At 32.8% G+C, this 113,483-nt stretch overlaps 4 protein-coding genes across 7 annotated transcripts; 3 read left to right on the forward strand and 1 right to left on the reverse strand.

The window, feature by feature from the left end:
• Positions 1-14,154: 14,154 nt before the first annotated feature.
• Positions 14,155-39,749, forward strand: LOC126773376 (SKI family transcriptional corepressor 2). Its single transcript, XM_050494305.1, has 9 exons — positions 14,155-14,247; positions 15,012-15,237; positions 17,876-18,017; positions 18,960-19,214; positions 19,688-19,851; positions 20,313-20,439; positions 20,833-20,989; positions 37,263-37,410; positions 39,679-39,749. Exons 1-9 carry the CDS (start codon positions 14,155-14,157, stop codon positions 39,747-39,749), a joined length of 1,383 nt encoding a protein of 460 aa, XP_050350262.1.
• Positions 39,750-41,712: 1,963 nt separating this feature from the next.
• Positions 41,713-45,302, forward strand: LOC126773439 (60S ribosomal protein L17). Its single transcript, XM_050494395.1, has 4 exons — positions 41,713-41,792; positions 41,989-42,076; positions 42,166-42,438; positions 45,059-45,302. Exons 2-4 carry the CDS (start codon positions 41,996-41,998, stop codon positions 45,266-45,268), a joined length of 564 nt encoding a protein of 187 aa, XP_050350352.1. The 5' UTR covers positions 41,713-41,792; positions 41,989-41,995; the 3' UTR covers positions 45,269-45,302.
• A 4,452-nt stretch (positions 45,303-49,754) lies between these two features.
• LOC126773354 (acetylcholine receptor subunit beta-like 2) lies at positions 49,755-99,582 on the forward strand. 4 transcript variants are annotated; one of them, XM_050494251.1, is made up of 12 exons: positions 49,755-49,869; positions 57,469-57,573; positions 61,614-61,807; positions 62,576-62,704; positions 63,136-63,297; positions 65,151-65,307; positions 65,862-65,989; positions 66,931-67,106; positions 69,045-69,197; positions 73,172-73,287; positions 73,661-73,773; positions 99,313-99,579. In XM_050494251.1, exons 1-12 carry the CDS (start codon positions 49,773-49,775, stop codon positions 99,529-99,531), a joined length of 1,749 nt encoding a protein of 582 aa, XP_050350208.1. In that variant the 5' UTR covers positions 49,755-49,772; the 3' UTR covers positions 99,532-99,579. The 4 variants fall into 4 exon arrangements, with proteins under 4 accessions (XP_050350208.1, XP_050350207.1, XP_050350205.1 ...); XM_050494250.1 differs by lacking the exons at positions 49,755-49,869; positions 57,469-57,573 and adding an exon at positions 61,107-61,209 and having other exon boundaries at positions 73,175-73,287; positions 99,313-99,582; XM_050494248.1 differs by lacking the exons at positions 49,755-49,869; positions 57,469-57,573 and adding an exon at positions 61,107-61,209 and having other exon boundaries at positions 99,313-99,580.
• Positions 99,583-101,390: 1,808 nt separating this feature from the next.
• Positions 101,391-111,779, reverse strand: LOC126773481 (uncharacterized). Its single transcript, XM_050494434.1, has 6 exons — positions 111,751-111,779; positions 110,737-110,812; positions 109,822-109,953; positions 109,643-109,716; positions 103,599-103,706; positions 101,391-101,553 (listed from the first exon to the last, which is right to left on the reverse strand). Exons 1-6 carry the CDS (start codon positions 111,777-111,779, stop codon positions 101,391-101,393), a joined length of 582 nt encoding a protein of 193 aa, XP_050350391.1.
• Between the last annotated feature and the right edge of the window lie 1,704 nt (positions 111,780-113,483).

The raw sequence follows: 113,483 nt of genomic DNA on the forward strand, positions 1-113,483 counted from the left end.
CATTGAATTTTGTCAATACTTTTTTTTTATTTGTATTAAAAAAGATTTTATCTTATCAGCGTTGTATGAGTTGAAAGCAGACCTCGATCATATATGGACGACTCGAATCGCAATTCGAGATTTGAAAATTTAGCTCGAGCTTACAGCTCGCCTTGGAGTTATAATACTCGAGCCTAAAGTGCGAGCCTTCTAATGAGACAAGCAACAATGAGCTTGAGACGAAAACTTGAGTTCTTAACAATACTTTGAATTGTTATTTGATAACTATCATTATTAAATGGAATGTAAATATTACCCTAATAATACTCCTATTTTAAATTTTATTTTAAAAATCAATTTATTATAATATAAGCTATACATTATTATATCAATTCATTATAAGCTAAGCTTGAGAGTCTGTTGTCGCGGTATGTTACGCGATAACTTCGCCCATTGTGAGCCGATTTTCTGTTTTTTTTTTTTTTTTAAATATTATATAAGCGTTTGCAAAGTATAATTAATTAATCTATTAGGTTTTATAAATATTTAAATAACAATATTTTATATATTTTCCATTTATTTATTCATTAGCGTATTTAAATACATTATTATCTTTCTATTTGAAAGTTTCAGGTAGATACATGCATGCAAGAAAAGAAGTCGGTGTTTATATACTTGATATATTTTTTATATATATATATGTATATCAAAATTTGAACTTTTAAAAATCGAACACATTACAAGAAGCTGGTTATTTTAATTAGTTATAAAGAAGAGGTTTAAAGCGGTTCAATTATGCTACATTCATGTTAACCTTCGGTTCCCCTGTTACCTTTTTACCAAAGAACTGCGAGGTATCGCAAAGATCTGCACCCGTACATAGTTGACGTATTTAGGACACGTACGAAAACATTTGCTTCCTCGTTTCTGAGTCGCACCGCTAAGGTCTGGAATACCCTCCCGACCTCTGTTTTCCCCACCACCTACAATATGGTTACCTTCAAGACAAGCGTGAATAGGCATCTTCTAGGCAAACGCGCTTCAACTAGACTGTATCTTCACTTTCCATCAGGTGAGATAACAGATTAACAAAGCTCTGGGTATTTTAATGTGCTGCGGTGATATTTCGTAAGGACCCTTTTCTCTCATACGTTAAATTCTGAAACCGAACTTATGGCGATATGCTGTCTTGATGGTGTTATATGCTGTCTTGATGTGTTCATTATTATAGGCATCAGTCGCATATCACTTTTCGTCATTTCACGATTGTACTCTGCGGTGAGTTTCGCGTTCGTTCTTACAGAATAGCTCTATCGTATTAGACCTTGCTTCAGCATTGCTTACATGGTAATTTAATAGAAAATTCCCAGTCAGCGTACTTAACAGGAGGAAAAGGATTCTACATCTTGTGATACGGTTAACGCCATTTCTTATGATACTTTTCAAAAATCTTTTAGTCTCCGTACTGATAGAAAGAAAAAAAATATTGGATGGAATAAAAAATAAAATCACTTTTAAAATTATTCTTATGATATTAACTGGGTATATAATTTTATTTTGATTTGAATCATATAACATTGTGTAATTAGCATATCACCCACAAGTATAGGTGTAGCTTTGCTCATCCGCTCATGTTACATCTCATAAAATATATCTAAGTTAACCTGACATTTATCAAATAGATAAAAAGAAATAATAAAAACAAATTGGAAATATAAGCCAACAAAACCAAACATTTATTATGTTCCAAATGTGCAAATTTTCTAAGTCGTTATTAAACAATATTGTTATATTGTACTTAAAAGGGGTCTGAGTTATTTTGTAGTTAAAATACTTGTGACCGATTAAAGTCTTAGGTATTAGGTATATATCTAACAATATAATATATATTTAATATAAATGTAGTTATATAATGTTTCTAAGCATAACAAGATAAATGATTATGATTTTATATATTTTTTGCATTACGCAATCATGTATCGTGAACGAACGAATTTTTTAACTATCTACCCGCGGGCGAAGCCGCGTCGCAAAGATTTATAACTAAAAATATTTATTGCAAAATTTTAATACACAATTGCGATGAGAAAAATAATGAATTTATAGGAACTGTGTCTCGGGATGATAAGGATTCTAAAAATACCCCACACATCAAAATCTGTTCAAGCATACATACACCTCGAATTATTACACTCCTTTTTAGCAATCGTGTAATGAACAACAATTGTTTATAATACCAAAGAAATTGTTTAAATCAAACATTAGAACGCCCTAGATAACTAGTGTTGTAAAAGAATACATCGAAATCGATATCAATCATATTATCGTTGAATTACAAAGCAAATCATAACCACAGCGAATGTATTAATCGAACGAATACAATAAATGAATGGGAATGTTATTTCAATCACAGTATTAATTCAGCCCGCCTTAAACAAGTGCTCGGTTTGTCCAATCGATAAGTTTGGGCGGCGAGGGCGGGCGATCGTTACCGGTAAATAACGGTATATGAGTCACGTGACTGGCCGTTTCGTTCTTCTAGAGGTGGGGCGTTATCGTAGGGCGGTGCTCGGATTGGTTGGAACGGTTCGTCCGTGTTTCGACTCGTCAGTGCCGGTGCGTCAGCCATATCGGTGTGTTGATACTGAGCTGTCATTTTCGAATTATGTTTTGATATTTTGATTTTTCTTGTTGTTCCGCGTTTTCAGGTGAGTTGAATTTGTGTTTTGTAGTGTTTTTTTTTTAATCAATTGTAATATTTGAGAAATGGTGAATTTCGGTCAGGTAAGTTATGATTAAATTTTTAATCAAATTAAATACAAATAATTGACGTTTTAAAAAAATACAAATAAATATATTCAAGTAGTACGTGTAATAGAAATTTGCTCCAATAATTATATTTTGTATTGCTATTTTATAATAGGAAAACTTAGTGTATATAAATTTAATCATTAAAAGGTTATAAAAACAGTGCCGCATTAATTAGGTAAAACTCTCAAGAAACCCTTTTTAATAAAGAATAAATAAATTAATTTTCTTAGACGTAAAATGATGATAGATGTAATAATTGTAAGGCTCAATTCGTTAATGTGCACCGAATTCGGTGCTATTAATAAAAACCATTAACGCGAATATGATTTTTTAATTCGCTCGTTTCATATCAGTTTTTTTTTAATAAAATTTCGAAAAAATACAACAACACTGAATATTATTTTTTTAGAATAAAATAAAATATGTTTATTATTTTTCTCTTACTTTGAACTAAATGTTGATTAAACGAATACCGATTTTTTAATCGCCCGGTATTTTTTATCTCAAATATTAGTTTGACATTTTGTAATTTTTTTATAGGAAACCTTTGAAACGCAAACCTGATTATTGTTATAAAAGTTAATTGGCGATTAAAGTCGGTCGTTAGTTGTATAAATTATTTAATTAATTAATTTAGTTACAGTTAATTAAGTTAATTAATTGAGTTACAATTATATTCCCAACAGCGTAACATATTTTGTTAGACCCGTTAATAATAGTTGCGCTTTACATAAGTAGGTAGTCAGGTCGAAACTGATGAAGTAGGTAGGAAGCGGTTTTTGTAAAACTCTCAATATTATTAATAAAGTCTATTCTATTTAATTTACAAACCTTCCTAATAAGCGGGCGAGAATCAAGTTATATGTGTAAGTGCTTAAAGTTATGTTTTAAGTAAAAGCTGTAGTTGAGCGGCGGTACTATAGGAAGTTGCCTACATTAGTTATATGAATAATTTATAACTGCTTATTTGTTACACGTCACACTATAAACTTAAATTGTAATTTTAAATATTTTATTAAAATTATTTTATTATTCCGGGTTCCTTCAAACGAGGCGTGAAGAGGCATCTTGCGGGCCGGCAAGGCGGTGACGGCTAGTACAGAACATTCTTCCCGACTGTACTGGCCGTCGTCGCGTTTGGACTCTACTAGCACTTACCATCAGGTGGAGTAGAGTCATTTGCCATCCCGGACATATAAAAAAAAAAATTAATCTATTTTATTAGGTTTCAATTATCGCTTCGTATTAATTAATGATTAATAATTAGTAATTTATTTGCTTATCCAGGTTCGTACAGAGTATGGGATTAGGTTTAATATTGTTGGAATGTATGTTTAATATCTATGTTGTAACAAAATCGAAAACAATATATAGGTTATTTACTATATACCTACTTTTTTTTATTCAAGTTAGTTCTTACAAGCAGTACTGGATTCGAATTCTACTAAGCTATAACGATTACGGTACGTTCCCGATTCAATTCCAATCCAATTTTGATTATTCTATATTTTGACGAGCCGGTTGGCGTGGTTGGTAGAACACTTGCCTTTCACGCCGAAGGTTGTGGGTTCGATTCCCACCCAGGACAGACATTTGTGTGCATGAAAATGTCTGTTTGTCCTGAGTCTGGGTGTAATTATCTATATAAGTATGTATTTACAAAAGAAAAGTAGTATATGTAGTATATCAGTTGTCTGGTTTCCATAGCACAAGCTCTGTACAAGCTTAATTTGGGATCAGATGGCCGTGTGTGAAAAATGTCCCAGGATATTATTATTACATTATATTTAAAAGCCGAGATGGCCCAGTGGTAAGAACGCGTGAATCTTAACCGATGATCGTGGGTTCAAACCCGGGCAAGCACCACTGAATTTTCATGTGCTTAATTTGTGATTATAATTCATCTCGTGCTTTACGGTGAAGGAAAACATCGTGAGGAAACCTGCATGTGTCTAATTTCACTGAAATTCTGCCACATGTGAATTCTACCAACCCGCATTGGAGCAGCGTGGTGGAATAAGCTCCAAACCTTCTCCTCAAAAAGAGGAGAGGAGGCCTTTAGCCCAGCAGTGGGACATTCACAGGCTGTTACGGATACGGACGGATATTTATTCGGTTCTGAACCGAACAGATATAATGTTAACATAAACCGTTGTGTCAAAACCAGACCTTAATAGTTAACTTTTATGCCAATAATCGTTAATCAAATTAAAGAATAGAGAAATGGTTTAACGGCAACGATCACGCTTCGATTCAATTGCGATAAAGTGACAATTTATTTTACTTTTTTATACAATAGGAAGGAGGACAAGCATATGGGCCTGATGGTAAGTGGTCACCAACGCCCATTTACATTGGCGTTGTAAGAAATGTTAACCATCACTTACATCACCAATGCGCCACCAATTTTGGAAACTAAGATGTTATGTCCCTGCCTCTGGTGCACAGGCACCAGATAATTACAGAATTACACTGGCTCACTCACCCTTCAAACCAGAACACAACAATACCAAGTACTGCTGTTTTGCGGTAGAATATCTGATTAGTGGGCCACCTATCCAGACGAGCTAGCACAAAGCTCTACCACCAGTAAATTTAGTAATTTGTTAGTAGAATTGGCTTCCTGAATTGTTATGTGTTAATACCACAAATTAAACACATGAAAATACGGTTAATATTATTGTAGAACACATTCATCTCAACTCGGCTACCTCGGATCTTAACTCCAAACAACTACACACAAAGTGATAAGTTATTAGGTGAATTTGACAAACTGTGTTTGGCCCGTTGGCGCAGTTGCCAGTGACCCTGCCTTCCGCTTTGGGTATGCAGGTTCGAATTCCGTCTCATGTGCGTATTATGCTTTCTTTTTTAAAAATATATATGTATATGTGTGAACAGGCCTTGTGTATGAAAAAAGAGAATATAAAGAAATGATTAAGTATTGTCTAAACAATTAGAAAATCTTCGCCACTTGCTTATCAGATATAGTTATAGAATTTTCGTTTTAGTTATGATATATCTCGATTTGTTGTTATTGTTTGTTTTGAAATTATTAAAAACGATTCTGATATCACGGCAACCCAACAGCTTAAAATAATGAGCCAGTTTACATTGACAATCCTGATGTTATGTCACTTATATCTGTAATTACTTACAGGCAGGTACAAGACATCAAATCTTACGGTCTCACTTATAGACGTTATTTAGCGAGTGATTAGTTAAATCTAGTATCTTGTTCTTTCAAATGTTAAATCAATAGCATCAGAAAGAGCGAAATCACTGTTTAACTTAACAACCGCTACGCAACGTTTATAAGAAAGGCGTTACATTAATTAGTATTTCTTGCCAGTGTTTATGGGGGAAGAGGGGATTTGCTCGTCCGACTACGAATAATAAAAAAATTATGTAATTTTATTCTCATAAAGTTGTCTTCCTAATCAAATAAATAAGTTTAATCGCAAAGCATGAAATAAAAATATTATTATAAGAAACAAAGAAATAATAAGAAAATGTTCTTTTGATTAGTATTAGGTAATTGCAGACAAAGTAAATACTTAACACGTATATATTAAAAAGCAAAAAGTATGAAATTTACCTTTTTTTTAATATAGAATAGGAAGGCGGACGAGCATATGGGCCACCTGATAGTAAGTGGTCACCAACGCCCATAGACAATGGCGTTGTAAGAAATGTTAACCATCGCTTACATCACCAATGCGCCACCAACCTTGGGAACTAAGATGTTATATCCCTTGTGCCTGTAATTACACTGGCTCACTCACCCTGCAAACCGGAACACAACAATACCAAGTATTGCTGTTTTGCGGTAGAACATCTGATGAGTGGGTGGTACCTACCCAGACGAGCTTGCACAAAGCTCTACCACAAGTAAATATACCAATAATGATAAAATCATTTATTTCGAATGTGCCTAAATATTAAAAAAAAAAACAAATAATTTTTTTCAAAGTTTATAAATCAGATATAAGATTATAAATCAGATTGTAAACATGATAGCACAGATATTTTAAATGAAAATAAAATACCCATTCATCTTATAAATATATATACAAAAAAAAAACAAAATATACGACATTAATATATAGATTATAAATATATGTACAACCGATTTAAAAAATTTATAATAATGAATTCCCTGCGAATCGTTCCGTGTTTGTTTTTTCAATCACAAACCCCCGAGAGGCCGCGTTTAAACAACTTTATGTATATTTAACGAGGTACAGAAATTAAATCTTCCTTTATTTCATCCCATGGAATCCAGTGTCTTTGTTACTTAATCTTTATAAGGTTATATGTGTAATTTTGTTCATTCGTAAAGTAAGCATTTTTGATTTTTAAATTGATAAAAAATATTTTTTTACTAGTTAATATATAATTATATACAAAATCTTAGATTATATTTATTGATTTTTATTATTTTTGGCGCTTCTTTTCATAAATAAGCTTTACGGCCAACCTTAAGGAGAGCGAATTGCGCTGCACATATTAGACATATTATAGTGCACAAGTGTCCTCAATATTAATAATTGTTTTGTTGATATAAAATTAGATATAAATATATATATATATATCGACTTTATTTAGAAAATTACACACAACAGAATAAAAATTTATATGCAAAAACTTTTTTAAGCAAACCAATCGAATTAAGAGAAATGAGTGAATTGAAAAAAGAAAAATATTACGTAAATCAATGAAATATGTATAAAGGAACGACAATAAAAAAAAAACAACATTTCACAAACACCGTGCGAGTATTTATTTTTTATCATATTATTCCGTAATAACCAATTCCAAGTTTCGGGGGCCACTAATAAAAGCAACGCGAAATAATTTACGTCAAACGAAGTTACCAGATGTCATTCCAGAGACGCGTTCATTGAATGACTTTTGTAAGTAAATTGTGAGCAAATTTGCATCTTTATGATTTTTATAACATTTCCTCACGCTGCTTAGTTAAACTTTCTCGTTATAAAGAGAAATGGCAACGTTTTCATCAGTTTATTTAAATTGTATGGGTCGATTTTCGATGGTTCGTGATTTTAAGGACGGGGGCCTTGAAGTGCCTTTATAGTTAATGAAATCTCCATGCTGTGCTTAATTTATACATAATTGCCCAGTAGATTTACTTGGTAGGGCTTGATACCACCCATTCAACGGACATTCTACCGCCAACTGCAATGTTAGGTATTGTTGTTTTACGGCTTGAAAGGTGAGTGAGCGAGTGTAACTACAGGTACATAGAACATAAAATCTCGGTGGCGTATTGGCGATGTACGAAATGGTAATTTTTTCTTACATCACCAATATATATGGGCGGTGTTGATTTACCATCAGGTGACCCGTCTGACCGCCCGCCTGGAATTTGATTCTACTTATCAATTGTAAAAGTTATATCTTCAACATTACCATTTTTAAGGGCGCGGCTGTGGGGATCGTGTTGATAACGCATCCGCGGCCTCATGGGGAGGGGCCTAAGCCATGCAGTAGGATGTATATTTTACTTTAGACTGTTACGTTAATTTAAATCTATGCATATAGTAAAGCAGAAGCAATCGTGTGTTTATATATTGAATACATTTTCAAAAAAAAACGAGAGTAGACGATAACAGCAAAATAACAGAACACGAAAATGCATTTCTTTAATATATTCTAACATAAGCGATATTACATGGACGAGGTTACGAATATTATATATTAAGATTTAAGTTAAAATCCCTTTAACTTAAATCCGTGTGTAAAAAAATAGTTGTCAATACATACTTAAATTCAAATTGATTTGAAAGCTAGTACAAAACGGATTAATTCATAAAACAAACAATAGACTCGGGGGTTATTTAAAAATTCAATTGTGCGAAAAATTCACTGCTTGAAACCGTCTGACAAACGCGAGGGGTGACACGCGTTAGATTATAGAGATATATCATCGGATAATTCAAGTTATAAGTAATATATTAAATATTATTAATCAGTAGATTATAGATTTTTGTTTTTAGAATAAGTACGGACGGCGAACTGGCAAAGCGGACATAACATCTTAGTTTCCAATTGGTGCTTTGCCAAAGTCTATGGGCGGCGATGACCGCTTATAATCAGGCCAGTCTGCCTTTACCCATTTTAAATAAACTTAAAAATAAAAAGAAAACCAATTGCAAAAGAGGGTTTCAAACTCACTTACTCACTCTGAAAACCGGGGCACAACAATGCCTATCGGTACCTATTGCTATTTAGCGGTAGTGTGTGGGTTATATCTACCCAGGCGAGCTTTTTATATGATATATGATGTAATTTTTTTGTAATAAACACTTCACAATGTATTATTTTGTAAAATATTTAAGGCGAAAAAATATATTTAAAATATACAAAAAACGACGTAATTTTTACAATTAACCAAGTTAACAAAACGTTTACATTCATCTTAACAAACTAAGACGAAAATGTTTCGTCGTGAAGCGAGGACGATTAAATATTAACCGACGAATTAACTCCGTCTTCGCTCGTCGACACCAATTAAGCGAACAAAGTAGCAAAGTAAATAACCGGTTCGAATTAATTTTGTAGCTCAATGCTTTGGGTTTGCAGTTTGCTTAAGGATTCTCGTATTCTATGACGTCTATAGAACGTATGATTTATTTATGAACCTGGAGCTCTGGATGGCTGGCGTTTTTGTATTTAAATATGGGGGAAATATGTATGGCAATTATGTATTATTGTCAATCTAATAGCTTTAATTCAATAAATGATTTTATACAGGCAAAGGAATGTTACAATAATCATAAAAGTATTTAATATAGTATATATTTATAGAAAAAAAAATATTTTTTTATAAAAATGTAACGGCCGTTATTTGTTCCACTGCTGGGCTAAGCGCGTCCATTTTGAGATGGAGTTTATTCCGCTATGCTGTTGTGTTTTGGTGGATATTCACGTGGCAGATTTCTTCTTCATCTCCACCACAAAGCTCGAGATGAATAATCGAAAATTACGCACGTGTAAAGGCAGTGGTGTTTGCCTTTGAACTTTGAACTCAATAATATCGTATAAAATTCACGCCTTTATTTTGATAATTAATATTTTTAATCAATGCTTCAAAATAAACAGAATTCTATAACTGTTGGAATAAGATTTTCTATAACATATCCTCTGCAGTTATTATTAGTGTACTTATGATATTTTTGTTCATTTGAAGCGTATAAAATATATTCAAAGCGTGTTTAGATTTAATAAAAAAAAAGCTGAACCCTAAACTATGTAACAAACAGCGAAGCGTAACAATTGGAATAGAAGAGCCAACTGGTATCTTAGAGATTAAATAGTATTTCGGTATGTTAGAGATCTCAAAGGAGTACTTCTATTGAATGTTTGTAGCGGATTTAGTTAGGGCGACCATTATTTATAAAGTAGCCAGTAATGTACCGTTTTGTAAATGTAATTTGTCATAATTCTGTGGCCCATTTATACGACTACATTTAGTTCAGATACTACATCTTATGACGGACTTTGCCGGCTACGTTTTATTTATATATTTGGTTCATAACGTTAATCAATTTATTTTAAACACTTTCGGGATCATAGTTATTACGGAAAATATATGTATGTATAAAGTTTATGTCTGAAGTAACAACTTCAGACGTAAACTTTATACTAACTTTATACACAGGCTGTTGCCTGTGAATGTCCCACTGCTGGGCTAAGGCCTCCTCTCCTGTTTTAAGGAGAAGGTTTTCGAGAAGTTTATTTCTAGAAAGGTAGGAACACATTGCTTTCGGTTAATTGGATTGAATAATTGATGTATTGATTGATTGATCACTATTGAAGTATTGATGGTAGTGTTTCTGGATGTATTAATTCTATGTTTCTGTACCTCTGACCACGTTTATTCAAAAATTACTAATGACCGGTCGAGTAGTCAAGACATGACATCGTAACCAACAGATTTTTTTTTGATTGATTCAAATAATTTTTCCTTTAAATTGACTGTTCGACTGATCGACATTTGTAGATCGGCACTTAAGGCTCAGAAAAATATAAAAATCCTTCGCTTAAATTTAAAATAAGAATATTAGAAAGTGTAGGAAATTGAGAGCATAAGGGACTTTGAAATTTTCATGTTTTCCTTTATATACCCAAAAGTGATGTTACCCTACACTTAACAGACGGACTGGAGTGTCCCCTTAGTTACGGATTATCCGCAGAAATGCGCAGTGTGTTGTCAATGCGGTCGTATTTGTTTGTTATTTGCGGATACCGTTCAAATAGATGTTCACACAAATACCGTTTGAATCAATAAAATGTCAAACCTGTAACTATTAGCTTTAAATATACCATTTATTATATAAAATTATTATTTACATTACGGATTTAAATTAAGCCTATTAATGTGTATTGTCTACTTTTGGCTGTTAAAGTTGAAAGTACATATTTCAGTTGTTTGTAGTTTTATTATAATTATAACCTTAGGCATAATATAGTGCTATATAAGTCATGCCGTCGATTTAAAATAAAAAATCATCTGACTTAGTAAGATTTGGAATTTTTATATTTTTAATATTAAAAAAGAAACGATTTAAAAAACGTAAGGGCGTAACTAAACATGTTTCTTGTATTAATAGTACAACAAACACGAAATTAAAATCATAATAATCCGAGACGCGTAAAATATCAGAGCACCCTCCAAACGATTAGTTCCGATACAAGTGTTGCACATGTTCCTTGGGCCTTGGCTCGTGTCTGGTATATCCCAAAGCAACATATGGCTTACAGAGATTTAGAATTACAACTATCTATTTATTGTCAGTTGTACCGTGAAATATAGTTTATTGTTTGAAAATGTGGCAACTGTCTTTTTAATTCAATTTTTAAATAATAATCTGTGCAACAATACCATGTGTCAATTATGTTTTAATATACAGTATCCCATTATGTCAATGCATCGATTTTCAAGTATTTGATGGAATTAATGTTATCAGTATGTAAATAATAAATCTACTCTTAAATAGGTCGTTAATTTATGATCAATATATAGTAGGCAACACTATAGTGATTTTATTTTTATAATATACTTTTTTTTTAATTTAGTTGTATAAAAGAGATAGTTAATTCGGACTAAGCGATTCAAAATAGACTTGATTATATGTTTTGTAAAATGGAATATATTCATAATAATCTCGTAAATTATATTATTAATTCTTGTCTTGTTGGCATCGAAATTAAAAACTATAAAAGTCATTTCTGACATCCACACATTGAAAACACATTGTAATAAATAGAATCAGTACATCGTATCTAATTTGAATTCACGAAATCACCACAGAAAAGCGATACACCACGAAAAGTAACATATGCAATCATTACTATAATGTAATGCCATTTAACGTAATCAATTTGGACCTCTCCGTTGGTTGGGGTGGCGCAAATTAACTAGTCACACCCCTAATGATCGCCGACTCGCTGCTCCTTAGGGTTGTTAATTTGGAAATTCAGATGATGAAAATTTACATAAATATTAATATGATTGTATGAAAACTTCATAATACATTCGTTTCATCTTAGAACTGGCAGTTTGATAAAATTAGGCATGACAATTAAAAAAAAGAAACATACTATATGCATTTTTGGTGGTGGCGAAAGTTGTGTGGTTATTAATATTTTTATTATAACTAAGTTAGTCTGAAGAGAATAATTTAAATTAATTTTTATAATATTTTATTATATATAAAATACAGTCAATTGAAGAAATTAACAGTGTACATTAAGATAATTACAGGCACAAGTGACATAACATCTTAGTTCCCAAGGTTGGTGGCGCATTGGTGATGTAAGCGATGGTTAACATTTCTTACAATGCCAATGTCTATGGGCGTTGGTGACCACTTACCATCAGGCCCATATGCTCGTCCGCCTTCCTATTCTATAAAAAAAATATAGATTTTAAAGGTTATCGCGCTGGATAACAAGTAATGATGATCCTAAAAATTAATTATATGACTTTAAAGTAGGCAACCCTCTGTATTTAGAATGATGAACATCCCTCTGTTGATTTTAAACATTGGGGGCGACCAAAAAATATCAAGTGGCGATTTATTAGATACTGACATGTTTTGTTAACTTTTAAATGATGTCCTTTTGAATAACCGGGGGTGGATTACGTTGGATTACATTTTCATTGTCTGATTTTCTTTTTCATTAATATTTAATTTTTGTAATTTTCTTGTTTATATTGTTTTGTAAACATTTAGTGTATATACTACAGCCAGTAATAAAGAAAGTTTGTTAAAATCAACACTTATTATCTATTTTTCGGCCTCCTGATGGTTCATAGTCACTTGGGGCTTGGCGAACATCTACAATATTAACCGTCGCTTACGTCGCCAATGCGACAACAACCTTGGTAACTAAGTTATTGAACTAAGTCAAGCACAAGAGACACTGTGCTTGAAGTTTCACGGGCTCACTCACTGTGTTACTATTTGGTGGTAGAATATTTGATAAATGGGTAGTACTTCCCAAAGCCTTACCAAATAAATATTGAAGAACCTTCTAATCTAGATTATTAAACACGTACGATTTTCTAAAACTGATATTTAATAAGACATTTGCGTCGTGTGATACATGGTAGTATAAAATAATAACTACGAAAATTGTTTACAAAAGGCAGATCAACCCTCGCAGGGGCGTTGCGCCATACATTATCGCCCTTACCCCAAATATCACCAATTGATATTCGATACACTAAATTCACACGCATTATTTGTGTATTTCGTTTCTTTTGTTACAATTCAACAGTTCACTTTAGTTTATTGACCGGCAAAATATTCCGATTGATACAATTTATTTTTTACGAGATAATTATGTCATTTGGTGTGAATATGGCTATTTGTTTTAATTGATATAGCAGTACAATCTATGGCTATTAATTCTAACATATGCCACATATATGTTTTTTTTTTTTGAAAATGTTTCATATTTTGGAGGAGATATTTTAATTTTTTGTAATTAAAATGTCCGATTTATAAAAGTCCAATTCTTTATTGGAGTTCGAGTCCGATTGCGATTCTAAACCTCGCTCGGTTGTTTGACAAACACGCTATGTATATTTTAACTGTTACTTCTTCTAACTTTAGTTGTACACATACTTTGTGCAATACAAAATAAAAAATACCTAAATGTCTACATAAAAAAAATCGTAGTAAAAAGCGTTTCTTATTATATTTAATTACAAAATATTCACTAAATATTATAGAAATATAACTAATTTTACTTAAATTAACTTAAAAATTAAGAAACTAAAATGGCCGACGAGACTACTAAAACGATATATATTTTGAATTTTCTTTTAGAATGGAGGCAACGAACTTGGCGCTGTCACCGCGTGAAACGCTTAAACCCCGCTCGGAACACAAAGCGCTAGAAATGAATAGTAAACCTAACCAAGTAAGTACATTTTTACAAAGTAATTTTGCATCGTAAAACTCATTGTAATGTCATCAATCATTCATATGTAATGATTGGAGTCTGAAACCTGTAGCGAGATAAAATTTTAATATCACAATACTACAATTACTATTTATTTGTATTCAAAAGTTTTTGATGTTTTGAAATACCTAAGCAGTATTTTTAACTTTTGTAATGGAAAGGTCCGATTTTTAGAAAACCAAAGCTCTTCGGTATTGGTTTTCTAAAAATGCATAGAAATAATAATTTAAATCTAATATAATAATAGCAAAGACACTTCATTTATGTATATAATCTATACATAAATTAAGTGTATTTTGCTAAGTTTCAAAGCTTCGGACCTTCTAGAGACGAAGCAATCACGACTTTTAAAAACGCTCTTCTGTACAATTAGCTTTTACGTAGGACATGTCGATATTCAGGCTTTAGCCGCGATCACATTGTTTCTTGGCCTACATTTCGACTGAATGTCTCTGAGCTGATCTGGCTCAGATGGCTTGTAATGTCATAAAAGAGCTTATGTGCTATTGAAATTCTCATATAACATTTAAAACGGACTATAATTATATTATTTATAACCTAGCTTACTTATTTGTAAACGTTGCTTAGCGGCTGTTTTTTAAACACTGATTTCTCTCCTTCTGACATTATTGATTTGACATTCGAAGGAAAAAGTCTATCACCCGCCAAACAATGTTTATAATGTGGTTGATTGTTAATTTAACCAGATTTTTTAATAACAGGTGGGGACGGTGTTATTATACGGCGTGCCAATAGTGTCTCTAGTCATCGAGGGTAACGAAAGATTGTGCCTTGCCCAGATATCGAACACTTTGCTAAAACAGTTCTCCTACAACGAGATACACAATCGTCGTGTAGCGTTGGGCATCACGTGTGTTCAATGTACACCGGTCCAGCTGGAGATATTGAGACGGGCTGGAGCGATGCCTGTTTCGTCCAGACGTTGTGGTATTATTGCTTAGATAATTTATTAAATCACTGTTAAGCCTTATGATGACGTAAGAGTCTGTCGATATCCTACCGTCGGGTTTTGATAAAAATATTTATTAGCTGATTCAGTCACTCTCCAGCTACATATATTACTAGCTGTGCGCTGCGATTTCACTCCAGTCATAAATTTCTATTAAACATGCCTATTTAATATAGTTTGCTTGGGCGTTTGCTTAGGGGCGTGATGATTAGCGTTATACTCCATATAACCTTGTTCAATGAATGATATATCGTTTTGATCGTGTTTAAATATACAAACTTTATTTACATGGCTTGAACTACGACTAGAGACAAATATTAGTTATGATTTTTTTTTTGATGATGGATGGTGCCATATAGATTTTTTCTATATATTACACGTAACTTTACTGGCGTGGACTAAGTACCTATTATATATTGCGTCAAGAGCATATGTTTTTTTGAATGAATTAGGTGTTCTCCATATAAAATGTCATCAAAATAGATTCAACTATTTAGAAGTATTAACAGTTACATTAATCAGTTTAGTGTAATCCAATGCGAAATATTCCATTATATTCCATTTTATTGAATTGAATTTATTTGTAATTGAAGTATTAAGTACATATCATCTGTGTTTATACGCGTTTATATACTCACTAATTACACACAAAAGTATATTCACTTGTAGTTGAAATTAAAAAGTTGATAATGAAATCAAATCATTATAATTATACTTCATTTAAGTAGTCGAGGAATAAATACTAATTCAAGTCAAAATTTTGCAGAAACTTCTGACATCACATAACGAAAACCTCCCACGTTTAATATTTATATATATTAAAGATTAGGAAAGAGTGTGGCTTTGTGTCAAAAATAAATTTTATTTCTGTTCAATGCTGGAATATATTCACAATTTGACAAATTGAAGATCAACGAATAACTGACCTACTGTCTGACATATCAACGCACACCCCAAACTACTGGCACCACGAAAATCTGCATTTAAAAAAAAAAGGTTATAGGTAGTTGGATGGGCATATGGGCCGCCTGATGTTAAGTGGTCACCACCGCCTATAGACATTGGCGATATAAGAAGTATTAACGATTCTTTACATCGCCAAGGCGCCATCAACCTTGGGAATGAAGATGTTATGTCCCTTGTGCCTGTAGTTACACTGGCTCACTAATCCTTGACTTGCACAAAGCCCTACCACCTAGGGCATACTGTTTTTTTTTACACAATAGGTTAGCACTAAGGAAGGAATTATAAATAAGGTAGCGATAAAGTAGATAAAAAATTTAAATGATAATCCTTCATTTTTTAAGAAAGACCTATGAAAATAGGTATGCCGCGGGTCAATCGCTAGTATTATATAATGATGTTTAAAGAAAATATAGGTAAGTACTTGAACAAGACGAAAACACTTCAATTCTCTCGCGCCGTTCTAATCTTGAGCACTCGTGCTAAAGCTATTCTCAGTGGATTACGTTTACTTAAAGCGTCCCAGTACACAAGTATTGAAGCTGAGGTAACTTTAAATGATACGCACGCAGTACGACGTCCTTTTCTTTTTTAAATATTTCATTTATTAACCTATAACCTATTCCTAAGTTAATAAAAAATATACATACCAATAAAGTTTCAACGGAAATATTTTACATAGATAGAAAAAAATGCGTATGTATTAATTAAACCTCTGATAAATAATACAAGGAAATAAGGTTTTTCAATGGAATAAATAATAATAAAATATATTGAATATATGTATAACAAATCTGTATTATTATATAAAGATGACTTTGTTTGTTTTATTGTTTGTTTCGAATTCCAATTTGAAAAATATTTTGAGCTAGACACCCCATTTGTTAGGAAATGGACTGCATACCCTTTTTGCATAACAACGCGCTACGACCGACGGCGGCCGTAACACGACGCGAGTAAAAGCTGAACCAAATTAGTAAATTAATTATTATAAAGTTAGCATCCAGAAGTGAAAACTGATTATATAAATACCTCTAATCGATCCTTTTTAAATATAGAACACCAAATCAATTGATGTAAATTACTCACTAAATTATTCTTTAAAATTCAAATAACACAATTGAACACTTTCTACAAATCACAAGTCATGCCAATAATGCACTAATTGGAGGTCCTGGGTTCAATTCCCAGGTCGGGCCAGTAAAATGTTACTGGCTTTTTCTGTTAGAAAATTCTCAGTAGCAGCCCGGAGTCTTGAAGTTGGAAGTATGTACTTTCTCATGCCTCGGAAAGCACGTAAAGCCGTTGGTATTGCGCCTGAACTCTTTCCGATCGTGTCGGATTGCCGTCCCATCGGATTATGAGAGTTAGGGAATAGAGAGTGCATCTGTGTTTGCGCACACACTTGTGCACTATAATATCTCCTGCGTAGTAGGCTAATCTCTCTTGAGATTTGCCGCCGTGGCTGAAATCGGTCTGGAGGACATTATTATTATTACTTTACCTTTCTATCTTTTTACAAAATGGTGGTTTAAAATTAGCGCACGTCTTTGTTTTTTAATAATGCTGTTGTATGGATCAAGGAATTTTCTAAAAATATATATAAATAAAGTGTTAATATTATTATAATAATTATTATTTCTTTTAAATCAGGTATGATAACCCGTCGGGAAGCGGAACGCCTGTGCAAATCGTTTCTAGGCGACAACGCGCCGCCTCGGTTACCCGATGATTTCGCATTCGCTGTTCATCACGAATGTGCGTGGGGATGTAGAGGTGCTTTTCTTCCAGCCAGGTAATTTCTAGTTTTAAATTAATAGGAATTAATTTTGATTGTCTCGTTGATCTAGCGGCTAGATTGTAAAGCCGAGCAGAACCTGAGCTCCCAGGTTTGAGCCCCTGTAGGTCGATAAAAAGATAACGAGTCTGTCATAAATTCTCAGTAGCAGCCTGAAGTATGAAAGTGATCAATTTTAGCACTCCCATGTCAAGAAAATCACGTGAAGTCACCGATTACTATCCCATTAGATTATGATAGTGAGGAAATAGTGAGTGCTTCTGTGTTTATCACACACATGTGCGTGATAAATTAAATTAATATAAATATGTAGTTACTAAATAATTAGTATAACGTATTAAGTTTTTATACGTACGTACACGCCAATGTAATTTTGACATTAGTCAAAATAAAAATACAGTTTAAGTAGAACCATTTAAGTTTGGAATTTATTTACTATACTGAGAATTTTACGTCCCTCGTGCCCGTAGTTACATTGGCTTACTCACCATGCAAACCGGAACGCAACAATACTAAGTATAGCTAAATACTATTATCAGTAAGGAAGTTTAGTTTGTTTATTTTTAATGAGTAGTGCGTCACGAAAAAGGTAAAATTAATTAATAATATTGTTATTATGATGCCTAAACTCTATAATAAATTACCAAAAGATATCATCAGTATAAAATATTTCAGATTTAAAAACAAATTAAATCAACACTTTTAGGTAAAGGTTTAGTATACAAAATAAATGAATATATCAATCCAAAAAATAAATAAATTAAAAGCAAGCTTTTATATACAAAATGTTTTATCTATACTGATAACCTTTGAGGAGTTCCATCGTCTGGAAATTGGCTATCCTGGGCGTAGAGTCAGGTCATGCATATCATAACAAAGCTTTGTTAACAGAAGTTTGTAAAAATAAATCAATATTTTAATTTAATTTTTTATATTAAGGTACAATTCGTCCCGAGCAAAATGCATCAAGTGCGCGTATTGTGGATTATTTTTCTCTCCAAACAAATTCATCTTTCATTCACACCGCGTTGGTCCTGGTGACAAATACGTTCAGCCTGATGCAGCTAACTTCAATTCCTGGAGACGACACATGAAGCTAAGTGGTAGTCCGCCGGTAGAGGTTGTTCACGCTTGGGAGGATGTCAAGGCCATGTTCAATGGTGGAACAAGGAAGAGAATGCTGTCTGCTGCTAGGTAAGAAGCATATCATGCCCAAATACCAAAATATGTATTTATCAAGCATCCATCATTGTCTGCATGTATTCAAAAAGCTTGAGCAACGTGTCAGAATAAGAAGTTTATACACTTTCAAAGCCTTGGGTCCCGAGACATCCTAGAATTAAAGTTCTGGGATGTTTCAGGACTCCGAGATTATAAATACACCAACCGTTTTTAGGTAGGAAACCTATGCACATTTTATCGCAGTGTCTTTTTTTCATAGCTGATGTACACAATTAAACATCTCATTTGCCTAATTTAATCTTATATACCTAATATATAATAATATAATATTAATTATTAAAAAAAAAACGATTACTAAAACAAAGATTTTCTCTCAAATATAATTACGTATTATTTGTCATATCATTAATTTAGTAATTACAATTAGTTTTAATCATTGTGTAATGCAATCAGTTTATTAAGTTCGGCTTAAAATTGTGCTTCAGAAGAGTACCAATTCGCAGGCCGGAAGTGGAACCCGAGGCTAAGCGTGTTGCTGCCAGCCCTCCAGCCCACACTCCAGTTCCAAGGCTTGCAGACTATGTATGGGGAGCTAGACTTCCATTGCCATACGCTCTACCCTGGTTAAAACCAACTTTGTGGTCACCTGGTAAGTAGTTTCTATAAAAACGTCAAAGCAATTAAAATACGTATTATTATAGTGTTGACTATTAAAGGTGGAAAGAAAATATTGACGCCTCAACAGCGCAATGGTTTACGGGCTGGCTAGCGATGTAAGTCGCAGGTACGATGACTCTCGGTCTATAGTCGCCATTCCTTTCACAAACTAAAGACTAAATTAAAGAGATAAATATACGCTGAGAAATGAAATATTTTTCTAAATCTTTGGAGCATATTCCCCAACGCTTTCCGCTACGATTGGTAGGTATACAAGTGAATACAATACAATCGCAGGTTTGCCCATGATCTTTGCACACTGCCCAGCAAATAAACATATTAAAAATTAATACTCCTTGTCCAAATTTTAATACCCAATCATAGGTCTACATCCACTGGCCGACTTTGGAAATTAACTAGGTATTTAAACTGAAAATCATAATGTCATCCTAGGTGCGTTAACTGCTTTAAGTAGCGTCGGCACTATTGAGGAGCCGCGTGCTTTTCGACCGGTGCGCTCACATCGCTTAGAATCGCCTCAAACTTCACCTATAGTGTCGCCATCGAGGTCACCGAACAGGTAAAATAAATTATATATAATAGTATATCATATATTTATGATGAATATAATATGGTTTAAATTTTAAAAAGTATTTATAACATCATTGATTGTTTCACCTGATTTTAAATACTGACGAGACAAAAATAATACATAGCATAAAATAGTGTCACTCACATGACACATCCCATGTTAAAGAAAATAATGCTCTTTATTATAAATGTTGCATAGCGACTGTTTATTTAAACACTGATTTCGCTCTTTCTGTCATTATTGATTTGACATTCGAAAGAAAAAGACACAGTATTGTAGCTATAATTAAACATCCTATAAGCGATGTTTAAAATGTTTACAAGGCTTAAAAGTTTATTTATCCCTATAACCATTAACTAATAACATATATTTTCTACATAGATCACCAGCAACCTCACCAAGACAGTCTCGTTCTCCACTTCGCTCCCCGCTCCGCTCGCCGCTCCGCTCATCGCCAGCTCGCTCCTCCAAAAGCGACAGAGATAGCGATGAGAGTGTTGATATTGAGACCACGGAGGAAGATCAGACGAAGGACTTGGTGAGTCAAGTATTTAAATTACATTATTTTATATTAATATTAATTAACCATTGAGTAAGCAATTATTATATTTTCGAATGGGTATAACAGTCTAAATGAAACATTTATATCGTAACACATTGTATAACTATTGGTTTACGCGGCGCGGACCAGTAAAGCTCCCAGTCGTTATCATTGTTTCTTTGTCGCACTTCCAAAAAATGGAATTCCTTACCAGCTCAGGTGTCTCCTCTTACAACCCGGGTTCCTTCAAACGAGGCGTGAAGAGGCATCTTGCCAGCCGGCAAGGCGGGGGCGGCTAGTGCAGAACATTCTTCCCGACTGTACTGGCCGCCGTCACGTTTGGACTCTACTACCACTTACCATCACGTGGAGTGGTCATTTGCCCTCCCGGCAAATATAAAAAAAAGATTTATTCAACAATCATCGTCTTATTTGAGCCAACTTACACAAAACCATAATAATATACATTTTAACCTTTGTCATGAAACTTTCTGTCCATTGGTGAAAACCTTTTCAAAATCCGTTCGTTACTTTTTAGCTTATTCCGTTCAGGAAGACAGACAGACGCGGCAGGGGCTTAGTTTTATAATATGGAGCGATTTCACTAATATATATTAAAATGTACAGTATGAATTAGCTAGTCTACTGAAAGTACCCATACTATTTTTATTTCATTTACAAAACTTATGATATAACCTATCTTATAGCAAGCGGTTCTCAACTCTGGTTCCAAGAGCTTTTATAAACCGCGTAAACGTTTCTCAAAGATGCAATTTAATACCTAAGTATTGGAGCAATCGTATTATCTGGCGACATTCGAACCAAACGGAGCTCGAATTGGATCCAATTTAAAAAGTTGGAGGAAAATTTTTCCAATCACATCCCCGACGTAATCTCCGATTAGACTCCTTTTTGAGTTACTTAGTAGCGTTTTACAATTTTTATTACTTGGAATATAATATAATACGAATATGGCGATCGAAGAAATTGGTTCCATAAGTATAATACCGTAATGAGTAAAAACTGTTAGTGCAATACTAATTTAAGGATCAATATGTTCATTAATTTAAAAAAAGTTTTGTTTTAACAGTTTGTCTTCCAAATGTTCAAATTTATTTAAAAATCGGATGATACTCTGATTAATTCAAATTCGCTTCCAAACATTCGCCATTAAAGTTTCAAACTGACACATCCCTCGAGACGCCGCCATTTTGTTGAAATAGCGAACACGACCATTGCACGTCGTAAACTCTGTAATTACTGGCGTGCCGAATTCAAATGGACTTCATTTCGGTTTTAAATAAGAGAAAATGTTTAATTTAGCGCTGATCGGATTCCCTTGCACCAATTAATTGGGGATTTACTTTTTGTTCGATAAAAACGAAACTTTTTACAATTCCGTCCTTTATTGAATGTTAAATAAGCTCCGTTATATACAGTATTCTTTGATTTGTAAGTATATTCATATTTAGCCTTTGCAAATAAAGTACGTACGGTTAAAATATTCATCGTTTCTATTGTGTCTAATATATATTTAATATTAATAATTTAATGATGTACGTTTTTATCATGCTTTATATATTTTTAAATGTGTGAAATTTTGCAAGTTAATAAAACAATTTTTTACTCTGGCAGTCTGAAATTGTTCCATTGTGTAATTTTTAACGTTTGTAAGGTAAGAATAAAAAGTAACCCGCCATACGGTTCACGATATAACCTAAATACGAATTCAGAGAGACAATTGCCTTCACGTTGTATACACGAATAAAGAGGTCATGAAATTTGAAAGTCTATTTGCTAGTTTTACAATATCTGTCTCTTATAATACAAAGTATAATCGGATTCTTTATGTTGCAATTATTTGTAAATAAGGTTATAATATAAAAGTATTTGCAAGTTATAAAGCATTTATATTTTGTAGCGTCATTAGTTTATATGGCAATTTGTCTCGTATCTGTTTATAGATCATGTATATAATAACATTGTACTTATTAAATTACGATTTCAAACAAATAAAAGATTTTAAAAATAACGTAAAAGAATTAATAACGTATAATTACTACATTCCTATCTATCTAAATATTTTAACAACTTAAGCTTTTTTTAACTTAGCGCTACCCATGTGCCCAAACTCGGTCTCAAAATTAAATCAAAATAGTTTTTTACGAACAAACGAGATAAATCGCTACACCAAGATGATCATGATTAATAACATATCAGTATTTGTCTGTTTGTGGGGCGTGTAATTAACTACCCTCGTCCCGGGAGCCGACCGTATGTCATTCATATGCTTATTCAATTAACTATCGCCTCAGGACATTGCTACATAATACATATTGTGTTGTTTATTACTATATATATACATATATATATATATATATATATATTATTTTTAACTTTGCTAATATTAAGGCTACTGATAAGTGGTCAACATTGATCATAGACATAGGCGCTGTAAAAAATAATAACCTTATATTGCCAATGCACCACAAATATTGGGAAGAATCCCTTGTGTTTGTCATATCTCCTATCGTTACTTATATTTTTAAAATAGCAACCTCGTTAAGTGTATAGTGATTAATGCTTCTTTCATTAGTCTTTGAACGGTAAACAAAAGATTGGCGGAATTGTATTTAACGTTTGAAAAATAGTAAACGAACAACCCATAAATTCTAAAAAAAAACCCTCTACTGTTTAGGAAAACTTTAGAAGCCCTAGTACACATGTGGGAGAATATCATCTAACATATACAGGATTTCTTCTCTATGTTTTCCTTTACAACATATAATGAAATATAAACATATGGGAGTTTAGTGTGTGCAAGACTTATCCACGATCTTTGGTAAAAATTGACGTGTTATAACCGTCGGGTTTGCTTGAATTTATCTCTGCATATTGTGTGTTTTAATGTCCTTAAGGGTTTTAGCATCTTTATATTAACTCAGCATTTGGCTAAATATTTCATCCTAATAGATATATTCTATATCCGTATTATAATTTTCGTTTCGTCTTTGTATACAAACGAAACAGATTTGAAACAAAGTTTTCAGTTAAAAAAATATCTGGGTATCCGAAAACTTTTGATAGTTCTTATATCTGTGTATTTTTCTTTTCCGGTTTTCATTTTATGTATATATAAGCGTACTTATACATTGAATTGGAAAATTTAAATTTATATACTAAACAGCATCCAAACAAAATAACAAATTTGTCTTGAACAGGAGATAAAAAGCCACACTTTAATCGTTCAAACGGCTAAAACGTGACTAAGGCGTAGGGCACACGGCACTGATTTATACCGACATCAAGTGGGACAATTGAATCGTCTAACAAAGTATCTATTAAGAACGTGACCGGCGTGTGAAAACCACCCTTGTTTCGGTGTTGTCTTTAATGTTCGTTCTGAGGATTAAGGTCGATTCGTCTTTGTGATTGGAAATGTTTGTATTCAAGAGAGATCTTGAAGATATATCAGTATTGTTCGGTTTGTTTGAAAGTTTAGTTTAAGATAAATTTAAGCGAATTGAATTAAATTAGTAATATAACTACGAAAGCTCCAGAGATTTTCACTTAAATTACCAGATATAGTCTTTTTCGTAATAGTTTTTTTTAACTATCATATTCAAATAAAATAATTACAAAAATAAGCTGTGTTGGACGAACTGTCCATCTGACAAGAGAATGAATGAAATTCCTTTAAGAGGAACCCTCAATCATTAGCACAAAAAGGATAAAAATAAATGTCAATGTCAATAGGGTATTTTTCTATTTGTTTTCGTTAACATTGAAAACAATATTTAATTCGTATATTTAAGGACAAAACCAACGCGTGCAACTATAAATAATTATTAACTAAAAAAAAACATTAACGCCTGTGCATTAAATATTCATAATACAATCCCTAAATTTACTTATCGTTCATATCTATTAGAACAACGTTGTTTTGTTTACAAAACGACTCAACGTTTTAATTTAATTGAAATCGACAGTTAGTCGCCGTGATCGAGTGTGTTTGTGCACGCGCCTTTATTTGTATCGAACTATCGTATACTGCAAATCTATTCCGTGAGAAGCAAATTGGACCCTTGATGCGATCTTAAAACGTTGAAAACCGACTTTCGGTGGTATATTGCTACGCTATTTTGACACATGTATTGGTTAAATACTTACATAGATTTTGTCATTTTCGCTTATCACGTTTCTTAATGGTTGGGTTTTATGTGCTTCTGGGTGGGTACCACCCACTCATCACATATTCTACCGCTAAATAGCAATACTTCGTATTGTTGTGTTTCGGTTTAAAGGGTGAGTGAGTCAGGTCATCTAGTGGCAGGTTAACTGGTAGCCAGTATTTTCATTTCAAGTCATTTGTTGTTTATACCATTTGCCTAAAATATAATATAAAATATGTATAAAATTATATTTTAGACAAAGATTTTTTATGTTAATCCAAATAATTAAATTCCGAAGTCATCTCAACCAAATTTCCACTACAACGGCCAATTCTCAAGGATAAGTCCGTCTCCTCATTATCAAGGACTAATTTACTCCTCAGGGGGAACCTGTTATAGTTCATAAACTGTGTCAAAACATATTTGTGTTCTCTATTTTGTAACGCTTTAACTCTATCGGATGGCAATCCGATAAGAACAAGAACGTATAGAATGCAGGTGTAGGATGCTTTACACGTTTTCCGAGGCCATGTTACACCAACTTGCCAACTGTGAGCTATTTCTGAACAGTTTTTTGACAGAAAAACTCAATACTTTTTATTCGCCGCTGGAGTCTAGACGTCTAGAAATACAAAACAATTATTATGGTTATGACAAATACCTACCTTTGTAAGGTACTTGTTCTAAGTATCTTTTCTCTCGCCCGCGTGCTAAGGGGACGAGGGTAGGTAAGAGGTTTTATGTCTTGGGATTTAAGCTTACTACATACGAAATTTCATTAAAATCGGTTCAGTGATTTAGCCGTGAAAGTTTAACAGTCAGACAGAGCTACTCTCGCCTTTATAATATTAGTATAAATAAATCGCTCATAATTATCCCATATGTAGAATTATATTGTAAATAGACCATTCGCATACATAACATACATCCCGAGGTAGTCTGTTATCTTTCAACATTACTGTCACGAGAGCTAACTTCAAATTTTCTAACTTAAAAACTCATTGCTTCTTCTATCCATTCTCGTCACTACTCACAGGAATTCCAAGATTTCCATTTCAGTAGATCTCATTAGCCTTTCATCTGTGAACTTAGTATATACTCGTGACCGTTTTTAAAACGTTTCCCTTTGGTTACACTGGCTCAATTACCCGTCAAACAGGAACACAACAATACTATGTATTGCTTTTTGGTGGCAGAATATCTGATTAGTGGGTAAAGCTTACAACAATTTTAAATTGTTGCAATTAAGTTATTCAAGCCAGACTACTTGGATCAACGCACTCACCAAACCCTTTTTATTTTTATTTTTTCATACAAAAATATCCTATATTTAAAACAGGTTACTGATATTTTTTTTTTTTTTTATAGAATAGGAAGGTGGACGAGCATATGGGCCACCTGATGGTAAGTGGTCACCAAACGCCCTTAGACATTGGCATTGTAAGAAATGTCAACCATCGCTTATAGCCAATGCGCCACCAACCTTGGGAACTAAGATTTTATGTCCCTTGTGCCTGTAATTACACTGGCTCACTCACCCTTCAAACCGGAACACAACAATATCAAGTATTGCTGTTTTGCGGTAGAATATCTGATGAGTGGGTGGTACCTACCCAGACGAGCTTGCACAAAGCCCTACCACCAGTAAAAATTTTTCATACCAATTTATCATACGTGCAAACATTAATATATTTATTGTAAAAATGACAACATTGCTCGCAGCGTTCCGTTAAGCCGATTGAAATCTAGACCGGCCATAATCAGATTTAGGATTATTCGTTTGAAAACAACTCGCATTGTTTGATGTTGAGTGATTAGAATATTTTAATGTTGATTGGAAGAGCAAATCATGTTTTTATTTTAGCCATAGATTATGTATTGTAAAAAAATAGTAATGATATAATGAATAAATTACCAAAATTTAATAATCCATATTAATATTGTAAATGCGTCTGTAAAGCTGTTTGTGTTTGATTAAGGGGTAAAAGTGGTAGATGTTTGCTAACATAAACTTAAAATATCTTTGATAACTTTCTGACAAATTTGTTTTCTTACGATGTTCTTCGACTCGTAACTCATAACTTCGAAAAGTTAGATGTGTGCCGGAAGGCTGGGTGAGGCCCAGACCCAGCTTCGAAACATCTAACCGCTTCGGAATTTTAGGAACCTTGGACTTGGGGAATTGGGATCTCAAATGTCAAAGTGCTTAGAGGCCTTGGATCTCTAAGTCCGGGCCTGGTGTCATGATGTCATACTTTTTCGATGCATTCCAATGACCTTCAAATTAGGCTATCACTAGTAGAAGTAAAAGCCTGTAAATGTACCACAGTTTGCCTAAGGCCTACACTCCATTAGAGAAAAAGGCATGAAGCTCATTTTGCAACGCTTCTCCAATGCTGGTTGGTGAATACGATTAGATTTTTATCCGACAAATAAAAGCGCACCATCATTATCATCATCATCTAGATATGTTTTCAACATCTAATTTCATTCTCACTCGTGAAAGTGACATACGAAGTGAGTTCTTTAGAATATCACTGCGGTACTTGGTCTAAACATATTTAAATATCTGTTCTTAACTACGTTATCATGTTTTCATGGTTGCAGACGTCATTATCGTCCCAGGCTAACTGAAGGTCAAATTTAATTGGTTCAGTAGTTTAGTTGTAATCAGGTAATAAGCGGACAGACAAATTAATTTATTATATTAGTTGGTATATGGCATTCGTTATTATATATTGTCACTAATTAATAAATGTAGTGTATACACTAAACAAGTGATTATTAACGATTAAATAATTATGCGCTGGCAACCCTTCCTTTGAAGGGATTACCCCAAGGGTCCCCGAGGCGCGTTAATTACTATCAGCTACGTCAATCATTCAGCTCCGACGCCTTTATTTAATAACGTTTATATACAAATACGTAAATAAATGCTTAACCGTTAATCGATATTGAGTTAATACAAGGTTACTGAGTTAATTTTATTTATTGGTTACAGTAGGTATGTACATATTACAATTATATGTTTTATTCAACTGTCTGTTTTATGCATGAGTTATATCATATTAGCATATCTATTTCTATATCCTTAAAGCTTCCACGGATACAGTATTTATCTTTGATATATGACATAGTAACCAAAATTCTCTGTTTAAATTAAAATAAAAATATTGCTTGATTTTAGACAGTTATCTTCCACGTATAAAAGAGTCAAAATATAAGAAAGTAAAAAATTACGTCGAAAACATCACAATGAATATTAATGCTATAATGACATTAGCCGAAAAGAAATTAGCCATAACTGTAGAGGAATAGAGAAATGTATATTCACCCTTCAAACCGGAACACAACAATACTAAGTACTGCTGTTTAGCGGTAGAGTATCTAACGAGTTGGTGGTACCTACCCAGACAGGCTTGTGCAAAGCCGTACTACCTTATGATTCCTTGCGCGGATATATCTTCGCTTAAGATTCACGTGTACTAACCACTTCACCCTCTCGAAATAAAAATTTATAAGTGTAAAACACAGGGAGAAAAATATATTTTTTTGCATATTATTTATTCTGATGTCAAGAAGACTAGTTCATTTTTCGCCTAGATGATCGGAATTCAAATGGTGCTATTATTTATGCCACCATTCTACGCGATTACTTTTTTACGGTGGCTACTTTTAATTTTTTTATTTATATAAATGTAAGGCTATTACAGTTTAAAAAATTTAAATATAATTTAAGATATATTGCTCGATTCCCCTGACTATAAAAGATTTATCGAAATATCTTTTAAAAAGGAACACATAAGATTAGATACAGAAGTCATCGCGTGACTTTAAAAAAAAAAAAAAAAACGTACGAGCCCCTAACGATATGTCGTAACATTTTACAATCAAATTGTGGAACAATTGCTTCTAGCGATGTTATCTATCAAATAAAACTAAGGGCAACCGTCCCCCTTGAAATGACGTTTTGTTTTTGTTTTTCAATTGTTTCTGTTATTAACATTTAGTTGCATTATAGTTTTTGTAGTTAAATAATTGAATCCACTTTCTATACATCGAAGAGCTTCCTAAAGCTAAACTTATCAGTAAGTCTGCCGCCAAATATGTCAACTTTGTTCGTTTCAATATAATTATAGGGATAATAGACTTAACATCTGATTTCTCAGGCTTTGTATCACATTGGCACTACATACTAAGAGTGATATTTATCTTACAGAACTAAAGTATCTCTGAGAAATCTTACCTGAGGAGTCTTACCCAGCCCGTTTCTTCGTCTAGCTTGCTTAAGTAAATATAAATCGCTGACTGTTACGTTACTTTTGTACATAGATATCTATGTATAAAAATAAAGTAACGGTCTGCGAATTTCTTACTGTCGGACTAAGGCCTCATCTTATTTTCGAGGAGAAGCTTAGAGCCTACTCCACCACCACCATGCTTCTCCGATTTGGGTTGGTGGACACACGTGATAAATTTTCATCTGCCATCCGTATCCTCACTATGTTTTCCTTCGCCGCCGAGCACTAGATGAATTATTAATACAACTACGGAAATAAAATACAATATTAGGAAAATTAATTATTGCTTGCTGGGGTTTGAACTCGGAATCGTCGGTTAAGGAATTAAGATTCACGTCTTCTAACCACGGGACCATCACGGCTCCCATATGTATGTACCATTATACATAAATATAATCATAAACCCTCTTAAATATCTACAGTATTGAACCCTCAATTTCAAATAACTTTAGTCAGCATTAAAAGAATCTCTATAATCTTGTAACAAAAGTAAAAGTTCGACCGTTTGCAATTTATCATTCCTACTATATATTTCTACGTATGAATTATTTTTATTTATTTATTTTTGTTTATTTATTTTACTAAGAAGCCAACATTGCATACATTATAAGAATAATATGTAACTTATAAAAAAAGTATAACAATACATTGCATGCGTAATCTAACGGACATTCTTTGATACAAATACTTAATTTTAATAAAATCATACAAAAAAAACAATTATTAAATACTAAAAACAATATCTACCTATACAAAAACAATAATAAAAAAAGAAATAATTAAAATAAGAATTCATTTAGAATTTTACTATCAAATGAGACGACGGAGTTGTTGAAATATCGTAGATATTTGATATATCTACACATTTATATTATATTCAATCTCGATACAGGGCTACAACTGATCCGTCAAAATTAGTGCAGCCGTTTCAGAGATTAGCCGAAACAGGCTGAGCAGGCAGAAAAACAGCCATAAACTACTTTGATTTTTATATTATAGTATAGATAGATGTATAAAGGAAAAAGAAACTGTGATGCAAGAACAAATCTTTAAGTTAACGTTTGACCACTAGTTTCGTAGAAATAATAATATTTATATGTGTGTATGAAGACATAAGGAAGGCGTTGGGCGTGCAGACTCGTGCTCTGGATAGGCCGCGACGGCTCGGTACGGGCGTAGATCGCTTGGCGTGATACTGCGGCAGACTTACGTATCTTATCTTATTTGACAAATTAATATTGTCGTCTCATTCTCAAGTTTGAGGCAAAAACGAATAACAAGTTTTTATTATTATCTGTTATACTACAGAATCAGCGTCGACTAAAAATATCGTATAATTTTATCTCATCCAAGAGAAGTAGTTTCTTCTATCATACATAAGAATATGAAATTTATGCTTGTCACGTGAAACTCCGAAGTGCAGCTACATAGGTATGTATATATATGTATGTATATACATATGTAGCTGCACTTAGCTGCACTATATATGTGGATTTTTAAAAAATAACGGTAATGACAAGTGATTAAAAAAAACATAGGAATTAAATTAGTAACGGAAAATGACTGTTTAACATTATTAGAGAAATATACAACTATGACACAGCACACAGGGTGAGTAGAGCACAAGTAGAGTTCTGATCTCCAGGAGCAAAAAGAGGCCCGTCATAGTGAAAGAGGTTCTTTTATAGCCCGGTGCCCATGTGTTGCCAGTTTTCTCGACTGACTCCTTACACTAGAATATTCTTGAAACAACGCATCTTCTGGTATCTTTAGTGCTTTTGTGACCGAGCATCGCTCGGCTCTTACAATTAGGTATAAAGTTTTTTTATTGTCAAAAATATGAAAATATAGATAAACATAAAAAGCAAAACATTACGTAAATAAAAAATTTAGCCAACTCATTACAGCCGTTCTCGATATACACAATAATAAACAGAAAATCTTTATTTAATATTATAAGATAAATTTTTATTTAAGTGTTTAATAGTTTTTTTTCTGTTAGGCACTACAAAATAATACGTCAAGTAATTTATTAGTAAATATATATAGTGAAAGAACTTGACCTCAACACGCAATGCTTGTAAAAATAATTCAAAATCAATCAATTTCCCGCCGTAAAGAGTATCTGTCAATGTTCTTGTTGCCAGATTAAAAATATAGATTGTTATTTTTTAATATAAAAAATGACAGATACTCTCAAGTAATATTTAATAATAATTCGTATTACATCACATATTATATATTACAATCTGATTGAATCTTACAATAGATACGTGTATTACAGACTAGTTATCGCACGCATGTTGTGGGTTGACAGGTGTTAGACATAATAAAGTATACCTTATTCCAATCGGAGTAGGAATAAAGGTAAACAAACCGTAGATTTACAAATTTCATGCGATTTTCTAATTGTTCTGCTGTATTACGTACTATAAACAGTTCTTGATTGATTTACCTTTACTTATAATACAACACTATTCCACTTAATTTCGCGGACATTGAAGACGCCATTTTTTCGCGAATCCATAGTGAATATCATAGATTATTCAAAATATCGACCAATGAAATTAATATTGGTGACCAATGATATCGGTGTTAAAGTTGTTTATTTGGGTTTACTCCTTTTGTGGTTGGAATAGGCTATTGCTTATGTCATTATTTGGGTTTCAATCTTGCTTAATACTTAATTTCATCATCCAGTTCAGTGGTTTAACCGTGAAAGCGTAACAGACAAATAGTGTTACTTTCGCATTTATAATATTATTATAGATAGATACATTGTTTTGCCTTTACAGAATTGTAAATGTTTCACGTTTCATAGCATTACTTACAAATGTCGAGGTGACATTTAATTTTTTTTATTTACCTACTCAATTTTGATGACATTTCAGTCTCTTTTTATTGGTAGGGCCGAGTGCGGAACATTAATTTTGATATTGCTACAATAGACGTTTTGACGCGTGGATGATTTATCACAGACAATGCTATATATATATTGATTAATAATAATCATAAATTATAATTAAGTGTATCTTATACTCATATACAATTACATTTAACAATAAATAAATTTAAAAATCATGTTATTTTCTTTTACTATATAAGGATTAATTTACTGTACAGGATTATATGAATGATATAAGCGCTTGGTAAAATAATATTAAAAATAACATAATCTGCGGAACTTTTAGGAACGAAGACGTTGCTTCAGACTGTTCTATGGAACTTAAAAATAAAACAGCCCAATGAGGTAATTTTGTTTTAGATTATTATTTATTACTAAAAATGAAAGGCTCTTCAAAAACCCGCTTTGCCCTAACAGCTAAAACGGGTAAGCCGTTTGGTAAAATCGGGTAAGCAAAGTAGCCGGTTATAACCAAAATAGGTTTTAAAAGGTCCATATACGCAATGATCAAATGGCGGTAAGCTTTGTGTTGTGAGTTAGGAAGGGAAATGTAAATCAATGTCTCGCAAATTCTCAAGCTTCTAGAAGTTTAAGAGATTTTCTAATGTTATGACGTCTTAAATGTTAATATATTGCTGTTGATTACTAATAAAAAAACAAACTGTTTCTTAAGTATCAGTAAAGGGAGTACGTACCCTCTTTGCTCACGAGCAAATTTTTTATTTAAATAACAATAATATCAAAACAAAATAAAATGTGCGGATATTTTTTGCATGTATCTAACTTAGATACTACCAAAACTATATGATGTTATTAACAATCTGATAGATGTCCAAGTTTGATTAGTCGATACTAATCAAAAGTTTTTTTAACAAACTCGCCAATTTTTTCAGGCGCCCGATCGAAACTTATCGAAAATCGGGGTTCTGGTACTTTCCGCATATGCACACACTGACGATCACATTTCATACGACGGTATACATATATAGTAATAGTATTACTCCAGTGGGGTTTTTGGCCACCCGTTTGGGCCACCGTCCCCTAACTATTTTTAGGAATTCATCGTTTGATTAAATTCAAGTTGTTTTTTCTGATGTGTAATGTACTAACTAAACTTTGTCATAGCCGCACAACGCAGTTTCAAAACGTACTTAAGAAACAGATAATATAACTTTTCCAATTATCACAAGAAAAAGTTTTAACTGCCTTTTTAAGTTAATATGTCTATTTGCGAGTTACCTGTACCGAAACAGTATTTTTTTTTAATTTTCGTCTGCCTATCTGTTTGTTCGGAGTGATCTTCAAAACGGTTAAAAATACATATGCAAATAATTAACGAACTGTGTATATATAATGAACTGAATTATTATAACCATTTTTTTTTATTTTAAACTAAAACTAGTACCTATTAATTAAAATATGTTTCCTATTTGTATACTTACTTCAAATTGACTCTCTCCGTACTTGACTTCAAATTGACTCTCAATGCGACTACCTCGTTAGTCTAGTAGCTATATGTAAGTTCGCAAGCCCGGAGGTCCTGGGTTCAAATCCCAGGTCGGGCCAATAAGAGGTTATTGAGTTTGTTTTAACTAAGATTCTCAGTAGAGGCCCGGAGGAGGAAGTGTGTGAAGTGTACACAACCTCGGAAATCACGTAAAGCCGTTGGTCCTGCGTCTGACCTCTTTCTGATTATGAGAGTTAGGGGATAGAGAGTGCACCTTTGTTAGCGCGCACATACTTGTGCGCTATAATATGTTCCGCGCTATTGGCTAATCTCTCTTGAGATTGGACGCCATGGCCAATTACCAAAATCGGTCTGAAGGACATTACTTTAAATATGTTAACATATTAGGTGTCATGTGTGTTAAAATAGCAGATATTCAAGGATTTTCGTAATAGTAATGCTCGGAATTTATATTCATCCATGGGAACTAACATGTTGTATTCTTTGTGTCTGTAGTTACACTGCCTCACTCACCCTTCAAATTGGAACACAGCCATACTAAGTATTGCTGTATGGCGATAGAATATATGAGGAGCTACCCGGACGGGCTTAAATATATGAATTGTAGAGTACTAGGCTTCATACGGGTAGAATAAAAGTCTACATAAAAAGTTTATATTGTAATAGATATAACTCCCAATAAAACTCCCAGCGAGCATTTTTCCGACATATAAATTAAAGCATCTAAGCCTTCCTAATGAATAACTTCATCCGTTGCTGCAAACCGTATGAAAATCTGTTAGGTAATTTTTGAGTTTCGGACAGACAAACAGACAGACGCTCCGGGGATTTTGTTTTATAATATGTAGTGATAAGAGATATACATGATAAAAGATTAATTGTTATAATACAGTGTACTAGACAAAGCTTTGTCCGTTATTTGAATATAATAAAAATTAGTACAATTCGCTTTTAAAACTGACTCAATAAACATATAAAGCATATGATAATCGCGTGCACCTCACAATAATTATGAATGTTTAATCGATGCACGATTTATTTATTTAATAGAACGCGATTGTGCGCAACAGCACAGCTTAAATAATTACATAGAGATACGTTAATATTTAATAAGTAGGTACAGAGTAAATGAAGTAGTAGAAATGGAATAATCATTATTATTTATAATTTCACACAATATTATAAATATAATAAAGTAAAAGCACGTCGAGAGTTTTTCAGTTTTTGTGACTCTGACGTCACGATGTTAAATTTAGCTCTGTTACGTTTATTCATTTGATTACGCGGAGACTTTTGACGGTGCATACATCTGTATTAAATACAAAATAATAATTTCCATACAAATGATTGCCGAAAAATCGGTATCCAATGTATAATAAACCGCCTTAGTAGGTAAGATTATCAAATGCAGAAGCTCAGCATGTCCGTAAGAGTTTGAAATATTAAGGTTGAATTTGTGTGTAATTGCTTAGTATAATATTTGTGACGTTTAAATGATTTTACTTACTGAGTAGCGAGCTTTATTTTAAATATTGTCATGTTCAGATGTGACATTTCTATAACGTTGTTAAGTCTACACGTAAACACGATTGCTTTCAAAATTAAACAACAATAATTACTGCGAGCTTTGTCAGTTACGACACTATCAGTAAAATTTTTGAACGAGCGCGTGCTTCCGAAACTTTTTGGAAGCTCGAGTTTCTTTAATGACTTTTCAGTGTATTAAAAAAAGAGAAATTACTTTGAAAAAATATAACACAAATAATGGGTATTCTTTGTAATAAGAAAAACTATAGATATTTTTATACTTAATTAGACTAATAAGTTCCTACTTAGTTCTTACTAATTAACATTAGCGAATCAACTTCGAAACAGACTGGATAAAAAATTTAATTGAATTTAAAAACGGGATTTGAAGATTACGTGGATAAGTCATCCTCGTTCGGACTTGAGAAATAAAAAAATCACCACTTACTTAGCTACCCATAAAAGCTTGCATCTGCCCATACACGAGTGCCGCACAAAAGCGCGCGCTCTCACGCACACGTTCATACATACACCCATATGTATGGGATATGCAAAGAGAAAACTGAGAAATCCAAGGCACTTAAGCACTTTGATATTTAAGGTCCATCGCATTACGAAGCTTTTACAGTAAAATTATATCATCTTTGTATGGGCGTGGCCCCTCGGCTGCGAGAGCTCCTATACTAGTGCATTGTAGGCGTAGGAAGAAGGCAGTTGTTATACATAGAAAGTAGGACCTAATACATATATTAGCCACTTAAGTTTGTATTGTTTTTTTTTTTTATTGAATAGGAAGGCAGACGAGCATATGGGCCACCTGATGGTAATTGGTCACCAAACGCCCTTAGACATTGGCATTGTAAGAAATGTCAACCATCGCTAACATAGCCAATGCGCCACCAACCTTGGGAACTAAGATTTTATGTCCCTTGTGCCTGTAATTACACTGGCTCACTCACCCTTCAAACCGGAACACAACAATATCAAGTATTGCTGTTTTGCGGTAGAATATCTGATGAGTGGGTACCTACCCAGACGAGCTTGCACAAAGCCCTACCACCGGTAAAATTTTAGTGTATTTTTCGTTTAAATGAAATCATATGTTTGAGGAGCACAGGGCGATTGCGTTACAGTTATTAGTTAAGTGATAGACGATATTCGGTTATTAACATAATAGTCTGTTCGTGTCGCATCTGATATTGGACACGAGTACCTCGTGACTGTAATTGAAGTACACACAGCGATTTAACACGATACAATCGAGTCCGGCTTAGATACTTCGCTTCGGTGGATATGAGTATAATAAAACCAATTTACTACTTAAGTATTTATATTGTGCCACGAATGTAATAGCATTTATTTTAAAAGTCGTTAATAATTCTGTATACGTTAATCAATTACATATGATGGTGAATGACTACAGGCAATTAAACTCTGAGAATAACCGGGCTATACTTAGTATTGCTGTGTTCCGTTTTGAAGGATGAATGAGCCATTCTGTAGGATAAGGGAAATTCTTAGTTCCTAAAGTTTTAAGCGCATTAGCGAGTTAAGGAATGGTTAATATTTTTTACAATGCCAATGTCTATAGGCGGTGGTGACCATTTACTCCACAGGCCTACTTGCCAGTCGACCGTATACAATAAAAAAAGTTGACCTCAAATATGAAATGGCAAGTTGGCAACATTGTCCTTACCCGTGGAGGGATCCATATAGGTACTTATGTTTGATACAAATTCTTAGATGGATCAAAATAAGCAAGCACTACGGTGAAGGAATTCTAAAATAGAAAAATATCAAATTCAGACATGCATCTCTCTTAGCCAGCTTAGGCAATGAAATAGATAAATATACATTGAAATAATCGGTTATTTCATAGTTAAATAATTTATTACAGAGGTGTTCCTGGCCATGTCGTTCAGCTCCTACACCTCGGCCTGAAGACTGCTGGAGTGGGTTAGTGCCGAAGATAGAGAGGGAAGAGGATCGGGAACCATGGCGGTTGCCCGACCTGCGCCCCTCTTTGCATTACATGCATGATCGTGGTAACATCTTGTTCTTAGTATACTAAAGGCTCCAAGAAATATCACTCTTGAAACCTTAAAAAAGTTATTTAAATAGGTTTTTACAAGTACATCGCTATCACGAAACGTTAAACGCTATATCGGGTTTGGAATGTGAATTCTAATATGGTATATATGAATATAATAAAAAATGAAAAAAGTAGCTTAAAAAGCACAGATTAACATCGTTCATACAATTGTTGAACAAAATAATTGGATTTAGAATGGTTCTCTCTTTATTTAAATCTTTTAAAAGCTTGAGTCCGGAAATCACTTAACCGCTATTTCAATATCAAATATATTTTTTAGCTAATACATCTTCGGTATAGAATTCAAAAAATCTTAAAAGCAATTAATAAATAGGCTTTAGAAATTTATTCTTACAGATTATACACCCAGACCCACTATACCAAAATAGTTATTAATAAACAAGATTATACATAATAAGAGTAAATAGGCATCTTCTAGGCAAGTGCGGCCCAATCAAGACCTCATTGTGAATCATGATTGACGTCAAGCGCAAGCCTATAGTTCAATAAAAAAATGCTTTCCATACATATTTTTATATATTAAATTCAGCATAATATTATGATATACCTACAATAATACATAACCAGGCTATTATAGGTATAAGCTAAATATAAAAAATGTATTAATGTTTTTATTAGTCTTCGTTCATACAAATAGTATATATATTAACGAATTAATTGAGTAAAGTATTACGTGAGTTATATACTCACGTAATACTTTACTCACATATAACCAATAGGCGGCCAGTCATTTTCTTATGAAAGATATTAAGATGATACTATAGACAATATTTAGTACTTTTTATAGTTTTGACATATTCCTAACAAAGAAGTTTTAAATAAGTACACTTTAAAATATTTTAACGTAAATGTATAGGTAAGGCAAAAATTTGTATGATGATATTAAAATGCATATTTCCCTGTCATACGTTACTTGTCTAATTGATCATTCCACGCAATTAAATTCGGCTTAAGCGCCTAGGTAACGGTCGATGGGGTATTGAAATTGTTAACATATTTAAGGTAAATATAACTAAGTAAATTTCGGTACATACTTATTCTACCACCAAATATCATTACTTGTGTGTGTGATTCGGTTTGAACGGTAAACGAAAGTATTAAAGGCGTAAGGGACATTTAATTATCGTGGCGGATATCGCATTGACGGTGTAAGGAATATTCAGGAAAATAATTCTACTAACAAATTGTCACTTTATCGCAATTGAATCGAAGCGTAATCGCTGCTGTTTATCCGTTTTCCTATTTTTTAATTTAATTATAGACTTTTAGTACAAAAGTTAAGTTTAGTCTAAGTTGGCTTAGACCGAATAGATATCGATCGTAATCGTTATCGTTATAAATTAGTAGAGTTTTTGTACATTAATATTTTTTGTTAATATTTTTTACATAGCCAATGTCTATGGACGGTTGTGAAGACTTATCAAGTAACCATTGGATGATATTTTATTTAATAAGTTTTTTTTGTGTTCAAAATAAGTGGTATTCAGTATTCGGATGATATTTATTTTTCAAAACAAAAGAATCCCAATACATTAAATACCTATCGAATATTGAGCCGAATGCAACTTTAATAACTACATAATAATAATAATTTAGTTACTATACATTAAAATATCCACTGATTTTATAGGAATATTTATATATATGTAATAGGTAAAAATAACGTTAAAATAAATTTAGGACCTACTAAAGCTATATGAGCAAATTGTTGATATAAAATGGCGGCAGTAGTAATAATAATTACTTAACATATTTTTTATTGGAAGAAAAATCTGTAGTAAAATAGGACGATAAAAATTTATCACCGATATCTATCTAGGCACCTATTTTTTCATATTTTTTTTTATAATTTTAAATTAAATGAATGCAAAATGTGTAATTTAACATTATGTTTTTTTCTTTATTTCCTTGGTTTAGTTACCTTCAGTACTAAAACTAAATTGATAATAATTAACAAGTAGATATTATGCGCCTGCTACCACAGATTATTATTATATTACAATTACATTACACGAAGGTAGTTTTTTTTTTTTTATTTACACAGCATTTTATTTGACTACTTAAGAATAATTTACTAAACTGATAAATCACCAAAAATTTATTTGTAATACCTGAAATTTGACATGTATTAGCTTCCAGCTTACTCCTATACCTACTTACAATAATACAAATACACTAATTGTTTTCAATTTTGTTTCAGAAAGAGATAGTTGCGCGGCTTGCGTCGCCCCAATACCTCTGCTACCGCCCCCTGCACCAGCGCCGCACTAACTACGTAGTGTAAACTTTTAGAATGGAAACACAACACACAAAGCGATAAGCAAAAGTATCCATAGATGGCACTGTATGACATAATTCTTGACATTTCGTAATGTTACCATGTTATACCGCTTTAAAACTTCTTACAAAATAATAAAATAATAATTATTACCATTCTAGTCACAATGTGAAGTCATGTAGAATTATTATTTGTAGATATAAATATAATTTTAAGTAGAATATAATCTCAAAGCAATCAAAATGAATTTAATTCATGATTATGTTATTAATTTAGAATATTGTAGTAAAAATGAAATATAAAAAGTTGTTATGAGTTTATGTAGTACAACATAATTTTTAATTGAAAAGAACTGTGTACTAAAAAAATGTCATAATATTTCCAACCGTTTTCAGTAATGTTGTATTTAAAATTAAAATTAACTATTGTAAATAAATGTGTATGTAATAATTATGTTTGAAATTGTACCTAAGTGCAAATCCTTATGATTGTATTTATATCGATAAGATAGTTTTTAATATAATTTAATTCAGTAATGTCTTACGAAAAAGTGTATAGCAATTATTGATAACGGCGAATGTCGAAGATTATCGTTAGGAATTTAAAGTATAATTTCAGTCTTCAATACATATCATAACTTTCTAGTCTATTGTATAATTTATATATAGTTCTTATTATAGATGTAACCTATTAGCTGCACATTTATTACACAATAAATAAAACTATATAAGAGATTATTTTTTATTTGTGTCAATACAACTGGGTTATTTACGTTCCACTTCCATCTTACTGTACAACAGACGTTTACGAATGATCCACATTGAATAATGTATAAATAAAAAAGGCTCAACGATAAATATTTTTAACTGCTTAATGGTCCAGCCTGCTAGAGTCTAGACCTATTTCTCATCCAGCAAAGCTCTTCCACCATACTTCAGGTGCAGCGTTTTACTTTGCTTCGGAAAACGTGCATGTTCGGAGTGCTCACAAAAGTGAACACTCCGAACATGCACGTGTATATAAAGAGCTTGTGTCTAAATAATGGTCACAAACAGGCCATGAAACGTTTTATTATTGTGTATATACTAGGAAATAGGATTCACATCACATATAAATCGTACAAGTAAGCTTTTGGAACGTATTAAATTACTCCATTAAATAAAATAGTAACATTACTAACATTATACCTATGTCTATAATTCTTATATTACTCAAGTTGCTTATGAAATGTGAGTAAAAAAGCATCTGCGACTTCTTAATACATTATGGTACTTTTAATCAATAATTAATTTGAAGGTAATATTTTTTGTCGTATCTTAGTACATGGACGATAGTGTCTGTCAACTGTTTACTATTTTGTGATGATTTTACTTATTCGATAGCGTTACTAACTCGCTCTAGGCACACTGAAGTCTGAAAAATACTTAGTGACAAGGGTGAAGTCACTAACTTTGAAATATTGTCAATATGTTATAAATTTCTTTATACTCCTCACGATTTTGATACCTATATTGTTTCCAAAATGTATTCTATTTTTTTTCTCCATTAATTTCTTAACACTGAAACAATATGAAATACTTTTCCATTTTAGCGTATGAATGTTTTACTAAAATTTATAGCATTTCTGTGGCACCCAAAAATCCGCTTTTTTAATTCATAAAATTACAAGTGACACGAAGCGATGAATATCCGGCTGAGCATTGCAGCATTAGCGGAATATACAATAACATTAAGGTCTTTAAATATTAAACCAACTCAATGAACAGCAAGATGGATATGAGTATAACTATTTATTTATTTAACTGAAAAAAAGGAATAACAAAACAAGCCAAGATATTTTTTTAACTTAAGTTGATTGAAATGTAAACTTTTATTTTGTATTAATAAAAGAGCACTACTACGCCGCCGACTTACGTTTTGAAGTGTAAATAATATATTTTTAAACATGCAACATTGGTAACCTGTCAACTGTCAAAGTTCATTAAACGTCAGTTTTAGTTGTCTGTTCCTTTTCCTGTTAAAAATTCTCTTGAGAGGTTGGTTTCCGATGTATGGAATCTATTTTCATCTTAATAAATATTACGAATTAACTAAAAAATGTTTGTGAATTGCAATTAATTTGTGCGCTCTAAATATTGCCGAGTTTATTTTAGCGTTTTTGTGAAAATCTTGTATACTATATATAATAACCTAAATTGTGTGATAGTGACATAAAGCCGCTCTGTGTTTCAGTAACAAAATGGGTCGTTATTCTCGAGAGCCTGATAATCCAGCCAAGTCATGCAAGGCTCGTGGCTCAAACCTACGTGTTCACTTCAAGGTATATATTCATTTAAATTACTTGCATTAAAATCCACATGGAGTGTTTACGCGTTACAAAATATCAACATAAGCTATTTCAAATTTCAGAACACATACGAGACTGCTATGGCGATAAAGAAATTGACTCTGCGCCGTGCCGTACGCTACCTTAAAAATGTAGTTGACAAGAAAGAATGCATACCATTCCGTCGTTTCAACGGTGGTGTTGGCAGATGTGCACAGGCCAAGCAATTCGGCACCACACAAGGTCGTTGGCCCAAAAAGTCCGCCGAATTCCTGCTTCAACTCTTGAGGAATGCTGAATCTAACGCCGATTACAAAGGCTTAGATGTTGACAGGCTCGTTATTGACCATATTCAGGTTAGTAATTTATATGAACATTTACTATCATTTTATGTGAGTTTCGCGAGTCAATTATATTCTAGATGTTAAGTTTTAATACAGAATGTGATTATCAAATAATTAATTCTTCTTCAAACATAATCCTTACCTGGATCATCTTGCCAATTAATTATTTTATGTTTTTTTAAATTTTACTTCTATCTGTTCAATATTATGAATATCTGATTTCAATATGGGACTACTAAGAGAATAAATTTCATTAATACTTCCTACATTGTTTGTTGTTGTACCTCATGTGGAATTACAACATTTGCGAAATAAGATGAGGTTTAGTTATGAAATGAAGGTTTTTTTTTTTATCTAATAATTAGATCAATATGCAGATGACATTACCAAAAATATACCAATTAGCAAGATCGTTCTTTATTCATCAATAATTAAAAAATGAAGGTTTAAATAGTTTATTAAGATTAAAATTTTGCTGGACAGCCAACTATTTTAATGTTCAATAAGAAGAGTTTTTTTTAACCATTGAATGCTACAATAAAGACATTGCAAAATCCCATATTAAAAGAGAAACCCTTGAGACTGCATATATACGGATTTATGTCTGCTGAGACAGCTTCTAAATATGACTAATTTTCTGATTTATTTATTATAACAATTTCTAGCTATGTATGTTTAATCTAAATTTGTGCAGTTGTCAATGATCATCATCTTTTATTAGTTCGATGTGACAAATATATTATGCTGTTAAAGTTGATGGGCCGGTTGGAGTGGTTGGTAGATTGGTTGTGGGTTTGATTCCCACTCAGGGCAAATATTTGTGGGCATGAACATGTCTGTTTGTCCTGAGTCTGGGTGTAATTATCTATATAAGTATGTATTTACAAAAGAAAAGTAGCATAAGTATTATATCTGTTGTCTGATTTCCATAGTACAAGCTCTGCTTAGTCTGGTATCAGATGGCCGTGTGTGAATAATGTCCCAGGATATTATTATTATAAAGAAAGTGAATCTTAAGATTTTAAAGATATTTATTTGTCTATATAGTTGATCATGAATTATCAACTAATTTGGGCTAGAATGTCATTCTGAATGGAGTCTGGCTAGCATTACAGGAGGTGTTTTGGTGTATATGTGTATTACAAACATAATTATTTTAATTCTTGCATTTTCTATTTATGCAAATCCATAACCACAAATAATTAGACGCAATGTAGCTTACTTTAATTTTTACCGTTATATTATAATGTTGTTTAGATTGATGTACTTTAATATTTTTTGAGGTTAAATGTTTTGATTATTACTATATAACTACGTATACAAGATTTTTGTTATATATTGTCATATAAATCTATTTAATATCATAAATTTAATGCTTTATTATGTTTAATATATAAGGAGTAATGTATCTAAATTGCTTAATGATTAAACAAACAATATTAAATACAATGGTTCTTAATAATGAAACAAAATAATAATTGGTTGTGCCTTTTTTGCTTGACAGAGTATATATTGATTATACAAACTGTTTTCTAAAGGCAAATAGTAACAGTAACAAATTTTACAATGCATAACTTGAGATCAAGTTATTTCTAGCTTTTTGTTACTTACACAAGATTATGTATAAATTAAAAATATTATCTTGAAGTATTATTATCTCATACATAAAATGTATGCAAAAGAAAATGTTTATTTATTAAGGAAACTATGTTTAGTTATTTTTATAACATAAAAATAATATAAAAAAACACATTACAAATTTATACCAAAAACACGCCGTCTTAAAGATTGTACTGTGGCATTGTACCCAAGCTGGCACTATTGCCTCTGCATCGCTAGACTCAGCCTTTGGGCTAAATACGTGCCAGCTTTTTAGAAAGATCTTTTGCTTTTTTTTTGTATCAGACAACCATGACCTAATGTTTCTAAAACCCAGTCCCACAAATTCATATCCGTTAGATAAAAGTGAATATTTGCGACGCTTGAGTATTTGAGCAGCTTCAGCGATTGCACTGGCTTTACGAGACATATTCAATATATATTAACATACATATTAAATGTATGTTACTATATCTGTTTGACTTTGTATTAACACGGAGGATAAATCTTAAAGTAATATATATAGCAATTTAGGGCATTTATGTACTTAGAAGTGAAATAATTAGAACAAAAATCTTTTTTATATAAGGATGGTTACAAAATAATGTATATTAGGATATATGAAAGTATATTAGGTGGCCAGAAGTGTGACTAAACCCTATGTAAATGTGTATTGAACCCTATTAGAATGTTAATCTAACGGTTTTAACCTAGACTAGTACCACTGAATATTGATTTGTTTAATTTGTATTTATAATTCATCTCATGCTTATCGGTGTGAGGTATGAAAACATAGTGAGAACAACTGCATATTTCGGATGAAATTCTACCAATAGGGGAATTCACCAAATGGCTTTGACACTGCTTAGAGTTAACTTATAATATATTGTACTATTCGGACCAACAATGGGTACATTTGAGTGTTGCTAGCTACCAAATTCCAACTTTAAAATAAAAATAGATGTACTTCTATGACGCTAGGTTAAAAATATTTGTAATTGAATTATTGTCTAAATAAGTATTTGTTTTCTAGGTGAACCGCGCCCCCTGCCTCCGCAGACGTACATACCGTGCCCACGGTCGTATCAACCCTTACATGTCATCTCCCTGCCACATCGAGGTCTGTCTCAGTGAAAGGGAAGACACTGTAGCACGAGCGGCACCAGCTGATGATGCACCAGCTAAGAAGAAACTTTCCAAAAAGAAGCTCGCGCGCCAGAAGGAGAAGATGATGAGGGAATAGACATTTAAGGGTTAATAAATGACTTATACTACAATGTTCTCTTTTAATTGGTCACATAGTCCCTTTTTTTTTTAATAGTTTTTTATTTTCTTAATTCAAGGATCTCTTCAGTAGACATATTATATAATAAATTCTTTTGGTACGGTAAAAACGTAAGTAAATAAAAAAATAACAACTCAGCGTTGATGAAAAACGTTTGGGAAATTTCTGACATTGTAGTGGTGGACTTGGCGGATACGAGGATGTATTTGACGGTTATTACTATTCACATCATGTGAGGACTACCATGGATTCCCAGACACCATTTGCAAAAAGCGTGCGCGTTTTTTATGCGCAAATATTCATCCAATATTACATAATGTAACAAAACAGACGTGTATTTTCAAAATCAATGGGTTCGATTCTCTGTTAGGAAAAGATTTTTGAAAAATGAAATAATACTATACTGGATCACGGGAATTTCGGTGATATTTGTCGATATGCTGAAAAAATAATGGAGAACTGAGAGGTGGGCCCTGTTAAATAAATGTTGATTATAATATTGGGATAATTTATTCAAATGTATTAAAGTATAATAGACGAAATGCATTCAGATAGCAGGTATACTACAGCTACGTAAGAAATTGTTAATATTTTTTACAGCACCAATGTCAATGTCGCTGGTCATTTACCATTTGTCACTTACCATCCAATCAAACCAAGCGCATACCCCGCCCACATACTACCGCCGACATTTGTATAAAAATCAAAGAAAATTATTGTAATTTTATTATTAATGATAAATACATTTTTTTTAATAATTTTAGGCTGTTATTATCATGGTTATACCATCGAGATGAGCATTTTATAATTTACAAATTCAAAATAGGTACCTCTTGTACAGCAACAACAATGCCCAAAAACATAATTACATTTTATTTTTTTAAATTGAAATAATAATTTTTGCAATTTGTTTTGTAAGCAAGTGCATCTAGACAGAAAACTAAATCTTAATGTTTCAACGCATAGAGTTCTTTACGAATTTCTTTCAAGGCTTTTTCTAGATAATAGTTAGATTCTGCTACCCTTTCAGCGTTTAAACTTGCTTCTTTTCGTTTTCTTTTGGACAAAGTTATTTGATAACGAAGTATTTCATTTTCTGTCATGATGACTTTCGTTTTTTCGTTTAAACAATACATTTTACTTATACGTTTTACAATTCTTATGTTTAAATTTTAAAGTTTTCTGTTATAGTCCTTAATGGAACAAGCTTTCAATTTGGCTTCGTGAATTAGTTTTTCTAATTTTATATTCTTTTCTTTTAATTCAATAGCCCTTGACATTTCCTGATGTTGTTTGGTCGTAGCGTCTAGCAGCACCTTTTGAAGACTCTGGTTTTCTTTTAAAATCACCTTCAAATTGGTTTCGAAATTGAGGCTAGATATTGTATTAGTCCTTAATGTTTGTCGTTTCATAATTTTCTAGTCAATTTTTGAAGTGCCGAAATGAATAATTTTGAATTCACCTAAATCTAGTCAGAAAAAGATTTGACACTTTTATTTTTTTACATTTACGTAAATACAACCTTATGTCATAAAATAGTTGGTTACATTTTGCGCTCGAATAGCGTAGCCAGAAAAGGGAAAGAAAAAAATAGTTGGTTTGGAATGTTATCATATTGGTATAAAAATATTTTATGAATATAAATTTATATATATAATGGAACCAACCCAGTTGTTTTCATTCACCCAATTATTGGCACTTGACTATTTAATATAAGAAAAAAGGAATTAATAATCTGTGAAGAATATGGAATAAAAACAAGGTTAGGTAAACATAATTATATTAAGTATCACGAAATAACAACAGCTAAGTGTCGCAGAAATTTATCTAGCTTCATAATCTGGAACTTTATTATTGTAAAGCTGTATTTTGGGTGTAAATAAAAATATATTATTATTAATATTATGTAGATCAGTTGCATAGGAGAAAGAAAAAATAAAATGGAGAAATCTTTTCTTGTTTGAGCAAACGCAGACAAAAAATAAAGGAAAATAGTTTTAACAGTAAACAGTACAGTAAGAGCCTGTTAATGTCCCACTGCTGGACTAAGGCCTCTTTTCCCTTTCAATCAATCAATCACTCAACAGCCAATCGTTGTCCACTGCTGAACATAGGCCTCTCCCAAGGTGCGCCAAAGCTCCCTGTCCTCCGCCTTCCGCATCCAGTTGGTGCCCGCCACCTTCTTAAGGTCGTCGGTCCACCTGGCTGGAGGGCGCCCTATGCGCTTGCCGATTCGCGGTCTCCACTCTAGATGACCACTCTAGATGATAGAAGTGATCACCGCTTGGTTCGAGGCACTCTAAATATCGACTTAAAAGCCGAAAGATCTAGAATGATGAGGTCTACTCTCCGACCTACCATGATCCAAGCTGCTCAAGGCTCCGAAAAGTTCCAAATGGAACTTCAAAATCAATTCACCGCGTTGGAAACCGTAAGCAGCATTGATGAGAAAACCGACACGCTGGTCAAAATACTGCAAAACACATCCCGCAAGTGTTTTCCGCCACAGAGAAGAGACAACGCACCAAAACTCTCTGCTGAGACACTCGAGCTCATGAGAAAACGACGAGAACTACCATCGTTTTTATCAGATAAGGCCTTAAATCGAACAATAAAAACGCTGACGCGACGCGATCTCCGACGCTCCAATACCCGTGCCATCAAGGCTGCGATTGAGCAAAATCGGGGATCGAAAGTGTTCGATCGCAAGTTTGGGAGGCCGCGTCTGACAAAACTTAAAACTGAAAATGGTGGGGTCGTTACCTCTAGGCCTGAGATTGTCGAAGAAGTAGAGAGGTTTTATGGGCAGTTGTTCTCTTCAAGATCGGATAAATCCGTGGGAATTAGTATTGATGACCAGCGCGCCCCTCTTACACGCCATTACTCCGAGGAGCTCTCGGTCGTTGACCAAGGCGAGATTAGGGCGGCTCTAGAATAGCTTAAACACAACAAAGCTCCGGGAGATGACGGAATCACAACAGAGTTGCTTAAGGCAGGCGGGACTCCGGTCCTGAAAGAGCTAGCAAGCCTCTTTAATTCCGTCATCCAACATGGCAAGACCCCGGAAACGTAGAGCGGGAGTGAGGTGGTACTGTTTTTTCAGGAAAGGTGATAAAACCCTCTTGAAAAACTACAGACCAATCTCCCTCCTGAGTCACGTGTATAAGCTGTTCTCAAGAGTCGTCACGAACCGTCTCGCCAAACGACTTGACGAGTTCCAGCCCCCAGAGCAAGCCGGCTTTCGATCAGGCTACAGCACCGTGGACCACATCCATAATGTTCCGCAGATTGTGCAGAAGACCGAAGAGTACAATCAGCCGCTGTGTATGGCATTTGTGGACTACGAGAAAGCCTTCGACTCCATCGAAACCTGGGCAGTGCTCGACTCATTGCAGAGATGTCATATCGATTGGAGATATATCGAGGTACTGAGATGTCTGTACAACGCCGCTACAATGACTGCCCACATCCAGGACTGTAAGACGAAGGCGATCTAACTGCGCAGAGGGGTGAGACAGGGGGATGTAATATCCCCGAAACTGTTTACCAACGCGTTGGAAGACGTTTTCAAGACGCTGGTTGGTAGAATACACATGTGGCACAATTTCAATGAAATTAGACACAAGCAGGTTTCCTTACGATGTTTTCCTTCACCGTTAAGCATGAGATGAATTCTAAACACAAATTAGGCACATTTTTTTTTATAGAATAGGAAGGTGGACGAGCATATGGGCCACCTGATGGTAAGTGGTCACCAACGCTCTTAGACATTGGCATTGTAAGAAATATCAACCATCGCTTACATATCCATTGCGCCACCAACCTTGGGAACTAAGATTTTATGTCCCTTGTGCCTGTAATTACACTGGCTCACTCACCCTTCAAACCGGAACACAACAATATTAAGTACTGCTGTTTTGCGGTAGAATATCTGATGAGTGGGTGGTACCTACCTAGAGGAGCTTGCACAAAGCTCTACCACCAGTAAACGGTAGAACATTCAGCGATGCTTGCCCAGGTTTGAACTCACGATCATCGGTTAAGATTCACGCGTTCTAACCCTAGCGGTTATCTCTCTCCATCTCGGCTAAAATAGTTTTAAATAAATAATATTTATAATCGGTAACACTTTAATAACTTAGGGCTAAATATACCAATATTTGATAAATGGTGGTATAAACTAAAATTAAAAGCGGATATTTATGTATAATTACATATTTCTCAGTATATCACTTATAATTTTGGGTGATAAATGCGTACTAGATTTTCTGTTGACCCACCACAGAAACACAATACATCTGTTTCAAACTGTAGCCCCAAGGTGGCAATAAATGGATAGCTTAAAATTTATTTTATTCAAGTAATTTGATGCAGGAAAATTTGCACTAAGCCATTTACTAGTTTATCTCAGAGTACTAAGTAATTGAGTAGTATTGTACGAATCGTCATCACCGTCGCACGTATGTCGCACGCGCGCGCCACTGTCCTGATCTGCGCGTGCGCGCTCTTTGCAAACATTGTTGCAATCCCTGCGCCACCGAGGAGATCAGACAATAAAGGTATTATTATAATATAAAGAACCAAATAAATTCTTAATTATATTTTTATTTTAAATAATAAATATTTAAGCCTTTAAATGTTTCTAGTTGTAATATCACAAGAACATTTTTATTGCCAGGTTTTGAAATTAGTTTTTGAATAATTAATTTAATGTGAAAATAGTTTAATTTATAATGATTTATTTCAAATTAGAATGATTTATTTGTAAACTTTATTATAATTATTAAACTAATTGTATTTTATGAAATTCGTATATTAACAAAGAAATTATTATTTGTATGCACATTTAAAAGTTTAAAGTTTAAATTAAGTATAGGTACACAAGTGACAGAAAAACATTTTGAGTTTACAATTCTAAGTTACTTCCCAAATAAATTTGCTAACTTAGTATTACTTATTTATTCAAAAAATAAATAAACGATAATAGACAATACGATGCAAAATCTTTATGTGACCAGATATTATAAAAAGTATTTATTTTCTTTCATAGTGGGTAATAACTGAAATTATAAAAAAGTAAAAATGCTTTAAGATAAAATGTTACAAAGCACTATTATAGCTTTTATTTTAATTATACCTTCCATTATTGTTTCCTTATTAAAACAACATAGAATAATATGTGTATTGTTTTTCAATTTAAAGACGTTTAATATTTTAAAATAATTCGAAGCGTACATAAAATATAAGGGACGGAGTTATTTTATTTTGTTTAATATGGCACAGCTGGCACACATGAAAAAGCGATGAATAAATAAAAAGTTTAAGAATAACACTATAATATTTAAAGCTCAAACTGTAAAATAAAATAGAAAAAAGATTCGAATGTTCTTATTTCGAAATTTAAAATTTAAATAATAGTACTACTTATAGATACATTTATAAATACATTTTTAAAACTACATTTTTAATATACATTTTTAAAACTACTTTAAGAGTTACGTAGGTGCACAGAACTGGTTCAAGTCCCTCCGCATTACGTATATAGACCATTGACACCAAAAGTGTAACGGGGCGCGGCATCTTTGATGGAGATGACCCACATCCCCGCTCTGACTGACACACTCCCACCCTATTTTAAGCATACTTCAACGAAATTACCTATGACAGCGCGGTGTAAATTTTTTTCGACGTATAAAAGTTTGTAACGCAACTTCGAGCTAAGTAGCAAGTGGGTAATAAATGAGTATTGCTCCATGGTCCATGTTTCAAGGTCCATGTTAAGTTAGATATGTTACCGTAACTAACTAACAGTTATAAATATCACGTAATTCTGCTAGACTTTATCTGTTGATAAAAACAACCATATTGTGGTGCCAACCAAACTGCTGTTATACTTTAGTTGTTTACAAAATGCAATTAGTTTCGCTCTGTGTACCATACTTATGACGATATAAACGATGGTTAAGGGATCGGTGTATTCTGGCCACGACAAAACGATAGACGAATTTATTTGAAGAAAACACAAAAATAAATATCGTAAGTATTTGATCAAAGATTTATGAAAGACGTACTATCAATAACTGTCTTGAATCGAAATAATTATAAACGTATATTTAATTTTACGTAAACAATTACAATTTTAAAATACACGTCCTGTAAATAACTTATATACAAAATCTTGTAGAAATTAATCAATTTCTACAGATAATAATGAATTAATTATTCAAATAATGAATAAATAAACAGTAAATTAATAAAATTATGACAACGCATAATTATGAATGTATCGATTGGAAATGGTAACTTATAAACTTGAAAATATGGTTACATTACAATGGTTATTTTCTAGCAATATTTATTGCTAAATACACACACTTGTGCGCTATAATATGTCCTGCGCTGTTGACCAATCTCTTGAAAGTAGCCGCAGTGACCGAAATCGGTCTGGAGGACGATTATTATTATTTAAAAAAACTGTAGTAGACTATTAAAAGCAATATTGTAAAGTCAACTTACATAGTCCTACAATTAGTTTAATCCAAGATGACGTGTCCCACTCTTTTTTCCAACCCTGTGATAGTGGATCATCGTGGATTTAATTAACTATATATGTAAATATACTTTTTAATATCCGATTTTTGATCGGCCAACTATATCAAGCCATGTGTGTTATTTAAAGAGTATAGTTAAAAAAACAGTTTTTCGCAGTCATATTCATAAAAATAAAAAAGAATAAGAAATTATTGTGTATAAATGCGCAATCACTAGCTTCCATAATCTCATAGGACTGACGAGAGATCTACCCACGGTTTATTGAGGCACGGGAGTATTGTTTTGACATTATCGTAACTATGAGCTTTTACTGCGAATTTCTAAAAGAAACTTTATAGTTTATAGTTATAATTATGTCAGGTTAAGCGTACCGCTAATCTGTAAAAATAAACCATATAAGTGCTTGCCGGTAAATACGATCGTCAAATGTCAGAAATTCGATATTGACATTTAAAAACTGGTACCTACACCTACGATAAAAGTGTATCCGCGTGAGTAGGTTTTTATATATTTTACGAGTGAGATACGAATTCAGATTAGAACTGGCGATGTCGATGTTTTTGGAATACAAAAATAAAAAGGGAGTTATTAATGTCACTTAACGTAATAAAGCTTGATGAAACTATATAGCAGACAGTAGGGCTATTCTGTTAGAACAAACTCGAAACCCATCGCAAATGGTCGTGAAATGTCAGAAGGTGATAAGCGACATTGACCATAACAATTATAACATTTCAAGAATACACGCATCGAAATAGTATATCACCATAAGTCGGTTGTCAATATTTCACGAGTGAGTAATGAAGTGTACGGAACAGCACTACGGTTCATACTACTCGCGTTATTATAATATCAGGGAGCCAATTCTACTTATCTATAATGATTGCAATAGGTTCCCGATTCAATTCCAAATCAACTTTAAATATTCTATATTTATTCGGATCGGAACTGAAGCGATATGATGTTAACGTATACCGTTATGTCAAAACTGAACTTAAACGATACCTTTTATGCCAATAGTCGATAATTAAATAAAAATAATAGAAAAACGCATTAATGGCAACGACTACGCTTCGATTCGATTGCGATAAATCAACAATTTTTTAGTAGAATTTATCCCCCTGCTTCGGTAAATTGTTCGCGCCTTGACTTACCTTGTTACTTTTTACTCACTTTATTAATAAGATTTTATATTCTAAGTGACCTCTTTGTCTCATTTCTGCCCACTTGTTAAAAGAGGATGGAAGTTACATTTGTTCAAGGATTATGTTATTGTATTGTTCTTCAAACTAGGGACTTGTTTTGCTGCACCGAATTAACTTATTGTAAAGTTAAAAAAAATCCTACGGCGGTGAAGGGGAGCGTGTATCTGGTCATAATAAAGCAACAGACGAATGGACGTAGAAAAAAAAACCATTTGTTTTAAGTATTAAAACCTTGGTATTTAGACTAATGTCGGTGCCGCAGCTATATAAAAATATTAGCCACGAACTTATATGGTTACTGCTATGGACTTTTCTCAGCAAACGGGTTATCCATAAAGTTTTTGTATCAAACAATGTTGTATAAAAATATAGCAATCTTAAATTTCGATTTGAACGGTTGTCTGACTATACTAACTTCCATATTATGGCAGTAAACTTCGAGTGTGCGACTTGACCGGCCCCAAGAGCACTCGATCATAGGTCAGTGAACATTCATTTGTAACAAATTGGATTACAACACGCTTATTACGACGTATACAAATGTAATTTTGATTTGTAAATTTAAGTTCTTGTTTTTACCTGTTTAGATAATAATAATAATAAATAAATTTATTTCACTTAACAATTTTACAAGAATTGAAGTTACAATTAAAGAACATTATAATCTATATCAAATTATGTACCCATAAAAACAAAAGGACACAAGTAAAAAAAATGCCATGTCCTTGCTTGTGAACGAAACAAAACAGTGCCGACACTTTTAAAGAAAGCAACACTTGGTACGCCACGCCACATGTTAAGAAAAGCCAAGCCAAGCCAATGGCAAAACCAGTGGCAGTTATTCCGCCAATCCCGCCTGTGTTCAATATTAATATCCCTATATTGTCTTCTTCCCTATATTCATATTAAAAATTTTGTATATTTAAATTACTAATCTTTAGGACTATCGAACGATTTGAAGAAGGTTATTATAGCCTTATAGGCAATATAATAACTTAACACTACAAACATAAGAAGCGGATTAATATAAACGCCAAAACAATTTGACGACCTATACGAATTACAAATATGTCTGTAAAGGATAATAACCGTAGGCATAGCTAATTTATACTGGTAACATAAAGTAAAATATCATAATAGCTTATTCCACCATGCTGTTCCAATGCAGATTCGTGGGTACACAAATAGCAATTTACGCCATCGAGCACGTATTGAATAAACGCAAATAACCAACCGTTCTAACTGCTATGCCCTCTCGATTCTATACGGGTACAGTGACAGTTCGAAGAAGCTTTTGCGTTTGTAGTAGTGCACCGTCAACAGAAAAATAAATAAACAAATAATTTATATTTTTATTTTAATTTAGAATTTCTTCAACTCTATAAATTATGTGTCTTAATGATAATTTCCGCTATTTTATTTAAGGCCTCGTGTGTTACACAACTACAAACGCAAAACATCTCCAAGATGACTTTTTTATTTATTTTTATTTATATCTATTTATATACAGATACGTACATAAATAGTTATAAATATAATAAGCAGGTTAGTGTAATAGGTCGGATTCCTCGTCTTGTGTCCAACGCTTACAAGTGATAAATTGTAAACACTTCCTCACAGTGACGATGGTATGTGATTATATCACAGTATGTCAGTGTGGCGAGTGGTGAGCGTTCGAACATTTGGTTGGTTTCGTGGGAATTAAAGTTTTTTTAACGGCTATAGTTTATTTGTATTAATTAAACAACACAGTACACATGTTTGTTATGCTTAAAGTATGAATAGCTGTTTAGTTTCGTTTTTTTATTTTTATAAAGATATACAGTCAGATATACGGGTTGGTGGAATACGAAAGATATGCCTTTATATAATAAGTGGAGATAATTTAATATTATGTGTTAGTATTAAATATTACCTACTTTGAGATACCTCGTAACTTGTCTAGGGGCCTTATCTCGCCCCTCTTTCAATGGAGGCTTTTATGTATTTAATCAAGGGATTAAGGATTTTGCATTAAATACGCGTAATCTAAGTCTCACTAGTAAATACAATATAAAAATAGAAAAAAAAATATATTACAGTAAAAACTCTTTTAAGCTGATTAAAATAATATCCCCGTAGATAAATAAAATCAGTACAGTTGTGTAATTGATCTATATTAGACAAACGCGTAATATGATCAATAAAACAAAATTATTTAATTAGTAGAATTATCGATAAAAATATGTTTTGCAAGAGTCATATATTTATAATAGTAATAAAAAATTAAAGATACAACTAAGCTGTCGACTTATTGTTTAAAGATTTTTTTTTTAAGATGAGATTAAAATTTATTAATTCGAAACGCTAAATTAAGAAGAAAGACGAATATACAGTTTGATGGCAAAATTTTGGAGCAATGGTAGAAATAATTTAAGAGAGTTGAAGATGTCAGTTATCGTAAATAAAACATATTTTTAAACAGGCATTTTAAAGCGATACACGTATGAAACGATATAGATCTAGAATAAAATTAACATACATTGTATCAAACGGTGTTACTTGAGGACCCTATGGAAAACAATCATTCGATTATACCTGTACATAAATCTATGACGTATCGTCTTTACACTGGCTCTTAAGTGAAAAATGGTAGTTTCACACCTACACGTACCCACCAGGAAGTCCTGTGCTGAACGACATTTGATATAGTATCCGTATTTATGACGACATTACTGATTTATTGGTGGGGATCTATTGTCAGGATATACTATAATATGATGATAATTTTCTGTTGTTATTCGAATAAATAACAAGTCCCTAAAGTATGATTGCACTGGTTCTTCTCTAATCTTATTTTCTTTCTGAAGATATTAAGCACTCATTGAGTAATAAAAATCTACTATCGCCTTAAAGGTTTTTAACATTCATTCCTTTTAATCTATTAGTGATATTAAAATTAAAAAGAATCAAAATTTCAAATGTATTTTGACGTATTGTTTTTCATGTAATTTTGTTTACATTGCACCTCAGGACAGTCCCCTCGGTGAGGAGTTATTCTTGTTTTTTTTTTTAATAATGTGGAGCAAAAAAAGTGTTTTAAATGCCGGTAATAGTTTTTCCAAATTGCGCTAGCCTAATGTTATTATGCTAATTACTGCTTATTTTGTAACCATGCTGAATATATAATCTATTTCGTATAAAAATAAATTAATGAAATATGTGTATATTTCATCAATAAATTATTTAATTACGATCAATTTTCAACTTTGCTCGACACACAATACGCGCTGTCAACATTTATCACTTAACCATTCTATGAGAGAATAAAATGACAGCGACGTGTAGCAGTGACATAATAAGATTGACATTGGTTATTCTTCCTAGGTACCAGGAACTCCATGAGTTCGATTACCAGTCCCTTCCTTGTACGTTTGTTGAACCCTATATATCTTACGTAATATTTTACAACAATGTTATTAAAGAAAATTTAGAGGACCAACTCGTAACATTTTTTTTAAATAATGAGATAGCAAACATTATTGACCTTACTAATAGACAGTAACACTAATTTCTCTCTTTCTGTCATTATTAATTTGACATTCGAATGAAGGGAATGCAGCACTGCTTACTTAATAAATAGCTAAACAACTCTTATAAGTAAGGCCGTATGTGATACTTATAACATGATAATAATACAAGAAACAATACCAATTTATTATTCCTGTTACTCGAGTGCATAGAATTAGTAACTTTTTTATGGGGTATGTATACGGTTTTTACACAAAATCTCCAAAGGGCTGCTGATGACATATGAAAAAAGGATCGTTTATTTGCAAGACGAAGGTGTACTATGTATACTTGGGCATGAATTTATCGCCTCCCAAATATTTCTTTCTGATATTAAAAAAGGGGAATTTTAATGATGACCTATGTTGACTAAGTTATAGGTCGAGACTCCAGTATACCTATAATAATATCGGACTACATCGGATAATTTCTTATAAATGATTATCCTTAGAAATGAGTAACCAATACGTCTTTAAGCTGAGATGGCTTAGTGGTTAGACCGCGTGAATCTTAATCGATGATCGTAGGTTCAAACCCGGGCAAGTACCACTGAATATTCATGTGCTTAGTTTGTGCTTATAATTCATCTCGTGCTTGACGGTGAAGGAAAACATCGCGAGTAAACCTGCATGTGTCCATACCATGCAGGTGATGGCATGTGTCTAATTACATTGAAATTAGACACATGCAGGTGATGCGCCAACCCGCATTGGAGCAGCGTGGTAGAATAAGCTCCAAAACCTTCTCCTCAAAATGGAGAGGAGGCCTTAGCCCAGCAGTGGGACATTAACAGGCTGTTACTGTACTGTACTGATACGTCTTTTGATTATTATTTTTTAATTATTATTACAGATACTGAAAAGATGCCGCAGGAGAGAACGATAGTTATTAGAAGAGTACCAAACGCCTACCTCTACCCTTTCAGTCTATGGCCATTACCGAAGTACCCTATAACAGGTAATGTTTTTTAACAAAAGCCAGAAATAGTCCAATTTTACACATATGCCTTGATTCTATTATTCGTTTTTTATTAATAAAAGTTTACTTTTATAAAGGTCTATCAATGAGTTAAAGATAAATCACGTGATGAATCAAAACTTTGCGTATGTTTGTTGCAATATATTAGGCAGCTATATGATCTATATAGACAAGATATAAATAAGAAATATTTATTTATTTAAATACTCATTTTGAATATTCACAAGAGTAATTCACATTGAGCACTTAAAACAATATAATATACAAATAAAATTAAAAATAGCTAATGTTAGAAAATATCGTGGAAGTGTGGAATAATGCTAGCTAATTTATATTTGTGTTTTATATCGTTCCAAGTTGACGTTTTATGTTAGTTTCTTTGAGCGGCAGTTTAGCTCAGACCTATATTATCTAATGCCTTTAGTAGACCTGTCATTTAAATTGTTTAAACATTAACGGCCTTACTTATAAATATTCTTTAGCGGGTGATTTGTTAAACAATGTCGTGTCTTCTTCATTCAAATGTCAAATCAATAATGACAGAACGCGCGAAATCGGTGTTAACTAAACAGCCAGATTATGAGTAAGACCGTTATATTTGAAATTGTTTGTGTTGCAGAGGACAGAACGATTGAATATATCTACAGTGGTAAAACGTTGAAGAAACTTAAGAAAGTGGAAAAGAATAAGAGATGAATTGAACTAAACAGATTGAATAAATATAATATATTTAAACGTAAGATTATTTTTAATAAAAAATGGCGCGGTGACTATAGATAATAGTCAATTCGACTTTTTTAATGTCACTCAATATTTGAAATGCGGAATTCAGTGGGATCAAAGTATTTGAAGAAGATAATTGTGATTTTTTACTAGTAGTTCATTTAACAGCAAAATAATAGTCAAAAACATTCGGACCCGGCCTTAGAGATCCAAGGCTCCTAGGCACTTTGACATTTTAGCCATTTGACCCCTCCTCCCATTGTGACCTAGGCCTAAGTCCTGGGCAGTCAACATCCCTCTATTAGATAAAGGCTTTCTATCCTATAAACTTCTCGTTTAAGAGCTTATTCCGACAGGCTACTCCATTGAAGATCGATCTATTTTTCTCACTACTTCTTTGAACTTTTGCAGATTTCCCCATGAACCTTTTTTTAATAGCAATTTAATTTGATATTAATTAGCCATCTCTTATGTTACGTAATTTAGAATACATATATTCTTACCCAAATCTATTATTATTAATTAGGTTATATGAACATTTTTTTTATAATTGTTTTTTTATATTTACCTAAATCCTGCTTAGGTCCTAATATTATTTTGCATGTAAAAATATTTTTAATAATTAATTTTATATTGGTCTTGAAATATTATGTATATGTCGATTGTTGATGTGTCCATCGAATTGTTTTCAATATTGGCTCAAGTTTAGTTATTAATTGTATTATTAACTTGAGAATAGTGTAAAATACAAACATAGATTAGCGACATAAAGAAAAGGATTTTTTGTATGTATATAAGAAATGTACATTTTTTAAATAAATATGTATGTATGTGTGGAAATTATTAGATATAATTATGTATCAATATTTTTATCCTCAAATAATTACATACATTTTTGTGTACAAAAATTTTTACATACATACATATCGAAAAAAAATTACATATGAAAACTTATAAAAAAATTAGACATATAATTATTAAGACAGACATTTAATTTTATGTATGTATAAGGGACGTAAGCCATAGCAATGGCGATGGTAAATTTTACATTCATTCAAATAGGTACATCCATTTTCTTTCGAGATAATGTTTGAGTAAGATGGAAATATGCAATTCCCTTGCCTTTATTCCAATGTGAATTACTCCTGTGCCAAATGCGGTCTTTTAATATTTAGAAACGCTTACCTCCTTATCTTATCACTTACCTTAGATTTAGTTATGTCATCTCCAGAAGTCAGACAGCCATTTTGGATTTCTTGACCTTTGTACTTGTATCCACAAAATAACTCGAATCCCTCTTCTTTTTATCTCATTCACGTAAATAAAGGTAATATTATTATCATGATATTTCATCAAAGATTTTAACAGACTTAATGCGTATGAGTGAAAATATAATATATATGCATTGCGTTCTGAAATGTGTGTATTGTATACCTAATGTAATAAAGACTATAATATTTTTAATTTGTGTTTTTTTATTTGTAAAAATATATTGTCGCATCTATATTTTTTAAAACTAGTTTCCGAACGCGGCTATTATGCTTGTCTGGGAGGGGGGCATGTTAAACCTTTAGTATCTTAGCTAACGGTACTTTATGTTCTAATTTTTAAGCCTAGTATGCACTTGATGTGATTCAATCAATCAATCAATCAATCAATCAATCAACAGCCAATCGTTGTCCACTGCTGGACATAGGCCTGTCCCAAGGTGCGCCAAAGCTCCCTGTCCTCCGCCTTCCGCATCCAGTTGGTGCCCGCCACCTTCTTAAGGTCGTCGGTCCACCTGGCTGGAGGGCGCCATGTGATTCACATTCATAATATTACTAATCCCGACTTTATACGAAATAAGGATTTTCCGTGGATTTTTTTAATAAATAAGTCTTACAAAAACTGAAAATGACTTTTAATGAATACATAAATAAGTAGTTGACTTTATAATAAAAAATACAAAAATAACAAACAAAACAATCATGAATTAATTTAAATGCTAATAAAACCAACTAAAATGACAATCCAGGTAATATATGTTCGAAGCACCCAAACTTCGCACCAAAAGTAACATTCTTCTTCTATCTTTATGACGAGCGAAGACGCGCTTTTCTTTTTTTTAATATATTCCGGCACAACGAATTGATACATTTGGTCGAAGATTGTTAAGATAAGATATATATTTTATCTTATTCGCTATTCGCTCGTATAAAACAGTGTTAAGGGCATATAATAACAGGTATATATGTTACGTTATGCATATTATTATATGATCTTATATGTGTATAAATTTTCATGGTTATATCTTCTTTTAGTGAAAACCGTATCAAAATTCGTTGCACGATTTAGAACAGTTAGTGGTAATCCAGACAAAATAATTCAGCTACTTTGTATATACCTACTTATACATAAAGATGAGGATATTTAAATACGATTTGCGCATTATCGCTTACGTTACGATATTGGTAACGTACTGGTACTATACCGGGAAAAGTATATGATATTTCCACACAATATTTAAGAGGCGAATTTATAAATATCGATTTTAAAATAAAAATAAAATTTTATAATCTGTCAGTCTGTCAAATGATAGACGACAGAGTAAACATTCGCTTAACCATAGGCTACAAAATATTTAATATCTCGTATCGAACTTGTGCCATCTAGTGAGTCATATTGTAAACTTATTCCTCGTAGCTTTCATACAACGCATCATTCGTTCGAAGCGCTGGTATCACTTCTACGGGCGTAGAGCCGTAGACTATTGATTACGCACGCGCAATGCAATTCAGCCCTAATAACTTATAGCATATCAGTTCGTAAACATTTAAAGGTACTAGTTAAAAATCAAAATGAAATTAGGTTACGTGTGGTTATTTCTAAACTATGCTACGAGTTGCTTAGGTAAGTTGTATTATTACTAATTGAATTAAGATAATAAATCGTAATACAGGTAAGTATAAGGTTGCGTCTCCACAAAAGAAAAATTAGCCATTTCTGTGTATTTAAAAATCGTTGACGAGCAAAGTTTCCGTGATTAGTATAAGTTGCTAATAAAAAATTATAAAATAATAAAGTTAATAAATAATTTGCTGACGAATCGCAAGCCGTTTCAAGATCAGAAATCGCCAACTATTTCACTGGAAACGCACATATAATGTTAAATATTAGTGACCTATTTGCAATTTAAATATATATCTATATGTATATTTACAACCATTACCATTCCTATATATAATTTTAACACATAATATATTGACTTTGAAAAAAGTGCAAATGACATATAAATTGGCTTTTAAAAATTCCAGGTGTAAAGTTACTAGAAGCAAATCCAGATGTTAAAAGACTTTACGATGATCTACTCAGCAACTATAATCGTCTTATACGTCCCGTGACGAATGTTAGTGACATATTGACGGTGAGGCTAGGCTTGAAATTGTCCCAGTTGATGGAAGTGAACTTAAAGAACCAGGTCATGACCACCAACCTTTGGGTGGAACAGGTAAGACAAATTAAGGATTTTGTTTTTTTTTTTTTTTAATTTTATCTAATTAATTTATAACTGTATCCATATATCTCTAATTACAGGCAATATAAAGAATTACATATTCTTAATTGCTTTTAAAGTTTATTAAAAACAAAAAATCTCCAAAAAACCTCTTGTACCTATATTTTATACAATATGTATAGGCGTCACTATTACTGCTTTTATGATTAATAATTTTTCTGGGAAAAATATACTTCCCGAATCGATGGTAAAATAAAATTAAGGAACAGCCTTTGCATGCCTTATTTTTATGGTCCTAGAGGTTGTTCGGGCTTATTCGATTACAGTATGTTGTGTTGAAGCATGTGAGACATATATTTCTAATCTGCTACTGGTTTAGTTGATTTCGGAATTCAAAATTTTTTTTTTTTTTATAGAATAGGAAGGCGGACGAGCATATGGGCCACCTAATGGTAAGTGGTCACCAAACGGCCTTAGACATTGGCATTGTAAGAAATGTCAACCATCGCTTATATAGCCAATGCGCTACCAACCTTGGGAACTAAGATGTTATGTCCCATGTGCCTGTAATTACACTGGCTCACTCACCCTTCAAACCGGAACACAACAATACCAAGTACTGCTGTTTTGCGGTAGAATATCTGATGAGTGGGTGGTACCTACCCAGACGAGCTTGCACAAAGCTCTACCATCAGTAAATTTAGTTCCTTCTGATTCTTTAAAGGCAATTCAACTTATTTGAATATTTGCAATTCATTTCAGAAATGGTATGACTATAAGCTGCAATGGAATCCAGATGACTATGGCGGAGTTGAGATGTTGTATGTTCCTTCAGAACATATATGGCTACCAGATATCGTTCTATACAATAATTGGGATGGAAATTATGAAGTAAGCAATACATCTCATGCGATTTTGAGGTTTATGATAGTGATTTTGTTCCAAAATATGCTCTTACATTTTAAAACCAAAGAACAAAAAACGAAATGCAAAAAATGTTCAAATTCTTCTAAATTTTCGTCTTATTATATTCCGTTTTAATTAATTTAACTGATCACAGTAGAAATTCTCCAGCATCAGTACATTACATTAACGTGAAGTGTGAGCAAGCCATCATTTAATGCGCATTTATGATGACCATGGATGGTTGATGCCTTATATTTTTAACGTATTTAATGTTTAAGAGTGATGATGAGCAAACCAAAATATTTGACAGCGAATAGTGGCAATAGACACAATTCGAAATATATATTTTTTATTAAAATTATCTATAACTATCCATGTTATGGATCTATATTAGTATATAATAAATGTATTTACAGGTGACGTTAATGACGAAAGCAACTCTTAAGTACACGGGAGAAGTCAATTGGAAGCCACCAGCGATTTATAAATCGTCGTGCGAAATTAACGTGGAATATTTTCCATTTGATGAACAAACATGCTTCATGAAGTTTGGTTCATGGACCTATAATGGCGCGCAGGTATTTTTCTTTTTTGCACCATTTTTTTATTTTATCCTACTCTATAAAATTGTCATGTCTGATTTTTATTTACTGTATATAACAGTAACAGTAACAGCCTGTTAATGTCCCACTGGTGGGCTAAGGCCTCGTCTTCCTTTTGAGGAGAAGATTTGGAGCTTATTCCACCACGATGCTCCAATGCGGGTTGGTAGAATACACATGTGGCATAATTTAATAGGTTTCCTCACGATGTTTTTCTTCAAATTAAGCACATGAAAATTCAGTGGTGCTTGCCCGGGCTTGAACCCACGATCATCGGTTAAGATTCACGCGTTCTAATCACTAGGTCATCTCGGCTTACTGTATATATTACTACTTGCTGTATATATTAAATATTAATACATTTTAATTATTAATACATTCTTAAAACTGTAAACGATGGTTGCACTATGTTGTCTGTTGTAAAACATAGTATGCTATGTGATCCAAATAAGAATAGTAATGACTTTTTGGTATATTGTGACGTCATAGCTTTAAATATACACCGGTTAGCTATGGTAAATTAATTAAAAAATCGCAAAAGTTTTTGTCCAAATCTGCCTCTATTAATCTGGCGGTTTTTGTATCATTTTAATGACAATAATTATTATTATCATAATTAACTGTATTGATTTTTACTAAATATGTGTGTGTATGTTATATTTATATCGACGCCACCGTTCGTTTTGTATGGGAAATAAGTTAAACAAAATATGTTTTTTTAAATTAATTACAGATATGCAATACTATAATTCAATTAATTTATTATTGCCAATGTAATTAATTATTGTCATGATATGAGTTTATAATATAAAATACCATAAACGTATAAAATAGTTCATTAATCACATAAAAAAGTGTTAAAAACCGTTTTTTATGCAATTATTTTGTGTGCCTTACTTTAAGTCAAATTATTCATTATTGGGTATCGAAATTTCTATTCTTATTTATTACGTATATTGCGCTGCTGCCCGTGGGTATTAATTTGTTACCTCGATCTGCATAGGATGTATCATGGTTAGAAATTATTTTATAGATCTGACGTATTCATACCTTGTTTTCACTGTAAATCTTCCTGAATTACATCTTACGCTATCGATGAAACTCAATAAGATATTTGCACTAACATTTAAAAAAAAAAAAACGCTTACTAATTTATGTACAGTAACAGCCTCTAATTGTCCCACGGCTAGGCTATGGAAGAGAAGGCTAAGAGCTTATTCCACTACGATGCTTCAGTGTATATAACCTCACGATGTGTCCCTCCCCATGAGCAAAAAATTCAGATTTTACTGGACCATCTCGGCTCACTAAGCTCGGTCCGGCAAAACTAATATGTGTTACCTTATATTAGATTTATTTTACCATTTTTACAGAGGTACATGATGATATTTACATATATACAATGAAGCTTGGTTTTTTATAGAAGCAAGTTTTATATTGTTTCGACATATAGAAATATTTTACTTTCGATATCTTTATGGATTCTGTTTAGCTTAAAGAGAGATAATTCCAATCTCATTAAGATCACTTTTTGTTGCAACGATGTCAGTAAATACTTTTGTTATTTAAATATATAACGCATACATTTTATAAATAAAAATCGCCTAAATGCTCATGTAACGTAGCTGCAAAAACGCCGACTGTATTTTTTTTTAGCTACAGATTTGTAAGGGACAGTACATATTAGTACACCACACTCGATAATAATTAAATAAATGCTCGATAAATATATTAGGTTCAGGTTTTAAGATGATTGTGTATCGAAGTAACTTTTGATTCGCTTGGTCGCGTCAAAGTTCTCAATACTAAAATATTTGTTTTTAACGCAGGTTGATTTGAAACATATGGATCAGCTACCAGGAAGCAGTCTCGTGCATGTCGGGATAGATCTAAGTGAATTTTATCTGTCTGTGGAATGGGATATTCTTGAAGTACCAGCTACTAGAAATGAAGAATATTATCCTTGCTGTCCTGAACCATTTTCAGGTAACTCACACGTCTAGATTCTCAATCTTCCATTTATTCGAGATGAGTGCAGAGATTTTCTCTTAAATTTATGTCTTTAGACAAATCATCTGATTCTTCTGTCTAATTCCTGAGGAATGAATGAATTCATGAGGAATTCATTGACTAAATCCATATTTTTTCGGCCTCCATCTTCCCACTCTTTACCTGCCCTATATCCGCATTCATATTTAACACTTTTAATAATAATTTGACATTCAACCCTCTGCATATTCTGTAAATAGTTAAAAAGTACATTATCTCGAACGTAAATATATAATCATCAACTTATTATTCTACTATTACTATAACTACTATTATTCTCTTGCTAGTTAGTTAGTCGATACTTTTTTGTATAATCTACATTTCATATCACAAAGCTTTTATCTGTAATTCTGTATTACTTAATCTAATTTTGTAGAATGACAATTTGTAAATGTTCGTATTTTGAATTGACATACTTATATAAAGTTTATGTTTAAGCTTTATCTAACAATTTAATATAATTTTCTATATATATTGTATTTTTGTTTCAGATATAACATTTAAGTTAACAATGAGAAGGAAAACGCTTTTCTATACAGTCAACTTGATAATTCCATGTGTTGGTTTGACATTTTTAACCGTGCTCGTGTTTTACTTACCATCGGATTCGGGAGAAAAGGTAAACAAATTGGAATGCTGTCCGTGTTCTGATTATTTGCATCTCTGGTTTAGACGAGAATCATCGATTATCTGTAAAGATATTCACCTCATAGTCTTGTGATTCGATAAACATTCAAAATTATATTTATCATAACGTAAATTGGGATCGGTCTGTACAGTGTGTGTATGTTAGTTGCTAAATACAGAAACAAAAATCGTTGGATACAATTATTTCTCTATGCTATTGTTTACTTATATTGTTCAATTAATTTTAACTATTTTACAACTGTCTAATCAACGTATCCGACAATTTTTGTTACGTCATTTGTATTTAGAATTTCCGTTTGATTACTTATGTATTTATTTGCACTTAAGAATTTAATGTGTTTACGTTTGAAGTTTTAAAATTAATCATTTAAAATCGCTTCCATCCTTCCATCCGATCACCCATCTTCCATCTCTGCCTGCTCCACAACCGACTACGGTCTTTTTTGATTCATTAGCTAGATGTGTAAGTGTGCTAGTATCATTACTATGTTTCTGCTTATCATTTACTGTTTGTCTTTGTCTTTCCACCAGTTTGTTATAAAAAATCATTTAAAAATTTTAAAATCAAAATTTTAAATAATGTTCATTGTAATTAGGTAATTTTAACTTGATGCTACTATAAATACTAAAATGATATATTTTTTAAATTTAAACTATGAATAAAATAAACACTTAATTTATATTTTTAATGTCTAATCTTAATATTACCCTGAATCCTAACTTTGTTTTAGTTTCCAAAGCAAAACTGTTATACCAATTGGATATGCATGTGTTCCCATAGCTAGTATTTTTTTTATTTAAGCTTATTATTGAAATTATGTTGGTTTTTATTTTAAGCCTTACTAGTGGAAAGACAATACAAATTATAGTTAACTGTGTACAATATCATTCAAAAAGGACTTTTCTCCTTAGATATCGCTCTGCATCTCCATCCTGGTGTCCCTCACTGTGTTCTTCCTTGGTCTGGCCGAGATCATCCCGCCAACATCCTTGGCGATCCCTTTGCTTGGGAAATATCTACTATTCACAATGATTCTCGTCTCGCTGAGTGTTTGGGTCACTGTATGCATTGTAAACGTCCATTTCAGGTAAACTATATATATTTCTTTCTCTCTCGTAGATTTCGTTAAGCATCTCAATTCTGGTTTCGCTGACAGTGTTTTTCCTGTTAATGGCTGAAATTATACCGCCAACGTCTCTAGCGATACCGTTGTTAGGGAAGTATTTGCTGTTCACAATGATTTTGGTGTCGCTAAGTGTTTGGATGACGGTATGCGTTTTGAACGTACATTTTAGGTGAGTGTATGAAATTGGAACGCTGCCCTCTTCTTTCTATCCCTCGCTATGTTTTCAGTTGTTTCTATTTCAGTCTTCCTTGTGTCCGTCTTCTTGTTTCTATACTGTGTTGTAGAACTAGATCTTTTTATGTGTATGTTATGCAATATTTTAATTAATAGTATATAAGTTGCACAGAGTACATCAACATCTTATAGATATATTTTACTATAATATATTTTTTTTAATTAGATTTGTTTAAAAAAATCCAATTTCAAAATCTGAACATTTAAATGTACAATTAAAATATTACACGAGCGTTATTAAATTAATAGTTTAATAAAATTTTTAGAATACGAAATTATATTATTAATTACATAAAACGAACATATGATTAGAATACACTTAGTTTTGCGATAATAGCATCCAGGAAAGGGCTGTTTGTCATCACGTGGCTTGCTGCGAAATTGCAAAATAAAATAGATGGTCCAAAATTCTGGTATAAAGGCGCGCCTCATAAATCTGTAGTTCTATTGTAACGTTACGATAAGGGAACAATGGGGCGTTGAAATATGCGACGTTGGACTGCAACCAGTTCGCTTTTATTGAATGTGTGTGCTTGTGTCGTGATGAGCATTTAATGGTCTATTGAACTATGAGGGGAATGTTTGTAAGTTTAATTAGAGGAAAATCATTTTAAAGATTTTTTTGTTTGCAATTGGCAATGTCTTTTAGAATTTTTTTAAAGTCATTAGAACAAATTTTCTTACAGTACGTGTAATAAGGTTTAATTTTATTTTGATATTTTATTTAGTTTGAAGGTCAGGTACAGTTAATTGGTTATAAAGCTTATAATATTCGCACATTTTATATTTAGGCTTCAATTATAAACGAGAGCTGTTGTGGGATACCTGTATGGGACGAAGTTCCTTTCGCTATATTATGTATTAAATAACAGACAGAATAAAAAAATAATAAACGAAGGTTAATAATATTCATTTTTTTTAATTAAGTACAAGCTTTTTGGTTTAATAAATTAAAATAGCATTCCTATTGTAATTAAGAATTCACATAAATTCAAAATGAATTTTTCTTAAATAGATATTTAGCACTTTTGAGTGTTTGTTTTATAAGTATATTGTCGGCGGGCCTAGACAAACTTACATACTGCTTTGTAAAAAGATTCATTAAAATTATTTAAAGTGTATATATATCATTTGATCAACAATTGATGAATTATTTAGTTTGGCATAAATTAATCATGTCATCTGTTTGTTATGCTCCGATAGCTCGATTGTATACCAAGCTATGTGATAATCGCTGTTACGCCATACCTCTTGGGCTATTATTGCCTTTACTAACACAGGGTTACATCTATTTGAAGAAAATAATAGCAATATTAGGAGAAAAAAGGATTGTGCATAGTTTTAAAAAAATATCTAGCAGTAATCCACTCGCTTCACACGTCGTATATAAACAATAAACTATTTATCTATTTAATTAAATATTAAAACAATGTAAATTAATCTCATTGTTGACAAGATAATTCCATTATATGATATATTATATACCTTTGCGTTGCTAGTATTAAAACAAATAATGCTAATTATAATTCGTTAAAGTAACTAAACTTATTGTTTTCTGACGAATTGTTTTGTCTAAGCCCGCGTTTATATGTAAAAATGAATCAAACGAACTTATATATTTATCCTTTTATATATTTTTTTTCTTGTAACAATAAATTGATATAGGTCACCATCAACGCACACAATGTCGCCATGGATGAAGAAGCTGTTCTTACAGCTGATGCCGAAGCTCCTCATGATGAGGAGGACCAAATACTCGTTACCTGACTACGATGACACCTTCGTATCTAATGGATACACGAATGAATTGGAAATGAGGTTAGTTATTATATTCTACAGCGAATTATGAATGAATGAATGTATTCAATATGTTTGAGTGAATGAATTGAATTAATAATGTTGATAGCAACAAATATAATGATGTAATTTTATATATTATATGATGTCCTTTTGACTAATTTTGGCTACAGCGGTCAATCTCAAAGTAGACTAGCCAAGTGTGCAGGATATGTTATTGTACACAAGTGTGTGTGCATACACTGGTGCACTCTCTACTCCTTCACTTTCAAAATCCGATGGGGCAGCAAATCCGACATGACCAGAAAGAGTTCAGGTGCAGGCTGCTCTCCACGGCACGGCACGGGAGTGTACACATTTCTTTTGTAACTTTCAAACTCCGGGTTGCTATTGACAAATTTTGACAGAAAAAACCCTGTGAGTAACTTTTTATTAGTCTGGAGATTGAACCCAGGACCGTGGAATCTGCGGCATTATCTAGCCACTAGACCAATGAGGCAGTCGTTTTTATGTATAGTTTTATTCGCGATAAACTTCGATTATTCATACCTGTTTTAAGCACATACACTGTGAATCTACATTATGAGTTCTAGAGGACCTTTCGATATCTATGACAATAAACTTAATTCATAAGTATTTTTTTTTAAATCTTACTACCTCCACTCTTTTATTAATATTATATTTCAACCACAGACAAATAAAATCTTTGACATTGAATTGACTTAATCTCGTTGCTAGAGATCTTGAATAGTTTAATCTAGTTATTGTGAAGTGGGTTTTTAAATATCGACAAAGTAGCTATCGTAACTTTGGAAGTAAAATTAATGTAATTTCATCATCTATTAAATTTTTTATTTTATTTATTTATAATACTGAAACTGTAGATGTATGTACAATAAATTGTTATTGTGATATTGTATTGTGGGAAAATACGAATACGATGTCGTCTTCTTCATCCGAATGTCAAATCACTGATGACAGAAAGAGTAAACACTGTTTCACTATATACCCACCCGTCAAATAGCGTTTATTAGTAAGATCGATTTAGAACAATGTAACTTTAAGTTATTGTTTATAACAAAGCTTCTGTCACATTCACGGTAGCAATCGATCGCGTGGCGCTCCTCGTTAAGACGGAAAGGGTACCGCTGGTTTTTTAGTGGGTATTCCGATGTTCGGGGCGCACTCGGCGCCTTGGACACCGGCAAGTCTCACATACCACTGTTCCCGTCGGGGAAAAGCGTGATGTGTTTTTACCAGCGTTAAAAAAAATAAAAAATAAGGGTATTTGTCAAATCTTCCAAATAAATTTTAAATCAGTTTTATTCAACCAATTAAGTTCAAACTTCAGGCACAGTTTTGTACTGACGACAATACAATAAAATGTATTGAAAAGGCTTTGAAAGATTTTTATTTTTATAGATAAAAGAACTTTTTTTAAAATGTTTACACATTCTTTTTTTAAAAGCTTGTCCATAACGAATAATAAAGTTTATTCAATCCTCATCCTCAAAGCTTAAAAATATTTATGTAAGTATTTTAACGTTAATCGGGGCTTGCAATGTTTTGTTACGTAAAGTGGTGTGTGATGTTTTCAATGGAATTTTCAGTTCTCTTTGTTTGATTTCGAAATCTTTTAACAACGCTGTATATTTATATCTGTATAGATAAAAATATTCGTTTGACTGATTTTAATAATTTATATTATTCACTTATCTAATAATGTGTTATTTTTCATTCGACAGTTCTTTAATAAAAGACCAAAGTAATCAGCGTGAGGTTTAATAACAGAAAATGCACTAAAATTATACAGTTGCGTTGTATATAATAATGAAGTCTTAGAAAACGATTCAAAATCCTATATCTATATAGTGTATAATGAACGCCATAGGGGTTTCTAACCCTTATAGATGCGTATAAGCAAAACCAAACAAGCGATCATTCCGTATGCCGCTTCTTTTTTATCTTAATATTTTGTGTCTTAAACGTTTTAGAATCGTTCTGTAATAAATCCGAAAGTACTAGTAAGTCTGAAAACATGAACCTGGATACTGTTACGTAATTTTCTTTAGAATTATTTATAATGTAAAATTGTTATTATTTTCATATCGACAGAAAACTAGTACAGGACCTCTCAAGTGGCATTTTTTTTATTGCAGACAAAGATCACATAACATACATCCTTTCATACATTTAAATATTATATTTGCATAGTGCTTTTTTGATGTTCCTACAGGACTAATAGGGAGTCCTATTAGTAAATAACATTTTATTTTCGTTTATTTTTTTGTTTTTATCTCGTTTTTTGATTCTCAATAAAAAGTTTATCGATTAAGATGAATGCTACGTCACAAGAGCGACATTTTTGAATGATAATAGACATTGTTACTTTTTTTTACGATTCAAACTTTTATTGTATGGACCATTACGAGAGGATCGGATCGTGACTATTTATTTCCCTTTATAAGGTTCTTATTTTATCGTAAATGTTTATGGGACGTAAAATGTAAAATATTTTACGATTTAACCGACGATGTTTACGCCGCAGGCAATGGTTCGCGTATTAGCGATAATTTTAGTCAATATTCCAAAGCGTTATTTGTGTGTAAAACTTTGGATATACAGAGAGCTTGTTTGTTTTTTTATTATCTGGGTAGGCGGATGGGAAAATGAGCCTCCTTATGGTAAGTAGTCACGACCGCTAGCAACACCGCGGTCGTGACAATTTCTTACAGTGTCAATAACTACGAATTATTCTGACTACTTTTCTATATTAAATAAAATAATTATATTTAAAAAACAAAAATCGAGGGGTAGCATCATTTTGGAACTATACTGAATCCAACATAATTAGTTGATAAACAAAGAACAAGCGTTAAAAGCGAACACGTTTAAAAAAATTACAATACATTACGAATTAAGGCCTTTTTTAATGTCGTTAAAAATAAGAATATTTTCCACTACGATAAAATTATTCAAAATCAAGTTAATTTGATATTTTTTAACAAATATACATTTATACATAACCTCGGTGTGTCTACAACTTACATTAAGAATTGTATTTTGCGTTTTCGCGCATTTATCAAACGTAGCACGTGTAGCCCCTTAACTCTGTTCCCCCTTAATATGGAAATAATGAGTCTTATATTTGTCAATACATAATACTCAAATAAGTGTAAGGATTGCATAATTTTCTAATTTTAAAAATGAAAATTTGACAAACTAGATTGTTACCAATCTTTTTGATCTTGGATCTTTTTGAAATGTTTTTGCCTGTTCGTTTCAGGTAGTAAGTACTTATTACCCCGTTTAGGAGATGAATTAGGCGTTTCGTTTAGATTGATCCCCTGCGGTGAATAAAGATGTCTAAGAATTTCACCCGATACATGCAGGTTTCTTAATGATGCAATTGTTTATCAATAAGCACAAAATGAACAAATACAAACTAAACAATAAAAACTAAAATGAAATTTGACTAAAACATAAATTAATAAGGGAAATACGAGTACTATCACTCGGATTTTAAGTAAAAAAAAAAACATGCAACGCATGCCAACAAAAGGTAATATTATGTCTATAATAGTAAATGAGATGTTTTATGTAGTACCTAACTGAAAAATTATAAAACCATTATATGTAAAGCTTATACCAGAAGATGCATGCTTTTCGAAGGTTTTAATATTATATATAAGGGCAGTAATAAAATCTGTCATTTTCCTGAATCGCGCTGTCTAGACTCGCTACTGGATACATATAGTCTAAAGTTATCTTAAAATGATCAAATAAATTCTGTGAACAGAGAGCTCTTCCTTCGATTCATTTACCGTTTGATCTCCGAAAAAATTGTTTCAGAGTAAACAGTGAGACATTTCATTTTTATTTTTAGATTTACTTGTTCTCAATTTGCTTTCTGTGTAAAGATGTCTTTTAAATTTCGAAATATTTATTGTTCTTTAGAACACTGCTTAAAATTATTGGTAAATATTTCTTTAAAGCAGGGACAGCCTGACCGATGCGTTTGGAAGTACCAAGGGAGATGATGGCGACTATAGGAAATCACCAGCACCAGAGGACGATATGCTTGGAGCTGGGGTTCATCAGAGACCTTCAGGTAAGATTAAATAAATAGTTGTTCAACGTAAATAATTTTTTTCTTTACCACACGATACTGTAATCATACACAATTTATAAATGTCCAACAATAGTTATAAATGTTGAAATTCTTGGATATATCTTGGAAATTTCTGGAAATTTATATATATATATATATATAATTGAGAGGAAAAAAGGAAAGAGGAAAATGAAAACATATAGTAAGAACGTATGTAACATTTTCCTCTTGAACTTCATTTTACTTGAATATTGACTACTCCTTAAAGCCTCACTGCGTATCTTATTTGACTACGGTAACTAACTGTACGGTCATCCGTCAAACTGAAATGTCATTCAATCAGCGATATACAACAGTTATTCTTACCCCCCAGTAACGGAGTCTGAGAATATATTGCCTCGTCACCTGTCTCCAGAAGTGGCAGCTGCTTTACAAAGCGTGCGTTTCATTGCCCAGCACATTAAAGACGCTGATAAGGATAATGAGGTAAGTGCTCTTCCTATCTCCATAACACACACAAAGAAAAGTAATAAAAACTCTACTTTTTGGAGAATCCAATGTTGAAACTTGGAAGTTTTAAAATTTCCGGCACGTATTTGTGAGACGAGTGCTTATTATGAGTAACATTAACGATTTGTCCGTTCTGTGACGATTAAATCCTTCGTCTCCTGGATATATGTAAATATTCCTCGCTCCTCCTAGATTATGGCCTATGTGTTACGCTACGATGTTTTGCATGATTAAGAAACAAACATCCAAACATACATAGTAAGTTAAATTACTTTGATGAAATAACTCATCTAAACATGCAACGGATATCAGCGTACTTTAAAAAAAAAACTTTGAATTAAGAAGATTAGCACAATCATAATCTTAATGTAATGAGATGATCATTAGACAGAGCACACGTACAGAAAGTTTCTGTAATAAGACTCATCATGCACGTTCACGAAAGCCTTCTTCACCCTTGTAACTTTAAATTGCCCAAATATTTCAAGGAATTCATACGAATTTTGTCGTTTTTCTTTACAAATATTTTACATATATTTTTTTTCTACACTGTTTATATGTTTTCTTTAACTAAAAAAACTTGTTGTCATTGCCAGATTAAAATTTGATAAAAATAATAAGTGACCGTTTATATATTTTTTAAATCTATAATAAAATGTTGTGACCATTACTGGTGAGTAACGAATATTGTCTTTGTTGTTGCTGAAATTTATAGTAAAAATGTCGTTTATTTATGGTTTGTTTAAATATTCACGACCTCGCCGACTCGTAATAGTATTTCTGAGCAGGAAAAATACGGGGAGATGAACGATAATATAAGATAAATTGTCACTTCGATATTATTTAGTAGAAGCGTACTTTGAGTGTAAATATAATTTAGCTATCGTTTTGAGTTCAGTGAAAAGTGCTTTATAATTGATATCGATATTTAACCCAACGGATGGTTGGTAGGTTTCACGAATAATAGTTTCCAGACCATTTTTTAAGCAATGCTTAATGTCATGGAAGTCATAATTGTACATAATCATGTAAATTAATAGAACCAAGTTGAAACTTTTACATATCTAGGCGGCTATATATCATTGAGTTAATTAATGGCAACATCTTGTCAATGTCATTTGGTCCCATTAAATTTTTAAAATAATCGTCAATACCGACTGACATACAAAGTAATGCAGGTCTATTTACATATGAACGAAAACAGTTTTAATGTATACGTACATTATTTCAGTCCAGTAAACAGTTCCAAATGTGGTGGTGTCGCATTGACTATGTTAAATATAGTATTCTTGAATTTCATACTATACATATATATTGGTCGTGTTGATAACTGTTTTAAGCAAATATAAATGTATATATTTGCTTAAAACGAAATACCACTTATCACGAGATCTCATAAAATTGATTGACTTGAAATTTATCAAAGTAAAAACGGATTTTACGCAAATCCTATCCAAAATACATTTTTCTCCTTGTCTACCCGTGCGAAGCCGGAACGATTACCTAGTAATATATAACATTAGCAGTAGTAGATTGTTGATTTCCCACTATTGGGCAAATGATTTATCAGTTAAGGACGTAGTCCCCAAAGCGGCTGTGTACATTGTTACATTATTTACTGTTAATGTGAGTTTTTTCTTCGTCACAGAATAAAACATTAGTATTTACTACTAATATTTTATTGTGTGACGGGATGGTTGGCGTGGTTGGTAGATAATTGCCTTTCACGCCGGTTGTGGGTTCGATTCCCACCCAGGACAGACTTTTGTGTGTATGAACATCTGTTTGTCCTGAGTCTGGGTGTAATTATCTATATAAGTATATGTTTACAAAAGAAAAGTAGTATATGTAGTATATCAGTTGTCTGGTTTCCATAGCACAAGCTTTGCACAAGCTTAATTTGGGATCAGATGGCCGTGTGTGAATAATGTCTCAGGATATTATTATTATAATTTGTATATATTATGTGTAGTAGAGGTTGTATTGTTCTCAATTATTTCAGGTCATTCGTAAATCTAATTTATTTAAAAGATTTTTTTTTTAATTCTCTTTTCTTTTGTCATTGGAATATTACTAAAGGGAATTCAGACAATGATGTCACGACCCCTAATTAAAACAGAGGTTGCTTACTTGATTTTCAAGTTAATTATTTCTTCAATCACGATTTGTCTTTTGATGAACACTTAAAGGACTTAAAAAGTTCTCATTTTTATTTCGAGCTATATAATAAAGCTTTTTTTAACTCATTCTATTTCAGAAGCCTCTTTCAAATTTGTCTTATTTAATTAACTTGTACATTTACAAAAACACACACACAAACAATATAAAAAGAATACTGCTAAACAATTCCATATATAGTATATAACCATCACCTATAGGATCTTAAGCTTGCTTACTATGTCTTGTGGTTTTACACCAGCTCGTACCACAAGGTACATGAGAAGCGTGTTGGCATGGATTCTTCTATAATCCGTCAGTTACTTCACATTTTCTTATTTATATTATGAATTACTAAATTTATACCATGAATTACTCATTTTCATCTTTATTCATTGTTAAAATAACAGTAAGTATAATAATTTTAAAATACGCGCGAATATAACAACACTTCAAATTGGAAGCTATTTATAGGAGAATTTTCATTTTTCATTGTTCCCTCCGAACTATGTACAGTCGCGTGCACAATTGCTTAAATCATAAAAATCTAGGGCGTGTATAAAGTTTAACGATAAGAAAACTTGGTTTGGTAGCGCTTGTTACAAGTATTTAAGATTAAGCTTCGAGAGATGCAAACTTAAGTTTGGGGAACTTTTAGTTTAATAAAATAAATTCGTTCGTGTTTTGGTTTGCTCTTCACGCAGCAATTGACGGGAATCACTTCGTGTCAACAGTATAATTACAGTTTGTACGATTATAAACAGTTATAAAATAAAGCCAAACATATTACATAAGTTAATTAAATAAGTATGTTTAAACAATTTAAAAATCATACAACGTATAATATTTTAATGAACAAGAACGAACAATATAGTATAAAAAACTAAGTATATAATTGTATGTTAATTACTTATATTAAAATCTCCGAAGGGTTTCATAGGCTATTAATAATACTTTAAGAAAGCGAAGCTACGTATAAATTTTGTTTAGATTTTTTTATTTGTCTGAAATGTATAAAACTCGTTTGCTTAAAATACAGCCATTAAAATCTCTTTCTTTCATGTCGTATTAAATCGCTTAACTATTTTTTTCATTGATTGTACTTTCGATGAAATAATTTTGTATTAAAAAATGTAAGGAACATTTTAGTTCATCTAAATAATATCGTAGGAATTAGCTGCCAGTATTAATTAATGTTTTTTGCGTTATTAAAGGTTATTGGAAAATGAAATTTATTATCTTTGACAATTTTATTTTTATACTATTATTATTTTTTAATCTTAAAAGCTAAATTTAATATTGCTTTTTACATTAAAATAAGTAAAATAAGAAGATAAAATTCATGTCTATAAGAATCAAAAATCCGTCATATTTAAATTATTTTAGATTAAACAAAAATACTATAAAATGTTAAAAATTTATAACATAATTTTTTAAATAAAATTAATTAAGCTTCTGGCGCTGTAAAGCGCGTGACAACGCAAGGCACCACTGTATAAATTAAATCAAAGGATGCCTTATATACTATTGACGTGTAATACGCAAATGCGGCATTATTTTAATTACCTTGCAGAATTTTATCAAGCTGCGCGAAAGAGGGAGAGGGTATTATATTTTGCAAGTGTTCGCAGTAGCATTCTCTATCCCCTTCACTCTCATTGTATGGTATGGCAACCGGGGAGAGAACAGGACCGATGGTTTTTTTTTTTTTTTATAGAATAGGAAGGTGGACGAGCATATGGGCCACCTGATGGTAAGTGGTCACCAAACGCCCTTAGACATTGGCATTGTAAGAAATGTCAACCATCGCTTATAGCCAATGCGCCACCAACCTTGGGAACTAAGATTTTATGTCCCTTGTGCCTGTAATTACACTGGCTCACTCACCCTTTAAACCGCAACACAACAATATCAAGTATTATATACTTGCTTTCTAAAGTACCGTCTTAAAAACTAGCAACTAGACAAATTGACTAAAAGAAGTCAGCTAAATATCAAATAATAGTAACACACTTGTTTTATATAATCGATATTAAGATTTACATAGCACATATTAAGATTTATCTAATACTTCGTGTGTTAGATAAACAAAAATGCAAGCTGAGTAAACATTGAGCGGCCTGTATAAGGATTCACAACGGTCCAGCAACCCAGTGACCCAGTGCCATTGTTTCGCGATCTCTCTCAGCAAACCGTATGTTCGAGTTCATATGTTATTTATATTGTTTGTTAAATTTTTAGGTCATATTTGCAGTTTCATTGTCACTTACCCGTGTGACGTTTATGCTATTCAATATGATTTATTTTTATCCGAATTCATCCATTGTTTTTTTTTATTGATAAAAGAATAGTAATTTTTTTTTTAAATTCAAGTAATAGTTATTAAGGAACGTATTTTATGTTTTTTTTTACAATTAATTGTTATGTACTATAGTATATAAAAGTAAAATAAACATAATAACAATGGATTATATACTCCAGCCGAAACTTTACAGCAGAGATTTATAATCAAGATTAAAAAGTACAGTCTATTTTGATTGTCTTGTGGCTGGACCCTGCGAACTAAGGATGAGATATTTTCTTCACATTTTTGCTTAAAAACAGTCAAAAGAAGCTCTCCTGAGTTTCTTGCCTTCTTGCCTTCTCAAGTCTAAAGTGTCTATTTCCGAACCGGTGGTAGATTTTTGACGATCGGTAATAATTTCTATATTTAACAAAGATATTGGCTTGACTTTGAGTGTATTGATAAATATAAGAACAGTTATGTTCGGTGGTGACTTACCGTCATTCAAATAAAGCTTACCACCACCTTTTTTACTTTCAAAATATTGCAAGGATTACGCTTCCTTTGATCAACAGCTTCGGGGAACCTAACAACCGAATTTAATTTTATGTATACGTATGTCTTTCACTAGAGATACGTTTTGTAAATGTGGTATATTTTTATCGTACGTTATTTTTCCATTACGTTCACAAAAATCTGAAGAGTAATCCGATCATCCAGCAACAAAATAGTTAAGTCTATAAGTACATATGTATTTATAGGAATTATGATATTATAAAATTTATTGCTATTGTTTTACCTGTATGGTACAAGTACAAACCCTTGCCAAGGATGCTTGCAAAGGATGTAATTTAAATGACAACAAAAAAAAGAAAAACATTCTACAGTCAAATTAGTTACGAATACAAAATAAAATGCCTCTAGTTCATATATATTTACACTGCCTATGTGTGTGTCGAATTCGTACGCGAGTCCCAACAATCAAGAACAGCAAATTCAACGAAACACGTGCTACGTTTGAACAAATAAATTTCACAAACATCTGGCGACCAAGATTTCCTCGTCAGTTCTTATCCTCAAGGTCTCGATTTATTTACCTTACGATATTGGGTTGTTTTTCTGTTACCTTTGAATATTTTACTTATGTATCGCATTCGCTATATTCGATATAAGTAAAAAATAGTAAACGATTTTGTTATTGATATTTTTTTTTATAAAAATATTTTTTGGGTAGTTTTATTAATAAAGCTGTAAACACAATAGGCATAATACAATTAGAATAGAATGTATCTTCAAATTTCAAAAAGTTGCAAAATTCATTTTCCTTGATTTACATAGAGCAAATTTATATCAGTTACATAGTTCACGTATTTTGTTTTTTTTTTTTTTTTTTTATATTCGCCGGGAGGACAAATGACTACTCCACCTGATGGTAAGTGGTAGTAGAGTCCAAACGAGACGACGGCCAGTACAGACGGGAAAAACGTTCTGCACTAGCCACCTTCGCCTTGCCGGCTCGCAAGATGCCTCTTCACGCCTCGTTTGAAGGAACCCGGGTTGTAAGAGGAGGGGAACACGCGAGCTGGTAAGGAATTCCATTTTTTGGAATTGCGACAAAGAAAGGAGTTGCCAAATTTCTTTGTGCGCGATGGAATTGATGTCACAGTTAGGCGGTGACATCGAGAACCAGCTCGCGTGGACTTAAGAAGGAAGGGGGAAGCAGGAATTAGAGAGAATAATTCCTCAGAGCACTCGCCGTGATACAGTCGATAGAAAGCGCTCAGCGCTGCTATCTCTCGACGCAATTGTAAAGGTTCGAGGGTGTTTGTGACCGTTACTTTATTTGTGAGAAAAAGAAAAGGAGAATTATAATTGAGTTTTTATTGGTTTTTTAGGAAGAAAATGTGCCAAATCGTTGAGTTTAAATAACATACTTGAATAAAGAATATTTTGGTTTTGTTATAAGTTCGTATTAAGTCGAATAAATTATATGAAATTAGTTTGAATAATTTGTATCACCTCATCGCGTCATGTCTTGATGACATTAAATAATGTCAAAGGCTTCGTTGGAAAATCGTCAGAGTTCCTAACTGTGTATGCGTCTCAAATCTGCACTGCAAAGCGTGTACTAGATTTTAATTAAAGCGAGGCACGTAAGCGTGAAGTTCTTTATAGACCACGCTATGAAAGAGATAATTATGATAAAAAATAGTGTAATTATAGACACAAGAGACATGCAGGCATATATAAAAAAGTTAATGTGTGACAGAACACATTGAAGAGTTAGTATATAATTAGTAAAAAAAACATAAGTCGTGTTAGTGGACCAAAGGGCTGGGTGATAGGGCCTTGTGCAAGTCTGGGTAGATACCAACCACTCATATCATATTCTACAGCCAGCAGCAATATCTAATATTGTTGTGTTCCGTTTTGAAGGATGAGAGAGCCAGTTTAATTACAGGTACAAGACCACTTACCATCAGGTAGCCCACTTGCCAGTCTGCTACCTAATTAAAAAGAAATGACGTTACGTAGCTGCGTCAAATTGGTATTAACTATTATTACTTCCTTATATACCAAGATTGGCTGCGCAATGATGATGTAAGGCTCAGTTCCTATTTCTGCCAGTGCTAGTCTATGGGCGAAGTAGCTTCTCACTAAGAGGTAGCCAAATGCTTTATCTTAGTAAAATAATTCCAAATTAATAAAATGCTGGTTACTACCTCAAAATTCGGGGTCTTACTCATGAAGACAAAAGTTTTCGTGGAAACGATCCCTTGGTCTCACTCACATTAGAACACGAGCTAAAGTTTAGGACGGTATTTGTGAATAATAGTTATAACTAGCCGACTTTGACACATGGTACCTCGGCCGATACTTGAAAGGAAGTAAGTCATACATGTAAATAATACAATGGACAAGTTACAATCTATGCATAAAACCCAAATACTCTTCAGATAAATATGTTAGTGCAGGCCATTCTTGGTAAGTATCAAATATAGCCAAACTGCGATAAACTGCATCACTGGTTTGATTGCGTCAGTGTTATTACAGGCACAGTGGTCATTACATCTTGGTTCCCATGGTTGTTGGCTAGCTTGGCAAGACTAGTTAAATTTGTAACAGTACCGATGTTGTTATGTAAGCGATGCGATATATCGTTACGACTAATGGAACAGCTTCTAAAATGTATTGATATATAATAAATGTTTGTATTTATCTAAAAACAAAGTTTATTCGCGGAATTAGTATGCCAATAGTGGTACTCTTCAATGACTGTTTGTGACTATTTAGCTTGGTCTCATTTATTTCGTTTAATTGAGTCTCATACACTTCAACCACAAAGCGTCTTATTCGTTTTTTTAAACTTACATGTACCGTATTTTTGTCAATAAAATAAGAAAAGCTATTTTTTTTAAAATAAATTATGTCGCCGTCACGACATATCGTATCGTGTAAACATAACGCACCCAAGTCTGGCTACAGAGAAATTTCAACATTAAATATTCAAGAGGTATTAGAGAACAGAGTGTTAAAATATTATGTCGCTTGCTGAAGCTTCTAAATCATTGTTAATATTGTATTAAGTCCGTACTAATTACGTCTCCATCATTCAGTTTAACATTTTAAGGCGTTTAATATATTTCAGCCAGAATTTACATAGAAAACAGTAAATGTCCCAATGTTCCCTTTAATGAGCAAAATCCAATGCGCCATTTTGGATGGTTTTGGAATGGAATTTAATGTATTGGTCAAGTCAGTAGGCAAACATCTATTCTTGAGCAGAAGAATGATATCTGGTGGGTACACTTGACAGAGAATTTTATCCGATGATGGTTCCCTGGAAATATTTTTCTTCGTCGCCAAACACGACATGGATAATAAAAACAAATTAAGCACACGAAAATTATGCCGTTTATCGTTTCGGTTTTGAGCCCGCAAAGTCAGAAAATTTTAATCGAGCATCTTTAAGTGCCTCTAAGCGATTTGTTTTTGTTTGATTTGTTTTGATAATCTTACTAGTGGTACAGCTTTGTGCAAGCTCGTCTGGGTAGGTACCACCCACTCATCAGATATTCTACCGCAAAACAGCAGTACTTGGTATTGTTGTGTTCCGGTTTGTAGGGTGAGTGAGCCAGTGTAATCACAGGCACAAGGGAAATAACATCTTAGTTCCCAAAGTTGGTGGCGCATGGGTGATGCTTACAACACCTTGGGAATGGGATGGTTAACATTTCTTACAATGCCAATGTCTATGGGCATTGGTGACCACTTACCATCAGGTAGCCCATGCTCGTCCGCCTTCCTATTCTATAAAAAAAACATGTTTATACTAAAGGAAAATTTTATCCAGAGCTAACAATAAAGCATTTTTAATTAGGGCAACTATTTTATTTTCATATTATACTCAAGAGCATGCTAATGATTTTTCCAAGGAGGAAAGAGAAGGCAGGAGGGTATTATTAGCTAGGAAGCTGATCACAATTATAGTTTGTGTTTATTAGCACTATTATTATTTTATTGAAATTAATTGTTATTTTATTCTGAGATTTTTTTAACCAATTAACAATAGTTTTGCTTTCTATATAATCAATACTAGTTGTGCGCCAAGAAATGGCACTGTTGCAGTCATCATGAAACTGGTCAAGTGTTAATAAAGTTAGCGAAACCGAAATAATGAACAATACTAACTAGAACATATGCAAGTGGCCGAAATTCGAGGTATTTTTCTTTATTCATAAATTAAGATAAGCAACATACGAAATTGCTAACAGATTTTAGTTTAGTACTATGATGTAATTTTTATCTCAATATTGAGTTGCCTACGTGAGTAATGCTCGAGAATCACGGCGGCGTATTTGCAGAGCTTATAACGAATCCGCTCACTCAGCGAGGGAGTGAACGAATTATCCCCAGGGTCCGGTGAGCTGTAATGAACGAATGAATGTTTTATTAAACTCAGCACGACACCTACAAATGTGTAAATATTTACATATTAAATGTGGGTTTGTTCTGATTCAAGCGTACGATCGATGTTTGTTATTCCATAACTTTATATCATTCCACTTTTATTACAAACAGTTCTAGGGTTTATACGTAAGCATTTTATTCAGAAATTAATAAAATTTTATCTACTGAATAGAACAGGTGGATGTATTTGTGTTAAAAAATCATTTCATCAGAAACAAAACATACATATTTGGGTCGGATATAATTCAGTCACATGTATATTCACCATCTTAGACTGGAGCAGCGTAGTAGCATACACTTCAAATTTTACCTAAAAGTCCCTGAGCGTAAAAACCCTTGTACAGAAAAGGGACATTCACGAACTGTTACTTAGTTTTTAATGTTTTTGAAAAATGTCTAAGCTATAAGAGGAACTGCTGAGTACCATCAATAACATTTAATAATTATTTAGAGAACTGACCTTATTATAGACGCCGACGATCACCATCGATGCAAAAGCGATGTATATTTTATATTATAAAAAAAAAAAATACAAAATTTTCCTATTATGCAAACTCAAAAATAACGTATGAAAATATTCGCATACTGGCAATTCGATCATTTGCATTATCGCCAACGTTAATCCAATAGACTATTAGAGTTTGGCCAACGTTCGCGGTCCCAACTACACCCAAAGGAGCTTGTGTAAGATCCGAAGGTATTTCCTCCGGGAGTGAGGATCGATGGCGGCAATTTAAATCCGCTGATTTCGTCGCTCGTAACTCGTAATGAGATAGAGTAATTAGATTTGGCTCGACCCACGAGGCTGTTGATCAAATAATGCACAATGCTTGCACGATTCTTTTCGTATGTAACATATCGTAAGTTACCGTCAAAACTATTTCCAGGCAAAACTGACTTTTTTCGGTGTCAATAACCTAACATACATAATTAAGTGCAAGCTTTTAACAACTGATCGTGGTACAAAAGTTATCTTGCCTGGAAAAAGGTTTGACTGTGTAACATGGTGTAACATATACATGACATATTAGGGTAGTGTGCGGATTTGTTGGTACCATCCACTTACTAGATATTTTACCAAAAAAGTTTATAAATTCTGTGCTGTATGCCGTTTCGTTCGTTTAAATATAATATGACAATTAATACAAGATTTTTAAATACGTAGGTAAATTGACAAATTGGCAATGATGGTAAGTGGTCACCATCGCCCATAGACACTGACACAATAACACTGTAAAAAATATTAACCAACCCTTACATTGTCAATGCGCCACCAACCTTGGGAACTAAGATGATACGTCTCTTGTCTATACGTCTTTACAATGTCTAGAATTTATTGTTATGAGTAGGTGGTACCTATCCAGATGCGCTTGCACAAGCACCTTCTATCTTTTAGATACAGTTTGTGTCATAAATTAATATGATTTCTTCACATACATTTGCTGCTTAACAAGCTAAAGCAAGTTAAGCTTCTTAATGATCCAAAGTTAAAGACCAAACAAAATTACAATTTGCATATATTAAATGAATATTCATTGATAGCGCTTATTCAACATGTGTTTGAACATGAATAATTTTAATAAATTCATTAAAATAGATTGTAGTTTTTTTAAATGCCGACATCAGTTGTAAGCATCTATTTTTAGCTGGTTCTAGTCTGCCTATCATGGTCCTATATATGGTCTTTATATATATGGTCCTATCATGATAATTAATTGAGTAGTTAAGATGTAAAAGCGTAAAAAACAAATAAACTCACTTTCGCATTTATAATACTAGTTAGGATAGTTAATATAAAAAATAGAATATAGGAAGAGTTATTTCATAGACACCTGCCCCTTTCTGTGTTTAATGTATCGTACCGCACGCCCCACGTACATATTTCAAATTAAACTTAAATTATATAATTATTTTTTAAGACAATAATGAGTCAGATTTTCAAATATAATATATAACTAAACCATATAAGATATATATATGTTAACTCTATTTCGTACATAATTTAATGATCTATAAATCTCAGGTACAAAGCTTTTAATATATCTACTGTAGTTTCGGTAGTGTTAGCGCGGAAAGCGTTCCGTCTGAAATTTGTCTCTTCGATAAAATTTACTTAAAAATAAATAAAAAACATTACTTAAATCTTCGATAAAGTTTACTTAAACTTACCTTAAATATATCCAATATATAAATATAGGTATTATGAGACTGAAATTATAAGCTTTTATAATACAAAGGTACACCATTCAAATTAGCGGGTAGAGGACAAAACTGAATTATAGAAATTGCAAGTTTTACTGCTGTATTAGCAGTAAAACTTGCTAATCTGTTTGACGACAATCCTTTAAATGTGTCCTTTTAACGTACATAATGCCTGTTTGAATTATACATATAATATATTTAAATTATTAGGGAGCAGCAGTACTTATTTTGACTACCTCATTGGTTTAGTGGCTAGATATTAGGCCATAGATACCAAAGTTTTGAATTGAAATTTCAAGTCGGGCCAATAAAAAAATACTTATAGAGATTTCTATAACTGTTTAAAAACAAAACATTTTATTCAAATATATTACAAGCACTAATGAATTGTCAAGCACTACCACCGCGCTGCAGAGAAGGGCTAAAGAGAAGGGTAGTGAAAACATGTGTATTATCTTTGCATATAATTAGGTCGCATGACAGAAACGGCTGTATATTGTGCTGATATTTGCATGAAAGTAATAAATAGCATTAAACATTCCATTGCATTGGTTTCTTCTCCCTTTAAGGAGTAAGTTTTAAGCTTATTCCACTACGCTACTCTAACGCATGTTGGTTAATAATATTACTTACAGCGCCAATGTCTATGAGCGGTAATGATCATTTACTGTTCATTTATGGTATTATGTAAGTATGTTAAATTGCAGATTTTTAAGGATTTTTGTCACAGAATTCTAGGCCAACGAAGTCGCGAGTTTTGCTTGTGTTTATATACAAACGTTCTGTGTATACCCGGGCGAAGCCGGGGCTGGTAGCTATATCTATTCTATTATTATTAGGTAGGTACTTCATAAATAATTGTATTAAATATTAAAATGATTTCTAATAAAGCTAATATTTATTATACCTCAATTGATTGCTGCAAATTAGCAGTTCTGTGTCAAGAAACATTTTATATCGTCACATAATAACGTACTTTAAAATCGTTTAAAAAAATGTTATAAGGTTAATTTTCTCATTAAATTGAAGCTCATATTTACCGTTTGAATAAAACATCGCCAGACAGAAGCGTAAGGAATCTCAATAATTAAAAGTCATCATGTAAATTTTGTTTTAATTTGAATTTAAGACTGCGAAAATTACGTCCCTGCCTTATAAGGAATGAGTGAATGTAATTTGGTGAACATTAAGTAGATTAATATCGTTAATGGAGTTCGGTCCTGTGGAGGTGAACGAATTGTTCTCTAGAGAATGGTGAATGGGTATGAAATAAAGTTTGAATTTAGAAAATTAATGCATTGTACGAGAAGTTTGCTTCAACTGTACGTAATATTTTCTATTCAATGAGTAGTATTGTAAATTTGTTTTTATTACCTCAATTTATTTTTAAAAGTATTGCACAACGAAAAAGCACCTGGAGCTTCACTCAAGAAGCTTTATCGTACAATACTTTATTACGTCATACTTATAAAAATTTTGTACAAATTGACTTGTAAATGGGTTAAGAATGCGGTTTAGTCACAATTTTTGATAAAGTCAAAAGAGAGACTCATACTTTTAAGAAGATGGGACCTTGTAATGTTACAGACGTTCATCGGCTGTTAATTAACTTTCACTGATTATTAAGATCGAAGCCAATGTATTGCCATACAGTAAAATAAAGTGAATATATTATAAAATAAGATATAATTTTGTAACATTATCAAAGGAGAGAATTTAGAATTGCTAAGTGTTCATCAGCTGTTAAACTTCGTAACTTCATGTACCAAAGAACAATGACATTTCATTTAAGGATGAAAACTTTTGGCGCTTATGAAATGATGTCGGGAATGTACGGTGTGTTTTTTTAATTTATGAACCACCTAAGCATAGTCATGAATGCTTTGAATGGAAGAAAGGCTGTTGAGACATGTAAGACAAAGTTTCCCAAAAGTTTCGTTGTTAAATTTCGCTCGAAGAAACGTTCAAGTACTTATAATTTTCTTATTAAAACTTTCCAAGTTTTGAATGGCGTGAGTCTAATATTTTGATTACTTTTCAACGTTACTTTATTTATTATTTGAATGAAATGTTTGCAAATAAAAATATTCAATTTATATTGATTGAATTATTAGGCCGACTTGCAAATTAGCCATAGGAATTGGCCATAGAAACTACCTGTGTTAGATGTGTTAACAATCCCCTACATCGTCAATGCTTCAACAGGCTTGGAACTAAGACGTTATGAAACGTTTTGTATATAGAGGATCTATTTTTTGTAACGGAAAAATAAACGGTTTCTGTGGCAAAGCTGTTTAGCATAATTCCGCAATTCTCTCTTCAAACTAAAACGTAGGAACGAAGTTTGAGGAATTCATGTAAAATGTACTCGATAATAATGATTATTAAGTTACGTTTTACGCTCAATGAAGCGGGCATGTTTTACTAAATTATAATAAATAACGAGCTGACGATCGTGGTAGTTCGTTTTTTAAAGTATTTAATAAAATAGGAAGTAGAAGGTACCATAAATACCCCACTGCTAGGCTAAGGTCTTCTTTTCGTTAGAGGAGAAGGTTAAGAGCTAATTCCACCACGCTACTCCAATGTGAATTGCTCGGGTTTGTACCCACCAGCATTGGTTAGGATTCTGGAGTTCTTACCTATGGGCCATCTCGGCTCTATATAATATAATAATTATTCAAGTGTTATAATACGCTTACTTTGCTACGTTACCTATTAACGAAGCTATAGCATACATAATTTTATTTTGATTACCTAAGATCCGCACTCAATCAAAAATCAACAAACAGTCAAATCTAACCAGTTCTATCCGGTTTGATCCGGCCGCAACTGGGCCAATTCTCCATAATCTCGCAAGAACAGACAAACGAAATTGTTATTCCAGACACGTTTTTACGGTCTTACAGATAACCGCGGTTCATTTTTGAGAAGCCGATATAAATAGCACCCGCTGGGCGAATAAATTTTAAAACCATTTCTGTGGATTAACCAAGGAATCCGGTCTGAATGTGGATTTATCTTCGGTGCCGGAGAGCACTTAAATCGTCGTCTTTTTAACTAGGTCTAGAGTTCGTTTGCATATCCGTTAGGTTATTTGAGCTCTAAGATACGGGACTATCGAATAAATATTTTCCTCATAAAATCCCTAACTTAGTCTAAACTATTTTTAAAAGGGTGCTAAAATTTACGTTTGCATACTGATGGGCACAGTTGGGGCGCATAATTTTTGACGGTGATGATATTCTTGTACCTGATTTCAGCCATAGCGGCTGTTCTCAAGGGAAACTAGCCACGCACGCAGGACATGTGAATGTGCAGATGCATGTGCGTAAACACAAGTGCATTCTCTATGCCTTCACAGTTATAATTTGTTGGGATGCAAATCCGATACGACTTGATGCATGACTCACGGTTTTAGGTCCTTTACTTAGATTTTCTTAACAGAAAATCAAATATTTCTTATTTGTCCAATCCAGGGGTTATGCCCAGGACCTCAGGCAGGCAGGCAGGCAGTCTGCAGGCTTATAAGCTATCCACTAGGATAACGAAGCAGTTAATCAAGATATAATCGACTTATACTAAGCTTTATCAAATTAAAAAAATTATTATAAAAAATTAAATTAATTTTTATAAAAAATTAAAGCTAAGAAGCAAATTGTCTCAAATCTCATATTTACAGTTAGAAATCGACTTAAGCACTGAAATCGCTAATTGCGTTTAAGCTTGTTATTTTTATTCAGAAATATTCAAATTGTTACGTTTTAAAATTACTCAATTAGCTTTGTTTTTTGCCTTCCTATCTATATTAATGGACGCTTATCTTAATGGTAAAGACAAGTATTGAATATAAAATGGAGTTTGATAAGTCGTCATAACTTACCAGATAGGATTGGTTTTATTATTTTATATTTTAATAATAATTAATTAATAACTTTTTATAATATATATATTTTATAATATATTTCAAGTAGTCCCTTCCCCGTTATAGATATCCTCCCTCCCGTCCCTTGTTATAGATATTCTACCGCAAAACAGCAGTACTTGATATTGTAGGCACAAGGGACATAAAATCTTAGTTCCCAAGGTTGGTGGCGCATTGGCTATAAGCGATGGTTGACATTTCTTACAATGCCAATGTCTAAGGGCGTTTGGTGACCACTTACCATCAGGTGGCCCATATGCTCGTCCAACTTCCTATTCTATAAAAAAAAAAGTTCCGGTTTGAGTAAACCAGTGTGTACAGCGTATGTTTACTGTTTGACAGGAGAAAATGTTTTGAGTGGATGGCTGTAATATGTTCGTGTTATAAAAACTTTATAATAAAAACAAAATGTTTTAGTCGAAAGATAATAAAGGGAACAAAAGCAGTTTCAAACTAATAGATCTCAACAATCAATTATCACGTTCAGACTGCATTCAAACTTAATGAACATCACCGAGCGTTAAAAGTTCTTTTAAATTTTTCTTTAAAGTTTCATTTAACGATGAAAAATCTTTTTTATTCTTATCCTATTACCAGCCGACTAGAAGTTAAATAAAGAACTTTCTTATTTAGTATTCAGTTAAAGTAAAAATGGATGTCCCACGCCCGTGCAAAGTATAGTTTGTGTGTAATTTTTTTTATCTTTAATAACCATCTAATCATTTATTTTGCTATAATGCGTATCAAAAATCAAAAGTCAAAAATCTTTATTCAATATAGAAGTTGTTACACTTACTTAATGATTGTCAAAAATTTACCACCAGTTCGGAAATAAACACTTCGGGCCTGAGAAGAACCGGCGAAAGAAACTCAGCGGGTCTTTTTTATATATCATCCTTTACAATAAGTAATATAGAACAATAGCCGAATTATATATACATTTTTTTTATTTGATATAGTAACAGCCTGTAAATGTCCCAGTGCTGGGCTAAAGCCTCCTCTCCCTATTTGCGGAGAAGGTTTGGAGCTTATTCCACCACGCTGCTCCAATGCGGGTTGGTGGAATACACATGTGGCAGAATTTCGATGAAATTAGACACATGCAGGTTTCCTCACGATGTTTTCCTTCACCGAAAAGCACGAGATGAATTATAAACAGAAATTAAGCACATGAAAATTCAGAGGTGCTTGCCCGGGTTTGAACCCACGTTCATCGGTTAAGATTCACGCGTTCTTACCACTGGGCCGTCTCGACTTCATTTGATATAACCTGGAGGCAATCGTATACTTCTGCCAAGTCAATTTCGTAATTTAAAAATCGAACTAATTACTATTATACTACCGTACGAGGTAAATTTAAGTCAATAAGCTTGGTGTAATTAACTTTAACAGGAAAAAGGGTTTTGAATAGTAGTTGGATATTTAGCGACTGTTACAGATATACATAATAGAGCCAAACATTGGTGGTGGACGATAGGATTGGGCTCGTGAAAAGAACATTTAAGCGCTACGTTAAAAAATACATATTCATAAACACAGGAGTTTGAAATAGTCCAATATACAACCTTCTTAATATAACTTCACTTAAACGGCTTATTTCCTGAAACCGAACGGGGACAACATTCGAAAACTATAAAAATATGAAATGGTAACATTTCTTGGAAAATCTACTTAGTGCAGTATCCTCAAGTTTAATAGTCGACTCAAAATCTACTTTAATACTAGTAGCGGTCATAAAACTATAACTGGTGTCGCCGAATATCGGAGACCATTATGAGAACTGCAGTCAGAGCGGATATTGAATTTCGATTTACCATCATACCGGTTAACGGTTGCAAAATATTACGTTGTAGGTATTATGTTTTAAAGCAATGTTTAAACTAATTTCTTTTAATATTAAATTATTTGTATTCAATATTAATACAATTAGAAAAATCAATATAGAATAATACTAGCTTCAAGCCCCGGCTACGCTCACATGTGAGGGGGGGTAGGTGTTTTTAACCTGCTAATCATAAAATTCGCTTATTTTTTATTGCGTGTAGGAGTAACAAAAATCCATCGGTCCTTACAAACTTTCGCAATTATATCTATAATAATAATAATATCCTGGGACATTTTTCACACACGGCCATCTGATCGCAAATTAAGCTTGTACAAAGCTTATGCTATAGAAACCAGACAACTGATATACTACATATACTATTTTTCTTTTGTAAATACATACTTATATAGATAATTACACCCAGACTCAGAACAAACAGACATGTTCATGCACACAAATGTCTGTCCTGCGTGGGAATCGAACCCACAACCTTCGGCGTGAAAGTCAAGTGTTTTACCAACCACGCCAACCGGCTCGTCAAATTAAAATATTATTAGGTTTTTTTTAGCTTGATTTTCGGAGCACTTGTTATTCATAGTTTTATTACCAAAGATCCATTTAACACACAAGTAGTTACATTAGTCAGACGGTATCATTGATATTTGTAATAACAAAATTGATTAAAAACATCAAAATGCAGACTACAGACTACAGAATAAGTAAGAGAATGCAAGTTATCAAAAAATTAAGTCAATCATGATAATAAAAAGGTTCACCGAATGCAAGAATAACATGTCTGTGGAGATTTGTTTACTTAAATTAAAACCTAAGATATGTTTCCAAAAATGTACACCAGATACAGTTTTCACTTAATCTTATTTCGTAATCGTGTACGTAAATCGATGAAGTAGTATTTCAAAGTAACTAGTATTTCTATCTTAGTTTTGTATGAAGGCAAAAATAATTACGGTATGTAAAATTGTGTATAGAGAAATACAAATATATTATAGGTGATATTAACGCGGATACGATCGTGGTCATATGTCCTATCTAATATACTTAGGCAATCTAACACCCCGTCTATTATAAGGCTGAATTACGACATAAGACATTGCAAATTAACATCAGAGCTCCCCATAGAAATAAGCCCACCACAAAGTGTGGTGAACGAAGCAAGTTGCTAGAATTACACTGAGTGCAACATCCCCTAGGGTACGGCTCACTTGCTTCCAACATACAAATTGTTTACGCTACATGACATAGACTAATGCTAACCGTTGATATGAGTCGGAAGACCGTAAATATGATTATATATAGTGCTGAGAAAACAGTTATAAGATAATCGAGTTGTTAAAAAAATTAAATCGTAACTTAAAGCAAGGAGTTTCTTTATGTAATAAATTTGTCTTAATTAGTTTCATGTGTATCAATTGAAAATAAAAAATTCAAATAAAACCTGTAAATGTCGAAAGAAATGACATGAGTTTAATCATCAAGACATCGTGGGGTAGTGTACTTGACAGGCTGTTTATTTTTTTAACTCTTTATTTCTCCTGCACAAACTTCAGCCACGGTGGCCAAATTTAGAGAGTAGCTAATTGCATAGTTAACAGTTACTATTGTGCATGTATTATTATTATTATGCCATCTGTGTAATATGCCTGTCGAAATATTTCATTCGATGACAAAGACCATAAAGAAAAAATGAAACTCGAAAACTGTATTTGAAAAAATGGTACGGTACGGCAACGGCACCGTGCTGCGGCACGACGCCGTTACATGACATAGACCCCGGGTCTCCCCGCAGCAGTACCGTGCCGTTTCACGGTGGCCGGTGCTTTACCGTAGACATGCGTCCGTACCCTAACCAATATAGGTAGGAGTATAGCAGGACCTTTATGTACTTTTCAAGGCACGGGAGTGTAACGTTACTTCTACTGAGAACTCTCAAAGGTAAAAACCAATCACTTTTATTCGTTTGACCCGAGACATGATCGGCAGTCGTATAAACTATATAGTAAGCCAATCAGGCCGTCAACTTTGTTTTAAAAAGTGTTCACAGTACAAGTCTTTTCATACATCTGAGATTCATTTTGGATTTTAATATTTTATTATTAAAAAATATTTTTATCAAAATATAATTTATTAAAGATTTTTATAAACAATTTTGAATCATAATTTTAATGTGATTCAAAATTGATTGAAATGTGAACTACACTTTCGAAATGTAGATACTGAGAAGTACCAGTAGAAAAACGTAGTAGTAACTATTCTTTAGCAATTAAATGGATTCGCAGCTATTCAACGAGATCTGTATAAATAACGGTCGTATGTTTATATTTATTCAGATGAACTCGTTTAAATGTTTGTTGTTCGACGGAAAAGTAATTGTTCATTGTAAGTTCATTAAAAATAAATTAAGTATTCCAATGAAATGGTCCAGTGGTTAGAATACATGATCTTAATCGAATAATGAGGGTTTAAGCTTGGCTGACACCACTGACGTTCATGTGCTTAATTTGTATTGTATTATTCATCTTATTATTGGCGGTAAAAACATCGTGTAAAAATATGTCATAAGAAAATTTGAATATGAACCCTTAGCCAATCTAAGAGATTTTATGTACATTAAACAATTTAAAATTCAAAACACTTGTATAATTATAATGGCAAATAATTGGCATTACTAATTGCGGCTTAGCGGTAGATATTCTGCCGCTAAGCAGCAATACTTAGTATTGTTACGCTTGAAGGGTGAGTGAGCCAGTGTAACTACAGGCTCAAGGGACATAACATCTCAGTTCCCAAGGTTGGTATTTCTTACCTCGTCAGTGTCTATGGGCGGTGGTGACCACTTACCATCAGGTGGCTCATTTACTCATCCGCCTGCCTATAATATAAAAAAAAACTCAGTACGAGTGTCCAAGTTCTCCTAAATATTTTAAACATACAGGCATTAATGAAAAATTAGAAATAAAAGAGATAAAATTGTTAAAACGCTTAATGGTACATAAATAAAATAAATTAAAATTAAATTAAATTATACGAATGGGCCATTAAAAATAACTATTATTTTATGCATACATTCTGAAAAACTGCTAGTCTATGGAAAATATCAAAGTGATCTGTCCGTTTCTTTGGTTTTTATTTTCAGACGGTAGAATAAAATTTCAAAACTAGAAATGTTTAATATCATAAGAACTGTTATGCGGTAACCGTAACATTTCATTAAATTCAAACGTCAACATTATAAACTCCAGACTCAAGGATTTTTTTTTGTTTTTATGTGACGTAGTTATATATCCATTTTTACCAGACTTCTAACGAAGGGTTCTGTTTTTCACGTATGTTTTTTTAAATATATATAACCTCGAATCATTCATATAGCTAGATAGATTTTGCAATTCAATTCAATATTCTACTTTAAAAATTTAATCTGTAATCTTATAGAACATTCAAGTTCTCTAGTATATATTATACATATATATGTTTTCATATTATTTATTTGACTGCCTCGTTGTTCTAGTGGCTTGATGTAAGGCCGCAGACCCTAGGAGATCCTGGGTTAAATTCCCATGTCGGGCCAATAAAAAGTTGTTGTGTTTTCTGTCAGAAAATTTTCAGTAGCAGCCCGGAGTCTGGTAGTGTGTACACTCCCGTGCTTCGGAAAGTACGTAAAGCCGTTGGTCCTGCGCCTGAACTCTTTCCGGTCGTGTTGGATTGCCGTCCCATCGGATTATGAGAGTTAGGTAATAGATAGTGCACCTGTGTTTGCGCACATACTTGTGCACTCTAATATCTCGTGCATAGTTGGCTAATTTCTCTTGAGATTGGCCACCGTGGCCGAAATCGGTCTGGAGGATTATTATTTTCATTAATTCAACTTCTTATACCATTGTTAACTTCTACCAACTTGTATTATAAGATCAGCTCAATGCTTTGAAATTATTATTGCGAATATCCAAGGTAATAATGTTTTTCAAGCAAATTTAGACATGATTAATGGTGTGCACACATATAGTCTTCTGCTCAAAAATGTAGGCACTATTAATCCGTTGACGGAATAGTCGACACCTGAAAATATTATGTAATATAAAAAAAAAAGAATTTTTGTATGAGAAGTACAGATCAATTTTGAATACTAAGTTTTACTTAAGTTTTACTGGCGTTGTAATGTGTTCTTAATGCATTCTTCGGTAGCGAGGTTGACTTCAAAAATAAGGACCAATATCAATTCGACTTTTTTTGTCCTCGGTATTTTTTTTTCTATATTTATAATTTTAGAATAAAGTTCAAGGGTAGCCTTTATATTTCAAGAAAAAATGCACCCCTGAGGGTGGATTTAGAAACTCGGTGCTTGTTTCTCTTAATAAGGCTGTCTTATTTGAGTAGCGTCCTTACCCATATTAAATACATATAGAAAACTTATAATACAATACATTACTTATTTACCATTATTTATAATTTACTAATAATATAATACTAATTTTTAACTACTTTAATTTGAATAATTACAATATATGAAAGCTTTTTTTTAAATCGATGTAAGCAAGGAACGGTAATCTATTTAGATATAAATACACCATACAGTTTGCATCTCGTTTTTCTTTTATTAGAGGTACACAGCAAAAAACTAAAATTATTATTTCGTTTTAATAAATTCTTAATTTGTTGTTATGAAATATTTCATAATGATTGCGATAAAGTGGTAAATTGAAGAATCAGCCTCTGTGCACATTTCCATTTATTGAACAAGGATTGTCGATACTCGTTAAAAACTTTAATCATTCTGTAATTTAACTTAATAAACTTACCAATATATAATTTTTGAGAACTCGAATTACTCACAAATATATAATTGTTATTTAACGAATTTTCGATTCGATGTTAATTAAACTGTACATGTTGATTGCGTTTTATTTTATTTTAATATTTATGTACATATTACGGTGAGCGTAAAATGATCTGAGGTCAGTAGGCGAAGTTAACGTGATACGTGAAAATTATTATAAATTTATTCTTAACTAGTGTTCGCCTACGTCTTCGTTTACATTTAAAGGGAGGGAGGTGCTTGAGTAGATAGGTATAAAATTATAATAGCCTATATCCTTTCTTGGGATTTAAGCTAGCTTCATACCAAATTTCATTAAAATTGGTTTAGCCATGAAAGCGTCACAGACATACATACAGACACACAAATATATATATTAGCATTTATAATATTATTCTTTGTAACGGTTTTTATTTAGAAATTCTAAATTAGGACTTCAAAATATCTTAAATTATATTTAAAAAAAAAACCATAAAAACGAATAATATAACATTATTCTATTATAATTTTCGAAATAAATTTTTAATTCGTTATCAAAGAAATAAAATAAGATAAAAATATTATCTAACATTATAAATAAGCGAATGCTCGCAGTCGCTATTATGACATTGTATGTAAATAAAATAATATTATGTTAAATACATTCCTAGAATCATTTCATTTACAGTCAAAATGCATTAATAATATTGTTTCACTTAAAAATTACTGAATTTCGCATTTAATTACGGTAATTGTTTCAGGAAATATTAAATATGCGCTCATTATGATTCTCAATTGTAACGCGAGTCGACATGAATGAAGTTAATCAGATAATACGCATTATTTCCTGTAATTTTAAAAATAAAGTTATTGAACTGATAAATAATACTTATTAACATATTTTTTAACTTAAAATAATTAGCTAGACTGGCGAATGATAAGTGGCATTGTAAGAAATGTTATCCTCTTTTAAATCTCCAATGTATCGACTGTTCAAGATCGAAATACATTATGCCAAATATCATGTTAATTTATCTTTTCGTCAACAGATGCCGTTAGATGTAGTTTATATCGCGCTATAACAATGTTTTTAAAAGTACTAAATAAGTTTTTGTAAAATTAGAGAGACCAATTACGCTATCTAACCAGCAGTACGACGAACTCGGTGGTTTTATTTAAAGATCTCACAGTACCAATACTACTGGGAAACCCCAAACATCAACCTTGGGAATAAAGATATAATGTCCCTTGTATCAGATATTTAGGCGGTAGAATATGCAGTGATTGGATAGTACCTACCAAGACGTACTTGCATAAAGTTCTACCATCAAGTTAAAAATAATTGAAATAAATAGTATGTAGCATTTTTGAATGTCTCATACTGAGCAAGTCAGTTCATTCTTGGATATAAGCCATACTTGGCCGGAAAAATTGACCACGCCGCAAACTTATTTAAAAAAAGGTTTTAGTGGTGTAGTAGGATTTAGATGTCTAGTAAGTTCGTTTAATAATAATTATTATTAATTTAATTTGCTTATCGATTTGAATAATCGATTACTAATAACACCACATTTTAGAAAAAACGATGATATGCTTGCTTGTATAATAAAATTGCAGTTCTGAATGAAAATATGATATATGGTTTTAAGGCCTATAAGGCACTGGCCTATGGGCCCCGCCAACCGAACTAAAATTATATAATTTTACTCTAACCGCTTTAGAATAGGGGCTTCAAATGTTAAATTACCAAGGGCCTTGGATCTTTAAAGCCTGGCCTGGGCTTAAATGTAATACAAGGAACTAGATAAATTAATTTAAGAAACTTTGTACCACCTGTAAAAGCTTAAAGCGTTTAAAGTAAATAGCTGCACTCAGAAAAGGAATTAAGCTGGATTCATTATTTTAATGTAGTTTCTTGAAAATGTTATTACACAAGAAACGACCGAACTGTTTTACCAATTCAATGATTACTTAAAAAGGCTGTAACAGTATATTAGATTAGAAATAAGAAAACTATATCCAGGTCAAAACAGGTTTTCCAAACACAAAATATTAACTGAAATAATCATTTTACCTATGTATATATTTGAAAAGAGAATAATAAATATTTACGGCCTTACTTATAAACGTTACTTAGAGAGTGCTGCATCTTCTTCTTTTGAATGTAAAATCAATAATGTCAGAAAAAGATAAATCACTGGTTAACTAAACAGCTGGTAAGCGATTAAATCGGGTTATGGGAGTGATAGGATATGTGGATACTTCAATCGTCCCACTGCTGGGTCTTATTTTCTTATTATGAAGAAGGTTAAAACTAATTCTAGTAGTCAATACAATGTTGTTATTTAGATATACATGTGGCAGGATTTTATCCGACACATTGGTTCCTCAGGTTTCCTCATGATGTTTTCTTTGGTGCAGAGCACGTGATGAATTAAAAGCACTAATGCACACATGGAATCTTAGTGGTGCTTTCTCGTTTTTGAAGATTCATCATTATAGTTGGGGCTTGGCTCCATAGTGGCAATAGGCCATTTAAACATGATTATGTACGTCAGTCTTAAAAGAGATTACATAATCAACCGCTTACGGCTTTATGTTAAGTGTACTCTAGCGCTCATTTTCTGAAAGGAAATTGTTCTATAAAACGTCTTCCATTGAAGAATCAGTGTTGCAGAAATAATGAAAAACGAAATCTTTTATGATTTTCATTTTCTTCAAAAGGGATAAAAATTGAAAATTAGAAAACAAGCCGGCTAATTAAATACGATCCTAGCCATAATGGAATAAGATTCTATTACGTAACCTAAATTGTCCTGAATAAAACGTACAAAATCCGTATTGACTAATCGTTTTAGCTTGATCAAATTAGGGCTCTTCGATCGCTGAGCCGGATATCAAAAGGAATTGCTAATATAGCTTCTTTTTCTGCTTCGATATTTCTTCAATGGAAAATTTATCAGGCTTCGTGACTTTAGATTATATCAACCTTTGTTCGTTTCGTGACTTTGTTTTTAGTTAATTATTAGCTAGTGTCCATTTCTTTTGTTATCAATTAGCAACTAAATTCGTTTTTTACTAAATTAAAGTGTTATTTTTTGTATTGTCTTTTAAAAATAAACTCGTGCTTTGAATGATTTCTCAGTGTATCGTGTTGTCCGTATTAATAATCCTGTTAATGAAAATTTGATTTAATTTGTGTATGCCTCGTGGGAAACTTTATAAGAATGATTATTTAAATAGGATATTATTTTATAACTATATATTAAAATATTTTCAGTAAGACTTCATGAGACAAATGTTTAAATGTCGTCTAAATAAAAGTTTTTTTTTGTCTGCAGGTTGTAGAGGATTGGAAATTCATGTCTATGGTCCTGGATCGCTTCTTCCTCTGGCTTTTCACCATCGCCTGTTTCGTGGGAACCTTCGGCATAATCTTCCAATCACCATCTCTTTATGACACTAGAGTTCCAGTAGACCAGCAGATATCATCAATACCGATGCGTAAAAATAATTTCTTCTATCCTAAAGACATTGAGACTATTGGTATTATTAATTAATAGAATTTCCTTGTTAATTTTATTAAATTTAAATTTAAATTATGATAAAAAATTATTAAAAAATAACATTTTTAATACGAATAATATATTGTAAATGGGTTGTAAGTTCGTATATTTTGGAAGAAAAAATTCTCGAATTAAAAAAAAAATTGTTTAAATTCCAATAAAACTTAAGTTACAAACTTTTTTAGAATTTTGGGTCTAAGTTGAGGAATATACTAAATAAGTATTACATTTTAATTGTTATTATTTACTTAATACATACGATATGATAATATGTTATCATATCTTAATAATAATATAAACTTATTAGCTTAACATATTGTAAACTAATGCTAGTTTAAGTGTACGATGTAATAGTGTGACGTGTGTTATATTATAATAATTATATATTTATAGCTATTTAATTTAACTTAAAGCTCTGATAAAATACAGCAGAATATAGACGACTGATAATCTCGGCTCTACTAAAATTATTTTTAATTTACTTTATTATGAGACATTGCGTAAAGTAAAACCTTATCTAAATACAAATTGTAGCCACATCTTTAGAGTCGTTTCCAAGATGTACAAATATGTAGAAGAATTGCTCATTTAATACTGTAAGATGTTTTTGCTGTATAATATCATAGCTTCAGGTAATGCATATCTTGGCGCATCTTAAACTATGGTAGATACAAGATTGGTCATTCATTGTAAAGCTCAATTTGTTTGTATATACATATTTTTCTGTTTTTTCAAATTCATGGCAAATCTGCATGAAACTGAGTTGATCCTGATAAAAAACAGTCTGTATAAGAATTTTTGTGAATCTCTCTCGAAACAGCAGTATAAGGTCAAATGGCTTTTACGACGGTCGCGCGAAAATGGCGTTTACGAAGGTAAACCATACCACCCATAGTAGACGGTGATGACCATTAACCATGGAAACAAATGCATCATGTCACTTTTGAATATTTTTAAGCTGTGGCTCACTCACACTTTAAATTGGAACACAGCAATAAAATTTGCTGTTTTTTATATTTTTTTATCTGTGCCAATGGTTTGGTTGTGTGATAATTTTTAGTATATGAAAATGTATGGCTGTGAATTAATTTTCTAGTTAAGTAGTTCGAATATACGAAAATTGTTTTACCTTAAATTACAAATTGAAAATGTTCATTAATAGATGAATAAATTTAATAAATTTATCATGAATTCCGTTTTTTATTTAAGTATTCCTAATTATTTATAAACACAGTACCGTACCGTAACAGCCTGTGAATGTCCCACTGCTGGGCTAAAGGCCTCCACTCCTCTTTTTGAGGAGAAGGTTTGGAGCTTATTCCACCACGCTGCTCCAATGCGGGTTGGTAGAAGTCACATGTGGCAGAATTTCAGTGAAATTAGACAGTACCTAATGTTAATTATAAATCCGTATAAATTATATATATGTATTTGTTTACTCTAAAGTCGTTTAGCAAATGCCCGTGAAGGCTAGGACAGTGTAAATGGTTTCGCGGCTTCGTGTTCGCGTTTCACGGCATTTCCCGATCGCGACTGAAGTTCGCAATCACGATAATGAAATAAGTATAAATATGGCTTTTTCTGTTTGAAACCTATATATAATGAAGATCAGACGTTTCAAGGTCATCATTGACAAAAGGCCTATGGACTTACCAGTTATTTTTTTTAAATTATTTACTTAATTTGTTCGAATGTGTAAGCCAAATCGATAAAATATCTGAAAAGTTCCTTTTGGTGTTGGTAACGATATAATCTATAATATAACAATTCAACGTTCAAATTAAAGTCAGTTTTCAAAAATATTATTTATTTTATAATTATTATAACTAAATATTGCAGTTTATAAATGTAATCTAAGTAATTACTTGCTTCTGTCTCGTTTCAACCAATCTCGTGATTACGTCAAAGAGGCTAAAAGGACAGAGGTCATGGTATTTATCGCAGTCACCTCTCAGCCCATCCATCTCTGCTTGGTAATATTCCTCATTTAAGCCTTCTTCTTTAGACGATGATGGTCTAAAAATACCAAAACATATTTAATAAGATAATGATAACTATAATCTATTAGAAGACGATATTTTGAAAAAGATGATTTCGAGTTCAAACCTATTGAATTTTCATGTGGTTAATTTGTAATTTTAATGTCTAAAATTCATCTTATACCCGGTGATGAAGGAAAACATCGTGAGGAAACCTGGAAATCTGCTATCCGCAATGGAGCATCATGGTGGAATAAGCTCCAAACCTTTTCCTCAAAAGGGAGAGGAGGCCTTAGCCCAGTAGTGGGACATATACAGACTGTTACTACTATACATAACACATATAGCTACATTTGTAACAAAGGCATTCTAAGTCAAAAATATTTTTGTTATACATATTAGCTACCAGATGTTATTATAAATAGTAAAAATGTTTTTATATTCGATAAAAAGTACCTAGTTATCTGATTTACATAACATAATTTGCGTTTAATACGCGCTTCATAGAACATATAACACTAACAGTAACAGCCTGTTAATGTCCCACTGCTGGGCTAAGGCCTCCTCTCCCTTTTGAGGAAAAGGTTTGGAGCTTATTCCACCATGATGCTCCAATGCGGGTTGGTAGAATACACATGTGTCAGAATTTCAATGAAATTAGACACATGCAGATTTCCTCACGATGTTTTCCTTCACCGTCAAGCACGAGATGAATTATAAATACAAATTAAGCACATGAAAATCTTCTAGCGTACGTAACACACCTCTGGGGTGAAGCTATCGACAATCGTGGAGAATCGTTGGCTGTCAGCCTCGATATCTCCAAGGCTTTCGACAGGGTCTGGCACAGAAGTCTTCTCTCCAAGCTACCGGCATATGGTCTGCCTGCTCAGCTATGCACCTGGATTGCCAGCTTCCTACACAAGCGTAGCTTTCGTGTTTTAGTTAATGGTTGCGCTTCACAATTCTGTGTAGTGAATGCTGGGGTCCCCCAGAGATCTGTGCTATCTTCCACACTCTTTCTTTTGCATATCAATGATATGCTCTCTCTTGGAAACATACATAGCTATGCAGATGATAGTACAATGCATGGTGGATACCACGGACGCGTACTGGCTGGGTGAGCGGAAACTGAGGAGAGGCGGGAGAATCTTGTCATTGAACTCGATAGGATGTTAGAGCTCATCGCCAAATGGGGTTCTGATAATCTTGTTGAGTTTAATGCCAAGAAAACACAGGTATGCGCTCTCACAGCGAAAAAGTCACCATTTTCCCCTCTTCCCTCCCTCTGTGGCACAACGCTGATGATACAAAGTAAAATCGCCATGCTGGGGATGGACGTTCGCTGCGACCTTAGTCCAAGGGTTACATCGAGGCTATTATAAAAACAGCTTCACGGAAATTCGGAGTTCTGAACAAGGTGCGGCGTTTTTTCACGCCACAACAACTGTGCCTGTTATACAAAACACAGGTACGGTCTTGCGTTAAATATTGCTCGCACCTTTGGGATGGCTCCGCTAAGTACCTACTGGAGGCCTTGGACCGGTTGCAGCGACATGCAGTACGCATTATTGGCGACGTAAAGGTCACAAACACCCTTGAACCTTTACAATTGCGTCGCGAGATAGCAGCACTGAGCGCTTTCTATCGACTGTATCACGGCGAGTGCTCTGAGGAATTATTCTCTCTAATTCCTGCTTCCCCCTTCCTTCTTAAGTCCACGCGAGCTGGTTCTCGATGTCACCGCCTAACTGTGACATTATTTCCATCGCGCACAAAGAAATTTGGCAACTCCTTTCTTTGTCGCACTTCCAAAAAATGGAATTCCTTACCAGCTCACGTGTTCCCCTCCTCTTACAACCCGGGTTCCTTCAAACGAGGCGTGAAAAGGCATCTTGCGGGCTGGCAAGGCGGGGAGTACAGAACATTCTTCCCGACTGTACTGGCCTTCGTCGCGTTTGGACTCTACTACCACTTACCATCAGGTGGAGTAGAGTCATTTGCCATCCCGGCGCATATAAAAAAAAATAAGCTGGTCATAAAAATTATAAAATAAAGAAAAAATTAATATTTGATACTTACGTAAAAACAATATGCATTATATGTCCCAGAAATCCATTATGATATAGCGGTGTCTCGGCGGCCTCACAAATATTGCGAAGCATACATTCTTTACCTTTCATACCGTGTCTGAAAATCGTAGTAATTAAAAGTAATTAATATAATTAAAGTGAAATTGCACGGGATCATTTAGTGATATGAGTTCATGATCTTTTTTGATAATTTTACTAAATGAGTAACAGAATAAATATACACGATTTACTTCAAGCTAATTTCAGTCACCCAGCCCAGCAGGAAAATAGGACATTACGTAGGAGATTTTATAGTGCTAAGTTTATGCTTAAATTCAGGTGCACTATTTTTTTCTTCACTCTTATAATCCTATACGAAGCAATAGGATATATAGCAATAGCATGATCTAAGAGAGTACATGACCAGCGCACTTTCCAAAGCACACATTCAAAGTTTGCTGCTTTGAGGATTTCTTGACAGTAAACGCTTTATTAAATCGACCCAAAGTTTGAAACCAGGACTTCAGGATCTTGACTAACGAGGCAGTCTAATTAAAAAATATTTTAAAAGGCCGATACTTCCAATTTTGACTATCATATCATTTTTATATATTATATATATTTTTTTCATATTTCCGTTCATTTGTAATTTTACTGAAAACATTCAGTGACATTGTTAATAATCCAACTTAAAGCGTCAATGGAAGATAGCTTGCTCTTACTTAGATATCTTACTTGGATAGTTGACAATTTGAACCTTTTAGTATTTTGAAAATGTTCCTTGAGACGAAGAAAAAGTACTGAATATGAAATTAATTTATACATGGCTGATATTATATTATGAAAAATGATATTTTATTAATGGGACAGAGATTCGTAACTAATGAATTAAGTTTTTAATGGTTCTGAGGCTAAGGATAATTAATTATACATTATATTATATTTTCTAACAAAAAGACGAAATTTATAGTCAATAAATGTTTATCCTGCAAGTGAGATTAACAATCTTAATAAAATTGATAATAATTATAATTATTATGACAATTACCATTAATTAATGTATGTTTCATTATTTGAATGAAGATGACGATTTAGTTAAAGGAGCACAAGTCACACCCGGAGCTGGTGGACTGATGATTGAAAATGAGGGGCAACTGCTAGATTTATAGTTTAAAGCTCGGTCAGGGTGGCGCCAAGGAAGGCCTGTGTTTACCAGTCGATGTTATAAGGGATAGATGGATGGATGATTTGTATGTGTAAGCCTAAACATTATTTAACTCAACAGATTTATGAATAATGATAAAGAATCATTGTAGGTTATATAAATTTTTCCCAGTTATTAAGTTATATTTAACTGATCTTCTTGTTTTCAAGTCTATAAATGAATTTAGGAAATGATAGTGTGACTTTAATTTGAAAAATAATCGCTGGTTGTTATTGATGAGGCATATAAACATATAGTATTTATAAGTTTAAAAGACGGAAAAATATAATGACTATAAACTGGTTTTATTGATAATTACTTAAAGTTCCCGTTATCTTACAAGCCGGACATATGTTCATTTATTTATTTCATTATACAATAAAAACATATTATAAAAATGAACAATAGAGAGCAGAGTTATCTTGAACTTATCTTAGGCTTATTTCGCTCAGTCAATCTTTGCGTGAAGTTAGATGCTATTTACTAAATATTCGGTGTAGATAAAATATAATTTATATATGATAAAATATAAATAAATTAATACGGTTATGGAAATAGACCTGACATGTCAATTGATTTAAAGTTTTCACTTATGATACGATTTAGTTCCCGAAAATTCATATGTCATAATTTTCATAGTCTGTTGTGTCAATCAATCAATCAACAGCCAATCGTTGTCCACTGCTGAACATAGGCCTCTCCCAAGGTGCGCCAAAGCTCCCTGTCCTCCGCCTTCCGCATCCAGTTGGTGCCCGCCACCTTCTTAAGGTCGTCGGTCCACCTGGCTGGAGGGCGCCCTACGCTGCGCTTGCCGATTCGCGGTCTCCACTCTAGGACTCGTCTGCTCCAACGGCCATCGGTCCTACGACATACGTGACCAGCCCACTGCCACTTCAGCCTGCTAATTTTGCAAGCTATGTCGGTGACTCCGGTTCTTTTCCGGATAATCTCATTTCTGATCTTATCCTTCAAAGATACTCCGAGCATAGCTCGCTCCATAGCACGCTGAGCGACTTTGAATTTGTGGACTAGTCCCGCAGTTAGTGTCCACGTTTCGGCACCGTATGTCATGGCAGGTAAGACGCATTGGTTGAAGACTTTCGTCTTCAAACATTGCGGTATAGACGACTTGAGGACTTGACGAAGGTTGCCAAATGCTGCCCATCCCAAGCGAATTCTTCGATCGGCCTCCTTCTCGAAGTTGTTCCTACCGACTTGTATTATCTGTCCTAGGTAGGTATATTCACAAACAACTTCGAGAGGTTTCCCCTCGACGTATATCGGTCCCGGCACGACATGCCTATTGAACATGACCTTGGTCTTTTCCAAGTTCATACCGAGACCGACACACCGGGAAGACTCGCCTAGGCTACGCAGCATTTCGGTGAGTTGTTCCAGCGACTCTGCTATGATGACGATATCGTCGGCAAATCGAAGGTGTGAGATGTACTCGCCGTTTACATTGACTCCATACCTAGTCCAATCCAGCGTTTTGAAAACGTCTTCCAACGCGTTGGTGAACAGTTTCGGGGATATTACATCCCCCTGTCTCACCCCTCTGCGCAGTTGGATCGCCTTCGTCTTACAGTCCTGGATGTGGACAGTCATTGTAGCGGCGTTGTACAGACATCTCAGTACCTCGATATATCTCCAATCGATATGACATCTCTGCAATGAGTCGAGCACTGCCCAGGTTTCGATGGAGTCGAAGGCTTTCTCGTAGTCCACAAATGCCATACACAGCGGCTGATTGTACTCTTCGGTCTTCTGCACAATCTGCCGAACAGTATGGATGTGGTCCACGGTGCTGTAGCCTGATCGAAAGCCGGCTTGCTCTGGGGGCTGGAACTCGTCAAGTCGTCTGGCGAGACGGTTCGTGACGACTCTTGAGAACAGCTTATACACGTGACTCAGGAGGGAGATTGGTCTGTAGTTTTTCAAGAGGGTTTTATCACCTTTCTTGAAAAACAGTACCACCTCACTCCCGCTCCACGTTTCCGGGGTCTTGCCATGTTGGATGACGGAATTAAAGAGGCTTGCTAGCTCTTTCAGGACCGGAGTCCCGCCTGCCTTAAGCAACTCTGTTGTGATTCCGTCATCTCCCGGAGCTTTGTTGTTTTTAAGCTGTTCTAGAGCCGCCCTAATCTCTCCTTGGTCAACGACCGGGAGCTCCTCGGAGTAATGGCGCATAAGAGGGGCGCGCTTGTCATCAATACTGATTCCCACGGGTTTATCCGATCTTGAAGAGAACAACTGCCCATAAAACCTCTCTACTTCTCCGATAATCTCAGGCCTAGAGGTAACGACCCCACCATTTTCAGTTTTAAGTTTTGTCAGACGCGGCCTCCCAAACTTGCGAGCGAACACTTTCGATCCCCGATTTTGCTCAATCGCAGCCTTGATGGCACAGGTATTGGAGCGTCGGAGATCGCGTCGCGTCAGCGTTTTTATTGTTCGGTTTAAGGCCTTATCTGACAAAAACGATGGTAGTTCTCGTCGTTTTCTCATGAGCTCGAGTGTCTCAGCAGAGAGTTTTGGTGCGTTGTCTCTTCTCTGTGGCGGAAAACACTTGCGGGATGTGTTTTGCAGTATTTTGACTAGCGTGTCGGTTCTCTCATCAATGCTGCTTATGGTTTCCAACGCGGTGAATTGATTTTGAAGTTCCATTTGGAACTTTTCGGAGCCTTGAGCAGCTTGGAGCATGGTAGGTCGGAGAGTAGACCTCATCATTCTCGATCTTTCGGCTTTTAAGTTGATATTTAGAGTGCCTCGAACCAAGCGGTGATCACTTCCGGTATTAAACCTGTTGATCACTGAAACATCTCTAAATATGTGCCTTTTATTCGAAATGATAAAGTCTATCTCGTTCCTTGTCACGTTATCGGGGCTTCGCCAGGTCCACCTCCTCTGAGGCTTCTTTTGAAAGAAAGAATTCATCAAAAAAAGCCCCTGCGCTTCGAGAAAGTTTACCAGCATTTGCCCCCTGTGATTTCTGCAGCCCAAGCCGTAAGGTCCGACTTTCGATTCACCGCTATCTTGTACTCCCACTTTAGCATTAAAGTCTCCCATAACAACATTGTAGTGGGCCCTCGAGGTGTCGTTGAGGGCCTTTGCGATGTCCTCGTACATCGCTTCGACCACATCATCAGAGTATGTCGAAGTTGGCGCATATACCTGTACAACCTTCAGGGAGTACCTGTCGGAAAGTTTTAGGACAAGGTACGCTACCCGATTCGACACACTACTGATTTCCACAATGCTGCTAATGAGATCCTTTTTGACAAGAAAACCGACACCACCCTGGGAGAGGTTATCACCTTCGCGGAAGTAGAGTAAGTTACCGGACTCTAGAGTTATCGTGTCCTCCCCCTGTCTTCGGACTTCAGATAACCCCAGTATATGCCAGTTTATATGACTTAACTCTACTTCTAATTCGGCGAGGTGATGGTCCAGCCTCATCGAGCGTCCATTATACGTTGCCATTTTCAGTCGTTTTATACGGTAGCCTGCCGTGAACCGGTGATTCTTAGCACCCCCTGCCCTGCCGATACCGCGACCGCTACCTTGGTCGGGCCTAGCGGGCTTGCCGGTAACTGGGGGCCTTTTTTTGGGCGCATCTGCCATTAATTGCCATTGCCATGTCTGTTGTGTATTTTTTATCTATTTCAGATAACATTAATATGTTATCTGAAATATATAATTACGTCAATATAGAAGGAAAATGTCGATCCGGGCGGACGCTGCCAAAAACTACAACTAAGACAAGAAAACTTTTCGTGTAACATTTGTAGATCTTCAAACTGTTAACATGATCATAAACTCTGATGACACAAAATAAAGGATGACATCGTTATCAATATAAGTAGCATATATAATATGCTACTTATATTGAATTATATAAATTAATTATTATATATTACATAATTTTGAATGTTTTTTTGTAAAAAAAAATCTGACCTTTAATTAATTTGTTATATTTTGTCTTTGCAGATAATTGCTTTGTTATATTTTGTCTTTGCATTTAGACCCGTATGATTTATTGCAAGATATTTGAAATGAAGACATTAATAAAAGACATAACACGCACGGATATATAGATGGCTTGACACGTTTCTAATTGCTTTATAATAATTACTTATACGATTTGGTCGAGTTTTTAGTTAATATACAGTTCAGTTTGTTATCTACTGTTGTATACATTATAGATATTCTGTGCCCGTTCTTTGTTTAAGTAAACGTTGGGTTAATAGATATAGTTTATTTGCTCTCGGTTATTTGCTGGAAACCTTTTTTATCGAGGATTTATAACATTTATTTATTTATTTATAAAATATTTTCAACAAATGATATACAATTACGAGGTATATTACATTGTCACTTATAGGGTCGTCATCACCGTTTAATTATAGGAGACCAGATCATTACACATATACCGAATTAAAAGAGAAATGTTACATTATAAATTGACATAGTGTCTAATTTCTCTGAAATTCTGCCACATGTGTATTCTACCAACCCGCATTGGAGCAGCGTGGTGGAATAAGCTCTAAACCTTCTGTTCAAAAAGGGAGGGGAGGCCTTAGCCCAGCAGTGAGATATTCACAGGCTGTTACTGATAGTAACTACAAAAAAGGTAAACAATCTTTATTGAGACAATTTTATGCAAATGAAACTTATTTTTATATTATTACGAAAAAAATATAAGCTTTGAAATCATAATAATAGAGATAAAAAGAATAGTGTTAAACGCAATAATATATTAGTAGTTATTAAAGTGACCGATTAAAAATGTTTTTTGATTGGACTTGGCAAAAATAATATATTATATATAGAGATTTCTTTTAACTTACTCTTTAAATTTGGTTTCGAGGACCGTGTATGCCATTTCCCTTGTGATACTGCGAGTGTGACGCGCTGTTACCACCTGTAATGTGCGTAACTTAACTGTTACAACTATTATGAGATATTAATTGGAATGTTCTAGAACATTTTCAAAATTATTTCATCATTCCTATATAAACTAACTTACTGGTAGGTTCGGAAATATGACTTCATCCAGCTCAGTAATGTTTGTGACGACAGCATAATTAGACTCGAAGTTGTAAGACACGAACACGTTCTTGTCTGGAATGTCGAGAGGTACGGCGATTGCAATGAATGTCTGGAATGGAAAGAATTAATGAAATTAATTTAGTGTTGTCAGCTGAGAAAATTCGATAATGTTTTATTTTTAAAATATTTATTACATTTATCGAAAATAATTTTATTATTTATTTATAACACGCATGTGGTTAATTAATTATTATTTTACTAGAGTTTTAATAGTTCGACATTAATCATTTTGATTTCTGTTTAACTAAAAGTACCACATTGTACTTGGTGGTAGTTTGTGCGAGCCCATCTAGGTGAGTATAACACAGTCATCAGATATTCTACGGCCAAACCGTAATACCTATTGCTGTTGTGTTCTGGTTTGAAGTTTGAGTGAACCATTGTAACTACAGGCATAAGAGATATAACACCTTAGTTCCTAAGGTTGGTGGCGTATTGGCGATCTATAATCTTATCAGCAATCATCACAGATGAATAATCTTTGTTTTATTTTAAATTTAGAAAATCGTGATGACAGTCCTGCAATGTTGTTCTTCAAGAGCTCACTTCGTATCTCACCCGTGAAATGTTGAAAATCGATTTACGATAACACGCTATCTTTATAAGTGTATCCTTGTTTTATAATTATTATAGTTGGTGTCGCATATCACCTTCTGGCATAACGCGATCGCGTTCTAAGTTCTAAGTTTATTACTACTGTTTCCGGATACTCTTGTATTAACATATAATCTCAATTTTTTTTAATTGTCATTCGAGTTATAATTTTTGAGATTAATAGACTCTTAAAAATTATTAAAAAATTATTAAAATTTATTATACAACTATTTCTTACCCCGTATAAACTCGTTGGGGGGAATATAAGACCACGTTTCATGACGTCATGACCTTCCGCAGATATCAATACGAGCCTGAAAAATTCAATTATTATTAATAGAATAAAAGAGCCGTAATGGTAGGATATGTGAAATTCAATATACGACTGCAGAATAAAATTCTGACTGCAACTATGAGTGACTAACCTATTCAAACTAGCCCAGCAGTGGAATATTATTATAGTTTAAAAAAAATGGTTTGTAATCTTAGCAACTAAAAACCACCAAGGTTTAAGCTATCCTAAGTCTATTAAGTCTTTAATCATATAAAAATCACCGTAAGGATTTTTTATAAAATATTTAGCACACTTCACTTTTCCACATATGTAACTATTAAAGTGCGACAAACATATCTAAATTAAATATATTCTTTGTTTTTCGCACAACGCGAGCTTAAAACAGACATACAGTTTTAGATATATAATATCACGATAACCACATACATAAATAGTTATAATTTATTTGTACGTTGATTGTATTTACGGAAAAGGCTGAAAATATAAAAAGCAAATCTAAAATAATAAATATAAAATGAGCAAGGAAAGTTTTAGCGTAAAATAAATAAAATATCCCGACTAATATTATTGTTAAGGAGAAAAATATATAAGATACGAAATATGAGCGCCTTTGAGAAGGGAAAGGGGATTTAAAATTAAAATGAAGTTTGCGTTCAACGGTTTGAGGTTTAAGAAATGTTTGCTTCCTTATATAATGGGTTTTGTATTCAGGATTTATTTTATGGATTATACAAGTTTTTTTTAAGATACACAGCATACTTTTACTTTATATTAATTAATGTTTAAATGGTTCCATGTTTATATAAGATTAGCCACTCCTATTTTTTCTTTTCCATATTGTAACACAAATTGAAAAGAAAAATAAAAACTAGAAAATCCAGACAACATTCTTATTTTTGAATCAACAATATTCGAAAAATATAGAATAAATATTTGTTCTAAATTCAAATAACTTACATTGTCAGTAATAGTTCATTCCAAGCCATATTTTCGAATATCACACTGATATTTGCACACTTAAATTTAGAACGTCTTAAAACTTTAAATCTTAGGTATGACTAAAATAATGAAAAACAATATGACACTATTTAATATTAAGACATAATTTTGAAAAATATATTAAAATAGTAATGTTGATTAGATATTTATGTAATTTTCTTCTTTTTAGTTTAAAAAAATGGAACATGTGAATACGAGATTTTGACTACGATTCTATATTTGAAATTTAATAACTGTATAAAGTATCTATATCTTTCAACTAGCACGTTAATATTCTAGTCCTAAGCCTGTTTACAACGAAACAAATATTACGATTGCTATAAGAAATACATGGAGTGTGTCCACAACACCACACTTATGGAATTATTGAACCGTTATGTGACCTGCGGTGGTTGAAAGCGCTAATTTTAGGTGACAATGAGCTGACCGAGTCAAAACGTGTCTATGATAATTGTACTAAAATGATCATAGAATCAACTTATAAAAAGTAACCTGTAAAAAACTTTATTATTTGAAAATAACTGCTAATATGTAAAATAAACTGTTAAAATGAAAACAAGATTTCAATTTTTTAGTTCATTTTATTTGAAAAAAAGAATAACTAATGAATTGTGATGGTAGTTTTCCATTTAATTTGCTTAGAAATAGACTATTTATAATATTTTGTTAATTTAAGAATGTTTTGTTTTAATTATAACAAAATCAAAATATTCGACTTAAAAATAATAATAAAAAATAAAACACAGATTTCTATTATTTAAACTGAAATTAATTACTTTTTTTATTAGCAAATGAGTATTAATTTTTTTTTTAAATAGATAATGAAAATCATAAGTCACATACGAAACATATTGTTTATATATAGACGTAAATATCTATTAATATGTATAAATAAGAGATACGGCATTTTACTTTTCAATAAAGAAAATAAAGACGCGTGACAAATAGTAAATTATATTTTTTTAGAATATTTCGTTTTAATCATAACAAAATCAAAATATCAATTTACAAAATTATAATTGAAAACAAATAACCGATTATTATCTTTGTAACAAGAAAAACCGATATAAACTCGGAAAATTCTTTTTTTATATGAATTTTAATATTACATGATTATGTTTTTATCTACGTGTGTAAAATGAAAATTAACGAAAACTTATTCTATGTTTTCCTATCTTTACTACTAGCGTGTGGAACTTGAAGAATGACAAATTTATTCTGTACAGTGCACAGTATTTTATTCTGTACAGTGCACAGTATTTTATTCTGTACAGTGCACAGTATTTTATTCTGTACAGTGCACAGTATTTTTCGAATGGTACCTATAAGTTTTATTTCCTTTTTATAATAGTGGGTTCAAATCCATTGACTATGGACATTTCAGATGTTTAATTTGTTCTTATTATTCATCTCGTAATCAGCGCTTGAAGGTCGTGAGAATAAAATTCTGCCAAGCATTGAACCACCAACCTGAACTGGAGCAGCTTGGTGGTTAGGTTAAGAGAGAGGAAGGTATGCTCTCTCTCTTTTTTTTAAACTACTTCTTGAAAGTAAATGGGAGCATTCTGCCCAGATTTAGTATACCAATTACCTTTATTAATATAAACAATTTTAGTAGTTCATGTACTTTTAATATAATATAGATATGCTTTGTCTATATATAGACATAAGACATAAGACATATATATATT

Source organism: Nymphalis io, chromosome 14, assembly GCF_905147045.1.
Source record: "Nymphalis io chromosome 14, ilAglIoxx1.1, whole genome shotgun sequence".
Classification (NCBI taxonomy): Eukaryota; Metazoa; Arthropoda; class Insecta; order Lepidoptera; family Nymphalidae; genus Nymphalis; species Nymphalis io.

Coding starts and splice junctions, on each gene's coding strand:
- LOC126773376 (XM_050494305.1), top strand. CDS start 14,155: ATGGAGGCAACGAACTTGGCGCTGTCACCGCGTGAAACGCTTAAACCC. Junction 15,238..17,875: donor TGTTTCGTCCAGACGTTGTG/GTATTATTGCTT, acceptor CTTTTAAATCAG/GTATGATAACCCGTCGGGAA. Junction 20,440..20,832: donor CCATCGAGGTCACCGAACAG/GTAAAATAAATT, acceptor TTTTCTACATAG/ATCACCAGCAACCTCACCAA.
- LOC126773439 (XM_050494395.1), top strand. CDS start 41,996: ATGGGTCGTTATTCTCGAGAGCCTGATAATCCAGCCAAGTCATGCAAG. Junction 42,077..42,165: donor ACCTACGTGTTCACTTCAAG/GTATATATTCAT, acceptor TTCAAATTTCAG/AACACATACGAGACTGCTAT. Junction 42,439..45,058: donor TCGTTATTGACCATATTCAG/GTTAGTAATTTA, acceptor TTTGTTTTCTAG/GTGAACCGCGCCCCCTGCCT.
- LOC126773354 (XM_050494251.1), top strand. CDS start 49,773: ATGTCGCACGCGCGCGCCACTGTCCTGATCTGCGCGTGCGCGCTCTTT. Junction 61,808..62,575: donor CCAACCTTTGGGTGGAACAG/GTAAGACAAATT, acceptor AATTCATTTCAG/AAATGGTATGACTATAAGCT. Junction 69,198..73,171: donor ACGAATGAATTGGAAATGAG/GTTAGTTATTAT, acceptor ATTTCTTTAAAG/CAGGGACAGCCTGACCGATG.
- LOC126773481 (XM_050494434.1), bottom strand. CDS start 111,779: ATGGCTTGGAATGAACTATTACTGACAAT. Junction 110,813..111,750: donor AATGAACTATTACTGACAAT/GTAAGTTATTTG, acceptor TGAATTTTTCAG/GCTCGTATTGATATCTGCGG. Junction 109,717..109,821: donor TCATATTTCCGAACCTACCA/GTAAGTTAGTTT, acceptor CGCACATTACAG/GTGGTAACAGCGCGTCACAC.